This window comes from Sciurus carolinensis, chromosome 8 (assembly GCF_902686445.1).
Source record: "Sciurus carolinensis chromosome 8, mSciCar1.2, whole genome shotgun sequence".
Lineage (NCBI taxonomy): Eukaryota > Metazoa > Chordata > Mammalia > Rodentia > Sciuridae > Sciurus > Sciurus carolinensis.
Window position 1 is genome coordinate 138,305,076 of NC_062220.1, and position 139,685 is coordinate 138,444,760.

At 59.7% G+C, this 139,685-nt stretch overlaps 4 protein-coding genes across 12 annotated transcripts; 2 read left to right on the forward strand and 2 right to left on the reverse strand.

Moving 5' to 3' along the window:
* Nucleotides 1-1,172: 1,172 nt before the first annotated feature.
* Nucleotides 1,173-7,636, forward strand: LOC124990753 (uncharacterized). Of its 7 annotated transcripts, none has more exons than XM_047561075.1 (4): nucleotides 1,173-1,736; nucleotides 1,977-5,020; nucleotides 5,583-7,295; nucleotides 7,373-7,635. In XM_047561075.1, exon 2 carries the CDS (start codon nucleotides 2,683-2,685, stop codon nucleotides 3,790-3,792), a length of 1,110 nt encoding a protein of 369 aa, XP_047417031.1. In that variant the 5' UTR covers nucleotides 1,173-1,736; nucleotides 1,977-2,682; the 3' UTR covers nucleotides 3,793-5,020; nucleotides 5,583-7,295; nucleotides 7,373-7,635. The 7 variants fall into 7 exon arrangements, with proteins under 7 accessions (XP_047417031.1, XP_047417030.1, XP_047417029.1 ...); XM_047561074.1 differs by having other exon boundaries at nucleotides 1,173-5,020; nucleotides 5,583-6,299; nucleotides 6,850-7,295; nucleotides 7,373-7,634; XM_047561073.1 differs by having other exon boundaries at nucleotides 1,173-5,020; nucleotides 5,583-6,285; nucleotides 6,850-7,295; nucleotides 7,373-7,634.
* Nucleotides 7,637-16,221: 8,585 nt separating this feature from the next.
* Scarb1 (scavenger receptor class B member 1) lies at nucleotides 16,222-86,567 on the reverse strand. Of its 3 annotated transcripts, XM_047560979.1 has the most exons (14): nucleotides 59,781-59,901; nucleotides 58,960-59,012; nucleotides 57,730-57,887; nucleotides 55,326-55,467; nucleotides 53,574-53,777; nucleotides 51,545-51,640; nucleotides 50,501-50,616; nucleotides 48,544-48,710; nucleotides 44,086-44,204; nucleotides 40,846-40,919; nucleotides 36,405-36,456; nucleotides 35,495-35,641; nucleotides 19,135-19,263; nucleotides 16,222-16,997 (listed from the first exon to the last, which is right to left on the reverse strand). In XM_047560979.1, exons 1-13 carry the CDS (start codon nucleotides 59,884-59,886, stop codon nucleotides 19,135-19,137), a joined length of 1,563 nt encoding a protein of 520 aa, XP_047416935.1. In that variant the 5' UTR covers nucleotides 59,887-59,901; the 3' UTR covers nucleotides 16,222-16,997. The 3 variants fall into 3 exon arrangements, with proteins under 3 accessions (XP_047416935.1, XP_047416937.1, XP_047416936.1); XM_047560981.1 differs by lacking the exons at nucleotides 58,960-59,012; nucleotides 59,781-59,901 and adding an exon at nucleotides 86,230-86,567; XM_047560980.1 differs by lacking the exon at nucleotides 19,135-19,263.
* Nucleotides 86,568-125,690: 39,123 nt separating this feature from the next.
* LOC124991064 (prothymosin alpha-like) lies at nucleotides 125,691-126,245 on the forward strand. Its single transcript, XM_047561764.1, has one exon. The coding sequence runs from the start codon at nucleotides 125,750-125,752 to the stop codon at nucleotides 126,083-126,085; it is 336 nt and encodes a 111-aa protein (XP_047417720.1). The 5' UTR covers nucleotides 125,691-125,749; the 3' UTR covers nucleotides 126,086-126,245.
* A 5,673-nt stretch (nucleotides 126,246-131,918) lies between these two features.
* On the reverse strand, nucleotides 131,919-134,477 carry Ubc (ubiquitin C). The gene is made up of 2 exons (XM_047562778.1): nucleotides 134,336-134,477; nucleotides 131,919-133,370 (listed from the first exon to the last, which is right to left on the reverse strand). The coding sequence occupies exon 2, from the start codon at nucleotides 133,365-133,367 to the stop codon at nucleotides 131,994-131,996; it is 1,374 nt and encodes a 457-aa protein (XP_047418734.1). The 5' UTR covers nucleotides 133,368-133,370; nucleotides 134,336-134,477; the 3' UTR covers nucleotides 131,919-131,993.
* Between the last annotated feature and the right edge of the window lie 5,208 nt (nucleotides 134,478-139,685).

Sequence of the window (139,685 nt, forward strand, 5' to 3'; positions counted from 1 at the left end):
AGGGACACACTGGACAGTCTGCCCTCCTCTCCTCTCCTGCTGTGGCCTTCTCCACAGGAGGGTGTGCTGGAGGGACAGCACTTTAGACAGGAGACCAGGCCACCATGTGGACAGACCGTGGTCAGCACGAAGCTCCCAGCCAGGGGGACCCCTGGCCCGTTCTGTGCCGGGTCAGCCCAGAGGCTGAAGCGAAACGGGATTCGAACGTGGGTCCTCTGCTGGGTCCCAGCAGGCGGCTCTTCTCGCACCTGGCGCAGCAGCTGGTGGCTCGGGCTCTGCACCTTCACCTGGACACTGTCCCGGCCTCCCAGGTGGCCTGTCCCTTCTGCTGGGTGCTCAGAGCCTCCACAGGAGGCCCGGCTGCTTTTCACCCCACGTGACGGCCGCATCCACAGGGCCGGGCTGGGTGCGTCCAGAGGTGCAGGTCCACCTACTGTCCACCCTGACTGAGGGGACCGAGGCAGGCTGACCAGGGGCAGACCAGGGCCGGGGCCAGGCCTGTGCCGCCCACAGAATGACTCCTGCCGCAGACGGGCAGGGCACTGGGGCGGGACAGCGGGGACCTGGACCCCGAGCAGGAGGGCCAGGCAGTGAGCCGAGGGAGGGGCAGGCTCCAGGAGGCGGCCACGCCTGCAGACGGAGCCCGCGCCCCCGAGGGGAGCCGTGGACGGGAACAGCAAGCGGCCACCCCCAGCCCGGGCCAGCTGCCAGCAGAGGGCGGCCCGGCCAGACACCAGATGCCCGTCTGCGCCCGGCCGCCCAGCGCCGGCCCTCGGAAGCCCTGAGGGGCAGGGCTGGCAGTTAAGAGGCTCCTGCTGCAGCTCAGGAGGCGAGGTCAGCCAGCAGGGCCACCGTCCTCACAGAAAGGGATGGGGCACCGGACCCGCCTGTTTCCACCCCACAGCAGGGAAATTGATTTTGCTGGTTCCATGCCTGTGGTAGTGGGGTTTCTGTTTCATAAGATGAAGGGAGAGGAAAGGTCTACTTATCAGTCAGAGCCCTTGGTGCTGATAAAAATCCCAATTCAAAGTGGCCGAGGCAACAAAAAGTCTTTATTGGCTCATGTCACTGAAAAGCCCAGGAGCTGGATGAGCTTCAGGCATAGCTGGATCCAGGGGCTCATTCTTTCCATTTCTTCTGTGTTGGTTTTACTCGCAGGAAACCCAGGCACGCATCGCCTCGGCCTGCCAACCCCCACCAGGAAGAGTTCTCTCCTTCAGCTGTGCCCAGACTAATGTCATTGAGCCCTGCCTGGATCACGTGACCGTCCTCTGAGGCAGACTGTGGCCCGGAGTGGGAAGGTCTGATTGGCCAGCTTTGGTCACGTGCTCCTGGAGGGGCGGGGCCAGCCCCTCCTGACTGGCAGATGCTGAGATGGAAGAGGAGAACCGTTTGCCGTCAAGACGGGGGCGGCCGGCAGGAAGGACAGGCCCTGAGCCCTCCAGGGCAGCAGCTGCCCCCACAGAAGTGACCTGTGGGCCTGCAGAACTCGGTCTCTGTCACCCCGAGGCAGAGGCCCCTGGCCGCGCTCCAGAGCCCAGGCCCTGCACGTGGTTGGTGTGCAGCAAGTGCCCGGGACCCGGGTCGCTGCTCATCTGTCCCCGCGGGACCGCGAGACACTCGCGGGCAGAGAACGTCTGTCCAGCTGGCTGCAGGGTCCCGGCATCCGGTGCACAGCGGCCCCCATGCTGCTCACAGCGGCTGGACGAGTGGGGCCTGCTGGGGCCGGCGGCCAGGTGGGCACTTCCGGGTCAGGGAGGGGCCGTTAGGGGAGCGGCTGGGGGGCGAGCGGCGGACGGAGGGACGGGACAACTTCCCGGAGGGGCCTCGAGCGGGAGCCGCAGTCCTCAGGGTCCTGGGCAGGGAGGCCAGCCCAGCGCGAGGGCCGGGCCGCAGGGCGGGAGGAAGCGGGTCAGCCGGGCCGGCCGCCCAGCAGTGCCAGGGGCACTGTGCCCTCACCCCGCGCCCGTCCACAGTGGAGCTGCGTTGTCCGTGGGCCGCTGGGCTGGGCCGCCCCTCCAGGGGACGAGGGGCACCCTCTGTTTTCCATCTGCCCGCGCGGCGTGCGTTCCTGGGCCTGAGAGCTGCCGGCCCCCAGGAGGAGCCACAGCAGGCAGCCCGGCACGGGGGCCTCTGGCCCGTCCACGCCTCACCCTGGGGAGCCGCGACTCTAGTCCGGTTTGTTTCTCTGCCGAGGAGGGAATCACATCTGGGCTCCTCCTCTTCCCAGCTGTGTGACCTTGGGCCGATCACACGACCTCTCTGTGCTTCGGCTTCCCCACCTGTAAAACAGAGGAGGCAACTCTGGGAGAGGCGGAGGGCCTCCCGAGCGGTGCCTGTCCAGGCGCCGTGCTGGGCGGCTGGCCGTGTCCTTCCGCTGCTCCTTTAGGCGGCTGGAGCCTCCCGGGTTCCGGTCCTCCCTGGTGTCTCTGCCCAGACGGTCTGAAGGCGAGAGGGCCGTGCTCTGCTCTGCCCGGAGGGTCCTGGGAGGGCGGCTGCCAGCCCCCCTGTGTCAGAAGACAAAGGGGCCCTGGTGACGTGTCCCTGAGCCCCGCCCTGTAGAGGCCGGGGGATGCTGCAGGCTGGAGGGCTTCCTGGAGGCGGTGAGCCAGTCGGAGCTGTGCATCCTGGACAGTGTCTTCACCCCTCTGGGCCTGGGCCTCGCCTTACGGGGACTTCTTCATGGAAACGTGCCGCTCCGCCGGCCAGGAGCACAGGACGGGGCGACCAGGACAAGATTCTCCGCCTGGCTTCGGTCGGACCCCACGGAGGCCGGGCCAGCCGACGGCGCTCCAGCCCAGGAAGGTCATGACCACAGACCGGACCCTCAGGCCGGCCGCTCGGTGTCCTGGCCTCGGTTTCCCCACGTCAGTGCACTGCCGAGGCAGGAGAGGGCCAGCTGCCCGCCGGCTCCGGGACACTCAGCAGAGCCCAGCAGAGGCCCGGCGCCCGTGGGAGCCGGCAGGGCCGCTTCCTCTCCCAGGAGGCTCGGACGTGGTGACGGCCAGCACGGTCCCGACGAGCTCCGGGCCCGAGCTGGACGTCACCGGGAGCAGCGCCGCGTCGGTCTGCTTCTCCGCATCTGCCCACGCGTCCTGCCGAGCCCTTTCACAAGACGGGGGCACTCGCGAGCTGCCCAGGGCAGGGGCAGGGACACGCCGCCCGGGCCCCTGCCCTCCCTGGAAGGAGGCCCGGGCACCTCCCGCGGGCAGAGCAGGAGCCAGGCTCGGGCTGTGGCCCTGGGGCTCCGCCACTGGCCTCCCAGCCCTCCTGTGTCTTATTTTTTATTTTTTTAGACAGAGGCTGGCTTTGAACTCACGAGCCTCCCGCCTCAGCCTCCGCCTCAGTCTCCTGAGTAGCTGGGATCACAGGCGTGGCCACCGCGCCCAGCGACAACCCTCCGCGTCCCTGGTTGCTCTCTTGCGCTCTGGGCGTGGGCTCGGGTCCGCCTGCCTGCGTGACCAGCTCGGGCTCCTCGCGCGGAGCGCGCTCAGGAGAACAGGGGCAGGTGAGCCCGGGAGGCCGAGAACCTGCACATCTAACACCGTTTCCAACGGGAGACGCGGCCGGGGCCACGCTCAGGGGACACGGTCCTGGAGACACGTACTGGGGGTTCCCACGCTGGACGACCCGGCATCTCCCCGGAGCTCCTTGGGCCGGCAGCTTTGCCTCTGGGGACACGTCTGGTCCCGACCACGGGGAGGTGCTGCTGGCATCCAGTGGGTGGCCCCAGGGGGCAGCTGCCAGGCCCATGCACAGGGCAGTGCCCACACGCACCGGCCACGGGCCTGAGGTCACGGGTCCCAGGAGGGTCCAGCTTGCTCCGTGAGGACCACCTGGCAGCCACGTGCCGGGGCCTCCCAGTGCCTGGCCCGCCAGGGGTGGCCACAGCCCTCCACCTGCCCGGCCCACAGACATGAGCAGGGCCAGCGGGGCTTCTGGGGCCCTGGGACGAGTGCCCGGCCATGGACAGTGGGGTGGAGCCCGGCCCAGACGCGGGCCCTGGGTCCTTGGGCCCCTCCTGCCCCTGCCCTGGTGGCCCTGCCCGGGGCTCTGGGTCACGGATGCTCCGTCCACCCCGTCTGAGTGAGAGGCAGGGGCCGAGCCCCCGCTGACCCACAACGACACCACGCGCGAGCGCTCGGCCGCAGTTCTAGGCCTGGAGACGGTAGCTGCTCGTCGCGGCTCGGCCGAGCCCAGCAGGCTGCACTGCACCTCACGTCCAGGGCCTGCCCGAGGGGACAGAGCTGCCCTCCCCAGGGGACAGAGCTGCCCGCCCGAGGGGACAGTGCTGCCCTCCCCAGGGGACAGAGCTGCCCTCCCCAGGGGACAGGGGCCCCCTCCCCCGGCCTCTCCTCCAACCAGCCCGCCAGCCCCTGGCCGCTCACCCTTCAATTAAAATCAATTTGGAGGCCTCTGGGTTCCTCAGTGGATGGCCCTGGCCACGCGCGGTCAAGGCCACGCCAGCTCAGGCTGCCCGCTGACAGAGCCCAGCAGGACACACGGCCCTGTGACTTCCTGCTCCGGCCCAGCGTCTGCGGCAGTGGCGTGAGGCCCCTGTGTGGGGCACGGGGTCTTCCTGAGCTGCCGGGGCTCACGCAGGGCACACGGCAGGGAGGCCGCGGGCTGGGGAGGGAGACCGGGGAGGCCGGGGGGAGGTTGGGGAGGCTGGGAAGGCCAGGGCTGGGGAGGCCGGGAGGCTGGCTGCGCAGAGGCTCCGAGGGCTGCCGGGACCCCGGGGCCTGGGCGCCTCGGTCCTCCTGTGGCCAGCGCCGGCTCCCCCTTCACCAGCACCCCTTCCTTTGGAAACCGTCCCTCTGCGGCCCGGTCCTCATGGCTGGGAGCCACCTCAGCAGGTCTCCTCCCGCCGGGGCCTCGGTTCCTCACGCACAGGAGTTACCAGCACCAAGTCACCCAGACCTTCTGCCGGTGCCGCCACCGCTGTGCTGCACAAAGGCTCAAAGCAACGAGCCTGGTCCTGACTTCCGCACCCGCCACTCAGCTGGGCCACCCCGTCCAGGTGGGCGTGGCGGTCAGCTCTGCCCGGCCATCTCTGGGTGGGGGAGCAGGCCTGAGCCGGCCGTGTGTGCCACAGAGACACGTCCCGGGCGTGTCTGCACCAGGTCGGGGCCGCAGCCTGGACCCACATCTGCCGGGCCCCGTGCCCAGCAGGGTCCTGGGACAGAGCCCCGTTCTGCAAACACCCAGCTGTCCCCACCCCGCACCATCCTGCTGAGGCCACGTTGGAAGTGACCCTTCCAGAGTCCTGGCTCAGCCGCACCTCCAGCCTGGGACGGTGTCCCCCCTGGGCCCCTCAGACGGCGGGCCAGGGCTGCCCGTGGGGCAGGCGTCATCCCGCCTGGGGACTGGCCCCGTGTCCCTGGCTGCGCGTGCGCGTCGCCTGCACACCTGGCCCTGGAGATGCAGTCGGGCGGCCGCGTCCAAGCCCGGGGCGGGCGGGGCTGACAGGCGGGCGGAGTGGCCTGAGAGGCCCAGGAGAGGGGACCTGGCCCTGCTTGCCGTCTGCGCCTGCCTTGGGCTCTGGAACACAGCAAGGTCACCCTCTGTCCACTCTACCCCAGGGACCACCCGCCTGGGCCTCAGCAGGGCTGCCCCAGGGAGGAACCCACCAGGTGGACCTGCCCCACGGACCTGCTCTCGGCCTGTGCTGGCCGCGCAGCAAGAAGCCTCCTCCCGGGCGCCCTTGCCTGGGCCTGCTCTGCACGCCCGCCTGCCCGTCCCCCACCTGCCCCGTCCCCCGCCTGCCCGTCCCCCCCTGCCCGTCCCCATGAGCAGACACTCGCACCCGCGTGGCTCCGAGGAGGAAACCGAGGCTCGGGGCCGCGAGCCAGGAGGAAGCGTCACTGGAAGTCAGGGTGCTGGCCCGACCCGGGTCCCGGTGCTGGGCTCCCGGAACGGCCCTCCTTCCAGCGGGGGCTGCATTAGTGCCCAGGAGCTGTCGCTGGGCCGGCCATGCCCGCCGTGACGGCCCCACTGCCGGCCCCCGAGACGGGAAGCAGCTTCTGGAGGACACTCACACCGGGGTCCCCCCAGCCCGGCTCCCAGCTGCCCAAGCAGGAGTGGCCGGGGCCTGGACGGCGCGTGGAACACACCGGTCAGAGGCAGGGCCTGTCCCCGCTGGACGGGGTGGCCTTGAGGACGGCAGGCAGAGGGAGGCCAGCCGGGCACAGTGGGACCGTGGCAGGGCCCGCGGACACGGGCTGGAGCGGAGGCCCCTGGCGGGAAGAGAGGGCGCCCGCGGGGCAGAGCGGCGACCCCACCAGGGTGAGCTGGGCACGGTGAGAGACCCAGCCCCGTCGTCCTCGCCGCCTGGGGACCTGCTGTCCCCACGCTGCTCCCCGTGACTCCCACGGAGCCGCCGAGGCGAGGGCGGCTCACACTCCCCAGGGACCTGGGGACGCAGGGACACAGGGACAGTCTGTCCCTGCCCACGTCCCCAAAGCCCGTATGTCGAATGAAGGCTTTGCCTCCGGGGCAGCCGTGTCCAGCGGTGGGGTGGCCAGCGGAGGGACTGAGGCTCTGACGTGGTGGACTGGCCCCGGGACCTGGGAGGTGGCGGGAACTCAGCAGGCGGACCTGGTGGGGGACGCGGTGGCGGGATGTGTCCCTGGGCCACCCTGTCCCTCCTCGCCCTCCGCCACCATGCTCTGCCCCTCGGGCGCCCAGGGCAGCGAGCGGCCACCGTGGGCGGGGACCTCTGCCCCTGGGCTGGCTCTGGGGAGATCCTTGCCCGCCTCTCCTGGCCTGGAGGCCACGGGCCTCCAGCACCACAGTCCCGCCTGCCTCCCTCGCGGCTCCTGACACTGACCTCCGCCTCCCTCTCGCCAGGACCACCAGGTGACCCAGGGTCCCCTCCCGCCTCAGGACCCTGACCGAGCACATCAGCAGAGTCCCTGGCCCTGCAGGGCAGCGCGTCCACAGGTCCAGGAATCAGGACGGGCATCCTGGGGGCCGAGGTGCGGCCGGCACCACCCTCTCGGTGGTCACCGTCTCTGGCCCCTCTCGGCTGCTCCATGTGGCTGCTCGCGACCAAAGGTGGACGAGAGGCGCCGTCTCAAGGGCAGCCCCCGCTGTCGGCCCTGGGCATGTCCTGTGTCCCAGGAGGCCAGGCCTCCAGGCCTCACGGGTGTGACCAGCAACTAGATGCCCCGGCCGGTGGGGAGAAAGCTCACAGGCCAAAAGGAGCTGGGTCCACCACACACCAGGGGCCAGGACGCGCCCAGAAGGAGCCGGTCAGGGTCTCCGGGGGCACAGACCACTGATCACATTCACAGGTAAGAAAGCCGAGGTTCAGAGAGGTTATGTGGTTCACCCAAGGTCACACAGCTATCAATCACAGACCTGGATCTAGCGTCTTAGGCGTTGGATCCGCTATGCCTTGTCAGCTGGGGGACAGACTCGTTCAGTGGACGGGGCTGGTGGAGGACAGTCACCAGGATGCCCCCAGAGAGGCAGCATGGCCCCGTGTGCCTGTGGATCCATAGCCAGAGCAAGGGCGTGGACGGTCAGCACTGAGTCCTGGCCACCCCCTTCTGCTGGCCACACGGGACAATTTTAATTGGAATTCAGTGCCGATAATTAAAACTCAGGAGATTTCACATTTGAAAAAATCCATCTTCTGGTGTGAAATAAATTTTTTAAAAGGAAGACCTGGCGACAGTGACCTGCTTTCTAGGAGGCAGCAGTTGGCGTGAGGGAGCAAAGCCAGCTGCCCATCCCAGAGGCGGCCGGGAGCGTGCAGGAGGGCCCTGCACCCTGCCCACCTCCGCCCACACGGCCTGTGGGCCTGGCTCTCACACCCAGGACCTGCTCAGACCCCGTCAAGGGTCCTGAAGGCCATGCAGGGCGGCCACACCTGTGATCCCAGCCACTCGGGAGGCTGAGGCAGGAGGATCCCATGTTCAAGGCCAGCCTCAGCAACTTAGCGAGGCCCTAAGCGACTCAGCGAGGCCCTGTCTCAAAATAAAACAAAAAGGGCTGGGGACGCGGCTTCGGGCTCAGCGCCCTGGGTTCGTCCCCAGCACCAGATAAAACGGGACGCAGGTGCCGCTGGGGGGGCTGGCAGTCCCCAGTGCTCTGCCCACTTTGGGCGGGTTGGACCCTCACCTCCGCCTGGACGCCAGCTGCGGCCACTTGCCCAGTGAGCCCAGGGGGCAGGCCTGTTCCCGTGGCCTCCGCAGGGCTACCTGGGTCCCTCTGCGGACACCCCACACGCCCACCCCAACGCCGGCATGGCAGCTCGCCCCGCTGGACAGCGCAAGGGCCTCCACAAACGTCCTGGCGCCGGGGCTGCGCCCAGTCAGCCCACAGGCGAAGGCCACTCCAGCCACTTCCGGGCTAACGGCAAGAGACGTCCTCCTGGCGAGGACCGACCGGGGGGCGGCAGGAGCCAGAATCACACTGGGCAGAGGTGGGCACGGGCACAGGAGGGCCAAGGCCACCGCCCAAGGGGCACAGAGCCCTGGCCTCCCCAGTCCAGCGCTGGCCCCAGCCTGCGGGCCCACTGCCTGCGCCGACGTCCAGCAGACAGCTGCGGCCACCCGGGGCCTGCTGCCCAGGCAGGAGCCAGGAGGCTGAGCGGTGTCCAGAGCCCTGTCCCCTGAAACAGAGGACATTCCTGTGGCCAGGGTGGGGCGGACGGGCGGCTACAGGAGCAGAGGGAAGCAGAGGCCACCCTGGGGCCACCTGCCACACTGACCCGGGCAGGGGCTGCATGTGCCCCTCCCCACGGAGCCTGCGGGGGTCGAGGAACCTGCCCCAGAGAAACGAGCGCCGGCCAGCGGCCAGCGGCCAGCACACTGGACAGCTGCTTCTTGAAACAGGAGCCCCGGCCGGCCTGGCCACTCCTGCGTGGGCTTCCAGATGCCACCAAGTCCGCTGGGTCCCCGGCCCCTGGCAAAGGTGCCGCAGGCTCTGCAGACTCGAGGCCCAGCCTCCAGGAGGAGGCCTCCTCCCCTGCGGCCCCTCCCGGCGTCCCCAGCGCCCAGCCCTGTCTGCAGATGTCCTGCTGTCCCTGCTCCTCTTCCCTGCTGACCTGGCTGGACTAGCCCGGATGTCCCCTGGGCTCCGGTGGCCTCCTCCTGGGGAGCCGCCCCTCCTGGGCTGGGAGCTGGGCTGGAAGCCCAGAGGAGGCGGGGGTCCCGGTGGCTGGGCGCCGGGCGTGGGGTCCGGGAACGGCCACCCAGCAGCGGGACAGGCCGCAAGCTTCCCAGACGCACGGGGACCTCGCGAGGACAGAGGGGGCACTGGACTCACCCCACCCGCCACGCAGACCTCGCAGCGCAGGGGGGGCCGGATCGGGGCCGGGGGACGCCGGGCGGCCCTGACCAGCTCTGGCCCCGCTCGCCTCCGGCCCGTCCCAGCCCTGGCCACCCGCCTCCCGCCAGGGGTCACGCAGGGCCCGCTGGCCCACGACCTCACCGGAGCGCGTCTGCGGCCCGCCTGTGGGCAAGCCGGGTCCTCGACGCAAGGGCGCCGCCAACTTCCACTTCTCATCCGCTTGGCCTGCGCCCAGGCGGCGCCCCCTGGTGGCCATGCCCCAGCTCGGCCTGCTGGCCAGCGGGCCCAGGAGACCCACGCGGACAGTGACCAGCCAGCCTCGGAGGGCGAGCTGCAGAGGCACCCCGGCCAGCGCCAGGGCCTGACTCGGGCGACGTCCTGGACGCTCGGGGTGACGCCGGAGCCGGGCAGCCTCCACGCGGCAGGGAGGGCCGCTGAGACAGCAGGGCTCAGAGGCCGGTCTGGACCTCCGCCCCTGCCGGGGTCGCCCCTCCGTGAGGGCTCCAGGCGCGCCCTGTCCTGCCCCGGGGTCGCCGCATCTCGTGGGTGGGCAGCAGGTGGCTCAGAGAGGTCATGAACTGCCCACGGCCGCCCAGCAAGGTCAGCCCAGCAGCGAGAGCTGGCAGGTGGGCTGTGGCGGAGGCCAGAGCCCTTCCCCTGCATGATCGCGCACACTCCAGGCCCCTTTGAAAGTCCAGGCCATTCAGGAAACGCCTCGGCGGGGGACACGCACAGGAACACACTGTCCCAAGCAGGCTGCCGACCCCACCGCGCGGGAAGAAACCGTCAAACCGTCCACCCGAGGCACCGCTGAGCAACCGTGTGCACGGCTCGCCCCCCAGTGGCCAGTCCCGGAACTGCCCAGCAGCCAGCCCTGCGGCCAGAGGAGACAGGACTCCGCAGGCTGCTGGTGGACAGTGGGTGGCACAGGACACACGCGGCTGGGAGACCAAGGAGCAGCCTGGTGAGGGACCACGGAGGCGCAAGCAGGGACAGCCCTGGCGATGGCCACCTCCTGCTGCATGTGGAGCCCGAGAGGCAGGGCCCCAGAGGCCCTAAGCCACCTGCAGCCCCTCCAGCCCGTCCCCGTCCCTGGCCGGCCCTTCCACAACCCCAGAAAGTGGCCCGACTCGCCGTGTCTGTGGGGGGTGGAGGGGCTCCTGGGGACTGAACCCAGGGGCAGCTTACTGAGTTGCATCCCCCGCCATTTTAAAATTTTTAATTCTGACACGGGGTCTCACTAAGTTGCTGTGGCTGGCCTCAAACTTGTGATCCTCCTGTCTTGGCCTCCCAAACCACTAGGATTACAGGCATGTGCCACCACGCCGGGCACGCCCGGCTGTTTTAAAGAGAAAATGGGGGCTCCAGAGAGGTCGTGTGACTTGTCCAAGGCCCCACAGCAGCAGGAGCCGGGGGTGGAGCCTTCTGAGGTGGGCCTCGTGGGCGCCTGGCAAGTGCCCTGAACACACCGAGTGGGGCAGGGACGGAGGAGCACAGTGACACCGGAGGGCGTGCCCGGGTCCCACATGGCGGCAGGCCAGGGTCCTTGGGGTCTGGGCCATGGGGACCCGAGTCAGACCTCTGATGTTCTGGGACGTTCTAGTGACACCTGGGGCACAAAGCACCCAAGACAGGGGGGATCCGTGATCAGAGGCCGGGGCTCCTGGGGGAGGCGGCTGACTGGACGGGAGTGGGGCAGCCCTGGCCGCAGCTTCCTGCCCAGGGCACGTCACGGGGCAGGGCCCAGGGCTCCGGGACCTGCCGCCCCGTGGCCCCCGCTCTGACCAGCGGCAGGCCTCCAGGGAGGGTCCTGGCAAAGGGCTCTGGCCCAGGGCCTGGGGCCCCAGATGCGCACAGGCACCCCCTTTCCAGGTGGGACCCCAGGAGACGCGTGGGAGGGAGGCGGGAGTCGCCCTGAGGGCTGAACAGCAGAAAGGAGGCCCTGCCCCTCTGGTGAGGCCGATGCCCACGTGTTCCATTTTTCGGAGGCCATCGTGAAGGGACGGGACGTGTTTCCTCGTTTCCTTTTCAGGTGATTCGTCGCTTACAAACAGAAATGCCTTAGATTTCTCCATGCTGATTCTGGAACCTGCTACTTTGCCGAGTTCATTGATGAGGTCTAGAAGTTTTCTGGAGTTTTTTGGATCCTCTAAATATAGAATCATGTCATCAACAAATAGTGACAGCTTGAGTTCCTCTCTTCCTATTTGTACCCCTTTAATTTCTTTGGTCCGTCTAATTGCTCTGGCTAGTATTTCAAGGAGGATGTTGAATGCAGGTGGTGAAAGAGGGCCTCCCTGTCTTGTTCCCGTTTTTAGAGGGAATGCTTTCAGTTTTTCTCCATTAAGAATGACGCTGGCTGTGGGTTTGGCATAGACAGCCTTTACCACATTGAGGTGCGTGCCCACTATTTCTATTTTCTCTAGTGTTTTGAGCATGAAGGGGGCTGTATTTTATCAAATGCCTTCTCTGCATCTATTGAAATAATCATACGATTCTTAACCTTAAGAGTATTGATGTGATGAATTACATTTATTGATTTCCAGATGTTGAACCAACCTTGCGTCCCTGGGATGAACCCCACTTGACTGTGGTGCACTATCTTCTTAATATGTTTTGGTATGCAGTTTGCCAGAATTGTTAAGGACTTTTGCATCTATGTTCATCATTGGTCTGAAGTTTTTTCCCTTGATGTCTACATTTAGAGTGAAAGACCTCTACAATGAGAACTACAGAACACTAAAGAAAGAAATTAAAGAAAACCTTAGAAGATGGAAAGATCTCCTGTGTCCATAGATAGGCAGAATTAGTATTGTCAAAATGGCCATACTACTAAAACCACTACAGAGATTCAATGCAATTCCAATTAAAATCCCAATAACGTTCCTCATAGAAATAGATAAAGTAAACATGAAATTCACCCGGAAGAATAAAAGACCCAGAATAGCCAAAGCAATCCTGAGCAGGAAGAGTGAAGCAGGAGGTATCACAATACCAGACCCTAAACTATACTATAGAGCAATAGTAACAAAAATGGCATGGTATTGGCACCAAAATAGACAGGTAGACCAATGGTACAGGGTAGAAGACACGGAGACAAACCCACATAAGTACAGTCACCTCATACCAGACAAAGGAGCCAAAAACATACAATGGAGAAAAGATAGCCTCTTCAACGAATGGTGCTGGGAAAACTGAAAATCCATATGCAGTAAAATGAAACTAAACCCCTATCTCTCACCCTGCACAAAACTCAACTCAAAATGGATCAAGGATCTAGGAATTAGACCCAAGACTCTTCACGAAATAGAAGAAAAAGTAGGCACGAATCTCCATCACATTGGCTTAGGACCAGACTTCCTTAACAAGACCCTCATAGCACAAGAAATCAAAGCAAGAATCAATAAATGGGAGAGATTCAAACTAAAAAGTTTTTTCTCAGCACAGGAAACAATCAACAATGTGGAAAGACAGCCTAAAGAGTGGGAGAAAATCTTTTCCACACACACTTCAGACAGAGCACTCATCTCCAAAATTTTTAAAGAATTTTAAAAACTTTACACCAAAAATACAAAGAACCCAATCAATAAATGGGCTAAGGAAATGGGCAGACACTTCACAGAAGAAGATATACAGGTGACCAACAAATATATGAAAAAGTGCTCAGCATCCCTAGTAATTAGAGAAATGCAAATTAAAACCACCGTAAGATTTCATCTAACTCCAATTAGAATGGCTACTATCAAGAACACAAGCAATAATAAGTGTTGGCGAGGATGTGGGGAAGAAGGCACACTCATATGTTGCTGGTGGAGTTGCAAATGGGTGCAGTCACTCTGGAAAGCAGTATGGAGATGCCTCAGAAAAGTTGGAGTAGACCCACCATTTGACCCAGCTATCCCACTCCTTAGTTTGTACCCAAAGGACTTAAAATCATCATACCACAGTGACTCAGCCACATCAATGTTTACAGCAGCTCAATTCACAATAGCTAGATTGTGGAACCAACCAAGATGCCCTTCAACTGACGAATAGGTAAAGAAACTGTGGTATATATACACAATGGAATATTACTCAGCCATAAAGAAGAATAAAATCATGGTGTTTTCAAGTAAATGGATGGAGTTGGAGAATATCATGCTAAGTGAAATACGCCAAGCCCAAAAAGCAAAGGCCGAATGATTTCTCTGATAAGTGGATGATGATACATAACGGGGGGAGGGGGGGAGGGGAAGAATGGAGGAACGTTGGATAGTGCAGAGGGAAATGGGAGGGAAGGGAAATGGAAGTTGCACCCCATCTGTTTACCAAGAATCAAAAAAATAAGATAGAAGGAGGTCCCTGGGGACGTTCCTGAGAGTCCCTGGGGACCATGACAAAGCCCGAGGGCTGGCCCTGCAGGTGTCCCCAGAGCCTGTGCCTCCAACTTGGGACCAGATGGCGGCGTCCTCACTGAGCCGGGATGAGGTCGTTGGCTGGCTTGGGGGACAAGTGGTAGCAGGAGTCCCGACCCCGGAAGGACGCTCAGAAGCAAGAGGCTCACACGGGACACGCGCACCCGCCCACGGGCACCAGGGGACGCTGCGGGAGGCCCTGCCCCTGTCAGAGTGCAGGCCGAGCCCTCCTGGACACAGGGAGTGGAAGGCCTCCTGGCAATGCTCAGCCAGGGGGACAGGGGGACGGGGACAGGGGGACAGGGGACTCGGCCTTCCAGGGAGCCAACAGGAGCTGAGGGAAGCCCTGGCAGCCTGGCCCCTCACGTGGCCCTGGGCAGCAGACAGCCCTCCTGAGCCCCTGCCCACCAGCCACAGGTGAGCAGGACCCTCCTGACCTCAGTCCCACCAGAGGGGACCCCAGACCCTGGTTTTTGAAATAAATCTAGAGACTGGGTAACAGCCTGATGTGGTGGCTCCTGCCTATAATCCCAGAGGCTCAGGAGGCTGGGGCAGGAGGATGACAGTTTGAGGCCAGCCTCAGCAACTTAGCAATTCTGTCTCAAAAAATAAAAAGGGCTGGGGTGAGCTTCAGGGCAGAGCACCCGGGTCCCCCGGGGCTGCAGAACGGATCTGGGCAATGACTTCCTTTGTGAGGCAGTGGTCGCCGCTGGTCCCTCAGCAGACGTGGAGCAAGGCTGGGGGACAGGTGCCCGAAGACACACCTGATGGCAGGTCAGGGACACTCTCGAGGCTGCTGGGGCAGAGGACCCTCTCCTGGCCACGGACCTGCAGGGAGGGGTCCTCTCTGCGCTTCTGCCCACAAAGGACCCAGGACAGGACGGGGCCGTTCCGGCCTCTGCACTCCTGCTCAGGGACGGAGGCCGGCAGGGGCAGGAAGCGCCACTCATCTCTCACAGGGGGCATCTTCCAGCAAGTCGGAACCACGTGAGATCCCACTGCCAACGGCAGGAACCAAGTGCCACGGTGCAGGGATGCCCGGCTGCTGCACAAACTGCCCAGCAGCTCCTCCTGGTCAGACGGGTGGCCGCCGCACTGCCATCCCTCCCTAGGGAGCTGCTCAGGACAGAACACGCACATTCGCACCAGAGCTGGCCCGAGTGCCCACAGCGGCTTTGTTCAGAATCGCCAAAACTCTCTAAGTGCCCTTGGCCAGTGAGTGGCTGGACCCCTGCAGGAGACGCGCTCCACAGGCCTCAGCAGCCACCGACAGGAGCCCGTCCTAGGAGGCTGCCCGCAGGATCCCTGTGACCCTTCTGGAACAGCAAGGCTGGCTGGTCACCAGGAGCCGAGCACGGCAGGAGCACGGCATAGGGGCCTCAGGGTCTATGTCTTGACTGGGGCCGTGGCTGCCGGGGTCCAGGATGGGAGTTCACGGAGCTGTGCGCGCGCGCACGCACGTTCACACTCACAAGCACACACACATGTTCACACACACACATGCACACACACGTTCACGTGCACAAGCACACACACGTTCACACACAAGCACACGCATGCACATTCACACTCAATTCACACTCATGAGCACACATGCACGAGCACACACAGATGTTCACACTCATGCACACATTCACACATGCACATGCATGCACATTCGCATGCACACGCACTCAATTCACATTCACATGTGCACACATGCGCACATTCACACACACATTCATGAATGTGTACACACACATGCACATGTATACATGCACGCACATTCACACACGCATGTGCACACATACATTCACACGCATGCACGTTCACATGCACACGCACACTCGATTCACATGAGCACACATGCATAAGCATGTACTCACACATTCACACACACACATTCACATGCAAGCATTCACATGCACACTCAAGCACACATTCACACACAAGCAAATGCTCACACGCATGCGTGCACACTCACATGCACACTCATGCACACACATTCATGCACACATGTATACATGCACACATTCACATGCACACACATTCACGCTCACATGTACACATGCACATTCACTCATGCACTCACATGCGCACACATACACATACACACAGGTACACACATGCACGCACACTCACACACGCACACATGCACACATTCGTCCACACACTCACATGCACACGGCATGTCTCACAGCGACAGAACAGTTTTATTCTACAATGCCAACACCAGGTGGGTGAGTCTGTCCTTTGTGGCCATCTGACCCTAAGAAGGAGACCTTACGGGGGCCTCCCTCCTCCCGCCTGCCCTGAGGGTGACAAGAGCCCAGGACGATCTGATGGCCCTGTGCCCAGACCACGGGGTGAAGGTGCTGGCCAGGGGCCCCAGAGGGGGACGGGATCCGACAGTAGACCAGAGACAGCAATGGAGGCGGCCACTGCCTGGTCCCCACATACGCTCTGGGGGGCCACCAGGGGGCAGCACTGAGCAGGACAAGCCCCGAGCCCTGGCCCCAGCCCAGGCACTGGACTCCAGACTCCAGCCTCGGCTCTCATAGAAGTTTATTGCTCCCACAGCGGGTCAGTTTCAGAAGATGATGCCACCCACTTCTCTTCCAGTAGAAAAGGGACACGGGTGGCCCCGGGGACCAGGGGCACCGGGCAGGTGCATCTCCCCACCAGACCAGGTGCCGGGGCTGACAGGCCCCCCCCACCTCCGCCTGGCACCTGACCTGGGGGCCTGGGGCAGCTCGGGGAGGGGCCGGCTCAGAACACAGGGCGCCCTGGGCTGGAGGCAGAGGGCAAGTGGACCCGGCCCAGGGTCGGTGCAGGTGGCAGGGCAGGGGCTGGGGGCCCCTTGGGTCCTGAGGCCCATGAGAAGCTGCTCCGGCCCAGCCCAGCAGGCAGGGGCCGAGGCTCGCGGCCTCGCGGGCCTGGCTTTGGCACTGGAGGCCCACAGGGCAGGAGGCCAGTCCTCCACGGCAGGGGCCCCGTGGCTGCGGCGCACGCTGCTGGCTGGAGGAAGATGGGAGCAGCGGCGGCCCAGGGCCCGGTGAGCCTCTCCGGGGAGAGGGACCACGTCCACAGCACCTGTGGTCAGGCCAGGGTCACTTGGAGAGAAGGTCCAGAAGGGGCTTCCTGACGGCCTCCGCAGCCCTCAGCGCGGCGCCATCCCTGAGTGTCTGCGCCCGGGCTCGAGTGCAGGCTGAGTCAGGCGGGGGCTCAGGCCGGGGGGCTGGCCGGCTGGCTGCTGAGAGAGTCCTGCAGAAGCGGGGTGCAGGGGCTGGGGGGCCGGTCTGGCCGAGCAGCCCCTGAGCCGCCCTGTGGAGAGAGGGGAAGCTGGTCACCGTCCCCGCCAAGGCTGGAACCTGCCACCAAGGCCCTCCCTGCTCGGGGGACGCCAGCTCCCCTGCCCCACCCCTGCAGAGATGGGGGGACCGAGGCCCAGAGAGGCCTGCCTAATGCAGAGGGACACGCCGTCGGCTCGCAGACCGGATGACCCGCGCCCCTCAGCAGACGGGCACAGCCCCAGGGGCACTGGGCCGGGCACCTGCCCCACCAGCCGCGGGAGGGCGCTCTGCAGGCCGCTCACAGCCCCGCCTCACATTAGCCCGCCAGGCCCCGGGGCTCACAGCCATGCACGTCCAGGGGGGCGGAAAGTCCTGCAGGGCGGGGGCAGCGGGACTGGGAGGGGAGAGGACACCGAAGAGGGAGAGACGGCAGACGGCGAGGGACTCGACAGCTCCCAGCGTCACACTCAAAGGTCTGAGTCAGAAATCAGGAAAGAGGTGGCAGGGGGGTGACCCGGGGCCTCGGCCGGCCTGCGAAGGAAACCCCGGCACCCGCCACCTGCGCCTCAGGAAGCCCCAGGGGCCTGGCACCCCGGTTCCTCCCCGGCAGACCAAGGCTTCCTGCACGCCGGCCTCTCCCGCCACCACGAGAGCACCTGAGAGAGTCTCAGAAGTAAAGGGAACTCCCTCCTGGGGTCCAGCACAGCCCGAATCACAACCCCGGGAGCCAGACCCTGAAGCAGACTCCTCGAGCTGCCCTCCCCGTCTCCCCTGCTGAGTGGACAGAGTCTTGGGCTGAGAGGAAGCAATGAGAACGTAAGAAAGGCCCAGAACGTTTCCCCGAAAGGCCACCCTGTCGGTTGCCCAGGCTGTGGACTGCACAAGGGCAGCCAGCCTTGCTTAGCCAGCCTCTGCCCAGAGGCTGTCCCTTTCTTAGTCATTTAAAAATCCCCTCCTGGGCTAGTGGAGGCCCTGCTTCCCCTTCTCTCAAGCAAGGCAGCCTCCTGGGGCCACCCCCAGCCCAGGTGCAGGGCAGAGCGTGGGCCTCCCTGGTGGGCCTCAGTCAGGCTGGAGTCCCCCCGAAGGGATTTGGCTCCCAGCTGCCAGCCCAGGTGAGGCCGGGGCACTGAGGACACTGCATTCCCTAAACACGCAGGAGGGGGCCAGGCTGCCCTCTGGGGCGGGGGTGGCCCTCCAGGCCAAATGCTTCCCGTGACTTGAGAACCAGGTTCTGTTGGCAAAATCAAGGGGCGACCCCAGGCTGGTCTCGCCTTCCCGCTTCTGTCCAGGGAGGGGCAGCACGGGGACCCCAAGCCGCTGCTCCCCTGTCCCCAACACCACGCACTCCTGCGGAGGGGAGGCAGGCAGGAGAGGCCCGCAGGACACCCACAGGACAAGTGCAGACCTGCCTGTTCCCGGGTGGGCAGAGCCGGCCAGCTGGGCCTCGGCGTCTGTCCCTCCTGCAGAGCACGGGCCCCGCCCCCACTGCCCGCTTACTTCCTCCCTGGTCAGCAACCGAAGCCAGCAGAGCTGTCACCGGCTGGCAGCAACCGAGAGCCCAGCAAGGCCTGGCACGAGGGCGGAGCCCTTCCCAGAAGCTGAAACGGCAGCCGTCACCCAGGCGGGACGCGGTGACTCAGCCGCCAAGCCCACGCTCCCTGGCAGGGACACTACCCTGCAGGGACGAGCTCTGAGACCCGGCCCTCGGGGAGGGGCCTGAGGCACCCGGAGCCCCAGGGCGGCCTGCTCCTCCGGGCAGAGCGTGGGGGTCCAGGGTGCAGGGAAAGCTGAGTTCCAGGCCAGCCTCCAGGGTTCCGCGTGGGCGCGTCCCCTAAGGGCTAAACGTCCTTCACGGTGACCTGGAACTCGACTCCGGGGGCTGCCTGCTCCTGACGCTGTGCTCAGTCTGCGACCTGACAGTTGTTCGTCCGTCCTCCCAGGCTTCGGCCAACGTTTCTCAAACAGGATGCCCGGGGGTTCCGCTACGTGTCCACCCCAGGCGGCCCTGCCTTCCCGGGCCCTGCAGGCTGGCACGCTGGAGGGGGAGGTCTGAGGAGCGGCTGGCCCGCCCGGGTCTCCTTCCCAAAGTGCCGCTGCCGCACGGCGGACCCAGGACGGAGACTGCACTGCGGGAGGCCGGCGGGCGCGAGGGCTTTACGGGTACCCACCTAGAGTCTGGCTTCTTGCAGCACCATGCTGGGGGCGCCGGCGGTCATCAGGGACTCAGAGCAGGCCTGCATGGCCGCCTTATCCTTTGAGCCCTTTTTACTACCACTCCAAAATAAATAGCACTTGTCCTAGAAGACAACCAAGCTGGTTTATAGTCAAGGCCACCGCGCAGGGGACGCCAGGGGCGGGGCTGAGGGTCCAGCAGCCCAGGGCAGGCCAGGCGGGTCCAGGAGGGCCCCGCACCTGACAGCACAGCCGCTGGGGGGACGGCCAGGCCGCCGGCCGAGGACTGGAGCCCGGAGGGTGAGGACGGAGCCTCCTCCCCCTGGCTCCGGCCCAGCCCTGGGTGGGCACCTGAATCCATGGAGACGGGTTTTCCTGCTGCATTCTCAGGAAGGATGCTCCGGGGACGCTGCAGGGCACCGAGCTCCCCGTGTGCACTTAAATGTCAGGACACTTCAAAACGGAGGCCAGCCCCGCGGGGCAGAGCGGGGAGGTGGGCGGGGTCCCGCAGCTGCCTCCGCAGGGACCTGAGCAAGAGGACCCAGGCACGGGCCATGGACACTCTGCACGGATGGGGCAGGGCACTGACCGGGGGAGGGACACTGACCTGGGGAGGGACACTGAGCTGGGGAGGGACACTGAGCTGGGGAGGGACACTGACCTGGGAGGGACACTGACAGGGGGAGGGACACTGACCTGGGAGGGACACTGACCTGGGAGGGACACTGACCTGGGAGGGACACTGAGCTGGGGAGGGACACTGACCTGGGGAGGGACACTGACAGGGGAGGGACACTGACGGGGGGAGGGACACTGACCTGGGGAGGGACAATGAGCTGGGGAGGGACACTGAGCTGGGGAGGGACACTGACCTGGGAGGGACACTGACAGGGGGAGGGACACTGACCTGGGAGGGACACTGACCTGGGAGGGACACTGACCTGGGAGGGACACTGAGCTGGGGAGGGACACTGACCTGGGGAGGGACACTGACAGGGGAGGGACACTGACGGGGGGAGGGACACTGACCTGGGGAGGGACACTGACCTGGGAGGGACACTGACCTGGGAGGGACACTGAGCTGGGAGGGACACTGAGCTGGGGAGGGACACTGACCTGGGGAGGGACACTGACGTGGGGAGGGACACTGAGCTGGGGAGGGACAATGACCTGGGAGGGACACTGACCTGGGAGGGACACTGACCTGGGAGGGACACTGAGCTGGGGAGGGACACTGACCTGGGGAGGGACACTGACAAGGGAGGGACACTGACGGGGGGAGGGACACTGACCTGGGGAGGGACACTGACCTGGGAGGGACACTGACAGGGGAGGGACACTGAGCTGGGAGGGACACTGAGCTGGGGAGGGACACTGACAGGGGAGGGACACTGACAGGGGAGGGACACTGACAGGGGAGGGACACTGACCTGGGAGGGACACTGACAGGGGAGGGACACTGAGCTGGGAGGGACACTGACCTGGGAGGGACACTGACAGGGGAGGGACACTGAGCTGGGAGGGACACTGAGCTGGGAGGGACACTGACCTGGGAGGGACACTGAGCTGGGGAGGGACACTGACCTGGGAGGGACACTGACCTGGGAGGGACACTGACAGGGGAGGGACACTGACAGGGGAGGGACACTGAGCTGGGAGGGACACTGAGCTGGGAGGGACACTGACCTGGGAGGGACACTGACAGGGGAGGGACACTGAGCTGGGAGGGACACTGAGCTGGGAGGGACACTGACCTGGGAGGGACACTGACAGGGGAGGTACACTGAGCTGGGAGGGACACTGACAGGGGAGGGACACTGAGCTGGGAGGGACACTGACAGGGGAGGGACACTGAGCTGGGGAGGGACACTGACAGGGGAGGGACACTGACCTGGGAGGGACACTGACAGGGGAGGGACACTGAGCTGGGAGGGACACTGACCTGGGAGGGACACTGACAGGGGAGGGACACTGAGCTGGGAGGGACACTGAGCTGGGAGGGACACTGACAGGGAGGGACACTGACAGGGAGGGACACTGACCTGGGAGGGACACTGACAGGGGAGGGACACTGACCTGGGAGGGACACTGACAGGGGAGGGACACTGACAGGGGAGGGACACTGACCTGGGAGGGACACTGAGCTGGGAGGGACACTGACAGGGGAGGGACACTGACCTGGGAGGGACACTGACCTGGGAGGGACACTGACCTGGGGAGGGACACTGACCTGGGAGGGACACTGACAGGGAGGGACACTGACAGGGGAGGGACACTGACCTGGGAGGGACACTGAAGGGGAGGGACACTGAGCTGGGAGGGACACTGACAGGGGAGGGACACTGAGCTGGGGAGGGACACTGAGCTGGGAGGGACACTGAGCTGGGAGGGACACTGACAGGGGAGGGACACTGACCTGGGAGGGACACTGAGCTGGGAGGGACACTGACAGGGGAGGGACACTGAGCTGGGGAGGGACACTGACCTGGGAGGGACACTGAGAGGGGAGGGACACTGAGCTGGGGAGGGACACTGACCTGGGAGGGACACTGACCTGGGAGGGACACTGAGCTGGGAGGGACACTGAGCTGGGAGGGACACTGACAGGGGAGGGACACTGACCTGGGGAGGGACACTGACAGGGGAGGGACACTGAGCTGGGGAGGGACACTGACCGGGGAGGGACACTGACAGGGGAGGGACACTGAGCTGGGAGGGACACTGAGCTGGGAGGGACACTGACAGGGGAGGGACACTGACCTGGGAGGGACACTGAGCTGGGAGGGACACTGAGCTGGGAGGGACACTGAGCTGGGAGGGACACTGACAGGGGAGGGACACTGACAGGGGAGGGACACTGAGCTGGGAGGGACACTGAGCTGGGAGGGACACTGACAGGGGAGGGACACTGACCTGGGAGGGACACTGACAGGGGAGGGACACTGAGCTGGGAGGGACACTGAGCTGGGGAGGGACACTGAGCTGGGAGGGACACTGACCTGGGAGGGACACTGACAGGGGAGGGACACTGAGCTGGGGAGGGACACTGACCTGGGAGGGACACTGACCTGGGAGGGACACTGAGCTGGGAGGGACACTGAGCTGGGGAGGGACACTGACAGGGAGGGACACTGACCTGGGAGGGACACTGACCTGGGAGGGACACTGAGCTGGGGAGGGACACTGACCTGGGAGGGACACTGACAGGGAGGGACACTGACCTGGGAGGGACACTGACAGGGGAGGGACACTGAGCTGGGAGGGACACTGACCTGGGAGGGACACTGACCTGGGAGGGACACTGACAGGGAGGGACACTGACAGGGGAGGGACACTGACAGGGGAGGGACACTGAGCTGGGGAGGGACACTGACCTGGGAGGGACACTGAGCTGGGGAGGGACACTGACCTGGGAGGGACACTGACCTGGGAGGGACACTGACCTGGGAGGGACACTGAGCTGGGAGGGACACTGAGCTGGGGAGGGACACTGACCTGGGAGGGACACTGACAGGGAGGGACACTGACAGGGGAGGGACACTGACCTGGGAGGGACACTGACAGGGGAGGGACACTGAGCTGGGAGGGACACTGACCTGGGAGGGACACTGACCTGGGAGGGACACTGACAGGGAGGGACACTGACAGGGGAGGGACACTGACCTGGGAGGGACACTGACAGGGGAGGGACACTGAGCTGGGGAGGGACACTGACCTGGGAGGGACACTGACCTGGGAGGGACACTGAGCTGGGAGGGACACTGACAGGGGAGGGACACTGACCTGGGAGGGACACTGACAGGGAGGGACACTGACAGGGGAGGGACACTGACCTGGGAGGGACACTGACAGGGGAGGGACACTGAGTTGGGAGGGACACTGACCTGGGAGGGACACTGAGCTGGCAGGGACACTGACAGGGGAGGGACACTGACCTGGGAGGGACACTGAGCTGGGAGGGACACTGAGCTGGGGAGGGACACTGACCTGGGAGGGACACTGACAGGGGAGGGACACTGACCTGGGAGGGACACTGACAGGGGAGGGACACTGACCTGGGAGGGACACTGACCTGGGAGGGACACTGACCTGGGAGGGACACTGAGCTGGGAGGGACACTGAGCTGGGGAGGGACACTGAGCTGGGAGGGACACTGACAGGGAGGGACACTGACAGGGGAGGGACACTGACCTGGGAGGGACACTGACAGGGGAGGGACACTGAGCTGGGGAGGGACACTGACCTGGGAGGGACACTGACCTGGGAGGGACACTGAGCTGGGAGGGACACTGAGCTGGGGAGGGACACTGACCTGGGAGGGACACTGACAGGGAGGGACACTGACAGGGGAGGGACACTGACCTGGGAGGGACACTGAGCTGGGAGGGACACTGACAGGGGAGGGACACTGAGCTGGGAGGGACACTGAGCTGGGAGGGACACTGACAGGGAGGGACACTGACAGGGGAGGGACACTGACCTGGGAGGGACACTGACCTGGGAGGGACACTGACCTGGGAGGGACACTGAGCTGGGAGGGACACTGAGCTGGGGAGGGACACTGACCTGGGAGGGACACTGACAGGGAGGGACACTGACAGGGGAGGGACACTGACCTGGGAGGGACACTGACAGGGGAGGGACACTGAGCTGGGAGGGACACTGACCTGGGAGGGACACTGAGCTGGGAGGGACACTGACAGGGGAGGGACACTGAGCTGGGAGGGACACTGACAGGGGAGGGACACTGAGCTGGGGAGGGACACTGACCTGGGAGGGACACTGACAGGGAGGGACACTGACCTGGGAGGGACACTGACAGGGGAGGGACACTGACCTGGGAGGGACACTGACCTGGGAGGGACACTGACCTGGGAGGGACACTGAGCTGGGAGGGACACTGAGCTGGGGAGGGACACTGACCTGGGAGGGACACTGACAGGGAGGGACACTGACAGGGGAGGGACACTGACCTGGGAGGGACACTGACAGGGGAGGGACACTGAGCTGGGGAGGGACACTGACCTGGGAGGGACACTGACCTGGGAGGGACACTGAGCTGGGAGGGACACTGAGCTGGGGAGGGACACTGACCTGGGAGGGACACTGACAGGGAGGGACACTGACAGGGGAGGGACACTGACCTGGGAGGGACACTGAGCTGGGAGGGACACTGACAGGGGAGGGACACTGAGCTGGGGAGGGACACTGACCTGGGAGGGACACTGACAGGGAGGGACACTGACAGGGGAGGGACACTGAGCTGGGAGGGACACTGAGCTGGGAGGGACACTGACCTGGGAGGGACACTGAGCTGGGAGGGACACTGAGCTGGGAGGGACACTGACAGGGAGGGACACTGACAGGGGAGGGACACTGAGCTGGGGAGGGACACTGACCTGGGAGGGACACTGACAGGGAGGGACACTGAGCTGGGGAGGGACACTGAGCTGGGAGGGACACTGACGGGGGGAGGGACACTGACCTGGGGAGGGACACTGACCTGGGAGGGACACTGACAGGGGAGGGACACTGAGCTGGGGAGGGACACTGAGCTGGGAGGGACACTGAGCTGGGGAGGGACACTGACCTGGGAGGGACACTGACAGGGAGGGACACTGACAGGGGAGGGACACTGACCTGGGAGGGACACTGAGCTGGGAGGGACACTGAGCTGGGGAGGGACACTGACCTGGGAGGGACACTGACAGGGAGGGACACTGACAGGGGAGGGACACTGACAGGGGAGGGACACTGACCTGGGAGGGACACTGACAGGAAGGGACACTGAGCTGGGGAGGGACACTGACCTGGGAGGGACACTGACAGGGAGGGACACTGACAGGGGAGGGACACTGAGCTGGGAGGGACACTGACAGGGGAGGGACACTGACCTGGGAGGGACACTGAGCTGGGAGGGACACTGAGCTGGGGAGGGACACTGACCTGGGAGGGACACTGACAGGGGAGGGACACTGAGCTGGGGAGGGACACTGACAGGGGAGGGACACTGACAGGGGAGGGACACTGAGCTGGGAGGGACACTGACAGGGGAGGGACACTGACAGGGGAGGGACACTGACAGGGGAGGGACACTGAGCTGGGGAGGGACACTGACCTGGGAGGGACACTGACCTGGGAGGGACACTGAGCTGGGAGGGACACTGAGCTGGGGAGGGACACTGACCTGGGAGGGACACTGACAGGGAGGGACACTGACAGGGGAGGGACACTGACCTGGGAGGGACACTGACAGGGGAGGGACACTGACCTGGGAGGGACACTGACAGGGGAGGGACACTGACCTGGGAGGGACACTGACCTGGGAGGGACACTGACAGGGAGGGACACTGACAGGGGAGGGACACTGACCTGGGAGGGACACTGACAGGGGAGGGACACTGAGCTGGGGAGGGACACTGACCTGGGAGGGACACTGACCTGGGAGGGACACTGAGCTGGGAGGGACACTGAGCTGGGGAGGGACACTGACCTGGGAGGGACACTGACAGGGGAGGGACACTGACCTGGGAGGGACACTGACCTGGGAGGGACACTGACCTGGGAGGGACACTGAGCTGGGAGGGACACTGACAGGGGAGGGACACTGACAGGGGAGGGACACTGACAGGGGAGGGACACTGAGCTGGGGAGGGACACTGAGCTGGGAGGGACACTGACAGGGGAGGGACACTGAGCTCGGGAGGGACACTGACCTGGGAGGGACACTGACCTGGGAGGGACACTGAGCTGGGAGGGACACTGAGCTGGGGAGGGACACTGACAGGGGAGGGACACTGACAGGGGAGGGACACTGACAGGGAGGGACACTGAGCTGGGGAGGGACACTGAGCTGGGGAGGGACACTGAGCTGGGAGGGACACTGAGCTGGGAGGGACACTGACCTGGGAGGGACACTGAGCTGGGAGGGACACTGAGCTGGGGAGGGACACTGACCTGGGAGGGACACTGACAGGAAGGGACACTGACAGGGGAGGGACACTGACCTGGGAGGGACACTGACCTGGGAGGGACACTGAGCTGGGAGGGACACTGAGCTGGGGAGGGACACTGACAGGGGAGGGACACTGACAGGGGAGGGACACTGAGCTGGGAGGGACACTGACCTGGGAGGGACACTGAGCTGGGAGGGACACTGACAGGGGAGGGACACTGACCTGGGAGGGACACTGAGCTGGGAGGGACACTGAGCTGGGGAGGGACACTGACCTGGGAGGGACACTGACCTGGGAGGGACACTGACCTGGGAGGGACACTGAGCTGGGAGGGACACTGACCTGGGAGGGACACTGAGCTGGGAGGGACACTGAGCTGGGAGGGACACTGACAGGGGAGGGACACTGACCTGGGAGGGACACTGACCTGGGAGGGACACTGACCTGGGAGGGACACTGACAGGGGAGGGACACTGACCTGGGAGGGACACTGACCTGGGAGGGACACTGAGCTGGGAGGGACACTGAACTGGGGAGGGACACTGACCTGGGAGGGACACTGACAGGGGAGGGACACTGAGCTGGGAGGGACACTGACCTGGGAGGGACACTGAGCTGGGAGGGACACTGAGCTGGGAGGGACACTGAGCTGGGGAGGGACACTGACCTGGGAGGGACACTGACCTGGGAGGGACACTGAGCTGGGAGGGACACTGACAGGGGAGGGACACTGACCTGGGAGGGACACTGACAGGGGAGGGACACTGAGCTGGGAGGGACACTGACCTGGGAGGGACACTGAGCTGGGAGGGACACTGACAGGGGAGGGACACTGACCTGGGAGGGACACTGAGCTGGGAGGGACACTGACCTGGGAGGGACACTGACAGGGGAGGGACACTGACCTGGGAGGGACACTGACAGGGGAGGGACACTGAGCTGGGAGGGACACTGACCTGGGAGGGACACTGACAGGGAGGGACACTGACAGGGAGGGACACTGACCTGGGAGGGACACTGACAGGGGAGGGACACTGAGCTGGGGAGGGACACTGAGCTGGGAGGGACACTGAGCTGGGAGGGACACTGACAGGGGAGGGACACTGACCTGGGGAGGGACACTGACAGGGGAGGGACACTGACCTGGGGAGGGACACTGACAGGGGAGGGACACTGAGCTGGGGAGGGACACTGACCTGGGAGGGACACTGAGCTGGGAGGGACACTGACAGGGGAGGGACACTGAGCTGGGAGGGACACTGACAGGGGAGGGACACTGAGCTGGGAGGGACACTGACCTGGGAGGGACACTGACAGGGGAGGGACACTGACCTGGGGAGGGACACTGACAGGGGAGGGACACTGAGCTGGAAGGGACACTGACCTGGGAGGGACACTGAGCTGGGGAGGGACACTGAGCTGGGAGGGACACTGACAGGGGAGGGACACTGAGCTGGGGAGGGACACTGACCTGGGAGGGACACTGAGCTGGGAGGGACACTGACAGGGGAGGGACACTGAGCTGGGAGGGACACTGACAGGGGAGGGACACTGAGCTGGGGAGGGACACTGAGCTGGGGAGGGACACTGACAGGGGAGGGACACTGACAGGGGAGGGACACTGACAGGGAGGGACACTGAGCTGGGGAGGGACACTGAGCTGGGGAGGGACACTGAGCTGGGAGGGACACTGAGCTGGGAGGGACACTGACCTGGGAGGGACACTGAGCTGGGAGGGACACTGAGCTGGGGAGGGACACTGACCTGGGAGGGACACTGACAGGAAGGGACACTGACAGGGGAGGGACACTGACCTGGGAGGGACACTGACCTGGGAGGGACACTGAGCTGGGAGGGACACTGAGCTGGGGAGGGACACTGACAGGGGAGGGACACTGACAGGGGAGGGACACTGAGCTGGGAGGGACACTGACCTGGGAGGGACACTGAGCTGGGAGGGACACTGACAGGGGAGGGACACTGACCTGGAGGGACACTGAGCTGGGAGGGACACTGAGCTGGGGAGGGACACTGACCTGGGAGGGACACTGACCTGGGAGGGACACTGACCTGGGAGGGACCTGACCTGGAGGGACACTGAGCTGGGAGGGACACTGACCTGGGAGGGACACTGAGCTGGGAGGGACACTGAGCTGGGAGGGACACTGACAGGGGAGGGACACTGACCTGGGAGGGACACTGACCTGGGAGGGACACTGACCTGGGAGGGACACTGACAGGGGAGGGACACTGACCTGGGAGGGACACTGACCTGGGAGGGACACTGAGCTGGGACGGACACTGAACTGGGGAGGGACACTGACCTGGGAGGGACACTGACAGGGGAGGGACACTGAGCTGGGAGGGACACTGACCTGGGAGGGACACTGAGCTGGGAGGGACACTGAGCTGGGAGGGACACTGAGCTGGGGAGGGACACTGACCTGGGAGGGACACTGACCTGGGAGGGACACTGAGCTGGGAGGGACACTGACAGGGGAGGGACACTGACCTGGGAGGGACACTGACAGGGGAGGGACACTGAGCTGGGAGGGACACTGACCTGGGAGGGACACTGAGCTGGGAGGGACACTGACAGGGGAGGGACACTGACCTGGGAGGGACACTGAGCTGGGAGGGACACTGACCTGGGAGGGACACTGACAGGGGAGGGACACTGACCTGGGAGGGACACTGACAGGGGAGGGACACTGAGCTGGGAGGGACACTGACCTGGGAGGGACACTGACAGGGAGGGACACTGACAGGGAGGGACACTGACCTGGGAGGGACACTGACAGGGGAGGGACACTGAGCTGGGGAGGGACACTGAGCTGGGAGGGACACTGAGCTGGGAGGGACACTGACAGGGGAGGGACACTGACCTGGGGAGGGACACTGACAGGGGAGGGACACTGACCTGGGGAGGGACACTGACAGGGGAGGGACACTGAGCTGGGGAGGGACACTGACCTGGGAGGGACACTGAGCTGGGAGGGACACTGACAGGGGAGGGACACTGAGCTGGGAGGGACACTGACAGGGGAGGGACACTGAGCTGGGAGGGACACTGACCTGGGAGGGACACTGACAGGGGAGGGACACTGACCTGGGGAGGGACACTGACAGGGGAGGGACACTGAGCTGGGAGGGACACTGACCTGGGAGGGACACTGAGCTGGGGAGGGACACTGAGCTGGGAGGGACACTGACAGGGGAGGGACACTGAGCTGGGGAGGGACACTGACCTGGGAGGGACACTGAGCTGGGAGGGACACTGACAGGGGAGGGACACTGAGCTGGGAGGGACACTGACAGGGGAGGGACACTGAGCTGGGGAGGGACACTGACCTGGGAGGGACACTGAGCTGGGGAGGGACACTGACAGGGGAGGGACACTGAGCTGGGGAGGGACACTGACCTGGGAGGGACACTGAGCTGGGAGGGACACTGACAGGGGAGGGACACTGAGCTGGGGAGGGACACTGACCTGGGAGGGACACTGAGCTGGGAGGGACACTGACAGGGGAGGGACACTGAGCTGGGAGGGACACTGAGCTGGGGAGGGACACTGACAGGGAGGGACACTGACAGGGAGGGACACTGACAGGGGAGGGACACTGACCTGGGAGGGACACTGACAGGGGAGGGACACTGAGCTGGGGAGGGACACTGAGCTGGGAGGGACACTGAGCTGGGAGGGACACTGACAGGGGAGGGACACTGACCTGGGGAGGGACACTGACAGGGGAGGGACACTGACCTGGGGAGGGACACTGACAGGGGAGGGACACTGAGCTGGGGAGGGACACTGACCTGGGAGGGACACTGAGCTGGGAGGGACACTGACAGGGGAGGGACACTGACCTGGGGAGGGACACTGACAGGGGAGGGACACTGACCTGGGAGGGACACTGACAGGGGAGGGACACTGACAGGGGAGGGACACTGACCTGGGAGGGACACTGAGCTGGGGAGGGACACTGACCTGGGGAGGGAAACTGACAGGGGAGGGACACTGACGGGGGGAGGGACACTGACCTGGGGAGGGACACTGACCTGGGAGGGACACTGACCTGGGAGGGACACTGAGCTGGGAGGGACACTGAGCTGGGGAGGGACACTGACCTGGGGAGGGACAATGACGTGGGGAGGGACACTGAGCTGGGGAGGGACACTGACCTGGGAGGGACACTGACCTGGGAGGGACACTGAGCTGGGGAGGGACACTGACCTGGGGAGGGACACTGACAAGGGAGGGACACTGACGGGGGGAGGGACACTGACCTGGGGAGGGACACTGACCTGGGAGGGACACTGACAGGGGAGGGACACTGAGCTGGGAGGGACACTGAGCTGGGGAGGGACACTGACAGGGGAGGGACACTGACAGGGGAGGGACACTGACAGGGGAGGGACACTGACCTGGGAGGGACACTGACAGGGGAGGGACACTGAGCTGGGAGGGACACTGACCTGGGAGGGACACTGACAGGGGAGGGACACTGAGCTGGGAGGGACACTAAGCTGGGAGGGACACTGACCTGGGAGGGACACTGAGCTGGGGAGGGACACTGACCTGGGAGGGACACTGACCTGGGAGGGACACTGACAGGGGAGGGACACTGACAGGGGAGGGACACTGAGCTGGGAGGGACACTGAGCTGGGAGGGACACTGAGCTGGGAGGGACACTGACAGGGGAGGGACACTGAGCTGGGAGGGACACTGAGCTGGGAGGGACACTGACCTGGGAGGGACACTGACAGGGGAGGGACACTGAGCTGGGAGGGACACTGACAGGGGAGGGACACTGAGCTGGGAGGGACACTGACAGGGGAGGGACACTGAGCTGGGGAGGGACACTGACAGGGGAGGGACACTGACCTGGGAGGGACACTGACAGGGGAGGGACACTGAGCTGGGAGGGACACTGACCTGGGAGGGACACTGACAGGGGAGGGACACTGAGCTGGGAGGGACACTGAGCTGGGAGGGACACTGACAGGGAGGGACACTGACAGGGAGGGACACTGACCTGGGAGGGACACTGACAGGGGAGGGACACTGACCTGGGAGGGACACTGACAGGGGAGGGACACTGACAGGGGAGGGACACTGACCTGGGAGGGACACTGAGCTGGGAGGGACACTGACAGGGGAGGGACACTGAGCTGGGAGGGACACTGAGCTGGGAGGGACACTGACAGGGGAGGGACACTGAGCTGGGGAGGGACACTGACCTGGGAGGGACACTGACCTGGGGAGGGACACTGACCTGGGAGGGACACTGACAGGGAGGGACACTGACAGGGGAGGGACACTGACCTGGGAGGGACACTGACAGGGGAGGGACACTGAGCTGGGAGGGACACTGACAGGGGAGGGACACTGAGCTGGGGAGGGACACTGAGCTGGGAGGGACACTGAGCTGGGAGGGACACTGACAGGGGAGGGACACTGACCTGGGAGGGACACTGAGCTGGGAGGGACACTGACAGGGGAGGGACACTGAGCTGGGGAGGGACACTGACCTGGGAGGGACACTGACAGGGAGGGACACTGAGCTGGGAGGGACACTGAGCTGGGAGGGACACTGAGCTGGGAGGGACACTGACAGGGGAGGGACACTGAGCTGGGGAGGGACACTGACCTGGGAGGGACACTGACAGGGGAGGGACACTGAGCTGGGGAGGGACACTGAGCTGGGAGGGACACTGACAGGGGAGGGACACTGACCTGGGGAGGGACACTGACAGGGGAGGGACACTGAGCTGGGAGGGACACTGAGCTGGGAGGGACACTGACAGGGGAGGGACACTGACCTGGGAGGGACACTGAGCTGGGAGGGACACTGAGCTGGGAGGGACACTGAGCTGGGAGGGACACTGACAGGGGAGGGACACTGACAGGGGAGGGACACTGACCTGGGAGGGACACTGAGCTGGGAGGGACACTGACAGGGGAGGGACACTGACCTGGGAGGGACACTGACAGGGGAGGGACACTGAGCTGGGAGGGACACTGAGCTGGGGAGGGACACTGAGCTGGGAGGGACACTGACCTGGGAGGGACACTGACAGGGGAGGGACACTGACAGGGGAGGGACACTGAGCTGGGAGGGACACTGAGCTGGGGAGGGACACTGACAGGGAGGGACACTGACAGGGAGGGACACTGACAGGGGAGGGACACTGACCTGGGAGGGACACTGACAGGGGAGGGACACTGAGCTGGGGAGGGACACTGAGCTGGGAGGGACACTGAGCTGGGAGGGACACTGACAGGGGAGGGACACTGACCTGGGGAGGGACACTGACAGGGGAGGGACACTGACCTGGGGAGGGACACTGACAGGGGAGGGACACTGAGCTGGGGAGGGACACTGACCTGGGAGGGACACTGAGCTGGGAGGGACACTGACAGGGGAGGGACACTGAGCTGGGGAGGGACACTGACCTGGGAGGGACACTGACAGGGGAGGGACACTGAGCTGGGGAGGGACACTGAGCTGGGAGGGACACTGACAGGGGAGGGACACTGACCTAAGGAAGGGACACTGAGCTGGGAGGGACACTGAGCTGGGAGGGACACTGACAGGGAGGGACACTGACCTGGGAGGGACACTGACAGGGAGGGACACTGACAGGGGAGGGACACTGACAGGGGAGGGACACTGACAGGGGAGGGACACTGACCTGGGGAGGGACACTGAGCTGGGGAGGGACACTGACCTGGGAGGGACACTGAGCTGGGAGGGACACTGACGTGGGGAGGGACACTGAGCTGGGGAGGGACACTGACCTGGGGAGGGACACTGACCTAAGGAAGGGACACTAACCTGAGGGAGGGACACTGACAGGGGAGGGACACTGAGCTGGGGGAGGGACACTGAGCTGGGAGGGACACTGACAGGGGAGGGACACTGACCTGGGAGGGACACTGAGCTGGGAGGGACACTGAGCTGGGGAGGGACACTGACCTGGGAGGGACACTGACAAGGAGGGACACTGACCTGGGAGGGACACTGAGCTGGGAGGGACACTGACAGGGGAGGGACACTGACAGGGGAGGGACACTTACAGGGGAGGGACACTGACCTGGGGAGGGACACTGAGCTGGGAGGGACACTGACAGGGGAGGGACACTGACCTGGGGAGGGACACTGACAGGGGAGGGACACTGACCTGGGGAGGGACACTGAGCTGGGAGGGACACTGACAAGGAGGGACACTGACCTGGGAGGGACACTGACAGGGGAGGGACACTGAGCTGGGGAGGGACACTGAACTAAGGAAGGGACACTGAGCTGGGGAGGGACACTGACCTAAGGAAGGGACACTAACCTGAGGGAGGGACACTGACCTGGGGAGGGACACTGACCTGGGGAGGGACACTGACCTGGGAGGGACACTGACAGGGGAGGAGCTCTGACCTGGGGAGGGACACTGAGCTGGGGTGAGGCAGGACCTTCAGGTCCTGCTCTTCACCCTCCAGCCCGTGGACGACTGGGAGAGAGACGGGGCGGAGGACCAAGGGCCCCGCGGTCCCAGCCTGGAGGCTGTGCCTGTCCTTGAAGGACACTGACTCCTGCTGCCACGAGCTGTGGGGCTCGGCTCCTGATCCTTCTGCCCACCCTGGTGACCCCCCAGGACACGCTGGGCACTCGCTTTGCGGGGCAAGCGACAACCAGCTGGGCCCCCGAACCTGGGCAGCAAGGGAGATGGGAATGGCCACAAGGCAGAGCCAGGCTGCTGGGCCAGAGGCGGCCGCCCATGACCACTTGTGCCCAAGTTGGAGTTAGAAGGGACGTCGGGTCCCAGGTTAGAGTCAGAAAAGTCCAGTGCCCCACAGAGAGCAAGCGAGCAAGCAGGCAGGGTGCAGCTTCCCCAGAGACAGGAGGAGGAACTGGCGGGCACAGGGGTCCCCAGGCCCGCCCTTGGCCCGGGACAACTTGGCTAGGGCCGCGGGAGGCCCTTCCAGACTCCCTGCCCGTGAGCAGGAGCCCCATCCTTCACGGGTGCTCACCAATCTGCCTGCAGAACTTCCTTGGCATCCCAACACTGCCAGGACCCGCGCAGACCCTGAGACCCGGGGACCCTGCTCTCAGACCACGTTTCTGGTCCCTTCTGCATCCTGCCACCAGTGCACAGCACTGTCCCCAGATAAGTTCCCCAGCAGATGTGCAAGCGGAGGCCACAAAAAACTCAACTGTGCACGGTGGTACACACCTGTAATCCCAAAGGCTGGGGAGGCTGAGGCAAGAGGATCACAAACTCAAGGCCAGCCTCAGCCATCAGTGAGGCCTGAGCAACTTAGCAAGTTGCACAATAAAAAATAAAAAGTGGGATGTGGCTCAGTGGTAAAGTGCCCCTAGGCTAAATTCCGAGTGCCCCCCAAAAAATCTTCATCTCTATCCTTTCCTGATATAAGCTTCCCCTACTCTTGCTCACTAGTCCTCTGCTTCTGACCCTCCTGGTTCAGGACCTGTTTGCTGCTCAGGTGATACAGTGATTCCTCGCCTTAAAAAACCCCAAGTAACCTGCCCTTCCTGTAACTCTCTGCAGCCACCTTGGCCCTGCCTGAGCCTCCAGTTTGCCTGCCCTGTCGCTGCCCCAGGGCCTTTGCACTGGTCCTCCCTCCATCTGTAGCACTCTATTTGTGCTGTGTGCCTCCCTAGCATCTGCATCTAAGCTTGGATTCCATCAGGCCAGGCAGGTCTTTCCTATCTGTATTTGTCCTACCCCCTGGACAGGGGATGTTCAATCTGGGAGCCACATGTGGCTATTGGGCCTTTGAAACAGGGTGAGTCGGAATGGAGAGCTGCTCTAAGTATAAAAGACACACCGGATTTCAAAGATTTGAAAAATAGTGCAAACATTCCTACATCTTTTATATTGGTTCTTACTGCAACAACGACCTTCTGGACATATTTGAGTTAAATAAAATTGTAATTAAAATTAACTTCAGCGCTTCTTCTGACAGGCTGAGGCTCTCAGAAACCTTAAACACACACGTGGCTCACGTCAGACTGCGACTTCGCAGCACCGGCTCTGGTCACTTTCTAGACGCTCTTTATCTTTGGTAGAATTACCTTTTCTGTTTATCCACCTGGTTTCCGCCTGTCTCCCGCCACAGGAATGCCAGCTGGTTGCTCCCCAAGCAGGGGCCTGTTCGCCCTGGGCCTAACAGCCTGGCATTCAGCAGGCGCCCACTTGTTGAACGAGTGATTCAAGAGCCGCCGCTGCGGCCCCGGGGAGGTCCCAGGCCGCCAGGACAGGCAGAGTGGAGGCCACGCAGGTGCGAGAGAAGCGAGGAGGCGGCAGAGTGAAGGGAGCGGGGACCACCCCGACGCCAGGCCCGGCCCGGCCCGCGCGCGCCCGCCTCGCGCAGTCACCTACCTGGCTCCGCGCCTGGAAGACGATGGGCACGAGCAGCAGCGCGCCGCCCAGCGCGAGCAGCACGTACTGGGCGTAGTGCATCACCTTGGGCATCAGCACCAGCTGCGTGTAGAAGGTCTGCAGTGTCTCGCCCTCCATGGCCCCGCTCTGCGGAAGGGAACACAGGGCTGGGCCCACGCCGCGGGTCCCGCAGGCCTCCGCCCGCTCCCGGCCGCGGCGCCAACCTTCCCTCGGGGTACTCGGCCGGACTACATTGCCCAGGCTGCCTTGCGGGGACCTGGACCATGTGATCAAGGCCGGACCAATGGCAGGCGGTCCTGGCCCATAGGCCCCTCCCACGTGGCCGCCCTATCTTGCCCTGACCAATGAGTGAAGCCGGGGTCTGAGCGCCTCGAGGGGGCGGGGCCACGAGAGGAAAGCAACTGGCGCCGGGTGTCTGCGCGGCGCGGAGCTCCGCCCTCCGCAGCCCCTCAGACTGGGCTGTGAGCACAGTGACCCCGACCTTGACCTTCCGAGCTATCTGTGCCGGCCACTAGCAAGCCCTGATTTAAATCTAGGTAGGCCAGAAATCACGTAACAAAATAATGTGACTTCATAAAATTAAATTACATCAAAAAATAAAGTAGACCAGAAGGAATACTGAAAAGCTTGGCAAGAAGAGAAGTTCAAGAAAAGTTGACTTTCTTGAAAACCTGCTTCCGGCCTTCCCGCCACAGCGGTCGCAGCAGTCACAAAACTACTTCACCCCCTGCCACGGACACGCTGCCACATAGCTTCCCCACCTGGTGGTCCTTGCAGCCCCCCAGGATCGTGGACATAAGGTGCGGAGACAGTGTCCCAGGCACACAGTCCCGTCCCCTGGCCCAGCCCTCTCCTCCCCGGTAGCCGACAGTGCCCAGTGCCACCTTACCTCTCCAAACCACAGCAGCGGCAGGACCACAGGCTCAATCTTCCCGGTTTGCCTGCAAGTGGGACAGAGCAGGTGAGTGACAGGTGTGGGTGAGGGGGTGGCTCGGCCGGAGGGTTGTGCCCTGCAGCTCCACAGTGCAGGTTGGGGAAGGGGTTGTGAGGGCAGGGAGCAGTTTCTCAACTCGAGCATGATCCTTTAAAATTAAAACACATCTCCGAAACGCCAAGGACTGACAGTGACTTGGCTGATATGTATTTGTCCCTTTTAGAAACAGAACCCCAATTCTATTCAGGTTGGCATCACACCCATACAAAAGACTATCTCAGTCTGTCTTGCTGAGAGTGGGGAGGGCCATGTGACCAAATTCTGGTTGATGAGATGTTAGCAGAAACCTATGTAGAATAGCTGGGAGGCAAACACTTTTTCTGTTCTGCTTTTCAGATGCCTGAAATGCAGATGCAACAGCTGGAGCTCTGACAGCCCTTTAGACCATTTAGACCACCTTGAAGACGGAAGCCATGTGCTAGGAAAATGGAACAAGGAGATGGGATGGACTCGGACCCTGGATGTCTTTGGCTGCCATAGTGCCCCAGGACGTCTGCCTCCCAACGTCCTCTAAAAGAAAACTGAAGTGGTAACAGTAAAGCTTTGTCCCCTTTGGGTCACAAGTGCTGTGTCTTCTGCTCAACAGCCAGACCTAGTTCCACCAACATGCCTCGGGACCAGCAGGGCTGGTCTTCGGTAACAGCCCAGAGACCCCACACGTGTGCAGGGAGGCTGAAGGATGTTCAGCGTTGCCTGGAGGAGCAAAAACAAGACAGCAGCAGCAGCCCGCGGTTCTCCAGGGACACAGGCCTCCTGCACAACCCACGCGGCCTGTGCAGAACGCCAGACAGCACCGAGTGGTCCTCAGACGCCACAGAGGAAGGGTCAGAGGCTCACTGTCGGGCATGAAAAGCAAGCTGCAGAACCACTAAGGATGAGCGCGGAACGCGTGAGGAATCCGCGGTCGACACCCACGCATCCGGCCACACGTGGGGGGAGCTGAATGAGCAGGGAGGGGGTCCCGCCCGGGGAGGTCCACTTACGCTTCCCATCAGCAAGAGAGCTGAGGGATAAAGACCTGTGGCCAAGGTCACAGGCAGTACGGTGCCAACGGAAATGAAGAGCTTTGTGAGGAGAAGGCTGACGTGACCTCGGCCTGGGGTCAGAGTCAGCTGGCAGAAGCAGTGCGGGTGCAGATCCGAGCCCGTGCTCAGGGTTGGAGGGCCTGGGGTCGGCGCTCACGGCCGGGCCCTCGGGAGGTGGGGTCTGTGCTGGGCCTCCGCCCCGCCCCTCCCCACCACTGGCTTCGGGTGGCTCGCCCTCCAGCCGGCTGCCCGCAGGGGAGGTGCTGGTCACGGGCCGGCTCTGCAGCCAGGCTCCCAACCAGCAGGCCCGGAGCACGCGGAGCCCCCAGTCCCCACGCAGAGCCGTGCGGCGGTTTTGCACCACGTGAGCAGCGTCCTCGAGGACCCCAGGCAGCCTCCCCGTGCGCTGGGCTCACGCGTGTCTCCTAGAGAGCAGGCCACAGAGACGTGGGACAGAGGGGTGGCCTGCGCAGCCTCTGCCCCTAGAGCCTCTGGAAGAAGCTACGGGAACTAAATAACGTCCATGGCGCCTTCCCTGTGGGCACCTTCCCTGTGGGCACCTTCCCTGTGGGTCTCTTCTCTGTGGGCACCTTCCCTGTGGGCACCTTCCCTGTGGGTCTCTTCTCTGTGGGCACCTTCCCTGTGGGCACCTTCCCTGTGGGTCTCTTCTCTGTAGGCACCTTCTCTGTGGGTCTCTTCTCTGTGGGCACCTTCTCTGTGGGTCTCTTCTCTGTGGGCACCTTCCCTGTGGGCACCTTCCCTGTGGGTCTCTTCTCTGTGGGCACCTTCCCTGTGGGCACCTTCCCTGTGGGCACCTTCCCTGTGGGTCTCTTCTCTGTGGGCACCTTCCCTGTGGGTCTCTTCTCTGTGGGCACCTTCCCTGTGGGCACCTTCCCTGTGGGTCTCTTCTCTGTGGGCACCTTCCCTGTGGGTCTCTTCTCTGTGGGCACCTTCCCTGTGGGTCTCTTCTCTGTGGGCACCTTCTCTGTGGGTCTCTTCTCTGTGGGCACCTTCTCTGTGGGTCTCTTCTCTGTGGGCACCTTCCCTGTGGGCACCTTCCCTGTGGGTCTCTTCTCTGTGGGCACCTTCCCTGTGGGCACCTTCCCTGTGGGTCTCTTCTCTGTGGGCACCTTCCCTGTGGGTCTCTTCTCTGTGGGCACCTTCTCTGTGGGTCTCTTCTCTGTGGGCACCTTCCCTGTGGGCACCTTCCCTGTGGGTCTCTTCTCTGTGGGCACCTTCCCTGTGGGTCTCTTCTCTGTGGGCACCTTCCCTGTGGGTCTCTTCTCTGTGGGCACCTTCCCTGTGGGTCTCTTCTCTGTGGGCACCTTCTCAGTGGGTCTCTTCTCTGTGGACACCTTCCCCGTGGGTCCCTTCTCTGTGGGCACCTTCCAGGTGGCCCTAGTGTACCAGGAACATGCCCCATCCTGCTGATGAACCGGTGCCTCCTGGTGGCCACTGGTCTCTGGGCCCTTCCATGGCCACCCCTCTGGGCCACGGCAGACACCAGCTGTTGAGGTCGCCTCCCTTGAGACAGCTTGCTGGCTGCAGGGGAGGTGGGCAGGGCCCCGGCCACCGCCGGTCCCTAGGGCTCCCGCCGCGGACGCGAGCTCCCCAGTGCACAGCTCTCGGGGGTCAGGATCTGAGTCAGCTCCCGACAGGTGGAAACGAGAGCTCCTGATCAAACCCAGCTCTGGCGTCCCCTGGGGAAATGCAGGGGATGTGGCCGCAAGGGCCCAGTGGCCCAGAGGCCACAGCCAGCTGGTGGTGGGCGGCCACCGGCCCTCTGGCTCCTCAGCCGAGGGCCCGGCCTGGCCCAGAGCCTTGGAGGCAGCGGCCCGGCAGAGCCCGGCTGGGAGCAGGTCTGTCCTGCCACGCGGGGACCCACGCAGATCACCCCAGCAGCTCTGGCCGCAGGCAGCGAGGCCAGAGCCCCGGCGCGGCCGCGCTAGGCATCCCAAAGCCAGGCAGAGGCCACCGTCCTGCTGCCACGTTCTCTCTAGAGGGATTTTTTAAACTATTCCAAATATGCTCAAAGTACAGGCCCTGACAGGAAGATGAGCCGCTGTCTTCCTACCCGTTCTATCAAACACGGCCTCACAGCCCGGGAACAGGCGCTGGTGCCTTGGGGCTGCAGGAATGTGAGCAGGCACAAAGGCGTTCAGTTCCCTCCAGCGGTGACGCAGAGTGACCCCAGGACCCGGAGGTCCACTCCCGCACGCAGACCCAGGGAGACACGTCTGCACCGAAACCGGACGGGCCACAGCAGCACCGTGCACCAGGGACGGGAGTGGAGAGAGCCGGCCCGTCCATCAGGTGACCGGGATGCTGTCTCACAGCCCGCCAGAGCCTCGGCCCCAAGAAGTGAGCCTGAGGACGTGACGCCGGGCACAAGGCCGCAGCCGCGCCGCTCTGTGCGAGATGCCAGCAAGGGCACATCACAGCGACAAGCAGAGCGTGGCGGCCAGGGGCTGGGGGAGGGGCGGCCACGAGTGCAGCAGGGTTCCTTTAGGAATGGTTGAAGGGCCCTGCAGCCCAAGGCTGCACTGCTGCGTGACACTGTGAATGCCTCACAAAGCAAGAAAAACTGTCCACCTTTCAAGGGTGAGTTTTGTGGTGGGGAATTCTGTCTCTATTAAGCTTTTATTTGAAAAAAAAAAAAAAAAAAAATCAGTGCATAAACTGGATGCAGTGGTGTGCGCCTGTCCCAGCAACTCGGGAGGCTGAGGCAGGAGGATTACAAATTCAAGGCCAGCCTGGGCAACTTAGCAGGGCCCTAAGCAACTTACAGCAAGACCTGCCTCAAATGAGACACTTTCTTTTTTTTTTTTTTTTTTTGCAGTGCTGGGAATCGAACCCGGGACCTTGTGCTTGCAAGGCAAGCACTCTACCGACTGAGCTATCTCCCCAGCCCAAGACACTTTTTTTAAAAAAGGGGCTGCAGATGTACCTCAGGGGTAGAGCTCCTGGGTTCAACCCCTGGCACCGTGTTGAAAGAAAAAAATAAAATCAGTGCTTAAAAATCCCTCTGTAGGGACCGGGGATACAGCTCAGTTGGTGGGGCGCTTGCCTCGCTGGGTTCAATCCCCAGCACCGCAAAACCACAACCACAGCAACAACAACCATTCCTCTGTGAACAAGCTCCAGGTGACGCTGTAAGTCTTTCTCCTCAGTCCCTTGGTCTGGGCCCCGGGCAGACGGGCAGGGACGGCTCCCGAAGCAGGGCACCACCTCCCGTCCACGCCCGGCTCCAGCAGTGGGTCTCCGGGTCTGGGGCCCCCGCGGGCTCCGCTCCGGCTCCCAGGCCCACTCACCCGATGCCTCTGACGGCTTTGATGTAGAGGCTCAGCTGCAGTTTCACGGAGCAGTTCATGGGGATTCCGGTGACCTGCGGGGAGAATCACAGTGAGGAGACCGCCAGCCTCGCAGGCCCGCTGGGGAGGACCTGCGTCCCAGCCCAGCCGCCTTGCTTTGATCGACCTGGCGCGAGCCCCTTGTCGGGGGCCACAGTCTACCAAGTCTAGCGCACGGGGTCTCCTGCCCGGGTCCGAGCGCTGACATGTGCTTCCACACAGTGCTCGTGCCCCTGAGGTCAAGGTCCCCTGTCACTGGGTAGAAGAGGCCCCACCCCTTCCGTCTGTCCTCCTGAGGAGCACTTCCCACAGCGCAGGCTGGCGTGATTTGGGGCCCCCTCCCAGCCCCCATCAGACAACGTGGTGGGGATCTTCCCGGTCCCTCCCCGCTCCTCCCTCCTCCCTCTGCACTGCACCCGCGCCGACCTCCCTTCTGGCAGGGCTGGCCTAGGCCGGGCGCCAGGCAGCTCTGCCATTTACACAGAGCCAAGGAGGACCCCTGGCGGTCTCCCCGTTTTGTTTGTAGGATTTCATCATGTCCTATTGGAAGTTGTAGGAGAAGGATTCCTTTATGCAGGACTCCACTTTGTGCTGGGCATGGGGGCCACGCCTGTGATCCCAGAGGCTGGGGAGGCTGCGGCAGGAGGATCTCAAGTTCAAAGTCAGCCTTAGCAACTTACTGAGGCCCCGTTTCTAAATAAAAAATAAAAAGCCTGGGATGTGGCTCAGTGGTTAGCACCCTGGGTTTAATCCCTGGTACAAAAATCAAAAATCTATTTTGCAAGTGAGATACTTTTTTAGAAAGTCAATAGCAAAAGAATCGCCTCACACACATTCCTACAATCAGGAAGGCGCTTCCAGAACAAAGTCAGGAATAACAGGGAAAGACCCAGGGTCGAGGCCTGAGGGCCAGGGCCAGGGCCGGGGCTTCTTCCCTGTGACTCACTCCCTGACCTGGATCAGGAGCTGGTCACACCAGCTCACGGACCCTGCGAGGCACACAAGGTACGTGAGGCAGCCAGACGGCCATCCCTGCCTGTGGGAAAGGGCTGGTCTTCCCTTCCAGCCTCCGGGCCTCCCAGCCCGCGCAGGAGCAGGGCAAGCCCTGGCTCCCGAGCCTGGGGAGAGGTGGACTTGGGAACCGGAGGCCAGCGAGGTCACCCCAGGCCTGCACCGCCCTCCTCAGAGAGGATCCGGGACTTCAGCGGGTCCTCCACCCCTGGACGCTAACCGGGGCTCCCTGCGCCTCAGCTGCCTGCAGAACTGCCGGGGGAGGCCGGGCGGGCTCTCCTGGGAGGCTGGTGTGCGTGCGGGGCAGAGGGGCCGTGGGAGCGGCTCCCTGGGAAGGCCGGGCCAGGCGCTCCTGGGCCTCTGGGGCATCACTTCTGCCGCGCTGTCCCCCCCACTGCGGGAAGCGGGGCGTCCTGTGCGCCCACAGGGGAGACTCGGTCTCGAGCCGCCTCCCCTGTCGTCCTGCTCCACCTGCCCTGGCTGTGGCCGCGCCCTGGGCTGAGTCCTTGAGACGCCCGGGGAAGCCCCGAGCGCCCGCCACCTCCTTCCCTCCGGTCCCGGGCCCTGACCCCGCCACGCCCTTCTCTGGGGACTCTGTCCCAGGCCCCCTGGGCCCCTTCTTCCAGGACCGTCAGGTCCCGCCGCCCCCACTGACCCCAGGGAACAGAAACGCAGCCCACTGGGCCACCGCCGGGCCTCACAGCAGGGCAGCCGGGCAGGAGCTCGCCGAGCAGCCAACACGCGTCAGCAGGCAGCGTCCACTCCTCCCGCCCGCAGAAGGGCTCCTCCGCCCGGCCTCACCGGAGGCAGCCTGGGCCTCTCTTGGGCCTCTCTCGGGCCTCCAACACGGACTCCCCCTTTTCTCTGTTCAGGGCCAAAAGAAAACCCGCTCACTACGTAGCTATCATGAGGGCACAGAGGAGAGTGCTCCTGGCAGAACTCTCCAGAAGGCAGCAGAAAGGCAGCAAAATGAACAGATGCAAAGGGAAGGAAGGGAGCTGGGTCCAGGCCCCGCACAGCGGCTAAGAGGGTCTGCGGAGGAGGAAGAAAAGAGCGGGTTTCAGAGGCCTGCAGGAGGGCCAGCGTGAGGGAGCCCGGCCCTCAGACTCCTGGACACAGAGCCCGGTGGCATTAGCCGTCTCTGCGCTGGACTGAGAGCCCCAGGACGGAAGGCAGTGGTCAGAGACACCTGTGCCCCCACGTCCACCGCAAGGCAGAGCAGGAAAGGAATGGAGGCAGGCGTCCATCAACAGACGAACAGGTAAAGAAGGCCACACAGCGGCCTTGCGAAGGGACTCTCGTGACTGGGACAACAGGGTGGAGGAGGCCGAGCCGTCGGGAGGCCCAGCCAGACAGACCAACAGCGGCCTCACTGTGTGTGGAACCCGGGAACGTGGGCCACAGAAGAGCGGAGGGCCAGTCCCCAGGTGGGGCCGGCGACCACGGACTCAGGAGGAGGGATCCAGCCGTCCGCCAGGCACCGTGCTGACCGAGACGGGGAACTGTGTCGGCGAGAGCTGCCGCGGAAGCGGATCCTAGGTGCTCCCGCCCAGCAGGGCCATGACGCGGCTCCCGCCATCGCCAGGGGACCCGCAGTGACAAGTGACAGTGGCTCTCCTAACCACGTGCCGTTTCTATTTTCCAATTTTAAAGATTATTTGTTAATAAAGGTCTTTGGGGAGAAGGTGAGCGTTCTCCGGCGGGAGTGTCCAGAAGCAGAAACCCACAGAATCTCCCTGTCGGCCGTGGGGGCTGCGGGGTCCAGCGGGGACACCGCAGGGGACAGAGATGCCAGGGAGGGGCAGGCCCGTCCTCGGGAGGCACGCTCCCTCCTGGTCCCCACACAGGACAAATTCCCCGAATCTGATTTATCTGTGAGATGTGCCAGGCCCGGGCAGGTATCTCAGGATCTTTATGGCAGCTTGACACAGCCCGAGGGTGCCCGAGGGGCTCGCAGAGGCCGCCAGGCTGATAGCTCTAATGAATTTACGATCTGAGGGCCTTTTATAGACCCCTGTAAAAGGACAATAAAATCCCTGAACTATGGAGCCGGGGTAAAGCGGGGACATCCTTGAAGTACCAACGCCAAAGAAAGCCAGGCTGCCAGCCCCCAGCCTGGAGCCAGGAGGGGCCAGTCCAACATCCACACCCGAGAAACCTCCCGCCCCAGGCCCGGGCGGCAGGGCTCACCGGGTGGACGTCCAGGAACAGGGAGTGCTCCTCCTGGCTGGGGTGCAGGCCCCCCACTGCTTCTGCCAGCACCGGGTCGGCGTTGAGGAAGTGGGGGTGCGAGAGGAACAGGGGCGCACCTGGAAGGCAGAGGGCAGAGGCCGTCAGGAGGAGGCAGGCCCTGCAGGCGCGGCCCTGAGCGGGGTCCAGGCTGCAGACGGGACAGCCGCGGTCTGCAGAGCTCCTCCGGGACCAGGACCGGTCGGGGGGCCGAGGCCCAGGCACAGGGACATGGCCAGGGACAAGCTGGCGGAGAGGGAAGCAAGAGGGGCTGACGCTGGGGGTGGCCTCCAACAGACGCCAGGCCCAGGCCGGGAGCACGTTCCAGGGTGGGGTGCACGGCAGGTGGGCGCGGGAAGGAGACTCACAGAGGGGGACACGCGGCCGGTCTCCGGGGTGGCGCGTTCTGGTGAGCAGGGACAGCCAGCCTCGCCCTCCGAGTGAGAAACCCCCACACAGAAACGTGAGGCCCAACCTCATGGAGCAACCCAATGGCAGACGGCAGCCCCCGGGCCCCCCGCCCGGCGATCAGGGTTGTCAAGGAGCCTCTCAGTGTCAGGAGCTCCAGGGGGACAGATCCTCAGGGACAGAGAGCAGGGTGAGGTTAATGGGCACGGGGTCTGCTTCGGGGGATGACGGTGCTCTGGAACAGAGGGGTGGCCGCCCCGCGACAGCGTGAACGTCCTGGATGCCTGTGAAGCGCACGCTTCAAAATGGGGGACCGTGTGGCATATGAACTGCACCTCGATTTTAAAAAAGGCAAAGGAAAAACCCAGAGTCCAGGTCTCCCTCCCCGGAACCATCAGCCCTTCCTTCGCGGCCAGGTGGTGACCAACCTGGCTCTGCGCACCTCCCAACCTTGAATTCTGGGCTGTTGCTGCGTTTCTCAGCAAAGCCCAGAGTCGGTCTGAAAGAAGACCTGGGATTTCCCTGGGCGCAGGGGCGCACGCCTGAATCCCGGCAGCTCGGGGGCAGCCTCAGCAACGTAGTGAGGCCCTAAGCAGCTCGGTGAGACCCTGCCTCTAAATGAAACTGTTTTTTTAAGAAGGGCTGCGATGTGGCTCAGTGGTTAAGCAGCCCTGGGCTCCATCCCTGGAAACTAAAAGATAAATAAAAAGAGCTGGGGCTGAAGCTCAGGGCACAGCACCCCTGGTTCAAAACAAAGTAAATGTTGGAATCAATTTATAATAAATAAGAGGAAACTAACGAATGCCGTGGATCCTAACCAGACCCGCTCCTGGCACGAGGCTTTGACTGACGCCTGCTCTTTCTCTGTTAAAGTCAGGTCGAGTGACAGGGACTGGGAAGGTCTTCGCTCTCTCCGCACCCCAGAGCCTTCGTAATGGGAAGGACTCAGAGAATGGAAGAGGCCAGTGGAAGCCCACGCTCCTTGGGCTCTTTGCAGTCCCCTCGAGCCCCTGTGGGGATGGACCTATGCAATTTGGAAGACCCGGTCCCACCTGCCCATCTGCAGCGAGAACAGCCCACAGGCGAGGGCGTGGGCCCAGCGTGGCCTCTGGGAGGGAGGTGTGCTCCAGCCCGCCAGGCCCTGGAGGCAGAGCGCCGGAGCAGCCCCGCAGCCTCCCACCCCCGACACCAGGGCGGCCACATGGCTGCAGCACCTGCACGCAGGCACCTGAGCTTCTCCGCCACTTTATTTCCAAACGCCCTGAAAGAGACCAGCCTGGGCAATAAGCGTAATTAATTTATGGCTTTATGGCACCTAACCAGACAAGATTGCCCAGGATTGCCACGGTTGTGAGGAAGGAGCCCCGTTGGGCACGTCAGAGGCTCTCGTGAGACCCAGAGGTTTGAGGTGAGGGAGTTCTGAGTCCAAGAAATTCCCCAGGCCTGGAAAGGGAAACGTGTGGGTATTTTTTATCTTCAGATAAAATGCCAGAGAAATGCAGACGCAGGTGCACCAAGCAGCAGGTGCAAGAATGTTCTAGAAGCACTCCAGTCACGGTCAAAACATAAGAATGAGCCAGCAATTCAGCAGCTCGGGAGGCTGAGGCAGGAGGATCGCAGGTTCAAGGCCAACCTCAGCAATTTAGCGAGGCCCTGTCTCAAATTTTTTAAAAAGGGCTGGAGCTCTAGCTCAGTGATGAGGCACCCTGTGCTCCATCCCACCTACCAAACACAACAAAACCCACAGGCGCTGTGGGTGCAGGGGAAGGGGCCGGGCGCGGGGCTATGCTCCCGTGGAGGAGCGCCTCACGGGTGCCCCAGATGTCACCCCTGCGTGACAATGAGCAGAAGGAGCAGGAAGCAAGGCAAAGGGGCACCCGCAGTTCAGTTCCCCTCCCAGGAAGCCAAGGCCCGGCAGAGCTGGGTGCCCCAGGGCAGGACGGGGAGGGCGTGCCCACCGCGTGGGGCTCCTGCCTGGGCACTTGCACTTGGAAGAGGAAGCTCCGTCTGACGGGAGCGCTCAAATTCTCCCAGACTTTTGAGACACTTTGGCAGATGTGCCAGGAGAAGGCAGGGCACACCCTCCGCGGGGCCTGGCAGTGCCCCTGCTGGTTGCTGCCCCAAGGCAGACTCTCCCCCACTCTCTGCCATGTGCTTCCCTTGGTGCCAGCCTTACCTGCAGGGCAGGAGGCTGGGCACAGGATGCCAGCCTGGCCAGGGGCACAGCCCAATCTCAGCTACAGTGCTTGGTTCACAGTGGGCATGGGATGCAAGTGACCCATCAGAGCAAAGAGGGCCCAGGGGTCCGTCCCTGCAGGACTCCCAGCTGCAGCCTCCACGGCAGCCACCAGGGGATCTGGCCTGGCAGTGGAGCCAGCCCAGGGGACGACCCCGCTGGACATGGTGAAGGGCAGCTTCCCGAGGGATCCAGCTCCAATGTGCACTGAGGGGTCTGCTCTGGAGGTGTCAGTCACCCCAACCAAGAGTGGGGGCCCCCAGGCCCAGCGTCCACCACCTGCCTCCCAAGTCGCCATGACGCTGCTCCCAGCAGGTGACTCCGTCTTATAAGTGGAGATTCCTGTGGACACCAGTGAAGACCACGTGAGACAAGCAGAGGACAGTGCCCAGGTGGCTGGACCAGGCCATGACAAGGGGGGACCGCAGGCCCAGCGCCCAGCCTGTCGCCCTGTTCTGCCTGAAACCGGGGACACGTCCCATCTCCGGGTGATCCTTCTCCCGACCAGCTAGACCATCCCTGCACGGTCACCTTCTCCAGCTGGAAGACAAGGTCGGGCGAGACCCGGCCAGCTGGGGGCCAGCTTTGTGTCCCACACCCACGGGGCCTCAGCCACGCCCAGCCTCAGGCCTCGGTCCTGCAAGACACGACCGCCCTCACGTCCAGATAGTCAAACACTGAGTGGCCACTGCGTGCTGGGCACAGCACAGAACCCGAGGGTACAGCTGAAAAGAAGGCCAGGTGGCAGGGAGCCCGGCCACAGCACCCACGGTCGGGCTGAGGAGGCCGAGGGGGACGGTGTGAGGCAAGCCCAGAGGACAGCAGCAGAGGGAAGGGCCTGACGGGGAGTGGCCGGCGCCACCGCTTCCTATGGACAGCAACAGCCTTCCTGCGCTGTCCACCCGGCGGCCACCAGGCCCACGGGGCTGGGCGTCTGAACTGCAGCTTCTGTGAGGCAAGAAGGGCCTTTCAATGTGATGTCATTTGAATCAGTTGCAACGTCAACAGCCACAGGAGGCCAGGGACCAGAGGGCAGGACCAGGCGGCCGGGCGGGTGGAGAGAGGAGCTCGGCCGTCGGGGGGCGAGGGGCGAGGGGCACCGGCCGAGGCCGGGGGTCTGAGGTGAGCAACGAGGTGGGCGCAGCGTGGAGATGGGCCCTGACCACCCAGCGATGGTGCCCAGCACCTCCAAACAAGGGTCTGACACAAGGCCCCGCCCGGCCGCTCTCACCCGATGGGGTGAAGGATCGTTCCCACCAAGCCTGGCTCTCCAAAGGGCGCGGGAGGCAGACATGGCCGCGGCGGCCCTGGTGCGACACCCACGGACACGCTCGCCTGAGCAGCGGGAGCCGGGGACGGGGAAAGCAGGGCTCGGAACGGCCACCTTCCGAGAGGGGTCGTCCTGGATTGCCCAGGGGGCTCTGCTGTGGCCCCCAGGGTCCTGGAAACCAGCCGGGAGAGGGGACGGAGACAGAGATGTGAGCACAGAGGTGGATCCCAGGGATGGGAAGCTGCTGGCGACCAGGAGCAAGGGGCCGCGGGCACCTGGAGAAGCAGGGGAGGCCAAGAGCCGACTGCCCGCTGCAGGCGCTCGCCAGGACCTGGACCTGGGCCCAGCGACATGGCAGGCCTCCGGATCAGAGCTTCTCCAGTCACCTTCCGCCCTGCGCCCGCTCTGCAGCCTCATGGGCTCAGGGGGAACAGAGACCAAGCCGACCGTGGGCAGAGGAGCCCCTCGCCTGCCCCGCCGCGGCCCCCGTCCCCAGGACACCTACCGAACCTGCAGGTGCTGACGTTCTGGATGCCGGACTCCAGGCAGGGGCAGAAGCCTTCGTTGGGCGGGTAGACGGACCCGTTGGCGAATAAGGTTTTGGGGGCCACGAAACGGTAGGTGGGGATGCCTTCAAACACCCTCGGCTCCTGGTAGACCAGCTTCATGGACCTGCAGGGGGCAGACAGGGCGACGACGACCCCGCGGTCACCCCACCGTGACCCCAAGGCCACCCGGTAGAGCTGCCTCACCACCTGAACCGCCCCCAGGGCGCCTCCTGCCCAGGGAGGCGCAGTGGCCCCGACCAGGCCGATCCATTCTCCAGGACCACACGAGCTTTAAATCAGAAACGAAGACCGCAGTGTCCACGCCCGTGAGCTCGGCGTCCAAGGACTCGACCGACCGTGGGTGACCAGCAAAGCTGAGAAGGGCTGCGTCCTTTTTTACTGGACAGCACCCGGCTGGCCAGTCTTCCCTCGTCCACCTTAAAAGGTCCTCGTTTTGAAAACAGCGATTATGCAAGAAAACGTCTTTTCTGTTAGAAAGCACCCGCTGAGGCCCTGAGGCACGAGGGCCCACGGCCTCCCACCCACACGGGGACGCGGCCCGGCGATACAGCAACTGGGCGAACCAGGAAGGACGGAGCAGCTGGTGCCAGGGCTGGACCGTGTCCACCAGGGTCCCAGGTAGAGGAGTGACTCCAGGTGAAGACCTCTTGGGAGCTGGGGAGCCTTTAAGAGGTGGCCTCCTGGGCATCTTCAGGCCTCTAGGGGTGCACCTGACCTGTGGGACCCCAGACTCCTCCTCTTCCTCTCTTTAGCTCCCTGGCCACGAGGGGGGTCCTGCTCTGTCACACACTGTGCTGCCTCATGATGGGCCGACCCCGCGTGGACGGGAGCTTCCACAACTGTGACCGCAATAAACCTCTTCTCTCTATAAGTTGATTAACCCGCATGTTGCTACGGTGACGGGAGCTGACTGACGGCTGGGCCAAGGTAGACGGGTTCCTCGCACTGTTCTTGCAACTTTTCCCCAAGTTTAAAATTCTAGCCGGACGTGGTAGCACACGCCCGTGATCCTGGCAGCTCAGAAATCTAAGGCAGGAGGGCAGCAAGTTCAGGGTCAGCCTGGACAACTGGACAAGACCCTGCCTCAGAAAGTAAGAAGGTCTGCGGGTGTAGCTCCGGGGTGGAGCGCCCGGGTCCCGACCCCGTGCTGCGTGCCAGCTTCCTATGGGGGCTGGCCGTGGCTCAGCGGCAGGGCGCTCGCCTCACACACAGGCCTGGGTTCCATCCCCAGCAGCACAAAAAATAAAAGGAAATGCTGCTTTTAAAGCCGCCACACACACAGCCAAAGCAGGCCACTGTGACATCCCGTGCACTGGCCGGAGTCCCCTGATAGGAAGTGACCCCCCGGGCACAGGAACTGTGCCCTTCCTGCCATCCTGTCCCACGCCTGGCACAGAGCAGGGCTCCATGGGGTGCTGGGGAGGCGGAGCCAAGGGTCGCCTGGTGAATTCCCAAGGGAAGGACATTTCCAGAGTGGCCAGAACGGAACAGCACATCTGGCCACGTCTGGAAAAGGGCCGCAGGAGCTGGTGGCTGTTGTCCACCTGCAGCCAGGGCTGCTGTAGGGCGCAGCCCAGCGGCCTCCACGGCTACAGAGCTGGGGACCAAGGGCCCGGAGAGGAGCCCCGTCTCCGCAGGCAGAAGGTCCGGGCAGCCAGCCAGAGGTGGGGGGCCTCAGCCCTCACCTGGGGCTCGCTGTCCCCGCACCCTGTCCTGCCTCCCCACCAGGGTGGCCCAGTGACATCAGCTGCCTGTGGGCCGGGGCACCGTGTGGGGTCTGGGCACCAACCGAGGACTCAAGGGGGCACCAGGCAAGGAGCCCCAAAGTGAGGCAAAGCCCCTCGGGGCGGAGCGGCTCCCGTGGCCCCTGCCCGAGGCTGGCCCAGTGGTCACCTGCAGGCCTCGGGGCTGTAGAACTCCAGCGAGGACTCGGGGGTCATGAAGGGCGCCCACATCTGCCCGGAAGTCCCGTTGATCATGTTGCACTGATCCGAATGCCAGAAACTGACCTGCAAGGGGCGGGGGCGACGGCCACTCAGGACAGCCCGGGCAGCACTGCCCCAAGGGCCACCTCTCACGTCCCCGTGCCGGCCACACCCTCACAGCCACGACCATGACTCTGCTGGGGACACAGGGACCTCTTCTGTAGAGAGCCCGTCCCCAGGGCTCCCTGCCCATTGAGGTGGACAGACACCTCCAGAAGACAGGTAAGCCGGAGGCACCGGCCGGCCACTGAAGACCTAATGGGGCGGCCAGGACCGTCCAGTGAACCCATCGGTCGCTGCCTCTAGGGAGGGAGGCCTGGCCCCGAACGCGCCACGCGCTCTCTGCCCTCTTACTGAGAGCCCTCAGTGCCGCCTGCCTAGACGGAAGACAAATCAAGGCTGGGCGGCATCCCTGGGCAGGGGTTGAACCCCCAGCCTCGGCCCCCTGGGGCAACTGTCCCGGACCCGGTGCCCCTGGCGGCCACCACTCAGGTGGAGGGGCACTCCGCACACCAAGGAGAGGCCGCCAAGCTGCAGGACCCTGCCCGAGAGATGATCCGCTGCGTTCAGTCGGGCACACCAGCGGCTGACGGAGGACTGTCCCCAACAGCAACCGTGGGCTTGCTCCGCAGGTGGCGGTGAGCGGAGACGGAGGGTCCCGGGCAGGGGGCCACACAGGGACACGGTTTTACTTGGAGACCGAGGGTCCCGGGCAGGGGGCCACACAGGGACACGGTTTTACTTGTAACATGAACGCCTCCCGCGATTCGTTCAGACAGGGTCCTTGTAAACGAAGCATCGAGCAAGAGAGGCAGAGTCCCCGGCGGGCACCGCCCACCCCCAGCAGCGGCCTCAGCCAGCCGCAGTGACACCCTCCGCCTGAGGTGTCCGTGGGACGGGGCCCGGCCACCCCCGGGTCCCCAAGGCGGCTGGGGCTGTCGCCAGGGCTCACCTTACTCAGCCCGTTCCACTTGTCCACTAGGTGGATCCTGCTGAAGTTCCTGACCCCGGTGAACACCGTGAAGAGCCCCGAGTCCGAGTCGTTCATCTGCAGACAACGTGGTGGACGGCCTTGCTAAGCTGGGGACGGGAGCGCAGGGCCGGGAGGGTGGCCACCAAGCCCATCGGCTCCGTCCGCCTCAGCCCTGCCCTTCCCGGGAGGTCATTCACGGCAGCGTCCCACCTGCTCCAGGTCAAGAGGAGCAGACTGGGGCCTTCCAGGAGGGCCGCTCCGCTGGTTTTAGTGGGCTGCAGGGTCCCCTCTTTCCCGCCCAGCTCAAGGAGGGTCCCTCTCCTCCACCCCATCACCCTCTTGGAATCCAGCATGGCCAGGGTCAGCAGAAGTCCAAGTCTCTGCCTGCGGGTACGTTAAGGCCCGGGCACAGGCGCTTCCCCAGGCTGCTGCTATGGCGACATGGAAGTGTGAGCCCACTGTGGGCCTCCCTCGCCCAGGACCCCGAGTGACCGCCACAAGCAGAGGGCCCCTTGGTCCCTCACAGTGGACGTGGAGTGCAAGCCGAGAAATCAACGTTTGCTGCTTCAGCCGCTGACACTGGGGCTACTTGTCAGGGCCGCAAAACCCAGCCGGTCCTAACTGGCCCTGAGGTTCGCGGAGCCTTCAGACAGGAAGGCCAGGCCCTGGCGCCCAGGGGCGTTGCCCAGAACGAAGACACGCCCAGCACAGAGAGACGTGGGGGTCGAGAAGAGCTGTCCCACCCTGGCCTCCCGCAGCTGCGTGTCTGTCAAGTCCCCGGCCCAGACGGACAGCACACCAGGACTGCGGGCGCTGCGGGTGGCAGGGAGTGGTCATGACAGGGACTCTGCGCAGTGGCCACTACCGTCAGTATCACCACTAAATGGGCGACGTGGCAGAGGAGGCACCAGAGCGCCAGCCCCTCCTTCACGTCAAACCCCGCGCCCTGCTCAGGGAGCCAGCCGGCTCCCTAAAGGCCGGCACTGCCAGCTCCCGGCTCCCCGGCAGCTGGCGGGGCCCACGCCCGGTTCTGGCCCACAGAAAACAAGTGAGAAGTCGGTTTTCCCCCTGCAGCAGGGAGGCAGCCTGGAGTCGCCGATTCACCCTCAATTCCCCCACCCGTCCCCCCACCTTTTCCTTCCTGCCGTGCTGCCTGGAATGAGGATGTGATAGCTGACGTGCCAGCTGCCATCTTGAGCCACGAGATTACCCTGAGCGTGGAAACCGCACCCCCAGGGTGGCACTGAGGAGCGGCAGAAGGCTCCCAGGACACCGAGACCTCGAGGCCACACCGACACTGAACAGCTGACCACCAGACTGTTATTTTGAGGTTTCCGTTAGCCACAGTCATAGATGGTAGCTCGGCTACTGACTTTGCAAGAACTTCCACTTGCCAGGCATTTCAGAGAGTGCAGGTGCTTTCACAGGACCATGTTGCTTACCCCGAACTTGCCAGTGCACCCACCTGACCAGAACCTGCCATCTTGGACAAAAACGTATGAGCGTCTATCACACTCAGGTGCGGATCGGGTCCTCCTGCCGCTCTGCACCAGAACGACAGAGCCCAAAGCGGAGGCTGAGACTGAAGCAATCCAGAGAGCTCATTAAATTCCACTTCAGAACAGCCAACATCAGTGGTCAGAGGTCAGGGATCAAATGCTACCTGGACTAGATCTCAGTGTGGATGCCCAATCACTGATCCTACCAGGTTACCAGGGGTCAAGGTTGAGATAAAGAAGGCAGCTCAGAGCAGTGCTGTAGTTGACATGGACGATCTGCAATAATACCCAATTTTCTAAGCTGAGTGAGGCTCAATCACATCATCTGAGCCTGGATCAAGCTGTACCTGAACCCACACCAAGAGTTTTCAGTTGTGTGAGTCAGCAAATTCCTATTTTGCTTAAGCTCATTAGTTAGGGTCTCCTCCCCGGCCAGACAGCTCCAAAACAAGCCAGCCATGGGCTTCCAAGCTGTGTGGATGGAGGACAAGACACTGGGTCACACTTACCCCAGCAAATAACCCGAACTTGCCCTTGAAGGGGAACATGTCTGGGAAGTACTTGTTGATGAGATGCACGAGGGGGTCCTCGTAGCCCCACATGATCTCGCCGACGGTGCGGTTCATGAAGGCGCGCTCCCCCAGGGTGCTGAACGCCAGGGTCAGGAGCAGCTTCAGGCTCATGGGCCTGTTCTCCATCATCACTGCGGCACCCTGCGGAGCCAAGCGACAGACACCGGCGGTCAGGGCTGCGCACGTCCCTCTGCTGGCCTTGCCCCCCGCTGTGGAAGGCTGTGGCCATGTCCAGGAGCAGGTCTGCCAGCACAGAGGAGGAGCCGGCCCAGATCCGGGCACCCTGCCTGCACCCTGATACAGCCACACCTAAACCCAGCGCACTGGCCCTGCCCGTCCCAGGGCCCACGCTCCCGCTAGCTGAAGGCAACTCGGCCTCCTGGGAGGCAGTCTGCGTGGGGACTTGGGTCCACTTCCTAACTGTCTCCTTCCCGCCTAAACCCGCAGGGCCCCAGCCTGCTCCGCGACACCCCGGAGCCCAGGCTGTCTTTTCCGTTTCACTTTCCTCTGGGCTCTTGGTTCCTGTTTTGTTTTTACACAGGTTCTTCATCCAGAAGACAGTGTCCCCTCTCGAAGGGCAGGGCGGCCACCATCCCAGAGCAGGTCCCATGGGGACCAGCTGGTCTCCTTCGCCTCCCTACGGTCTGAGGTAGCACAGGTGTTGTCTTAACGCATCAGAAAAGGGCGAAACACAAAACAGGAGCCCCTCCAACCTGGCTCGGAAGGTTCTGGCCCTTCTCTCCCTGGTACCTACACCCCGGTCGACCAGCTCGGGCCCAGCGGCCACGGCCAGCCAACCCTGTTTCTGTCCCATGTGTGAACTAAAAAAATGCTTTTCACATTTTCAAATGGCTTCAAAACTCCCAGGAAATCTTACAAGAAACACAAAAGTGAGGTGCGATTCGCCTTTCCGAGTCTGTTGTGTTGGTTTTATTCGAAGACGCCCGGGGGGAGGTGTTGCCGTGACTCTGACTGTTCCTACCCTCCACGGCAGAGCTGCCACCAAGACCCTCTTCAGAAGACCCCTGGGCCTCGAAGCCTGGGCTGTCCACTATGCAGACCCAGAAAGGCCGCTGGCGTTGGGGACGTGGGCCTTGGGAGCTCCCTGATCGGGGTCCCGCACCGGCTGTTCGTGCCAACAACGTGGTTTATGTGCCGGCCCTGGTCACTCAGGGCACCTGGGTTTTGCTACATGACCAGCCTCCATTAGACCCTGAGCACCGTCCCTGGCGGCTCCCTGCAGGGGACCCGAGCTCCAGCCCGGCCTCCCAGGCTCAATGCCAGGACCTCGGCCGGGACCAGTGCTGTCCTTCCACTGGCACCAGCCCTGGCAGGGGCAGCACCCTGGCCTGAGTCCTGCAGGGCCTCCCAGTGAACCAGCAGGCCAGGCGGCCTCAGGGACCCCACATCCAACAGGCAATCCGCGGATGCCCTGCTGCCGGCGCCCTCCCCGCACAGGCCCCGGAGCTTCCGGGGACCTGCAGGACACTGGGCACCACCCCTGCAGGCCTCAGAGCTGGACGGAAAGGGGAGGAAGAACACGCAGGCCACTACGCGACACCGGGCTGGGTCCCGGCCGGGAACTCAGAACCACGCAGAGGCAGAGACCCCCGGCCGAGGGCACCACCTGACCACGCAGGGACCACTCCAAGCAAGGGGCAGGGGAGGAGGGCCGCCCGACCACCTCACCAAGACCAGGATGTTGGGAAGGACGATGTGGTCACTCTCCGAGCCTTGGGACTTGGCGGGCTGGAACTGGAAGCTGCGCTTCTCCAGGAAGGACACGGTGTCGTTGCTGTTGAAGGTGATGTTGCTCTTGTGCCTGAACTCCCTGCGGGGACGCGGGGACACAAGGTCGCTGGCGGGCGCTCCGGCACCCCCGCAGCGCCGGCTCCTTCCTGTCCACCCCGCTGTCTGCCCACTGCAGGACACACACCCCGCCACCGCCCGCCCTCGCCCTCATCCAAGCTGCCTCCAGAAAACACCGGATCCCACGCCTCCCTCCGCCTGGCGTCCCGCTCCTGGGGTGACCGCCCCAGCGCCTCCTGCAGCTGCGGCTGCCGCACGGGAGGCAGGAGGCACAGCAGCTGGGGACTGCCCAGGGCCAGGCTGGAGGCCTGTCTCCACCACTCACGCCCCGAGCCTGGCGTCCCCACCGTGAGGAGCAAGAGGCCTGCTCCACCAGGCTGCTCTGTGGATAGAACGCGTCTGAACCCTGACGCCATCCAAACGGACGCCCGTGACGCCGGGTCCTGTCCTCTCCCGCCCCTCAGCCACTCCACAGTGGACACTGCATCACGTGACCCCACCCACCCTCACCTACAGGATCCTACAGGATCTGAGCCCTCTCCATCCACCCGCCTATCCTCAGGCCTGGGCTCCTCTGCTCTGCCCCAGCACTCCAGCAGGGCAGGCCCCATCCCTGCCTCAGGGCTTTGGCACATGCTGTACCCAGGACCCTCCTCCCCCAGCACCCCTTCCTGCCATTCAAGTCCAGCAAGGGCCCCTTTGCAGAGGTTCTCCCTGACCCTCTGTTAGACATGGCTGCTGACGCCTGCCCCCAGAAACGTGTCCAGACTCCACCAGCGGTCATGTCCCACCCAGCCTGACCTTGTCTATGTGCCCACTGGTTTGCTTTCCCGCAGTGAGCAGCACAGCGCGTGGCACACGGCCCGCAGCCAGGCTTGGGGATGAGGAGCACGTGAGAGCGGCGACCAGCCAGGCTCAGCTCCAGGTGCACTGCAGCAGAGGCCCCCCAGGCGGCGTCGGGCAGGGAGCAGAACGGAGGGTCAGATGGGACCTGGTGTCCCACAGTGCTCCAAGTCTTAGAAACTGCTCCAGCCAGCGCAGTGGGTCCCGTACGCACTACGGGGCTGAGCCCTGGCCAGCGTTGCCAACTCCCGAAGCTCAGGCACACTTGAGCTTCCAGGCTGGCTCCTCAGAACCAACCTGGGCACCCCAGCCAACCAGAACAGTCTCTGCCTGCCCCAGCCCCGCCAAGTCAGCCATTCCAGGGTGGGGGGCCCACTCCACCAGCCACGATTAACAGTCCAGAGCTCGGGCAGGGCAGGCAGCCAAGCCTGGGGTCCCCACACCACTGGCCTCGCTGCCCTGGTGTGGGGATGGGGCACTGTGTGAACAGTGTCATAAAAAGGCATAGCTGCTCCTAGCAGGTGTCCTCATGTCCCGGGGGGCCCCATGGCAGCTCCTCTGTCCTGTCTTGTTTGGCAGGCGATGGCCTCACACTGTCACTGTGGCTGTCCTCATCCTGGACTGCTGTGGGGCAAACTGAGACTCAGAGGGGTAAAGTCACCCCTGCGGCCATAGCCAGGTATAAGCAAGGCCAGAGACCAAAGGCACAACCCAGGCACCGGGTCAGCACGTGCCACATACACTGGTCCTGTCTCCTGCTGGCCCTCCCTGTCCTCCAGCGCACACAGGGTTGGGATGGAGGTGCTAGCTCTGAGCCTGCCCTGGGTGCATGAGTGTGTGTGTCCCTCACATGCCCTCCCTACCGTCTCCATAAAGACATTCCCAGGCACGTCGCTTCTCCTGTGCGCCTGACCTGCTGCGTGCGGGACTAGGTCCTGGGTCCTGGGTCGGCAAGCAGCCCCGCCCCGCCCCTCTGAGGCCCCGCCCCATTCTTCAGAGGTCCCTCCTCACCCCTGAGGCTCCACCTAGTCCCTGTGAGGTCCCTCCCCATCCATCTGAGGCCCCGCCCCATTCTTCCTCTCCATCTTCAGAGGCCACGCCCCATTCCTCTGAGGACCCTCCCCATCCGAGGCCCCGCCCAATCATCAGGCCCCGCCCCTTTCTTCAAAGATTCCTCCCACCCTGAGGCTCCATCTCAGCTCTGAGGTCCCTCCCCATCCATCTGAGGCCCCGACCCATTCTGCCTCTCCGGTCTTCAGAGGCCCCGCCCCATTCTTCAGATGCCACGCCCCATTCCGCTAAGGTCCCTCCCCATCCATCAGAGGTTCCTCCCCATCCACCTGAGGCCCCGCCCCACTCTGCCTCTCCGTTCTTCGGAGGCCCCGCCCCATCCCCAGGCCCCGCCCCGCCCGCGAGGCCCCGCCCGCCCCGCCTACCTCACCTGTACACGTAGGGCCCGCGCTCCCGCACCTCCGGCTTCTCGCCCCGCAGGATCTCCTCGGGGTTGAGGACGTCGAAGAAGTAGACGGAGAGGTAGAAGGGCACGGGGATCTCCTTCCACATGTTGAAGGACAGGCTGCTGGGGTCGATGCGCACGTTCTGCGGGCGAGACGAGGCGGCAGCCTGAGGGCGGCGCAAGGCCTGGCGCGGGCTGGGCCGGTGCCGCTCGGGCTCCGAGGCCGGCCAGGCAGCAGGCTCGCCGGTGGCTTGTGAGTGCGCTTTCCTGACCACGGCGGGGGACCCGGCGGCCAGGGGCTCGCCCCGCACCACCTACAGGGCTGGGCGTGCGTGGGGGCCTCCGCGGCCCTGCACCTCCCGCACTCATCCCGCCGGCTGCAGCCCGAGGTGGGAGGGCGCGAGGCAGCCCCCTCCCCAGCGCAGCAAGGCAGGCCTTAAACCAGCCGCGAGATCCGTGCTGTGCGACAGGACGCTGAGGAAACACGGGCAGGGGGCAGAGCACTGAATCTTGGACAGTCACCAGGTACCTGAAATGTAAAAAAACACAAACCAAACCCCAAATAAAAACCAAAGGTAGTGAGGGAGGAAAGCCCGAACCCAGACGGGGGTGCTCTGCTAGAAACAACAGCCAGTGCCAAGGCCCTGAGGCAGCAAGCCACTCAAAGGCTTGAGGGAGGAGCTGGGCAGGGAGAAGGTGAAAGGCAGTGAGCGCAGAGAAGTCCATGAAAAGCCCAAATTACGGAACTTGATATGAAAACTGATTTATAAGCCCTGGCAAAAATACTAAATTTTCTTAAAGGGCCAAAGGAAAGAAGCCAGCAGTACTTCTGGGTTCTAATCTATCTGCCATCTCAGCCCAGCGACAAGCATATCAGACGCAGCCCGATGTGTCACGAAGCCAGGTGCCCGGGCAGCTTGTATCACCTCCCACTGCCTTGAACATAGCCTTCCAGGACAAGGACGGCCGCCCCCAAGATCCCTAAACAGCCACAATCCACAGGCAAAGGCCCCAAGGAGGCGGAAGGCCAGAGCCAGCAGTTCAGACCTGGCCACCTGTCCCCTGGAGGAAGTGGACTCGAGAGGCAGCAGACCCTGGTGGGTCCGCTGGGACACTGGCAGCCAGTCTGAACCTCCTTCTGCAGGGCAGGGCCGCCATGCCGTGGCCACAGCCCTGCTGGTCTGGCCCCCGCGGCCGTGGACAAGGACAGCTTACCCACTGCCAGGAGTTCAGCTGCGGCTTCACGGAGGCTGGGATGGCTGTTTCTCCTGGGAAAACCGGAATCTTGTTCTGATAACCACGTCTTCCCTCCAGCTGACCCGCAACAAATGGCACCCAGCGGGCACACGAGAGAGCGGGCACACCGGGCAGCGAGGCAGTGAGAGCCCACCCGGGTGTCCTGTGCCAGGCCACTGTGCTCCTCGCGGCCTCTGCCTCTTGGCCTGGCTGGTGGAAGTGCCCGGCCACAGCCCAGGGCGGCAGCCCGGCTAGGACTCAGCCCCAGGGGAGGGTCCCCGCCAGCCACACGAGGGGACCGTGCATCACCCTCCCACCTGGGCTGGCCAGTGCCCCCTCTGCCGGTGCCCTGGGCAGTGGAAGCCCTTCAGCCCCAGGCCCCGTCCATCCAGTCACTGGACAGTGCGCAGCTCCGCAGACAAACGCAGCCACACAGAGAACTGCGTGACCGTGATTCTAGTTCCCCAACGCCGCCTTAAAAAGCAAGCCAGAGCCCAGCGCCCCGGAGGATCCGCTAAGAGCACCAGCCACAAGCCGCGAGTCCGTGGGACACAGGGGGTCTTTGGAGGTGGGGGACGTGTGGGTGCCGTGGTGGGCTGGCGGGTGCTGGATACACTCAACGCGGCTTCCGTGTCAGTCACCCTCCACAAAGCTGTTCCCAGCCAAGCGCACCAACCCCTCCCCTCCTGCCGCCCTCCCCGGCCCAGCTCCTTGACGAGGCCGGGAAGCCTCGAGAGGCCGGGGCCCAGCTTGCCTGACTTGGCGGCCATGAGTGAGCCGCTGGCCCTCCATTTCCTCACCTGTGCCATGGGCAGAAGGTCCCTGTCCACCACGTGGCCTGCTGTGGGCTTGGATGAGTCCATGCAGGTGAAGTGCCCAGGAGAGGGTCCACAGACCCCGTGGCATCCAGGTGAGCTGTTGCCACCCGACCTGAGGTGACCCTCTGCACACCCGGCTCTGGGCTGGGTGTGGACTTCACCCTGCCTTTGACCAGCAGATGCTTTCCTCTCGGTCGCAGTGAACCAGGGACATCTGGACCAGGCAGCTGATTAGATAACCGTGCGGCGAAGCACACGCACGGCCTTTTGCCAAACAGAGCTGATTCTGCGGTTCTGTCGGGTCCCCCTCCCAAGGCCAAGGGTCACATCCCTGGAGTGGGGAGCAGGCCAAGGGGAGTCCTGCTGGGTGCCTCTCCCTCCTCCAACCCGCAGGCCTCCGCGTCCTCCGCAGGGGGAGGGGACACCTGGGCTAGGTATTAAAACCTGAGCCAGGCTTTGCCATCCGGCGTGGGAGGGAGTCCCGGGAAAGCCCAAGCAGCCCCTTAGACCTGTCCTAAGTGTCCGCCAGTGACCAGTATGTTAAAACGGCGATACAGGGAAGCAGCCCGAACACCCGTCAACAAACTGCACACGGTGAGACGACAGAACCAACCCAGTGACAAAAAGGAACCAACTTCCAATGGACGACAACAAGGTGAGCCCCAAACACATCGCTCCAAGTGATAGGAGACCAGCTGCAAACACCGCGCAGAGCGGCTGCATCGTGTGACTCTGGAAGAGGGACGACCACAGGGGCAGACACCAGGCCCGTGGTGACCAGGCCCGGGCTGCACAGAGCCCTGGGAGGCCCTGGGCTGGCGAAACGTCCTGGTCTTGATTCTGGAGGCCACACGGCGAGGCCGGCACGTTTGATAGAACTCATCAAGCTGGGCGCAGGGCCGCACGCCTGTGGTCCAGCAACCTGCAGGCCGAGCAGCAGGATCTCAAGTTCAAGGCCCTAAGCAACTCAGCGAGACCCTGTCTCTAAATAAAATAAAAAGGGGCTGGGGAGGTGGCTCAGTGGCAGAGCTTGCCTAGCACGTGGGAGGCGCTGGGTTCCATCCTCAGCACCACGTACAAATAAATAAAATAGAGGTATTGTGTGTCCATCTGCAACAACAAAAAATTTAAAAATTAAATTAAAAAATGTAAAAATAAAATGAAATGAATGAAATCTAACAAGGGCTGGGGATGTGGCTCAGTGGTTAAGTGACCCTGGATTCTGTCCCCAGCACCAAAAAGAAAAAAAAAAAAAAAAAAAAACCCAACTTATCAAGTTGCCCATTGAGAAGGATAAATGCGGAAGCTGTACCTTGAAAATGTGATGCTGGGGTTTTTAACAGCTTTATCATGATTTGTGTCCCACTTCTCCCACCCAGGTGACGGGCACGGTGCCGGGACTCAGCTGCCAGCCTTCACCTGTCTGCTTCCAGAACATTCTCCCCTCCAGTACCCGGCGGGAGCCACTGCCCAGCCCCCCCAGCCACCGAGACATCCCTTCCTGTCTGGACTGGCCGACCCTAGACTTTTCATGTAAGTCTTCACGTGTCAAAAATGCTCTGCTTCTGGGACCAGCAGGGACACCAAAGGCCACAGGCAGCGCCCCGCAGCCCCTCCTGCTTGGCGTCAGCTCCTCTGGTCCAGCTCGGCGTTCCCACACGTGTCTCCCCGGCTTCCTCTCCTGGCCGCCAGGGCTCCACAGCCCCCAGGACCGGCTGCTCATCCAGCATCAGCCGGTGGCTGCTCAGCTGGCTCCCCCAGTTTGGCGCTCGATGTGTGAATCGCACACTTAACGTGTGGGAAGCACGTTTTAAATTAAATACGCCTATGTCTTCGTATCATAAAACACCCACGACCTACGTATTTACTACTGTGAGACATCGCCCGCGACAGTGGGAGTGAAAAACAAAGGCAAAGAACAGGCGTCGTCGCTGCCTTTAAAATACAACACAGTCACGCTGCGTCCAAAGGCGTCACCAGACGAGCGTACGAGGACCCCACGTGCGAGGCCCAGAACAGGCCAGACAGGTGGAGAAAGGCCACAGGAAGAATCCCCCCGGGGAGTCCGACGGAGGCCACACCTGTGACCCCAGGGACTCCGCAGGCTGAGGCAGGAGGCTTGCAGGTTCAAGACCAAGCCGAGCTACTTAGGGAGACCCTGTCTCAAAACAATGACAAAAACAAGAAGAAAAAAAGAGGAGATTCGCCTCTGGTGCCAGAGAGGCCAGGAGAGGGTCTCCAGGTGCAAACCGGCTTCCTGGTCTGGACACTGGTCACCAGGGGCTCGGCTCGCTGGATGGAAGGGGACGCGCGGGTCCCCTGGGGTAGCTGTGGCCTTCTCTGTCTGTGCTACGCCTCAGCAAGATAGCTTAGGGACTGTGAGGTGATTTTTTAAAATAAAAGATCAGCTGCGAACAGGCAAAGGACTTGAGCGGACATTTCTGCAAAGACGCCCCACAGGGAGGCCCGGCTCCCACCACCTGGATGGCGACAGGTCTTAAAAAACGGAAATCAACAAGGATCGGCCAGGACGTGCGGATCGGAACCCTGGGCCTCGCGGGAGGCAGCGTAAGTGGAGCAGCTGAGGAAACCAGGCAGGCAGGGCTTCAAACCAGGGGGACCAAGACTCCCGCGACCACCGAAAGAACAGAAGGCGGCGCTCAGGCAGAACGTGCTCGCGAAGGCCCACGCGGCCCTGCGGCCAGAAGTGACGACTCCCACGTCCACTGCCCGTTGGCAAAGCAAAGGAGAAACCAGGTGCCGTCCCCCACGGCAGCGACGATACGCCCGCCACCCCAGGAGGAAGCCTGAAAACGCCTGCTCAGACGGCAGACCCCAGGGCCACTCGGCCTGACCCTGCTGATGCCGAGACCCCTCGGGCAAGTCCTCAGAGACCAAAAGCAGATTGGAGGGTGGGAGGGACCACCTGGCAGCCCAGAGTGACCATCGGGGTCAAACTTCTGGAACCTGACAGTGGCGGAGAGTCACCCAACACCGTGAACACGCTGGACCCAGAAAGTGGAGCCCGTTCAAGTGGTCAGGAGGGTGAGCTCCCCGGGAGCCAGGTCACGGCCACTCCTGAAAGGTGACTGGCAAGTCAGACGGAAGCCAAGTTCCCACCACGTTCACACTGATCACGGACGGGACCGGAGATGTTTCGGATAAACTGGGCCAATAAAATACACCACCCGAATGAATTCACCTGCTCCTTTCTTTTCTCCTTGTTTGGGGCTGGGGACTGAACCCAGGGGTGCTCAACCACTGAGCCACACCCCAACCCTTGCCATTTCTTACTTAGAGACAGGGTCCCGCTAGGTTCCTGAGGGCCTCCCTAAGTTGCTGAGGCTGGCCTTGAACTCACGATCCTCCTGCCTCAGCCTCCAGAGCCGGGGGATTACAGGCGGGCACCACGACACCAGGTCACCTGTTTCGTTTCATTTTTTTTAATGTGGTAATTAGAAAATCTTGCCTGCCGCCTGCTGCCTGCCGCCTGCCGGGTGATTCGAAACACGTTGCCACAGGAGGCGCTGGCACCCACGAAGCCAGCTGAAGTCCCCCTCCCTCATGCCCTGGTGGCGCGGGCCTCGGTGTTCTCCCCTGCAGAGCTGGAGTGCGGGGACACCTCACAGGGCACAAGAGCTGAGGACGGGCTGCAGCAAGCGCACACAGGCGGCGCCTAACGTGCGGCACTGTGATTATGGATGGTTCCTGCCACTGGGGCTCAGAGCTCCAGGCCCACCTCGGCTCCCACGCCAACGCCACCCTCCCCAACACGGGGCCTCTGCCGCAGCCGGACCCACTCCCACGTCCCTAGGAGCCCAGGTCATCTGCCGCACAACCCGTCACCACCTGCCAGGCGCCCGTGAGAAACCTAAGGCGCACAGATGAAGAACACGGGGTCCTGCCCCGACTGGTGCCCAGAGGGGACAGCTCTGCGGGGTCAGGAAACACTGCCCAGTCCACCTCGCCGAGACTCGGGGGCCCAATTCACAGGCACGGACACTGAGGCTCAGAGGCCCAATGCCTCGTTGAGGTCAGGGGTGCAGGGAGAGCAGCCCCCAGGTCCTATGTCCACATCAGGCCAGTGTCCCCACCTCCTGGGCCGTCCCCAGCTCAGGTGCATAGAGTTTCACAAGTCAATCATTGACGCGACCTGGCCAGTCAATTACAAAACCCAATTCCTCCTCCAGGGACAACAGGAAACAGACTCAGCACAACAACATACCCTGGCCCAGGGGCCACGCCACTGACCTCAGAGGCCCTGATCTGGGACAGGACCCGATCCTGCCCGCTCCTGTCAGTCACCAGCCACAGCCAGACACATCCCAGGGCTCCCCGTACCAGCCCCGTGGGCCGCCAGCGCAGGAGGACTGAGTGGAGATGACCCAGGCCAGGTACCAGCACCACGCCCTTGGCCAATGCTCCCGTTTCTTTTGTTTTTAAAAGGCAAAGGTAAGAAGATCGAAAAGAAAACAAAAGCAAAAACAAAGACCTTTTCACAAGAAACCCACGCCTGGCGCCCAGAACGCGTTGCCTAAGCTGGCAGAGCCCCAGCCCCTCCGCGCTCCCGCCAGCTGCGCCTTCCGGGCCTGGCCGCCCTCCTGCACGTGGGCCTTGAACCTGCCCGCCCTCCTCCAGGCGCGGCCCCGCGGCTGCCCTGCTCCCCCGCCTGCGCTCCCCCCAGAACGGCCCCTGGAGACCAAGCCAGCTGCCCGCTGCCCCTCGGGGCACCTCCCTGTCTCAGGACAGACCCCGTCCCTGGCAGTGACCCGCCGTCTCGCACAACTGGCTCCCCAGCCGCCGCCTCTCGCTCTGCCAGCCACGCGGCCTCGCTCTGGTCCCAAGCTGTGGCCTCTGCAGGGCGACTTCCCCCAGGTGCCACACAGGCGGCCCTTCGCCGGAAGCCACCTTCTTCACCTCTGGGCAGGACCGACGTGGCACGCCAGGCTCCGTCCCAGGCGCGGGGACCACCGCAGCGGGAGAAGCAGAGAAGAAACCAAACGAAAGCCCTCTGGGCAGCCGCCCCCACGGCCCCGTGCTACTCCGAGTCCTCGCGCCAGAAACCCCGTGTCCATGGGCCAGTCCCCTCCTGCCACCCAGAATCAGTCACGACCCAGCAGCCGCTTGGGACCACAGGCGCCCTGAGGACGGAGGCCACACACAGAGGCTGGTGGAGCAGAAGGGTAGGAGGCTGGGTCCCCGAGATGTCACGAAGCTGCCACCAGCTCCGGGCGCCTAACCATCGATGATCGTCCATCAGCTCCGGTGGGGACCTTCACCCACACCAGGAGGGCTGGATGGCAGCCTGAGGGGCACGTGCTGGCGAGGTGCAGCCGAGGGGTCTGGCACCATCACCACGGAAAGCCCAGCCGCCGAGGGCGCCACCCAGACACCTGCACGGCCACAGGGGACGGTCCACAGGCCGTCAGGGCCGCCTCGCTCAGAGCAGCCGGCAGCAGGGACCACACAAGTCCACTGGGGGGAGAATGGTCACAGGTGGTGGCCGGTCACACAGTGAGGGCTCCCCCCTGGACACTCCGGGGCAGGCAGTGGGCGGGCCTGGCCTGCGGGGCGCTGCCTCTGCAGTGGCCTCCGGCACACCTGCTCCCCTGCAGGACGCCTCCACTGTTTACAAAGACAGAAACGACCAGAAGGTTCCTGCCGGAGGGGGCACGGCTTCCAGGGTGCCACGCGGACCATTAAGGGGACACTGGGCACCGGGTGCGGGAACTCCGCCTGTCCTCCCAGATTCCCTGACTCTGAAATCGTCTAAAGCAGGAGGTGGTCCCAACGGGCCACCTGGCCAGGTCCCAGCCGCCCGCCGGGAGCGTCCGCCCCCGCCCTAGGCTGACTGCCCCCCGGAAGCGAGTCTCAGAGACATCAAAAACCTCAACAGCAGGCGTTTAAAACCGAGGCTCCCTTTCACATTTAAGTGTCTTACCGGAACCAACCCCAGGATGTGTCCCACTGCGCTCTCCCGACCTGCCCGGAGGTGAGCGCGTCTGTTAGCCCTGCTGCTGGCGCAGCGAGTGACCCACAGCTTAAGGCGACACAATGTGTCACCTTGCATCCCACCGAGGGCCGGGTGGGGCTGCCTTGGCTGGAGGCCTTGCTCCTCAGCCGTCCACTTCGCTCTGACCACTGTCCAGCCGTCCCCTCCCTGCCTCCTGCCTCCCTCTTGAAAGCTCCTGTGGAATGGCACTGGCCCCGGATGACCAGGTCCCTCCCCAGCTCAGATGCTGGACCCAGTCAGGTCTGCAAAGCCCCTTCCCCAGGTGGGAGCAGGACGGGCCTCTGGGGGAGCCAGGAGCCAGCGCGGAGGGAAGGCCACCGCCCGCCCCATGTGGCCCCCAGCCCCCTTTTCACCTGAGCTGCCCTCGGGGGCAGGGCAGGAAGGAATGGGCTGCTTTCAAGTGGCTCAGCGGGGGCCCTTTGTTCTCCAAAAATGGATCTCCCCTGCTGACCTGCCGCCTCTTGACCTCAACCCTGCTGGACAGGACACCAGCGGTAGGAAGGAAGCCGGGAAGGCGCGGTGCCTTCTTCAGGTCTGAGACCCCCGCAGGCCTGCCACCCCCTCCCTGGGCAGCCTCGAAGCCCCCGGGTTCCCAGGGGACACACGCACAGGGAGCAGAAGCAGCCCAGGAAGCTCCCAGGCTGGGCAGGGACAGCAGGGGCCCATCCTCTGTGCTGACCACTGGGCAGCATAGGGCTGGAGCCCAGGCGGAGGCCCGGTGAGGTCCAGGCTCTGGAGCAGGCCCCGCATCCGGAAAGCCACCTGGGGCTCAGGGCGGCACTCGGGCCTTTAACCTACCGCCCTGCGTGCGGCCCGGCCAGCAGCAGCAGCATCCAGGACTCGGGAAGGGCTCAGGACCCCAGGGTGGGGCGCGGCCACCTGCCTTCCCGGGCCTGGGGGAGGCCCAGGGAGACTCCTCTCAGATGCTGCGGCCCAACCAGGAGGAGTCGGAAATGGGGCGCTGAGACCTGAACCCGGGCCCTGGGCCCTCTTCGCAGCACGCGCAGCCTCCACGGTGACGGTCTGAATCACCCCACAGCTCCTGACGTCCCTGCCCAGGGAGACCCCGCGGACACAGAGCCGGCGCCCGCCCCCGGGCAGAGGCCAGACCGGCCAGGGAGCCAGGCAGAAGAGCTTGGGATCGCGCGGCACTTGAGCTGGAGGACGACATCCAGAAATCCAAAGTGGATTCCAGGTCCCTGGCCTCCTCGAGAAACCGGGGGAGGTGCCAGTGCTGCCTGCGCCCCACGCGGGTGACCCCACCGCACTCCCACCCCTCCTCGCTGGCGGCCTGCGCAGCCCTTGCAGGGGACGGAGGGACACGGGCGGAGGAGCCGACCTCGCTGCCAAGCTGGGTTCCTGGGCAGGAAGAGGCCGGACGCTAACTCGCAAAGACTCGGGCACGCCAGAGGGAGAGCTGGGGCACCAGAGGCCCCGCTGGCTCACGCTGACTCGCACTGACCTGGCTGGCAGGAGCGTCCACTAATACAGCGCCCCGAGTGTCGTTGGGCAATGTCCCCAGGGGACGCATACGCACCCAACAGCCAGTAACCAGGCCCGGTGTTGCTCAAGAGAGGAGAGCGTGTCCACACGCAGCTGGCACAGGACGCGCCTGGCGGCTGTACCCATCACAGCCCCGACCGGAAACCCCGAGTGGCCACCAGTCCCAGCCTGGGGGACCCGCGCAGCGCAGCGGGTGGCAGAAGCCCTAGGGGCACCTGCGTGAATCCACCTGGCAAGACCAGCCGGTGCCACACCCGGGTTGGTTCAGGTGAAGCTCATCATCCGTGCCCTGGCCTGGGCAGTGGCACCAAGACGCCCCAGGGTGGGGTGGGCGGGGTGGGCGGGGTGCTTCTTGCCTCCCGCTCCTGGTGCTGGTGGCATGGTAAGTCCACTGTGGAAATCCTGCATCCCAACGGCCCGGCTATCGACCAAGATGGCGACCGCTTACCAAGCGCTGGCCTCTGCTGATTGGGCACTCGACACATGCGGCTGACAGTCTGCTGTCCACCCAGAGGCCACCGCTGCCCATGCTCCATTAAGAGAACACTGACCTGGTCCAGGGTTAGATGGGAAGCCCAGACGCCTGTCCAGGCAGCCCATGACGCTGTGCCAGTCAACAAGGAGACTTCAGGGAGAACTTCCCCTCCTGGTAAAAACCTGGGCCAGCCTCCCAGAGGCTCGCCTCCTCTTTGGTTTGAGTGATGTCGTGTGGAAAACACGATGTCGGATGCTCTGGCAGCCATCATGAGACCATGAGGACAAGGCCAACTGCGACAGGCGGACCCAGGGCCCCGACCTGGGCACACGGGAACCTGCCTCCTCCCTCCCTATCAGGCATGGCGGCGAACATCCGTCCTACGCAAGTCGCGCAGGGGCTCAAGACATCCATCAGGAGCGAGCACAGCCGTGGTAAGCCTCGCCGCGCGAGGAAGGTGCTGGGGTGAACCAGCATCGTTTAAGGGAGGCCGACCCTTAGTCTAGGGGTAGGCACTGTATGGCTTCCGCTTTATGGATGGGGAAACTGAGGCACACAGGGGTTCAGTCACTCGCCCTCTCAAAGGCACAAGCCCACCGGTGGCAGAGGACCTTCTGCCACCCCCCAGGCCAGGCGCAGCCCACCCCTGGAGACCCCCTGAACAGGGAGGCACCTCCTGGGCTGGCCCCAGCCTCCCTCCTGCCCCGCGTGGGCAGAGGGCCACTCCTCCTCCACACACTGGAACCCCCTCCAGCCTGAAAGCGGCTGGCTCAGCCTCAGCCATGCCCTGGGGAGCAGCTCCAGCCCGGGCCCTGCTTCCTCCCAGCTCAGACGCGAGCCTGCTTCTGCCTCTCTACCTGGTAAGAAGAGTTTCTGAAAGAAAAACCGCAGCCGGGCGCGGTGGCACAGGCCTGCAGTCCCCGCGGCTCGGGAGGCTGAGGCAGGAGGACGGGGAGTTCACAGCCGGCCTCAGCAACTTACCAAGGCCCTACGCCACTCAGTGAGCCGCTGCCTCTCAAGACAATTCCAAATAGGGCTGGGGAGGTGGCTCAGTGGTCGAGAGCCCCTGGTTCAATCCCAAGTACCCCCTCAAAAAACGGAAAACAGCAGCGTTTGGTGACACGTGAAAACTCAGTGTCCACCATCGGGCGGGGCCTGCGGCAGCCACGCCAGGTCAGCTCGGCCGCAGCAGCAGATTCGGCGGCTGAGGCTCGGCGGGAGCTCGCCACAGAAAGGGCCCCCACCTGGCCCTCTGCAGAGTTCGCCCCCCGTGCTGCCCGTCCACACATCGGGGAGGGCTCTTCCCTGCCCCGCCAGCAACCCCAGAGGCCGTCACGGCCACCTGGGAAGGGGAAGTCCCAGAGGCCAGCTCCTCTCCAGCCCGCACAGGGACAAGGGCGCCTCCCCTCCTCTGGGTGACAAGGGACACAGGGACCCGGGACATGCAGCCGTCCTGAGAAAGCATGGCACGCAGACCCGCCACCGAGGGCCGTTGCTAGATCAGCTTCCTCGCTGCCCCTGGACGCAGGTCAAGAACGCACCGGGAGCTCGGCCAAGGCCTGGGATGAGGCAAGAGGGGCCGGGCCCGCGGCGCCCGGAGCCCAGGCTGCCTGCCCCACAGGCTGGCCTTCGCAAGGGGCCGGGCGCGCTGGAACACCACCTCCCGCGAGGCCCACACGCCGGCAGCCCGGTCCCTGCCTGGCCCGCGCTCCCTCTGCCCGAGACCTACCGCGACTGCTTTGTTTCCGTCCTAATCGCGGCAGGAATCCGCGACACGGGCCGTGCTCAAGCGTGCAGCCGAAGGGCGTCCAGCACGGTGCCCTGATGCGCACGCCCCGGCCGTCCCCCCAGAGTGCCGTCCAGCCCGCACCCCACCTGGGACACGCGCCCCCGGCCCCTGTGCCCCACCCTGCACCCGCCACTGCTGTCTCCTCCGTCTCCCTCTCCAGGTGGCCCACGGGGACAGAGAGGGCTGTGCCTGTCCTTGAAGACCAGCGTCCTGCAGGACGCCGCCACGCCGCCAAGGTCCACGGCATCCAGTCCCGGCAGAACGAGCCTCCCTCGAGGGTGTGCTGCCCGCTGGTCAGTGAGGGACACGGCTCCCTCCCACCCCTGGCCGTGGCGAAGAAGGCCACAGTCAACGCAGAGCACGGGGATCCTGGAGTCCCACCCTCAGCTCTGGGGTCAGCGGGCAGAGGCGGGGCCGCCGCGGTCCTCGGGGACTCTGAGACACCTCCAGCTCACAGGCCACCCAACGCTTCCTGTGCTCCCGTATGGACAGTGGCCAAGCGAGGGGTGTGGGGCCCGCCTCTGCCTTCCGAGTGCTCCCTGGTCACTGTCGTCCCCTGGGGGACCCTGGTCCCCTGGTCCTCCTGGGCTGCCTGCCGTTGCTGAGCTGCCCCCTGCGGTCCCAGGAGACGGGGGGCCCCTCGCGCCTGGCCCCGTGCCTGGGTCCAGCCTTTGCACCCGTGCCCCCCGCCTGGACGTGCCTCCAGGCCCTGCTACTCCCACGACCCAGACCCCCGTGCGTGGGGACTCCCCCGTCCCCGTCCCCTCCCGCTGGAATGGAGCTGCCCTGGCAGGCCCTGCCCTCTTCTGTCCACAGTGGCAGCTGACGCCCGGGACGTGGCGGCACCCGACCCTCGTGAGCGGGCACGGGTGGGGGGAAGGAGCACGCGCCCCCAGCCCCGGGTCCCCCCGCCGACCAGTCCCTCCTCTGCCCGCGGCTGGCCCAGCCCACTCCTGGGCCTGCCCCACGGGAGGTGGGATGGCAGGTACCCCGACCCCTTCAGGGGCGACAGGGATGCCCACACCAGGTCCCTCCTGCCCAGCTCTCTGCTGCCCCTTGTCCAGGTGGGGCTGACCCCTGTGGCCTCCACGGTCTCACCCCTGGGCTCAGCCAGGAAAGCCAGTGCGCTGACAAAGCAGGCTGCCGGCCCCTGGCTGGCACCCCTGGGGCTCAAGGCTCCCGCGGCTCAGTGGACGCGGCCTGCCCAGCTCCCCACCGACTCTCCTACTCCCCGCACCGCGGCCTCCGCGGCCCTGACCGCTACAGCACCTGCCGGCCGCGCTCCCAGGCGGCACATCACACAAGCCTGGGGCACAGAGGTCGGCCACGTCAGGCCTGGCGCGGGGCAGAGGGCCGAGGACAGCCGCCCCACCCCACCACAGCGCAGCTCTGGCCTGTTCCGCCTCCGCCGTCCCCAGGCCGAGGACCCAGCACTGACCACACCACCCCCTCGGCCTGTCTCCAGGGCCCAGGACCAGGCCCTGCTCGGAGCTCAGCACGGGAGCCTGCAGGGGGAGGGCCGGGGCAGGGTGGAGGCCACGGCCAGCTGGGGCCTGTGGACCGTCCCCACTGCAGGGCCTCCGTCACCTCACCCGCAGGTGGAGCAGGAGCCAAGAGGACAGAGCCGGGGCGGGTGACAGGACAGGGCCTCCCAGCCTCCCAGCCTCCCCTCCTGGCTCAGGTGCCCTGGCTTCCTCCGCTAACGCCCCCTTGGCCCATGGCCTCCGTCGCCTCCATGGACTGGCGGATGTGTACCAAGGCCGCTGGCATTAACATCACCGGCCCAGTCGAGTTCTGCCAGCGGCACCCAGGGCCTCCCCTGCACCAGCCCCTCCCTCAGAGCGTCCGCTTGGCCGCAAGGGCCACCGCCAGCCCAGCGCACAGACGAGGAAACCGAGGCTCAGGCAAGCCCCTGCCCGCGCCACCCAGCTACAGAGCACTGTCCAGGCGAGGACCAGCCCGGCCTCCAGCAGGCCAGCGGCTGCCATCTGGGCTTCCCATTGTCCCAGCGCTCTGGGAACCTAGGTCTGGATATCGAAATCCGCTCGTCCTTAAGCGCTGGAAACCCACTTGACTTTTTAAAAGAGCAGCGTCAGCCCAACAAACACAACTCCTCCAGGCAGGCCCGGGCTGTGCACGGCCAGCGTGCAGCCCTGGCAAGAGGGGCACCCAAGTCCTGCATGAGACTCGGCTTCCACCGCCAGCTGTGTGGCCTCGGGCGGGCGCCTCAACCTCTCTGAGCCTGTGCCCCCACCTGGTAAAAGTGTAACTGCACCTCAGTGGGTGGATCTGGACCTGAAGAACTCAGGGAGGTCACACAGCATGGCACCCAGGACCCAGCAAGCGCTCAGGCAGTGCTGGCTGTTGGTGACAGAATTCCTCCTTTGGGGGGTGAATGGTGGCACCCAAAAGAGAAGTCACTGGGCGCTGTGACCGCGGCCTTCCTGGGAGAGAGAGTCTTTGGGGCTGTCATCGTAGGTGGAGGGCCTGAGCTCACCTGGGTCAGGAGGGGCCCTGAACCCAGTCACCTGCCCACACAAGAGAGGACACAGGAACGGCCTGGGAGAGGCTGAGACCCAGGGACACAGGAGACCCCGCCCTGGAGGCCACGGGAAGGGTCCTCCCGGGGAGGCTGCCCCTGCCCACGCCTGGACTTCAGGCTTCGGGCCGGAACTGCGGCAGTGCCTGATGCTCGGAGCCCCCACGGCGGTGGGGACGGTCACGGCAGCCCTGGGCCCTGGCGCAGGCGCAGGAGGGCTGGGGCGACGGTTCTGCTCAGCAGAATCTTCTGGAAGGCCCGGCCTGCCCGGAGGCCTCCTGCCGCAGGCCCCTCCCCACGCAGCCCTGCCCTTTGCGGGGTCCCACCTGCAAAGCCCGCGGCGAGGAGCAGGAGGCCCGGTGCCACACCAGGACCCCAGCCCAACTGGTGCCAACCCAGGGCCCGGGGCACAGGAAGCAGTGCCTCTGGGGACAGGGACGTGTTTCCTGCAGGAAGGACAAGCGGCTGCTGGCTGAGGTCGCTCCAGTGCGGGTCGCTGGGAGCAGCCCACGGTGGCCCTCCCGGGGCTGACGTTCCTCAACTCGCTTCGTAACAGCCGCTCTGCCTGGGCAAGAGCCGGGCACGCTGCCCAGGGCTCCGGAGCCAAGCGACGCACCCTCGCGGCTCCACGTGGCCTGGCTGGGCGCGAGAGGGGGATGTGCCCTCCAGGAGGAGGCCCACCTTCCAGGGGACCCAGGACATTCTGCAGGCAGGGCGCTGGGCAGCCCCGGGGGCCGATCTCACAGATCCACCCCATTCAGAGGAGCCCCGAATCCCAAGTCTCAGGTCCTTGGAGGAGAGGAGAGAGCCCAGAGGAGAAGGCCCCCAGGACAGGCAGACCCGAGTGGTGCACCCCCAGCCAGGGACCCCAAGGGCCCCAAGGACCCCAAGGACAGCCAGGGACCCCAAGGACCCCAAGGACTGCCAAGGACTGCCAGAGACCCCAAGGACCGCCAAGGACCCCAAGGACAGCCAGGGACCCCAAGGACCACCAAGGACTGCCAACGACCCCAAGGACAGCCAGGGACCCCAAGGGCCCCAAGGATCCCAAGGACTGCCAAGGACAGCCAAGGATGCCCAAGGACCCCAAGGACCCCAAGGACTGCCAAGGTCCACCAAGGACCCCAAGGACCGCCAAGGACCCCCAAGGACCCCCCAAGGATCCCAAGGACCACCAGGGACCGCCAAGGACTGCCAAGGACCGCCAAGGATGCCCAAGGACCCCCAAGGACTGCCAGGGACCCCCAAGAACCGTCAAGGATCCCAAGGACCACCAAAGACCCCAAGGACCCCAAGGACCACCAAGGACCCCAAGGACCGCCAAGGACCACCAGGGACCCCAAGGACCGCAAGGACTCCAAGGACCACCAAGGCCTGAGGGCCACCACCACGGAGGCAGGACAGGTTCCCCGCGCCCCGGGCCTGCAGGAGGAAACGCTGTCCACCCCTGGTTCCTGGCTCCTGGCCCCAGAACGCGAGAAGGGGTCTCCACCGGGGGCCACTGGGCCGCTCTTCTGTGTCCCAGGCCCACGGTCCCAGAGACCGAGGCGATGGCAGCTTGGGAGGCAGGTGCCCCTTAGCGAGGGGCCCAGGCGGGTCCACCCGGGCAGGGAAGCGCCCTGGGCTCTCAGTGAAGGGAGGAGCTCGCGTCCTGTGCAGACCTTGGTCACGGGGGCCACGCGCCTCTGATTAAGCCCGAAGCCGGGGTCGAGCCCCGGTGGCCGTTTAACTTACACGAGGAAGTGGCCAAATTCCCAGCCGGGAGGTAGTCGGAGCGAGGCCGAGGAGAGGCCGCTCCCGGGACAGTGGACGCGGGCAGCAGGCAGGGCGAGCCGCGCCTCCTGGGGCAGCCCCGGCCGGCTGCCCTGGTCCCCACAGCGAATCCTCCGCACAAGGCCGCAGCCGGGCTCTGTCACGCAGGCGGGAGGTGGCACGGTCCAGCCCCCGCCGAGGAGGGCGGCAATCTGCCCAGACCAACGCGGCGGCAGGATCCGGCACAGCAGGAGCAGCGGCCGCGACACCCAGAGCCAGGGCCAGACCTGACGCCCGCAGCCCAGGGGGGCGCCAAGGGACCCCAGCCCCGCAAGACAGGGAAGCGAGGGTTCCCGCCACTGAGACGTCCTCACGCTCGGGCTGCAGGAGCCCCGACCCAGGGCCTCAGAAAGCTAGTCAACGTGGAGACCGGACCTTGAAGGAGTGACAGAGGCCATCGGGGTGAACCTGGGCCAACCCGGAGCTCAAGACACAGAGACCCCAGATGCGCACAGAGGAAGTCCCCGTGCAGACCCAAGCAGAGGTGCGGTCAGGAGCTAAGGAGAGGCTCAGGAGAGGCCTACCCCGCCAGCCTCGAGCTTCCAGCCTCCAGAACGGTCCAGGAGTGACCCGGCCTGCGGCTTTCGTACGGCAGCCCCAGCAGACTAAGGCACTGGCCAGAGCCCAGAGGCGCGAGCTGTCGCCCAGCGTCACACCGCTGGCAGCAGGCGGGACCTGGACCCAGGCCCCTCTGCCCAGAACCTCTGCCCGGCCCACTGTCCTGCGAACAGACTGGTGTTAAAAGACCAGTCACACAGGGGACAGGCACGGGAGGGGAGGCAGGGGCCCCACGAGTCCACGTCCACCCAGCCTCGTGACAGCACCTCCCACCCAGGACCAGGAGACGCCACCAGACGCCCACCGCAGAAGGAGAGACAGGCGCAGGGCGGCCACCTGGGCCCTAAAGAGGAGTGGCCAGCGCTGCCATCTGGGTGAACCCCGAACACCCCACGCTGCGCGGAGGAAGCCAGGCGCTGCTTCCAAGGAGCGGCACGGCACGTCCACAGGACAGAGCCACCAGAAGGGCTGAGGGATGGGGACGCAACCCCACGCGGCTGCACCCGAGGGTGAAGGAGCTGCCTGGAACTGGACAGAGGCGACGGCCGCACAGCCTCACGAACCCTGTGACTGACCACACCACACACCCAGAGACTCCGTGCTTCGGAATGATGTGACGCGATGCCAATTTCACCTCAATAAAAGATCAGATAAAATAAGGGGTCAGACTGAAAACTATTGCAGTCATTTTGAAAAATGGGTTGCACTTCCCAGGCTGCAGCCAGCTCCCCTCCAACTACCGTCCGGGAGGAACTCAGGTTGCGTGCCTTGCAGGCAGGAGAACAAGAGTTCACAGCTCAGGACACACGACGGGGTCATGCACAGGCTGGATAAACCGTGGCAACCTAGTGGAGTAGTATGCAGCCGTGAACATGAAGCATCTCATTCGCAACAATGTAGCTGAATCTCACAAAGATAATGTGAACCAAAAAGAGCAGAGGGAGAAAATCCAAAAGGAGAGGTGTGATCCCATTCAAGCTGGGCTCAAAACTCAGACCAAACTACACCCGGGGAGGAGGGATGGCCAGAGGGTGGTGCTATGGAAAGCAGGCCAAGCCGGGCACCAGCTCCGCAAGGGCTCCTGGGGCGGCGAGGTTCTGTCCTTCCACCAGGGCCAACCACACGTGTGTTGACTCCAGCTATTTATTTAGCTGCAGGGCTGTTTCGCACTTTCCGAGAATTGCATCGCATTTCACAATAAAAAGCAATCGTAGATGCGAGGTCAGAGCTTGAAGCCGGGGGTGGCCGCAGGTGGAGCCCGGGAGCCTGGGAACGGACGGTGGAAGGACATCCCAGGCCAGGCCACGCAGCCCAGGCGGCCCAGGAGTCCCGGCCGCATTTGGGTCTCGGCCAACTGGGCCAGGGTGGCCTCCCGGCGGATGGAGCCAGGGGGCCGGACACAGAGGCCTCTGCAGCCTTGGCAGGGAGACAGCAGCCCCATCTCCACCCTACCCCACTCCCTCCAGCACAGCCCTGGCACCCCAGGGCCCCAGAGCTGCCAACCCCGAGGTGGCACAGGTGCAAGACCCGACATCACCTTCCATGTCCTGGTGCCAGGCTGGCCGGGGCCTGACCGAGGCTCGGGGAGGATGGACACCTGGCCAGGGCAGGGTGGGGCTGGGCACTTGAGGACACTGTGGAGCAAGGAGTGGCAGGAGCAGGCTTGTCCCACGCCAGGGAGCTCACCTGGTCCTGGTCATCAGCCACCACGGAGGCCACCACGGGCCACTTGGCCAGGAAGGCTCTGCTCCCGTCCCCTCTCAGGGGGTCCCGTGGAGCGTCTGCTGGACAGCAGTACAGCCCAAAGCAAGGGACCAGATGGGGCCTGCCATGCGCACTGGCCAGGCCCCTCCCTGACCCAAAGAAGGAAAGACAGACGGGACGCAGGACGGAGTCTGGTTTAAAATGGACGGTGCAGAGGGGGCGTCCAGTGCAAGCAGGTGAGCGGCTGCGGGAATCCAAGCTGGCCCTGCGCATGCCCACCGCCAGCGGGAGGGAGCACAGCCTGTCCTTCAGACACGCAGGCTTCAGGACTCCAGCGGAGACACCTGCCGGTGGCTCTCAGAAGGTTCCAGAAGAGCCGGCGTAATGGCTCCGGAGGCTGAGGCAGGAGGACCACTAGTTCAAGGCCAGCCTCAGCCACTTAGTGGGGCCCTAAGCAACTCAGCAAGACCCTGTCTCTAAATAAAATATAAAAAGGGCTGGGACGTGGCTCAGGGGTTGAGCACCCCTGGGTTCAACCCCCAGTACCGCCCAAAAAAGGAGTTTCCACAAGAGAGAGGCAGAGGCAGGAGCCCAAACGCGGCAGATCACAGTTGACCGCGGTTTTCTCAAAACGAAAATCCTCAAAATAAAGCCTGGGCGAGCCGAGCGCCCCAGGCCACTCAGCCGATGGTCTTCCGCCCCGCAGGCTCCGCACTGAGGGCGCCAGCCGCCCCGGGAACCAGGGCAGGACGCTCAGATCAGCCCGGTGCCTGCAGGAGGCAGACCAGCACCCTGTGGAGCGAGGCGCAGGAAGGCCGAGCCGGCCGCCTCCCAGGACGCCAGGCCGACCCCCGCGGCCCCGCGCACCCTCCGCCTCACTCCGCCACCTCGGGCTCACAGAGAGGGACAAGGCCCACGGGCACCCGGCCGGGAGCAGCGCAGCAAGAGCCCAGCCGGCCGCCTGCCTCCGTCCAGCTGCTCAGGTGCACCAGGCTCTGGAGGCCTGGGGACCCGACGGCGACGGACCCCACCTCCAGCTCCACAGGCTGCTCTCTGCCTGGCCCCAGGAGGACGGCCAGGCCACCATGAGGCTCACAATGCCACGCTGCCAGAGGCCCAGGCGGGCTGGCCGGGCGGGTCCCACGCCCCAGCCGGGACCTGCGGCCTCCACACCGTCCCAGCACGAGAGGAGCCGCCAGGCTGGCAGTACTAGTGCGAGGGCTGCTGCTGAGGCCAGGCCCACCGCCCGCGGCTGCACCCACAGACCTCGTCCCCCTTGAGCCGCAGGCCCGGTGCCCACCCTGGAGCCTCGGGAGCCAGACAAAGCCTGACCTCTGGCCCACCGGCCTGGCGTCTCCTACTTACTGGAAGAACGTCTCCTCCCAGTCCTGACGCCAGGCGGGGGCAGGCGGGGCCGCAGATGGGACCCCGGGGACACCGCCTGAGGTCTCTTGGTGACTTGCTGCCGCACCTGCCAGGCGCCCGGCCCGCGCAGCACCCCACTCCCCCCGCTGGCCGGAACAGTCTGCTGCCAACAGTCTCCGACCAGCCCCACGGCCTTGGGCAGGCCCTGCTTCCCCCGGGGAAAACTAAAGATGGACCCAAGTGACCCCAGGGAGTTCCAGACCGTCAGCCCCAGGAGTGCGAAACCTCCCGACAGGAGCCAGCTAGCTGGTCACTCCCGCCCCTCGAAGGTCGCGGATGGAGCACCAAAGAAAACGATCTCCGAGGCCGTCACGGCGGGCCCCACGGGGCGGTCACCCAGGCTGCTGCCTCCCCCAGCTCCTCCAGGGCCACTCGGTCCCACCTGGGTCCCCGAGGTTTGGAGGAGGACGCTCTCCAGGCCCCCCAACGGCACGTGACCGAGCCTGACCAACCAGAGCCTCTGCCGTCACGGGGACCCACCGCCCCCGCTGGGGTGCACGAGTCCCACCCCAGGCATGAATTCAGGCTGTGGTGCGGGGCAGGGAGGTGCCCGCTCCCTCCCGGAGGCCGGGCCGAGCTGGATCCTGCCTCCCTGCCTCCTGCCTCCAGCCTCCCTGCCTCCCGGCTCTGCCAGCACAGGTGCTGCTTCTCTCCCCCGCCCACAGGCAGCCGGGGGGACGGCCTGTAAGCCGTGTCCTCCCACCACCGCCTCCTCTGCAGGGCAGGGACGGGCCAGTGAGGTGACACCCGCTCCCAGGGGAGACGCCGGGCCCAGAGAGAAGCCTCTGGAACCCAGGCCAAGCAGGTTGCGGCTCAGGCCCCGGGTCTGTGGGTGCGTCCAGGGCCCGGGCCTCTGGGTGCTGGAGGGGCAGGGAGCACCCTCAGCCTGCAGGGCAGCCCCCGCCGGCGGCCAGGGAGCCCGAGCACAGCAAGGTTCTGCACCCAGCCCGCAGCCACACAGCAGGGGCCAGAGCGGGGCCTGGGCCCAGGCAGTTGGGCCCGACGTCCATGCTCTTAAGGGCCCACAGCGTCCTGTCCCTGCACCAGCCTGAGGCCACCGGCCCTGTCTCCACCCTGGACAAGGGGCGTCAACCGTGGGGTCCAGCCAAGAACAAGCCCCTCGAGGACCCTGTCTCTAGAACCTCAAGCAAGTGGATGCGGTAATTTCAAAGGTCAGGGCTCAGCAGGGTCACGCAGCCGTCACAACGCAGCTGGAGCCAGTGGCAGAGGGGGACAGCTGTCCACAGGTGGCTTGTAGCTAGGAAGCGTCCTCTTCAAGAAGTTGCATTTGAACTGAAATGTAGGAGGACCCCGGTGTAAAGGCCCCCAGGGGAAGGGCCTTCTGGGAAGAAGCAACAGCCTGTGCAAAGACCCTGGGGCAGGAAAGAGCTTGATGGGATCGAAGGCAGGGCCTGTGCGCTGGGCTGGGAATGCTGAGTCGCGAGGCAGGCCGGGCCCATGAAGGAAGGACTCGCGGGCCAGGGTGGACGGGTAGAAGCCAAGCGCGGGGAGATCCCAGGCAGCTCTTTGACAGGACCCAGTTTGCATATTTGAAAGAGCATCCTGGCTGTGACCAGAAGAACTGGCAGCAGAGCAACAGGGACAGGTGAGGGACAGCCCTGGGGAGGTGCTGGCGGGCACACGGGAACGTGGCCGCTGGGGTGGCCTCACACCCCAGCCCAGGACCGTGACCTGCCAGTGGTGACAAGCCACCCGGTGAAGCGACCTGCCTTTTGAACATCCACTCGGTAAATATTTGGGAACCTGAGATGAAGTGACAGGTCGTGTTCCGAGGGCTGAGGACACGGCAGTGAAGGACACCACGGTCCTCGCCCTCGCGGGCCCCACAGTCGCATGGGGAGACACGGACAGTAAACAAGGCACAGGATGCGCAGGCGAGTCCCACACGGCAGGGCCGCGGGAGCAGCAGGGCCCGGCCAGGGGGGCGGAGGGCGGAGGGCGGAAGGGCGACGGCTGCCTGGACCCTGAGGGCCGGGCCAGAGGCCCTGGGGCTTCTCCACTGAGAAGACCCTCCTGGGGAGCAAGGTGGAACTCAGGGAGGCCACAGGAGGCCACCACGGGAACCCAGGCAGACGGTCCTAGGACCAGAGTGGCCACGGGCCCCAGGAGGAAGCGCTGGACTCGGATTTTGAAGACGAAGCATCAAACTTCTTGATGGGTTCAGGTGGGAGGCAGAGAAGGCCAATGAGGGCTGACCCCTGGCCTTGACCCCTGGCCTTGACCCCTGCCTCGACCCAGGCAGCTACAGGACAGGGGGGCCTCCAAAAAGGGGGAGGGTCTTGGGGGAGACAGGGTTGGCGGCGCTGGAGGCTGGACTCCGGGGGAAACAACAGGCCCAGGGAAGCCAGTCTGGGGGTGGGCAGGGCCTCAGTGGCATTTACCACCCAGCCCTGGAGGAGCTGCGCCCGGCCCGAGCGAGCACGGGAAGCGAGCTGAGCCAGTCACAGGAGGACCAGCCGCTGAGGCCAGGAGGGCCCGCCAGCGAGGGAGGAGGGGCCCAGGGGACGCACTTCTAAAGTGGCTCCAGAGACCCCTCGAAGCTTCCAGAGAAGGTGGAAGGAACTTCTTTCAAAATGCCAGGAAGCAACCAAGGGTCAGCCGCGCCTGTTCCTTCCCCGGCACCAGGACTCCAGGAGCCGGAGGAAACCGGCTGGGGGCAACAAGGCGAGGCCAGCCGGATCCCTGTCCTGGGGGCTCTGGGCAGAGGGCAGAAACGCTACCGCGGCTGGAGGCGGAGGCCCGGACGAGCCAGAGAGGCCACAGGAGCCCTTCTGTGCCGCCCTGCACGGGGTCCGTGGAGGCCAAGGCTGCTGGACTAGGAGACGGGGGAGAGGTCACTAGAAGGGACTCTTTTTATTCTGTGTTTTTACTTGTGGTGGAGACCATTAAATCCTCTGCACAATGAATTGTTTACAGCGGGGCACGGTGACACGCCTGTGATCCCAGCGACTTGGGAGGCCCAGGCAGGAGGATCCCAAGTCCCAGGCCAGCCTCAGCAACTTGGCAAGACTTCGTCTCAAAATAAAACATAAAAAGGTTGGGGGTGTGGCTCAGTGGTGACGTGCCCTGGGTTCAGTCCCCAGTACCAAAAATGAAAATCCGTTAACGGCGTCCCAGCCGGGAGAGGCTGGGGTGCGGGGCAGAGGGGTCCCAGCCGGGAGAGGCTGGGCTGCGGGGCAGAGGGCGTGGGGCCGACCCTCCCTGCCTGAACTCTCATATCCTAAGACGAGACCCCGAGAACTCCCTTGGGCGACTGGCTCAGGGGGCCTGGGCTCAGGGGACCCCGGGGTCTCTCTTGCTGGCTGAGAGCAGGTGACCGCTCTCCGGACACTAAGGCCCTTCCTGGGCTGCAGACGTGGGCCGGGCGTGCCCTGCAGACCCCAGGGACCTGGGGCGGTCCTGGGAGATGCCCTCCACAGGGGCCCGGCTCCACCTCCCTGCTGGAAGCCGAGGCCAGAAAACACGGTTCCAGGTAGCCGGGCTCCTCGTGTTCCTGCTGGCCGGGTGAGTCACCTCCGGGGACACGGCCAGCGTCGGCCACTCGGGGAAGGGCCCGGAGCGATTCCTGGAAGGGGAAGACCCAGGTGCTGGGTGCTCACCGTGCCAGGCCTGGCCTAGAAGCCAGGCGGCGGCCGCGGCCGCCAAGACAGCACACCTGGGAGCACACGTGGCCGTGGGCCTGCGGGCAGGGGTGCCAGGCCAGGGTGGACACCAGCAGGAACACGTGCCAGGGTCCACAGGGGCCCGCTGCTGCCCGCGGGCACGCCGCACATGGGGAGCCCACGGGAGCCAAGAGGGAAACAAGAGCAAAGATGCGGGGCCTAGAAATAGGCACTGACGGGCAGCCGCCCGCCTGGCCAGCCAGGGACGGGAAGGGTAGAGGAAGGGCAGCGCCGCAGGCACACCTGGGGGCACGGCCCGGGCCACCTGGCACCCTGACCCTTCTGGGGGGAGCGGTCCCACGAGCGACAGGGAGAGAGATGCATAAATGCACACGTCCTGGGACCGAGGCGGAGGCCTGATACCAAGGTAAGCGGGGGACGAGCTTCCAGGCCAGCAAGCAGGCTGGAGGGGTTCGAGGGCCACTACGAGACAGCGGGGCTAGGGCAGGAGAGGAAAAGAGGCCCGCCTAGAGTGACACTGGAACCTCACAGGGCGCTGAGCACGGGGACCCGACCAGCTGCCTGTGGAGGCGGAGAGACTACTGCACCAGTCCAAGCAGCACTCCGGGGACTGAGGCCACAGGGTCAAGACGATAAGACGGGGTCGGAGTCCAGGTGTCTTGAAGGCACAGTCAGTAAGATTTGCTGGCCTCTAAGATGCAGGGGTATCAGGAAGGAGCATGCAGGCAAGTGACCTGGAAACTACCGAAGATGCCATTTACTGAGATAAAGACCCAGGCAGCTGGAAAATTAGTGGGCCCTGTGGCTGATCCCAATGGGGTGGCACACGCCTGTCATTCCAGCGGTTCTGGAGGCTGAAGCAGGAGGATCATGCGTTCAAAGCCAGCCTCAGCTACTTAGGGAGACCCCCGTCTCTAAATAAAACATCACATGGGCTGGGATGCAGCTCGGTGGTGACACGCCCCCGGGTTCAATCCCTGGTACCAAAAACAGACAAAGATAGCAGCAGGGACTCCGGGGACTCAGCTTCTCTCCTGGACGGGGGAGAAGGTTACCAGGCCCATCGTCAAAGACGGTGGCCAGAGAGAGGGGTCACCGCGTGCAGAGGATGCAGGACCCCCTCACCCCTCAACCCGTGCCTCATGGTGCTGCTCGCACACGTGCGCACACACACACACACACACGTGCACACCAGCTCACCTGGAGAGAAGAGTCTGAACCCTGCCCGGCGCACAGTGAGCCCCACGTACAGATGCCGAGACGGTCACAAGCAAAGCCTTAGCGTCGACCCCTGTCCAACCCCACACTCTCCCCGTGACCTCAGTCCCAGGGCCTCTCTGCTACAGTCTCCATATTGGGCTATTTTTTGAAGAAATTTATGTAACTTTTTAATGAAACACATAACACATGAATACTGTTCAAAAAATAAAGAGCATCACGGATAAAGCACGATCTTTCAGCGTTTCCTCTGGCCACACCCCCAGGTCCCGTCCTCCCCGCTGGAGAAACCAGCTCCGTCAGGCTGGCCAGTACCCTTCCACACCTCCTTCCGAGCTTCTGCCATCAGAATACTGAAAATACAGAACACTGCTGGGTGCAGGGGTTCACCTGTAATCCCAGCAACTCAGGAGGCTGAGGCCGGAGGATCGCAAGTTCGAGGCCAGCCTCAGCGATTTAGTGGGACCCTGCCTCAAAATAAAAATGAAAAATAAAAAAGGGCTGGGGACGCGGCTCCTGGTGGAGTGCCCGCGGCAAACCTGGTACTGCAAAGAGAGAAAGGAAGGCGGGAAGGAGGGGACGAGTGAGAACGCAGACTGTCGTTCAGTAGTTTTGTTGTTCTTGTTGTTTTGACATAAATAGCACCAGAGACTTTTTCCCCTTAGCAGGGAGTTTCGGCAACTTGGCTGTGCTGAAATGTACACATCCACTTCCTGCTTTCTAATTTTTGCCCAGAAATTCTTTGGACAAACAGCTCCTGGTTTATTTTCTACTTCCCCCTGGAGTAGATGGAGTGGGGTGCGGGGCCCCGCCTGCCAGGAGCTGCGTGCCCAGCGAGTTCCTGACCAAGTGCCTGACCTTTGCCACGGCCCAGATAGCTTATCTCTAGGAAGGAGGGATCCCAGGGCCTCCTGTCCGGGTGGAGGGACAGCGGGGTGCACCCAGAGCGTTTCCCCGGGCCCCCTAATCTCCTTTGTTCCCTCTAATCTCACTGGGAGACAAGCCTGATCTGACTTTGTCTTAGAGCCGAGGAAAGGAGCCCAGCTCAGAAGTGGAGTGATAGGCCTGAGGACCCGGCCAGCAAGGCCTCGGCCGCCAGCTCCCCGGGCCTGACCACACCGTGGACCCACTCGACCCCGTTAGGCACATCAGAGGAGCCCCAAGAAAAGAAAAGGGTAATTTAAAAATCTCTGGTGGAGAGGAGGGGACGGGATGGAAGGTAAGTGATAGGTCTGTTCAGAAGAGCAATCTGCTAGTAACTATCGCAACTCAGACTGAGTACACGTGGAATCGAGAAGCTCCACTTCTGGAAATCCACACCGTGGAGGTTCTGGATGCACCCAGAGGTATGGACTCACTGACGCTCGGGGCAGTCAATAGAGAAACAGGTGCCCGGCGTGGTGGCGCACACCTGTGATCCCAGTGACTTCGGAGGCTGAGGCAGGAGGATCACAAGTTAGAGGCCAGCCTCAGCAACTTAGCAAAAACCCCCATCTTGAAATTTAAAAAAGGGACTAGGAGGTACCTCATGAGTAGAGTGCTCCTGAGTTCAACCCCCAGTACTGAAAATTAAAATTAAAAACAGAGAGAAATAGGCAAACAAGTATTTACCTCTTCAAAGGAAAATCACACAGTGGAGAAGAAAAAATGTGACCAGATATACATGTTCCAGCATGGAAAAATCCTTAAGCAATGTCACTAAACCGCAAGGCAAATGCTCGGATGTTTATCCAGGGTGCAGCTCAATTCATCGAAAAAATCCATGTCCCTGTGTTTATGCACAGGCCGAGAGCCCTGAAGGCCGAGGGGCCGGGCCACCAGGGGAGGGGAGGAGAACGGAGGCACCTTCTTTTTTCTGGGCCCCTTGCAGTGCTGGGGGTCAAAGCCAGGGCCTCCAGCAGGCTGGGCAGGAGCTCCGCCACGCAACAGCCCGGCTTGATCTTGTACTTTTCTACACATTCATGCTTTTCTACATGAACTCCTTAAATCAACAACAACAACAACAACAACAAAGCACTGAACAATCAAAAGCACCCACAGGCCTCCTACTCAGTCGCACGTGGGCATCGGAGGCCAAAGACAACCTGGGCGGGCGCCCTCCCTCCCCGGGGTCCCACGACACTCTGAGCACAGGCTCTTCTCCAGCGGGAGCGGCTGTCCCGGGCTGGGCGTGCCTCCCTGTCTTCCTGCCTTCACGCCACGCAGCCCCAAGCCAATCATCTCTGGGACACTCAGGGTGCTGGAGGCTCGCCCGGCGCTAAGCCAGGAGCTCCAGTTCCATGACAGCTCAGGCCACGGTCCTCCTTTCTGGAACCCCCAGGGACAAACGCATAAACCCAGGGACACCCTTACCCCGACCCACAGTCTGAGAAAGAAAACACCCTGAAATAAGGCCAGACGGCTGGTGAGACCCGCACCTGGAGCCACTCTGGTGCTCTCTGCACAGCTCACGTGCTCGCACCTCCCCCGCCCTGTGCACAGGCTCCCTGGGGAGCAGGCGGCCAGGTCCTGGCACCAGAAACCACAGGCTGTCACTGAGATAAGGCTCATGCCGCTACTTTGAAAATCAAAACAGAAACACCCTGAGCTGCCGCAGCAGGCAGAGAAGACGCCCCAGGAGAGAAAGGTTCGCGCCGCTCCGCCTCTGACCGGGACTTCTTCGCAAGCAGCTTGCAGGATGCAATGGGGCATGGTGGGAAAAGCCAGGAAAACAGAAAAGAGGAGCCGCAGAGAGTCCGCCCGAAACCGCTCCCGCAGAGACCCCGAGAAAAAGCAAGCGCGGCTCCATCTTCAAGCCAGCGGGGTCCCCAGAAGTGGCAGACAAGTCTAAGCAGAGGTGTCCCTCCTCAGGGTCCACTCACTCACTGTCCGCCCGGAGTGGGCGGACAGGGCAGGTCCCGGAGTGCGACAAGTCCCCATCTGGGAGACGCAGGCTAAGGTGCGAGAGTGGCGGGCCTGAGACCCTCCACTCACCCCAGCTCTGCCGCTGCTGGGACGGAGGGTCGGGTGAGCCTGCTTCCCGCCCGGGCACCGCAGGTGCTGGCTCAGTGGCTTCAAAGCCCTGAGACACTTTTAGCTCCAGCGTGACAGCTGCCATCTCCTGGCCCTTCACACACTCCAGCTCATTCGAACAGGCCACCCAGGCAGCGGGGCAGAGTCTGCTGGTCTGAAGGCCAGTCGGCCACCACCTGGGTCTCCCTGGGTGAAAGGGCAGCAGTGTGCAAGGCGGGGATCAGAAAGGCTCAAGCGCCCGCACAGGGCCGGTGCCTGCCTCTGCCCGCACCCGGGAGGAAAGCGGCTTACCCTGCCGCTGCCCGGGAGGCATGGGGCCCAGGCGGCGCCCTGCCCCGAGCAGGGCTTCCTGGGGAGACCCCGGCCGCCGGGATGCTCCCCTGAGCACCCACTGTGGGCTGGCCACCACGTGAGCCTCGCAGAAGCACATCCTGTCCGCGTGGGCGCTCGAGATACAGCGGAGTGCAGCCCTCATGTCGCCAGGCACTGCCCAGGCGGCGGTGCAAGGAGGCGCGGGGCGGCTGGGCTGCTTGGGGCGGCACCGCGGGGCAACCTGGCCACGCTCCGCACCGGTCCTGGGCCCCAGACCCCTGAGCCCCCCCGTCGGTCATCCAGGCTCGTGCCTCCAGCAAAGACCCGGACCGCCCCACTCGCCGCCGCCTCGGCCTGGGCCACGAGGGCACGGGGGAGGTGGGCAGTGCTTCCCCGAGGGGCCCGGGGCCTGGGGCGCCTCACCCACCTTGAGGACCTGCTGCCTGATGAGCGAGGGCACCACGACGATCATGACGGCGCCCAGCACGGCGCACAGCAGCCCCGTGACGCCCAGCGCCACGGCCGCCCTGCGCGCTCGGGAGCGGCCGCCCATGTCTGCGCGCCCTGGCGCCCGGCGCTCGCGGGGCTCGGCGCCCGGGGGGACGGCGACGGAGGCGACGGAGGCGACGGAGGCGGGGACTCGGGCGCGCGGGCCGCAGCGGCACGGCGGGCCCCGGACGGCAGCGCGCGGAGGAGCAGCCCGGCAGGCGGCCAGCGGTTTTATGCGCCATGGCCCGCCCCGGCCGGCGGGCTCGGGGCGCGGGCGGCTCGGCGGCGGGGCGGGGCGGGGCGGGGCCGGGTGGGCGGGGTCACGGCCGCCGGACACGCCCTCCGCCCGCCCTCCTGTCGCTGCTTCTGTCCCCTCGCGGGCCCCGTGTGCACAGCGTCCGCGGCGCCGGCGCCCCCGCGCTGCTCCCCTTCGTCCTCCCCGGCCGCCCTCCTCCCCTCTCCGCCTCGTGGTCACTGCTCACCACTTCCCGGACCTCGGCCCGCACCCCGAGCACGCGCCTTCGGCTCTGGCCTCGCTGCCCCTGGGCCAGGCGCGCCAGCCAGCAGACCCCCGCCTGGGGCTATGGGCACCCTTCCATCCGAATCGTGTCCCCAGACACCCGCGTGTTCTAGGCACCTTATCAGAAAGGACTTCCCCGCCGGCCTGTGCACAACAGCGCCCGCCGTGCGCCCTCATCCTTATCACCGAGCGCCACCCGCGCGTAATCTCCCGCTTCTCTGCATGCTGACCATGTGCCCACCTAGAATGCCAGCCACCTAGAATGCGAGACCTGGGCTCCGTTCCCCCGGCCCTGCCAAGTGCCTATCTCGGGGCACTGCCAGGCGCGAGAGCTCCCCACAAAAGCACTGCTGGGAGCCAAGGAGGCAGGCTTCTCCCAGCGCTCAGGTGCTGAGCACCCAGTGGCTCCATTTTACAGATGAGGAAACTGAGGCGCCCAGCCTAACCCAGGAAGCAGGTCTGCTTTCCAAGGGAGCAGGGCACAGATAAGCAAGGGAGCAGATGAATGTGGGCGATTCCCCTAGGTCCTTAATTAAAAGTTAATTAACCAAGTGACTCATTGACCAGTACTCCAAGAAAACAAAACTGTGTCTGGTGCTGAGCAGCAGCCACCCCAGATGGAGAGGTCCCTCCACGGCCCCTCTGACCATGAGTTTGGGGTCCCTCATGCAGGCCAGTCCCTTGTTTTCTGGATGGGGTTCCTAAGAGGGCAAGCCTCTCCAAGTGAGGGTTGTGTCCCTCCGGCTAAGGCTCAGAATGCGGCCCTGTGCCCCTCAGGCTGCCCTAGGAGCCAGCAGCTTGGCGGCCTGTCCTGGCCCAAGTCAGTACTTATTGAGCACTTACTATGCCCTGGCCTTGCCAGCAGTGTTTTCCGCTCTCCAGACCTAATATGTCCAGTGCCCCAAGAGGGCCACCCGACCTGCATCTGGGGGTGGGGCCGGGGCCAGGCTGTGGCGTCAGATGGGAGCAGGCTCAGAGAAACCTGTACTGTTTCCTCCTCTGTAAACTGGGTAGAGTAAGAGCCCCTTTCCAAGAGCGGTCGTGAGAATGGATCACACTGGAAATGTGTGACCCTGCTCAGAAGAGTGTCAGGCCCACCACCTCTCCGCCCCGCCCCCGCCCTCACCCCTCGTTCACCCCACTTATCTCCCCAGAGGCAAGCTGCTCCTTTTGCCAGCAGTTCGTCCCCAGCACCTGGGGCAACACCCAGCTGGGACCCCAGCACTGGTACTCCGTGAATACTTAAGAATCAACTAGCTAACAACTTTTAATCATCAAGTAACTTGTTGATTAAAATAATTCCCATCGAACCCCTAAGGTCCTGGACAGCCTTCGGCCATGGGGGTTGTTTTATTTCTAGTGACGTTTGTAATGGTTGGAAATCAGCCAACCAGCTGCACGCCCTCCCTTCTCCGATACCATCTCACCTTGGCCTTGTCACCCAATCCCTGTACCATCAAGTCTTCAAGGTCCAAATGTGCGTGGTGCTTACCCAAGAGGACCCAAGGCCGGGCCACAGTGCCCTGGTGGCCACCACGCTGACACTCCACCAGAAGGACGGGCAGAGATGAAAGGAGCTGGAACACGTGACCAGCCTCGGCCTTGAGGAGGACGGTGGCTGCGGGTGGCAGGGAGGGCAGCCTGGGAAGAAGGACGTGGCCACGCTGCACACAGGAGCCTTGAGGAGTGGTCACAGCGAAAAGAGAGACCTGGGTGCCCAGCGCCCAGGGGCACAGTGCCCACCCTGCTGCCTGCAGCCAGACCAGGTGATTGGCAGGTGAAGGAGCCAGACCAGAAAGACCGCAGGCGGCTTCCACGCTGGCGCAGTGCGCAGAATTGGCAGGTCGTAGAGACAAAGGTAGACTGGGATTGCCAGGGGCTGGGGCGCATGGGGGCGGCTGCTCATGGCTAAGCGCATCCCTTTTTTGGAATGAATCTAAAATTGATGGTGGCGCCGGACATGGTGGAGCATGCCTGTAATCCTGGTGACTTGGGAGGCCGAGGCAGGAGAATGGCAAGTTTGAGGCCAGTCTGGGTAACTTAGTGAGACCCTGTCTCAAAATAAAATAGAGAGGCTGGGGTTGTGGCTCAGCGGTAGAGCGCTTGCCTAGCATGTGTGAGGCACGGGGTTCCATCCTCAGCACCACATAAAAGTAAGTAAAGATCCATCCACAACTAAAAAAAATTTAAATTAAATACATAATAAAATAGAAAAGGCCTGGGGATGTGACTCAGTGGTAAAGCACCCTGGGTTACATCCCCAGCAACAATACAAAATAAAATAAAACTGAGTGTGGTAATGGTGTACAACTCTATGAATATACTAAAAGCCAATGGACTGTACACTTCAAATGAGTGGATTTATGATATGCAAATTGTATCTCAATAAAAACTGTTATTAAAAAAAAAAAACTTTCCCATGGCTCCCACCTCACTCAGAAGCAAAGCCAAGGTCCTCGCCAAGGCCTGCCAGGTCCACACCATCTCCCTGACTTCATCTTCCCTCTGTTCCCCTCTGCTCCAGTCACACCCCCTCCTGACCTGCTCCTGCCCCAGGGCCTTTGCACGTAAGCTCCCACAACAGGAGTGCTCATCTTTCTAGCAGTCGAGCTGCCCTCCCTCCAAGCCCTTGCTCAAATATCACCTTATCAAAGACATCTTGCTTCCTATCGGCCGTTTCAAAATCACAAGCCACCCCCACTGTGCCCATCTGTGTCGCTCCCCACTCTCCATTTCTCCACAGACCTCCCACGTCCAACGCCACACCACACACATGCTTATTTGTTGGACTGTGTTCCTTCCTTCCTCCTCCAGCGCAGAAGAGGCTTCACAAGAACAGGAGTCTGTTCCAGCCATTCCTGTGCCCCTCTCCTAGGCTGGTGCCTGGCAGACGGGAGGTCTCAGTGCCAAGGCTAGGCGCTGCCTGCAGCCAGGTAGCCCGGCTGCTGGCATGGTGACCTGGGACAAGCCGCTCACCCTCTCTGTGCCCCCTGCGGATGATCCAAGCTGCAGCGCCCGGGGTCATGGCGAGGATGGAATGCGTTAGTCCTGGCTGCACCCTGACTGGAAGCCAGCTGGGCGTGGTCACTCCCTCCTGCAGGCAGCCCAGAAAGTTGTCATCACCCTGGGGCCTGGAAACACTGCAGGGGAGCTTAAGGACCTGCCAGAAAAGACACCCGCGGAGCGGACAGAGCGGAGACTTGACCCCGAGTCCCGCGGCGCCAGGGCCCAAACACCAAGGGAGGAAGGACAGAGGAGAGGCAGAGAGGGAGGGCAGGCCGGGCAGGGGAGGCCGCGGAGGATGGGGCGGCTCCCACGGTCCAGCGAGGGCAGGGAAGGAGCTCACCCTTGCTTCTTAGGCATGCAGCCTGGATAGCTTGAGCGCCTACTGTGTGCCAGGCACTGACAGTGCCGGGGACCCAGAGATGACCACGATGGGGCCCCTGGACTTGCAGAGCCTGCCTTTCAGCAGACAGGCAGCCACGATGGGTGTGAGTTTGAAACGATGTCAGAGCTGGGTGACCCGTCCAGTAGCCACTGGCCACTGTGGTTCCCCGTCCACGGGGGCAGGGTAGCTCAGGTCCCCCGACGCGGTTGTGCACCCACCGGGCTTCACAGGCCCAGCCTGGGAAGGACAGAAGACCACGCCACGTCCTCGCGTGGATCTCACAGTGAAATGACAATATGGGAGGCTGAGGCAGGAGGATCGCGGAGCCAGGGGCCAGCCCACGCAACTTAGCAAGACCCCGTCTCAAAGTAAAAAATAAAAAGGGCGAGGAGGTGGCTGGGTGGCAGAGAAGCCCTGGGTTCAGTCCCCAGGACCAAGAGAAGAAGAAAGCTCCTTTCGTTCCTGTGTCGGTGCAGATGGCTCCCGGCGTCTTGAGAAGGTTCTGGAGCAGCGGAGCGCTCCCAGCCCCACGTGCCCCTCGGAGACCCCACTCAGCACCTGGATCCAGCCCTTGCTGGGTCTAGCCTCGTGCTACAAAGTCTGAATTGTCTGTGTCCCCAAAATACTCTGCTGCATGTAACCGGCATGCGATGGATGGCGTTGGAAGCTGGGCCCTTGGGATGGGACCAGGGCCCTTGGAGGAGGCTGCAGAGAGCTGCGGCTCTTCCCCAGGCGAGGAGCAGTGAGCAGCAGCATCTGGGAACCAGGAAGCCGCCAGCACCAGAGACCAATCTCTCTAGGCCTCGATCTCAGTGGGAAAGATAAGATCCCAGTGGGAAAGATGAACGCGGCCTTTAGAAGGCCCCAGCCTCGCATGGAGACGGAGACCCTGTGAGTCCTCGGCACAAGCTGCTGCCCCGCCCCTGCCTGGCCAGCCTGCCTCCAGGAGTGTCCCTCTGCCACTGGAGGCTGGCAATGGAAGCTCACCTTTGCCCCGGCCTTCGGGACCTGCAATATCACCTCTGGGGAGAGGCGAACCCTCTAGCACAGACGCTTTCCAGGACAAAGGTGCTGGTGTGCGGGGAGGACTCTGCGCCTGAGCTACCTGCCCCCGTGGACGGGTGACGAGAGGAGAGGCGCTCCTAGAAGAGGCTGGTGACGGACCAGGAGGCCCCGCTGACGTGGGCTGGTGCTGCCCTGGGCTGTGACCATCGGCTGACCCAGCAGAGCCTTGCTGAGCACCCACAGGAGCCCCGCCTCCTGCTGGGGGGTGGAGACAGCGCGGGGAGCACAGGGACAGGTCCTCTTGGGCCCGGCCTCGCTTTTTAGCAGGGGTGTAGGGTGGAGCTCAGTGGCAGAGGCTTGCCTGGCACGTGGGAGGCCCTGGGTTCCATCCTCAGCACCAAAAAACAACCCAAAAAACAAAAATGCACGTAAGCAAATAAGTAAAGATGTCACAGCCGACATCTAAGTGCTAACGACAGAGAGTCCTCCAGAGAGGAAGGCCGCGGGCTCCACGCCAGGAAGGAGGCCCGGAGCACGTCCCCTGCCCACGGCCCCTCTGCCACAGCGTGCCCACGGCCCCCTTGTGCCCACGGCGCTCGACCGTCAACCACCTGGCCGCCCTTTCTCCTGGGCCGGCAGCCGGGAGCGTGGGTCTCGGGAGTGGCCGGCCTGCCCCCCGGCGGTCAGCAGCTGCGCCAGGCCTTCAAGCCAGCGTCCACGCTCCAGAGGCGCCTGGGATGGAGACGGCCTCCAAAGACGTCCCCAGAGGGGAAAGGAGGGTGGAGGACCCTGGCAAAGAAATGGGCGACCGGCGACCAGCGTGCTGCCGGCCAGTCTGGGAAGCGGGTGTGTAGTGGCCGCTGGACGGGTTTCTCCTCTCTCTCTCCCTCCCTCTCTTTCTCTCTCTCTCTCTCTCCCTCTTTTTTTTTTTTTTTTTTTAATAAAAACGCAACCCTCTGGCTGCTGCTTGGGGGTTGGGCATAAAAACGGAGGCTGGCTGTCCTGGGGCAGCTGGGCTGTGGCGGCTTGGCGAGGGGACCCAGGGCAGGCTGGACGGGCCATGAGGGAGCAGGTGGCCCGGCGGGAGGAGAGGAGAAGCCGCCAGGTGGGCTCTACCAGGAAAGACTCGCTGGCCCTCGGACGCTCCCTCAGCACCTCCCGCCCGGGCGTGGGGGCTCCGGGCGGCACACAGGGCCATCCCAGCCCCTGGTGGGCACGTCCCCAGAGTCCTAAGGACCGGCCACACGTGAAGGAGAATCCAGAAGAGCCTGGGGCGGGCGGGGCTCTCGGGGACCCCCCAGGACCAGCCTCCACGCCTCCCTCCTGCCGGCCCTGACCTTCTGCAGCCGCCTGGGCCAGCAAGGAGCTGAGCACCAGGAGGGAGGGACACTGCTGTCCCCCCGCGTGGCCCAGGAGACCCTTCCCAGAGACTCGCCTTGTCCCTGCAGACTGGACTGGCAAGGTGACCCCTTTCAACCAACAGCACGTGACAGAAGGGACACTGTGTGACCTCAAGAAACCAGTGGCTTCTGCCCTCAGCCCTGAGAGCCGTCCCTGACCTCAGCTGCGGGCATGTGAGGAGCTGGGCCCTCAAGACCCGCTGGCCACCAGCACCCAAGTGAGGCCACTTTGGACCCTCCTGTCACCTCGGCATCCTGGCCAGTGTGACAAAACAGAACCGCCTGTTGAACCCCAGGAGTCCTGAGGAACACCACGTGGTGCTGTCTGAAGTCACCTCGGCCTGGGTGGCCTGTCAGCAGGAAGGACCTGTCTGGACCCCTGTGCCCTGAGAGGGCCACCTGCACTTCCCTCCACCTCTGTGGAGAGCCCTGGACCCCTTGGGTCTCTGGTTCCCAACTGCTGCCCGCGTCCTGCTCGGAGGCTGAGGAGCTGAAGCTGGGGGAGGGGGGGAGGAGAGGGCGGGAGGCTGGAGGCTGGAGGCTGGGAGAGAGGACCCGGGGGCCAAAGCCCAGCGTTACCAGGAGCAGGCCAGGAGCCGGCCAGCCGCTGAGGCCTCCACGCCCCATCTGTAAAGTGGGGCCAGAACCGTCCTCAGAGGGCCTCAGCGGGAAGGTGGGCCAGTGGGGGGCTCGGGGACCCCAGGACTCCCCGAGCAGATGGGAGTCAAGAGACCACCTTGGTCACCCCGTCCACTGCCCGGGCCTGGTCCTGGGCACGTCTCTCTGTGGGGGACTCCCAGGCTTCGCCATCCCTGGACGGGGACGACGGCAGAGACACATGGCTGGTGCCCACTGAGCACTCCGCGCGTGCCAGGCGCCATCCCAAGGGCTCCCTGTGTTTCCCGAGAACCCCTGTCAGCAGGGCTGTGTGTGGTCATCTTCGTGCCCGCTGCACAGACCGGAAAGCGATCCCACAGGGAGCGGCCACTGCCCGGCTGCTGTGAGACCCTGCCCCAGCCTGTCTGAGGTGGGGCAGGCGTGCCAGGGCCTCACAAGGCTGAGCCACCCCACTAACTGTCAGGGAAACACAAATAAAGCCACCACGATCCCCCTCACACCGTGAGGGGGGCTTCCGAACAGAGCAAAACCAGCAGGCACTGACCTGCGCGCAGCCGAGGGGAAGGGCAGAGGCGCGGTCACTGTGGACAATGGGTGGTGTTTCTCAAAAACTTAAAGCCAGGTCAGGTGGGTGGCACACACCTATAACCCCAGCAACCTGGGAGGCTGAGGCAGGAGGATCGCAAGTGTGAGGCCAGACTCAGCAAATTGGCCAGACCCTGTGTCAAAATAGAAAGGGCTCAGGGCTGCGGTAGCGCCCCTGGGTTTGATCCCAGTACCAGAAAGAAAGAACTGAACAGCAGGATGGCCACGTGACCCAGCGGTGCCGCGGCTGCACGCACACCTGAAGGACGGGGAGCAGGACCAGAGCCGGGCCGCACAGGACATCCCAGCAGCGTGATCCTCACGGCCCGACCCATCTGCTGACAGATGAAGGAGCCTGACACGCTGGCCCAGGTGAGCCTGAGGACCACATGCTCTGCCATAAGCCAGTCGAGAAAGGAGAAAGGCCAGAGAGCACCATCCACGTGAGGTCCCCAGAGAAGAGAAGTCACAGCGAGGACAGCGGTGGGATCGGACCCGGGAGGGGGTCCGGGAGTCAGTGTCTCCTGGGCGCAGGGTTGCATTTCTGCAGGGCGAGAAGTTCTGGGGATTGGGGGACAGGTCCACCACCGTGAGGAAGTGCCGAGCCACTCGAGGTTACAACGGTAAAAACAAAAACGCACGCGGCCAAGCCTGAGCCAGACCAGCAGCTCGGGTCTTTGGTCAAGAGCCAGGGAGGCGTCAGGTGGGTAGGGTGGCCAGGGCTCAGGGAGGACCAGCAGGTCCCCCTCCAGAGAGGGCCCAGGGGGCCCAGAGGCCTCCATGGAGCCTGGCTCTCCAACACTGGCCCAGGCCCAAGGAGGTCAGCTTCCCTGAGCAGCTCAGAGTCCCGGACAAAAGCCCCTGGCAGGGAGGCCAGGAAGCAGAGCAGAGGTGGCCTCCCTGGTTCCCAGCACCCCTGGAAAGGGGCTGAAGGCTCCCGCTCTGCCAGGGAGCCTGGATTTCTGCAGGAGTTGCCTGAGGGCCCTGGGCTGGCGCCCACTCTGAGCCCCAGGCCTCCTCTGCCCAGGGAGCTCCTCTGTGAAGTGAGAGTCCCTAGGAACCAGGATGGGGACAGAGGTCAGCCCCCCAGGGCACGGTCAGGGAGAACGGCCACAGTGCAGCCCACCCGCCGTCTGCTGTGACTTCGCCTGGGCCGTGCCTCAGGCCCTGCGGGATGGAACATCCCCAGAAAGCTTGTACCGGTCCAGGTCTGGGGCAGGCTGCGAGCACGCTAACCCGGCCCGGCCAACACCGGCTCATTCCTCGGCTCATTCCTGGGCCTCAGGTACAGCTGCATGTCTCCTGCTGCGGTGGCAGCGCTGAGGGGTGCAGCAGAGATCTCGGGCCCAGGAAGCTCAGCGTATTTACTACTCGGCACTTTCCAAAAAAAAAAAATAATGCTGACCCTTGTGCCGGACCAAGCACCGCCGTTACTGTGAGTTTCAATGTCCCTAAGCTGCAAATTAACACGAGCGCGTCTCTCACCTTTAAATAAATGCGTCCTGCGTGGAGTTTAGCTGGAGACCTCCAGAAGCCCCCCCACAAGAGCATATTTTACTAAATGTGGACCTATATGTTTTATTTGTTCATTTCTTTTTCCTTTTTTTTTTTTTTTAATTTTAATTTTTCCTTTTCTTTTCTCTTTTCAGAAGCTGGGGATGGGACCAGGGCATTGCGCCCTCTCCCTGCGCTCCACCTGCGGCCCTGAGTAAATATGGTTCAAATGGAAATGTCCACTTTTTTGTTTAAAAAATAAAGAAGTCAGTGAGCAGCGCCTGCTAGTTGTCAAAACTGCTGTCACCCAAAGTCACTATTGAGAAGAGGGCGTTAACAGGGGTCCACTCGGGGAACGGACTGCAGCGGTTTACTCAGTACGAACCTGAACATCAAAGCGTCCACGTGGGCGCGGGGCTGCCCGGGACCCGGCCTCTCCGGCTCCGCCCAAGCTCCTCCCTCCTCCTGCGGCCACCAAGCTGGGAAAAGGCGCCCCTGCTGCCCGGCAGGGCGCCCCCTCCTTCCCAATCTTGGCAACTCTACTGTCCTCGCTGTGATTGGCTGAGGGGCACTCATGTGACCACGCTCTGGCCAATGAGCTGCAGGGCAGCCGGCAGGGGCGGGGCAAGGTCGGCCCACGTGGAGAGAAACTCGAGGTCTGGTTTCTGCCGGGCCACTGGGCGCTGGTCCCAGCACCAGCAACAGGGGAGCACCATGTGTCCTGACGCCATGGGAGTCCCCCAGGAGCGTCCCCAAAACTGGACCCATCAACGGCTTCCTTGCTAGAGCTCTGGGTTGACGCTTTCGTTTCATTTATTTTTCTTTTGAGACAGGGTCTTGCCATATTGCTCAAGGCCTCGCTGAGGCTGGCCTTATGATCCTCCTGCCTCAGCCTCTGGAGTCTCTGGGATTACAGACGTGCACCACCAGGCCCAGCTTGGGTTGGTGCTTTCTAGTACTTTAAGCCAAAGCAGCTCCACCAGTTCAGATATAAAACCCTCTGGCAAGTAGCCAGCAGTCACAATCAACAGTTATATTGATTGATTCATTCCGTGATTATTTACTGAGACCTTCTATACTCAGGACAGATCCGGGCAATGGAGGGCGTGAGAGACCGTCCAGCTTTCTTTTCAGAAGTGCATTCCAGGGATCACAAAAGCAAGTCCACAAACTAGCAATTTTCTTTTTTTTGGTGCTGGCCTTTGAACCCAGGGCCTTGTGCAGGCTAAGCTTGCGCCCCCGCCCCCAACAAAATAATTTCAGATAGTCATCCCTTGGAATCCACTGGGATTGGTTTGAGGACCTCCGCCCATACCAAATTCCAAGGATAATTAAGTCCCTTATAAAAAATGACATCATGTTTACCTGTAATCAACACAGATCCTCTCCTACACTTGAGATCATTGCTGGATGATTTGTAGTGCCTAGCACAAGGTGAATGTTAGCCAGTGGTTGTCACAGCAGCGATCTGGGGAGTAATGATGGCAGTCTGCACCTCCGCACACAAACGTAGTATTTTTAAAAGTCTTCCATCCACAGTTGGTCACTGTGCAGATGTGAGAGCTGCAGACAGAGAGCCCACCAAGATGTCAAATGCTGAGAAAGAAACAAACGAGAGGGGTTTGGTGGAGCGTGAAGGAGGTGGCCCTTCCCTGGGGAGGTGACATGGAGGGGAGAGCTGGAGGAGATTGGGTGGACATTCCAAGTGGGGGGCACAGCACATGCAAAGACCCTGTGGTCAGCTGAACTCTGGGTGTTCAAGGAACTGAAATGTAGACTGTGTGGTGGAGACTGTGACGGTAGCTTTCAGGAAAAGTCTACAGGTCCACCCAGGCCCACAGCCCCAGGCCCTCTCCTCCTCCCTTTTCCTTTGGACTTCTGTTCCCAGGACCAGAGTTTACGAGCTCAGGTTTGTTGGAAATCCAGCCGGGTTTTCAGGCTTCTGTCCTCTCCCCATGTGTGGGCCTGCCGCGTGCCAGCCTGTCCAGGGGAGCCAAGACTCAGGCTGGCCTCGCTGCAAGTCCCGATCCGTCCCGCCGTCTCCCTGCCAGAGAGGAATTCTCCTTCCTGCCCAGAAAACAGCCGCTCTTGTCAGCCGCCTCCCACCTGGGGCCACGCGGGCCCTGAGACTGACAGGAGCAGGGAGGGTGGCCGGACCCGGCCAGGCCGCAGGCTCCTGGGAAGCCAGCAGCGTGGGGCGTCAGAGGCCTCTGGACAGGAAACGCCGCTGCCCTTAAATCACCCCCGGGCCCGCAGCTCTGCCGGGGTCTCTCCCGAGGGGCGTCCTCCAGAGCAGCTGGGAGCCAGGCAGAAGCAGGTGCCCAAGACGCTCAGAGGAGAACAGTGACAGGGACACCTTCGTGGCTCCTGCTTGGGCCAGAGGGCTGGACAGGACTCACAGGATCCTTCGCTGGACGGTGCAGACTGAGCGCTTCCTGTGGGGGTCACAGGGTGCGCTAGCTGCGCCTCACCCAGGTCACAGATACCTTGTAATAGGGATCAGCGATATCTTCAGACCAAGATATTATTGTCACACCAACAAGTTTGTAATTACACCTGAGAAAAATGCTCTGGGGGGGGCCCGCCTGGCGAGGACCTGCTCTGGAGGCTGCGGCTCAGCTTTTCAAAGCAAACAGCATCATATTCCTTCCTGCTTCAGCACCCTGCTGGCTTCCCGGGCGCCAGGCATAAACGCCGCCGCGCTCTGGGCCCACCGCCCGTGCTCCCTCCCCTGCTCTGCAGGCTGCAGCCCCCGGGCTTCTGTGGATCTTTCTGCCTGCTCCGCTTGTGCCACCCCAGGACCTTGGCACTTGCTATGCTCCCTTTTTTAAACATTCCCCGAGTTAAAAGTTCTCTCCACAGCAGCTTCTTCGAGTGGCACCTCCAACACCCCCTCCTCAGAGATACCTCCCTGAGCAGCCCATCTAAAGTAACGCCCTTTAAACCCGGCCTGTTGGCGCACACCTGCAATCTCAGCGGCTCGGGAGGCTGAGGCAGGAGGCTGGCAAGTTCAAAACCAGCCTCAGCAGTCCGAGGGAGAGAGGAGAGGAACTGGGATGTGGGCCTCAGCAACTCAGAGGGACCCTCTCTCAAAATAAAGCACAGTGTCTCGGTGGCAGAGCACCCTGGGTCCCAGCCCAGGACCACGAAAGCCAAGTAAGATGGAATAACGCTCTCCCCACGCTCTTCCGCCTGGTTTCCGTCCGCCCACATCGCCCAGCTGGGTGTTCGCATCTCCTCCCTGCGTCTGTGCAGAGCCTGCTTCTCGCGGGTGGACGCCTGGCAGGCCTTCCCAGCTGGATCCCCCGCACCAGTGCAGGGCCCGCGGCCGGCAGGACAGGATGTCCTGGGGGAGGTGGGGAGGGAGGACCCAGGGCCAGGGAGGCTCCAGGAAGGAGGGGTGGGCTGTGGGCCTCCCTGTGGAGTCCCGGCAGGGAGCAGCCTCCCTCAGAGAGCTCTGCTGGTGGTCTGTGTCCTCCACGTGCGCGCAGATTGGAGCCCTGGGGCCTGGCCGCCCTCGAGTGTTCCCACATGTACTGGGCCACATGGGGACAGGACAGCAATGCGCCCGCTCCTCACCCCACTCCTGTGAGTCACTCTCGGGGTGAGGCCTGCGTTTTCGCAAGCCCCCCAGGGGGTTCCGCTCTGCAAGAGGACAAAGGGGGGACTCCCACACTCTGGCTGGCTCCTGCGCAACAGGACAGGCTAAACTGCCCCACACCACCTTCCCTCCAGGCGGCTGAGAGCTAGAGCAACTTCAGGTGCCCCAGGTCCTGCGACCTTGAACTTGCACTTGGTGCTAAGGTGTGACCCTGAGCTGGAGTCGGGGCGACGCAGGTTCTGAGAGCGAGGATAGACAGGAGCAGGGGCCCCGGCTCCCTCCCATCCACAGCCCCCAGGGCAGCAGGACCGGCTCCAGGTGGGAGGAGTCTATTTCAGCAACCTGCTTACCCGTCCCAGCCTCCGGGTAAGGTTGCTGAAACCCTACCCGGGAACTCCCGCGGGCCACTCACGGAACCAAGCAGGCAGGGCTCCTTTCCCCCGCTCTACCTCCACGCCCCTCAGGTCACTCAGATTCACTTGCTGGCTTTGTCTTCCCCCCACCTGAAGGGGGCAGAGTGTGTCCCCTCCCCTGCCAAAAAAGCCCACCTCGGAGTCCCAGCCCCTGGCACCGTGACCGTGAGCGCCTCTGGAACGAGGGTCTTTGCAGGTGTGAAGTCGAGGCGATCGCGCTGGATCAGGGTGGCCCCGATCCAAAAAGCGATGTTCTTGTAAGAGGCGGGAAGTCCTGTCAGAGACCAAGAGCGGGGCCGGAGGCACGGAGGCAGCAGGAGGGGAGGAGCGGAGGCCGCCAGCCTGGGCAGGCCGCACGCACCTTGATTTCCGACTTCCGGCCTCCGCTGTGTTAGGCAACCCGCCTGTGGTGCCGAGGCCCCCGGCACCCTCTCGCCCCTCACCTCCCTTCACTCCAGGCATCCCCAGAGGCCTGGGGACCCAAGTGGCCAGGTCCCACGGCACCTGGCTCAGGAGGTCCGGGTGGCCCGTAGCTTTACATCTCTTTTCTTTGTTTTAAATATATTTAGTTGTCGATGGACCTTCATTTTATTTATTTACATGCGGTGCTGAGATTCGAACCCAGTGCCAGGTAAGCGCTCCACCATGAGCCACAGCCCCAGCCCTGGCTTTGAACTCTCGATCCTCCTGCCTCACCTCAGAGTCGCTGGGACTGCAGGCCACATTCCTAGCGTGATCCCAGGGACGCAGAGTTGCTGGCCCAGGCACACTTCAAGAAGCCCTGCTGCAGGCCACCACCTGTCCCCTTCAGGACACACCGGCCCTCCCTCCTCCCTCCACCTGCAGGGGGCTTCCTAAGAGGCACTGGGACCCCCGGGCCGCTCCTGCTCTGCAGGGCACCCCCATGTGCCTGGTGCCTGCTGGTGGCCCCCGCCAGCACGGCCCTGCCCAGGGCACAGGAAGGCAGGCAGAGCGTGGCTTCGGTTTATCAAGTGACCTTGCATCCGTCTGCTCGGGCTTGTCACCAAAGTGCCGCCGACTGTGCCTGGTTCCCTCACAGTTCTGGAGGCCGAGAGTCCAAAGCCAGTGTCGGCCGGGCCGCGCTCCCTCTGAGGATGGAAGCAGGGTCCTTCCTGCTTCTCCCAGCTCTGGGGCTGTGGCAGGCCTGGGCCCCGTGGCCGCCTCCACCACGCCCTCCCTCCTCGCCTCTCTGTTCACGGGGCGTGACCCCTCTGATTTTTTTTTTAATTAAAATTTTTTTATTTTTACAGACACATTTTGATTCATTGTACACAAATGGGGTGTAACTTTTCATTTCTATGGTTGTACCTGATGTAGATTCACACCATTCGTGTAATCATACATGTACATAGGGTAATACTGCCTCATTCTATTATCTTTCCGTCCCCCACCTCCTCCCACCCCATTTTCCTCTACACCATCCAAAGTTCCTTCATTCTTCTCTTCCCCCCGCCACCCCCCTTCATTATATATCATCATCCACTTATCAGAGAAAATATGCAGCCTTTGGTTTTTTGGGCTTGGCCTATTTCACTTAGCATGATATTTTCCAACTTCATCCATTTACCAGCAAATGCCATGATTTTATTCTTCCTTATGGCTGAGTAATATTCCATTGTGTATATATATACCACAGTTTCTTTATCCATTCATCAACTGAAGGGCATCTCGGTTGGTTCCACAATCTATCTATTGTGAATTGAGCTGCTGTGAACATTGATGCAGCTGCATCACTGTAGTATGCTGATTTTAAGTCCTTTAGGTATAAACCGAGGAGTGGGATAGCTGGGTCAAATGGTGGGTCCATTCCGCAATCCCTCTTACAAGGACACCAGAGTCTCAGCACTCAGGCCCACCCTACTACACCCGTCTGCAAGACCCTTTTTCCAAATGGAGTCACATCCTGGGGTATTTGGGGTTAAGGCTTCGATACTTCAGGGGAACACAAGGAGGCCATAGCAGATATTGCTCATAAAATGCTGATATTCGTTACGACTTTATCAGGCCGGGCGCCCTTCAAATGCTTTACGTCTTAGCCCACTGAATCCCACACTCGCCCTCTGAAGCCAGGACCAATATCATCTCTGCTTTTCAGATGAAGAAACAGAGGCACAGAAAAGTGAAGTGATTTGTCCAAGGTCACACAGCCGGGGATTCACCAAGCCCAGATTTGAACCTGAGGTGTTAGATTCTGGAACCTGATCTTAACGGAAAGCTCTCTTGATGGAAGCCGGTTCCTCCCTCGGCCCCCACAGTCACACCTTCTGCTCTTACAGTCCTGGAAAGGAGCCTGCCAGGCAAGCTCCGCCCAGCCGGCACCCAGCCCTGGTGGTTCCTGCCTTCAGAAGCCTCGGGGCGCCAGCAGGTGATCGCTGCGCCGTGGTCCACCCTGCCTCTGCTGCCAGAGATGGTCATCCTGAGCTCCACCTGGGCAGCGCTGCAGACCTCGCCGGAGCTCAAGACCTGGGCAAGCTACACCCTGGGTGCCCCCAGCAGCCGTCTGCCCAGGGGCCAGGGTCACCTTCCTCCCCACCACACAGACAGGTGCCGGCCAGCAGGTGTTACTGGTAGGTGAAAGCCAGGCCCCTCCCAGGCCCAGGCCCGGGACCTTTAGGACATTGTGATACCTTGTGAGACGTTCCCATTGCAATGAAATCTGAAACCACAAGTAAGCACTTCAAAGTATACAGGTGTTGCTAGACACACAGTGGGGCCACGTCCCGGTAACCCCGTCATTTCTTAACAATATCTTAGGTGCAAAATGCACTCAGGACCCCTGACCTGCTGAACGACCCCGCCTAGCAGCTCGGTCCCCGGTGGGCGCCGACCAGAATCTCAGCGGAGGATTTGCTCCGCGTATGGCTAGGCCGGGAAAGAGCGAAAAGCGAATTCGAAGCGCAGTTTCTAGCCGGGCGCGTGCCTGTAATCCCAGTGACTCTGGAGGATCACAAGTTCGAGGCCAACCTCAGAAAAAGCGAGCCAACACTAATCAACTCAGTGAGCCCCTGTCTCTAAATAAAACACAAAATAGGGTTGGGCGTGTGGCTCAGTGGTCGAGTGCCCCTGTCCCCCCTCCTGAGGAAGGAAACCCGTAGCCCTGGCAGCCGGCCTGCCTCAGGGATTTTGCACACACAGCTCATGCGCAGAGAAGCCTCCCAGGCTGAGGGTCTTTTGTCTCCACCTCCCTTCTCTTCCGGTGTGCTGCGTGTTTTCGTTTTTAAATCGCGGCTCTGTTTGGAATCACTTGTTTTCTGCTACGGAAAAGGAAGGGATCCGGCCATCCTGACCCGGCGCAGCTCCCCTGCCCTTCCCGGGTGGGTCTCCTTCTGGACTCCACCTGCGGCGAGGCTGTCTGTCCATCCCTTCCGAGGGACCAGCCGCATCCAGTCCTCCTGAGTCGCAGCTCCTCAGGCCATTCGGCAAAGCTCGCCTCCCTCCCTGGGCTCCAGGCCCAGAATTCCCCTGGAAATTCTCACACATTCATATATATATTTTTTTTTAATTCAACACTATTTTCTCAAATTCCCCCAAATTTCCTGGGTCTTTGTTGTTGTTGTTGGAATTTCAGGGATTTCCGGTTAAGATTTAGGGAACCCTGACATCTTTCCAAAACGAATTTTTCCTCTCAAAGAACAAATTCAGGGCTGGGGGTGAGCAGGGGAAGTCTAGGCCTTGCACAGCTGGGCAAGTCCTCCTCCACTGGCCGGTGAGGCCTCTCGGGCCTTGCCACTCACGTCCTCCACGTCTCCCAGAGAGTTTGCCACTGAGGATCTCGTCCTTGCGGTTGCCAAGGTCAGTGTGGCTGCCCATCATCGGAAGTGAGGTCACCCAGGCGCAGTTGGGTCTGAAGTCGGGTCCTGCTGACCCTGGGTGCCCTGAGGCGGCTCAACCCTGTTTGCCCTCCCAGGAGGCAGGACTGGAGTGGCCTGAAGAGCCGAAAGCAGCCCCGCTGGCTTGCGTGGCCCTAGAGGTCTAAGGGGCGGAAGATGGCCCGGCGTCCTGGGCACGAACAGTGTGACCTCTTCCTCGTCTCCCGCCATTGCCACCTTCAGTCGGATGCGGACAAGGAGGCAGACGGCCCTCACCCCTGGCACTTCCAGACTCCAGCATCCTGAGCTAAGTGGACCTCTTTTTCTCATACGGTTTGCATGCCTTGGGTATTTTGTTATAGTAATGAAAACCAGACCATCACATCACAAGACCCAACAGCACAGTGGGTGTAACGGGTTAGAAATGTCTTTCTCTCACTTAACTGGGCAGGGGAGGCAGGTGGTCTGGGAAGGAAGGAGTCTGGACTCCACGTGGAGGCCCCAGAACCAGCCTCAGGCTGCTCAGGGCTCCACCACTGCCCAGGGTCAGAGAAGCCTCCCCCACCCTGTCCACACTCCTGCTCAAAGCAGGCGGGACAGAGGGAAGAACAAGCTGGCGCCCATCACTGGACCTTGAGGCCACACCTGGCTCCAGGGGAAGTTGGGGACCACCCCCCCCAGCGGGGCAGCCACGCGCCCCCTGACCCTCAAGCACTCTGGAACTGAAAGGAAAGGGGACTTTCCAGTTGTCCCCAGCCTCTCTCGGGCCTCACCTCCGCCAGTCTCGGGCACGTGCTGGATTCGAACTTCAGGTTGGAGGATCTCAGGCGGACAGAGTTCCGGTCCTTTCGGTTGCCTGGTCTCTCGTCCTGAGAAATAAAGAACTGAAATCACAGTGTCGCCCAGCACGGAACTGACAAGAGGAAGCGCGTCCTCGCCCAAGCGGAACTAAGCAGGAGCGTCCTCCGGCCTCCAGAGCGGACACTCTCTCCCTGGGGGAAGAAGGCCTTCCAGCCCTGCCCACCTGCCACCTAAGATCAGGCACCTCGGATCTGGACGGAGCAGTATCGGCCGCATGACAGAGGCCCAGGGACACGGGAGGCCCCCGGCCCAGCCTGTGGCCCAAGCTGGTCCTCGAGAGCTGGAAACAGTAGGGTCCCCTTCAAAGTGCACCCCGCTCCGCGGCCTCCCCGGTGCGGGGCAGCGAGGCTCGAGGCTCATTTTGCATGAAAACAAACTGCGCATGATTTCCACGGGGAGTCATATGGGAACGAGGCGGAGAAGATCTGCAGGCCAGAGGCGGGCTGGTGAGCGGCGCCTGGGGACCCTCGGCCGGCAAGACTTCTCTGTGCCAAAGCCCTTTCTGTGGGGCCGGGGCTGGGGCTCAGGGGGGTAGCCCTGCCTGGCACCTGAGAGGCACTGGGTTCCATCCTCGGATCCTCAGCACCAGGCAAAAATAAATAAATAAAGGTATGGAGTCCAAACCAACTAGGAAAAACCCTTCGTCAGTGATGGCTTTAAAGTGTCCACGAAGTCTCTGATGTTTCTCCACAGAAGGACGAAGGACGGGCCTCCTGGGCCTGGACAGAGGGAAGAGACCCCTGCGAGGACATCCAGAATATGGAAGAGCCTTCGCAACCCAGCGGGAACCCAGACCCCGGCTGAAACAGTGGCAAGGGTCTGAACAGGCGCTTCTCAGGTGCGCACCACCCCTCGCCAGACCCGCGCCCCATCCCCGGACGCCGCCTCCCGCCCTCTGGTGGCCACTGTCAAGCCACAGAAAACAGCACGGCCTGGAGGGCCTGGATCCTGGGCAGGGGCAGGAATGGAAACGGGAATGGAAGATGGTGCCACGGGAATCGGCTCGAGGCTCCTGGAAAACTCAACAAGAATTACGGCCTAGCCGGGGCGGTGGCGCACACCTGTAATCCCAGCCTCTCGGGAGGCTGAGGCAGGAGGATCCCAAGTGCGAGGCCAGCCTCAGCAACTCAGCAAGGCCCTGTCTCTAAAATGTTAAAAAGGGCTGGGGATGCGGCTCAGTGGTGAAGCACCCCTGGGGTCAATCCCCAGTAAAGGAAGGAAGGAAGGAAGGAAGGAAGGAAGGAAGGAAGAAAAGAGAGAGAGAGAATTCTGTTCTGACCCAGCAATTCCACTTCGAGCACCTGATCATCCCTCAGCACCAGCAGGGATTTGATCCAGGACGGTTCCTGCCCCAACACCCACTGACACCAAGGTCTGAGGATGATCCAGCCCCTCCTAGAAGATGGTGTAACCTTTACCTAGGACCTAGTTTCACCCTCTTCTATACTTTGATTCACGTCTGGCTTATTTACAAAACCTAACAGTGCAACTGCTACATGCATCGACACCACGCTGCCTTGTTCAGGGAACGAGGCCAGCAGGAGAGTCCGAACACGCTCGGTGCAGACGCCATGTCCTTCAGGTAATTTCCGGTCGGGATGGTCGCACCCACGGAGCCCGCGGCGGGGAGGGCTGACCCGGAAGAACTGAAAGCACCTTGATTCTTCCCTATCCTCCCCCGCCCATTGGGAGTTCGCACCCGCACTTCAGAGAACACATCCAGCCTTTGGTTTTTTGAGTTTGGCTCATGTACAACTAATGGGAACAAATAAAATTAAAAAATTAAAAAGAACATTGTACACCCACGCAGCCCAGCAAGCCAAGCGTCTTTCAGCCGGTGAGTGACCGCGACAACTCAAGCTCAGCCACACGGTGGAATATTATTCAGCTTTGAAAAGGAAGGAAGTCTTGCCCCTGGCAACAACATGGGTAAACCCTGCTTTGTTAAGCAAAATGGGCCTGTCATAAAAACAAAGAAGGTGTGATTCATCTCAGGTGTGCAGAGCTTTCAAATCCCAGAGACAAAACGTCCCCTTTGCCACACAGAAGAACACGCTCCATGGAATTCGGACGCGGACGTCTCTGGGGGGTGTGATTCAGGCTACTGCAGAGACCCCTTTGATGGAGGAATTCCTGAGCCAAAACAAAAGGATTGAGAAGTCGCCCGCCAAAGCAGAGCATTCTGGGTAGCAGCACCAGCGGCGCGAAGGGTCAGAGGCAGGAGCCGGTTGGGCAGGTTGGGAGAGACTGAGACGGGGCCAGAGGCAGGCAGGCAGATGTGGGCAGGTGCCGGGCAGTGAGGTTTCGTTCTTCGTTCTGCTTAGACACAGTAATGGGGTGACGAAACAATGACAGAGACAACCCTCTCGCCACTTAGGAAATGACTGACGCAAGCCTGGGGCGGGGGAGGGGCCCAGGGCCTGAGCCCACTGGAGTGAGGCAGCTGAGCTTCAGTGTGTGCACCACAGGGCTTTCAGCAGGAGGGACAAGAGTCCGGTGGCCAGGGCTGGGCCCCGGCTCAGTGGCAGAGCTGCCGAGCATCCTGGGGGCCTCAGGTTCCATCCTTGCAAAAAAAGAAGGAGAAAAAAAAAAAAAAAAAAGAATCAGAATCAGGTGGTCCTTTTCCAGGAATCCCTGGCTGCTTCGTGGAGACTGAACGGGTTTCGAGCATGAGGGAAAACATTTAGGCCGAGAAGGTTTGTCATCAAAATCAAAAGGAGTGAGGCCAGGCTCAGGGGCACACGCCCGTAATCCCAGGCCCTCGGAGGCTGAGGCAGGAGGATCATAGCTTCAAGGCCAGCCTCAGCAATTTGGTGAGATCCTGTCTCAAAATAAAAATGAAAAGGAAGGGGAAGAAGAGTTTGCACCTCCTTAGTCACACATGGCCACCACATGGTCAGGCAGTCCCACCCTAGGTATGTGTCCAGGAGAGCTGAACCCTGGCTTTCAGGCGAACCCTGCACCCGCGTGTCCAAAGCAGCACTCTACAGGAGAACCAAAACAGAAATAGCCGTGCATAAAATGCATCGCTTTAACCATTAAAAGACACATTTAGGCCTTGCAAGTACAAGGCCCTGGGTTCAATCCCCAGCACTGCAAAAAAATAAATAAATAAATAAATAAATAATAATAAAAGACACATTTAGGAAACAGCTCAAATATCCATCAAAGATGAATGGACCAAACATAGTCCATCTTTACAAAGGAATATGATTCAGCCATAAAAAAGGAGCGACAGACACACAGACACAGGCTCTGACACACGACTCTCCAAATGGAGATGCCCAGACCCCCTGCGTCCAGGCGTGTGTGTGAAACGTCCAGGAAAGGCAAATCCACAGGGACGCAGAGCAGCTGGTGGCCCGCAGGGCTGGGGAGAGGGGAGACGGGGCGGGCCGGGAGTGTCCCTCTGGGCACGCCACTGGGCTCATTAAGAACCGTCAGAACCAGGGCCTGGCTTGCGGCTCAGTGGTGGAGCAACCCTCAGCTCCACACATGAACAAACTCATTAAATAAGGTCCATCGACAACTAAAGAAATATTCTTTAAAAAAAGAATCATCAAAATGGTAAAAGCCACGTTTCCAGCATTTGACTTCAGTCGGCCAAAAATAGAAAGAACTGGCGGCAGAGGCGGAGGACAGCCTCCAAGGGCTCCCAGGACAGCGGAGGTCCCTACAGGCCTCGCAGGGTGGCTGGGCTGAGCCGGCTCACCGCTCCCCCTTGTGGCTGCTGAGGTTCGGTGGCCTCTGGGTGCCAGGACGCCCCTGTGCCAGGAAACGTCACCGCTTCTCAGCTTTTCTCAGGACCTTCCCAGCCAGGCACCGCGGCTCCCTGAGCGCGGGCCGGGGAACCCTGGGCCTCTGGGACACGCGGCCAGCGTGGCTCACCCCAGGCCCACTCAGGGCCTGCCCACCAGGGGGCTGCAGCCGTTTTCCTTTCCCACCGCTGCGGACGCCTTTCCGCGTCCGGCCCTGCTGCGCGGGACTTTTGAGCATTTCACCCATTTGCAGGTGGACAGTCCATCGCCAACGTCCACCTGCAGAGCTCCCTCATCTTCTCGAAGTCAAACTCTACCCCCACTGACACCCGCTCCCTGGCCGGGCCCCCATCCTGCGCTCCTCCAGGACCCTGTGCCAGTGGCCCCTGCAGCCACCTCCTGTGAAGGTGGCTCATTCCACTCAGCACGCTGGCCTGGGGTCCGTCCCTGCCCCGGCCGGTGTGGGAGCGTGCGGCCGTCTGAGGCCAATCAGAGTCCACCTCGGCGGTCCATTCCCCAAGGACGGGCCCTGCACCTTCCCCACCTCTCGCTGAGGGACCCGTGCAGCTGTGACCTTGTCACGGAACCCAGCTGAGACGACAGAGCTGTCCCCGCAGCATAAACCTTGAGCAAATCAGATCACGCCCCCCCCCAGTAAGGGCAAGTGAAAGGCACCCCTTGTCTGTTTCCCTGAACGAACAAGCCAGACTCCGCTTTGTAACCAAGTTCCTGTGCGAAACAGCCTGGCGTTTCAAAAGAGGCAGTCAGTTTTTGGCATCCCGTGTCCAGTTCTGTCTCCCTGTCTGCATCCGTCATAGCTAATAATTAGCGAGGCACAGTCCCACCCAATGACACATGAAGCAATCACTGTAAACACCAGATGCTCTTTTGCAGGACAAAGTCCCCAGCAGGGACACCTGGACTTCAAGATCTATTTTGCACATTGAAGGTGACTTTGCCAAGTGGAATAATTAAAGAGTTCCTTAATGCATTAGAGGGCACTTAAGATAAGTTTTAATGCCAAGCTATCCAGAGATACCGTGATTAGCTTGCAGATAAGGAGAGACCGAAGTCTGAGACGCTCCTGTGTTGGCCAGGGCGTGGGGACGCGGGCATTGTCCACTACTGTTGGTAGCGGGGTGCACGTGTAGAACTCCTTGGGGAGAGAATTTGACAAAGTCTGGCTGGATTTAAAAGGCCTCTGGTCTTTGACCCCCCAGCCAGTTCACTTCAAGAGGCTTATCTTCCAAAGGCCAGGCACGTACCTGGTGTCCCGACCGCATTCCCAGGAGGATCACTTGAGCCCAAGGATTCAAGGTCACCTGGGCAACAGAGACAAAAAAAAAAAAAGATCTTTCAGATGTACGTGCAGGTGGACAAAGACCCACGATGGAACAGTCCGGGGCCGCGGGTGGCTCAGCGGCAGGGGCTGGTTCAATCCCCAGCACCAGGAAAAAAAAACAACAAAACCAGTCATCTCGCCCTGATTTTAGTAACAAAATACCGCAAGTAACCTGAATAGCCGGTTGGGAGGGTGGCCTAACTGAGGTGTGCCCACCACGATGGAGGTGACCGGGTCTGCATGGCCCCGGGAGGAGCCCCGCCTCCGCCTCTTCCAAGCACTCGGAATGTGGCTGCGACAACTCGGGAACTGGCTCGATTTTTTTTCTCTCTCTCTTTTGAGACAGGGGGTCTTTGCTGAACTGCCAGGCTGGTCTCAAACTCCTGGGCTCATACCGGGACGATGCACACGGACCAGCATGGCCTTGGGTTTACTGTGAACAGTCCTGGGTTGTCAGTCAGTCGGGCAGCGCAGATCCGGTGGGAATAAAGGCCACACCAATCTCTCAGGAACAATCCAAGTCCTTCTCGGACTAGACTCTTTTTTCAAACTGTATTCTTTTCTTTCTTTATTCCCCGCCCCCCCCACTTTCTCCCCCCTCCTCCCCTTCCCCTTCCTCCCCCTCCTCCCCTCCCCCTCCCTCTCCCCCATCTACTTCCTCCTCCCCCTCCCCCATCTACTTCCTCCTCCCCAACTACTTCTTCCTCCCCTCCCCTTCCTCCTCATCTGCTTCCTCCTCCCCAACTACTTCCTCCTCCCCTCCCCTTCCTCCCTATCTGCTTCCTCCTCCTCCTCCTCCTTTTCTTCTCCAGTGCTGGGGATCAAACCGGGCCTTGTGTACTAAACGGTCTCCACCACTGAGCTGCAGCCCTCAAACCGTGTCCGTGCGCAAGGAAGTGAGGACGGACGTGCGTGTTCATGGGCGTCCACCCAGGCGGGGAGACAGGACACCACGGCAGCCTCTCAAGCCCACAGACTATCCAGAAGGAAGCAGGAAGGTGGCAGCAGTGGAGAAGGACCAACGGCCAGGGCAGGGGTCAGGAAACCCTGTCCTCTTCCTCTATTTTAGTTTCTCACATGCACAGAGGCACTGAATTGTAAAAGCTGCTGTTTCAGTTCTGACCAAACAGGCACTCGTAATTCAGATCAGCAAAACCGTGGCGGACTTTAGAAATAACGCAGGCTTCCTGAGCTTTCTGGATTTGCTTCCTGTCCTCACCGGCAAGCCCAAAGCATTTTCTCATCCTTGTCCCTAGACGTCCGTCCGGGTCTGTCCCAGAACTCACCGGCCAGCTCGACCATGAACAAGCAGCAGACGAGCAACCGCGAGCGCCACTCAGAGTCCTGCCCTGGGGGTGCCCGATAATGACCCAGGACCAGGAGGCAGAGCAGGCAGCTGGGGGTTGCAGACGGGCGCTGTGTGAGCGGCTCCCTGTCCCGTCCCTGGGGCCTCATCCCACTCAGCAGGGATCCGCCCTGTGCTGTCGCAGACTCCAACCTGCCCACGATCCTGGAGACTCTCGGAGGGCAGTGGACGTTCCCAGTGCTGACGTGAACTCAGGCACCAAGTGCTGGGATGTGCAGAAATCAAGATAAAAACATGACCCAGAGCCGTGGCCCACGCCTATAATCACAGCTACTCAGGAGGCTGAGGCAGGAGGATCACAAGTTCAAGGCCAGCCTGGGCCACTTAGTGAGACCCCTTCTCAAAATAAGACGTGGAAAGATCTGGGGGTGTTTCTCAGTCACGGAGTGTCCTGGGCTCAGCTCCTCCATCCTGAAAGGAAAGGGGTTCATCCTGAAAGGACAAGGTTTTCAGTATGGGGGATCAAATGTGGCCTTTCCCCCACAGCAAAATAAATACCCCACAAGCTGGGTGGCCCAGAGGTAGAGGCTTGCCTACCTGCCCAGACCTGGGTTCCAACCCAGCCTGAAGAGAAAACAGAATCAACACCCTGCCTCGGGCTCAGTGATCAGACTCCAGAAGCAAAACCATGGCTGCATCCACCCGCGCTGTCCGTGGGGACCGCAGGAGTGGGAGGGCTCCACCTCTGTCCACCCCGGTGGGCAAGACGGTCCCTGCCCTCACGGTCCCACTGTGCACCTGAAATGCGTAACTACGGAGCAGACCCTGTTTGGTTTCCATTGATTACTCTTTGTTTAAAGGAGGCAGGTCTCGCTGTGTTGCCGGGGCTGGGCCTGAACTCCTGGCCTCCAGGGATCCTCCTGCCTCAGCCTCCCCAGTAGCTGGGATGCAGCCGCACACATGCGACGCTAGCCGCGTGTGAGTAGTTTCTTGGAGGCCGAGGACAATGTGGACTTGCCTTTACTTAACAGGTGATTCCTGAGAAGCCCCTGGGGGGTCCTTCTGCTACTCGCAAGGGACGTCCTAGAGAGGGAGCTGGGCTGAGGCCAGAGCAGCAGGACACAGAGGCAGCCCCAGGGCTCCAGTGTCGCCAGGACCGGCCTCACAGGAAGATGACCCATGCACACGTGCCATCCGAAAGGGCTGAGGTCTTGAAGTGGAGGCGGACAGGAGGCTCCCGAGGCCGCGGACGGCGGGGAGGGTCACTGACAGAACTAGCCAGAGTCAGGTGGGTGAAGCGGCCGAGGACCACGGGGACCGACAGGTGGCCGTTGCCGTAAGCTCAATGGAAGAAAGTATTCTGAACGTTTCCCCACAAGGAAGCCAGAAGCGTGTGAGGAGAGGCGGCTCCTGATGTGAACCTCACACCGTGAACGCGGGCGTGGGGGAACCTGCTGAGGCGCAGGATCCTACCTGTGCATGGGGGAGGAAGAGCAGGAGGAAGAAGAGAGAGAAACCCGCCATCCATCGGCTCTGACACGTCCCTGGGCTGATCAGGGAAATTTGAATGTCGACTGGATAACAGATGAAATCACGGAGTCCTGGGTGGGGGTGGTGGCTCAGTGGGAGAGGGCTCGCCTGGCATGTGTGAGGGACCAGGTTCCATCTTTAAATAAAATAAAGGTAGCGTGTTCATCTACACCTGAACGATATACACGTAAAAGTCACGGAATTCATGCTATTAGTTGCTGTAACTGCCTCGGCCTCACTTCTCCATGCTGCTGATTCACCCTCTGGTGACTCATCTCACTGAAGGGGTGGATGGATCCAGTGACCAGGTGGCCCTGGAGGAGGGTCCCTGCTCCTTCGGGCGCTGCTGTTCCTCAGCCTGTGGCAGGCCTCAACACGCTCATGCTAAAAAGCTTGCAGGAAATCCGAAAGGGCTGATGCACTTTGTATCACAAATGCGAGTAGCTTTTCCCTCCATTTTTGGTCTGCAAATCGCTTGCTGCTTCTGCCTCTGCTCTGCCGCATCCAAGGAGATGCAGGTGCGCACCGGGCACGCAGACCCGGATCGTCCCGCACATGGACGATCTGGTCCAGCTCTCGGCAGAGCGCCCAGCCAGGAGGCCACTGGTGGGGGTGAGCTACCAGGAGGGCTCAGAGCCACCGGACTGGCCTCCAGTGCACAAGAACCGGGGGAGGCCGTGTTTCTTCCACAGCATGCAGCACCCGGCCCTCCCTGGGGGCTGCATCGGGCCCTGTGCACTGGGGCTGGGCATTGGCTCGTCCAGCAACTCCTGTGTGTCCTCTGGCACGTCACCTGGAGAATCACAGGTCTGAAGACGTGTTGAGCTGTTCAGGACATGTGGCGTGTGCCTCAAATCCCAGCAATGTGGGAGGTTGAAACAGGAGGATCACGAGTTGAAGGTCAGCCTCAGCAACCTACTGAGGCCCTGTCTCAAATATAAAAAATAAATAAAAAAGGTTGGGGATGCGGCTCGGTGGTAGAGCATCCTGGGGTTCAATCCCCGGTACAAAAAAAAAAAAAAAAAAAAAAGGATGTGTTGAGCTTTAAACGCGGCAGGCTCAGGGAGGGTGCCCTGGGTTCCCCGCCCCCGGTCAGCACATGCCCTGGGCCCAGCGTCCGCCCTCTTCTTCCTTCGCTAGAAGAACTCAGGGTTTTCAGGGGGCTTCATCCCCGGCTTTAAGTAAGGAAGCTTTATGGGTCTAATTGGTCTCTGGGGGTTTTCAGGCAGGGGATCGCACCTTCCGAGGGACTTTCAAACCTTCCGACACGTTTTCCACTGTTACAAGGAAGGGCTACTGGCATGCAAAGGGTCGGGCGGGGGATGCTGTTCATGCCCCACAGCAGAGAATGAGCAGCCTCCACCTAACGCAATCCGGAAACTCCACTCCCTACTTTGCAGGCTAATCTGCAGCTCTGGGAAGCTGCTTGACCCAGTTCTGACCAATGAGCCTGAGGGCCGTGGAAACTCAAGGGCAAGTCCGTGAAAGGGTTTATTTTCTCCATAAAAGAAATGGATGGGATCGACCCCACTTCTTCCTGATTTGAATTCCCGTGTGATCTCTGGAGTTGCGGCAACTATCTTGCAACCACGAGGGAAAGAACAAGAGAATCACACACAGTAGACCTGACATCAGAGTCCTTAGCTGCTTTCATCCCAAACTGCTGTGAGAAAAGCACCACCTTTTTGTTTCAAACCTCTGTGATTTGATATTTCTGTTTCCTGGAGCCAAAAGCCCTCCTGATCCACATGCTACTGCTTAATCTGATTCTAATCCGTGGACCAATGGTGAGCTTCCAATGATCTCAGATCTGGTTGCTGGTCAGATGTTTCTCTTCTGCAGAGCAAAAGTTAGGTGCTTTCCCAGAAGCCAATCAAAGAGACAAATGGCTTGTCAAGGAAATAAAGTCACCCGTATCCCTGCCCAATTCTGCAAGACAAACCAACGGTCTTCGTGGTATGAATGGGGCTCGGCACAAAGCCCTTATTATTTATTATTCACTTAAAAGCATCATATATTACTCTTTGGAGGCCTTTATTCATCAAAACCTGTCATCTTGCTAAGGACAGTGATTCAAGCCTATGACCATGGAGTCTTGGGAGGGTCACAAGTTGGAGGCCAGCCTGGGCGACTTAGCGAGACCCTGTCTCAAAATAAAAAATAAAAAGGCTGGGGATGTGGCTCAGTGGGAGAGCACCCTGGGTTCAATCTCAAGTGAGTAAGGAAAGGAGGAAGGGAAGGAGGGAGGGGGAGGGAGGGAGGAAGGGGGGAGGGAGGGGGAGGGAGGGGGAGGGAGGGGGAGGGAGGGACAGCTGGTCCTCACATCCACACCATTGTTCAGATCTCTGCAACGTGTCTGTCTCGTTTCAGAAAATATTATTTGGCTTCTGTCTTTGAATTCCTGCCTAACACAAGAACCTGGTTCCTTTCTTTCTTTCTTTGGTACTGAGGATTGTACCCAAGGGCATTAGGCACTGACTACAGGGTCTCGCTAAGTTGCTGAGGCTGACCCTGAACTTGTGACCTTCCTGAAGCAGCCTCCTGCGTTGCTGGGACACCAGGTGCACGCCACGCCCAGCGGTCGCCCAGCGGTCGGGGCTAGGTCTTAGGACGTGAGTCAGGCTGAACTGTGGCTCCGTGGTGCAGTGTGGGCTCAGCCTGCACTAGACCTTGGTTTCTATCCCCAGCACCACCCAAGAGAAAAAATAAAAAATGGCATTCTGCCTTCTGTCTTGTGCCTGCTTGAAGCGGTCACTCTGGGAAGCCAGCTGCCATATGATATAGTCATGCAAACAGACCTTCAGGAAGGACCAATAGTCAGACCAGCCTGTCAGCCATGTGAGCAAGCCCCCTGGAGCATGATCTCCAGCCTCAGAGGCAACTGCAGCAGCATGAGACGCCAGCCAGAAACAACCTCGCCAGCCATGCTCGGATTCCTGATCTGCTGAATCTATGTGGATAAGTTGCTAGGTCGGACGATTTGTTACACAGCATTGGCTAGCTAATACAGCAGACACTAAAGGTGACCAATGGACATTAGGCATGGAGGAGTGTCCCCCAAAGTTCATAGGTGCAAACTTGATCCTCAGGGTGGTGTTGCTGGAAGGTGGTGGAAGCTTCAGGAGATAGGACCCCATGGGAGGACACTGGGGCGTGCCCTCAAGGGAGAAGGCAGTCCCTGGGTCCCAGTCTCTCTCCTTCTTGGCTCAAGGTGTGAGCACTTCTCCAACACAAGCTCCCGCCATGATACACATGCTTACCAGAGGTCAGAAAAATGGGTGGCCCAATATTGTACTTGAACCTCTGTGGGAAGCCATGCTTATTTAGCAGTTTCAGACTAGGCTGAGCCATGGGAGGAAGAGGCCTGGCTTCTAGGAACTGCCGGGAAGCATGGGGGGCTGCGTGGGAGTGGTCCCTGTCTCCTTCAGGAAGAGTCCCCTAAGAGGATGGCTCCCCCAACTCCACCCTATCCTGTCCATCACAGAGGAAGCCCCTCCCCTTCGTGGCCCCTGTGCCTGTGTGTTATGAGTAACAGGGAGCTGGGCAGCTCATGTTAGAGGCCAGAGCGGGTAGGCCAGACCCGGCACGCCCCCTCCCATTTTAAAAAGAGTACTGGCTCTTGTGTGTTCACTGACTAGATAAGCTTTTGGGTAATTGATTGGTGAACAGCCAACATCCTCCTCTGGCAGTTAACCCTTTTCTCATCCATGCGGGACGTGGCTGAGAGACCCCCACATTTGGCACCTGAACAGTGACTGTTTGAGAGGATTTTAAAAGAAATAATAAAGGTGGGAAGTGTGCATGTGAATAATTTTATTAGTAAGAAAGGGAAGGGAATTTAATTGTGTGACATTAAGAATGGGGAATTCTCTCTCTATAGAGAGGGAAAGTTATGTAGCTCTCCTGAAAACCATCTTAAAACAGAAGGGACGCTATGTACAAAGAGCTGATCTTGCTCAATTCTTAAAGGTGATTCAGGAAATTTGTCCATGGTTTTCTGAGGATGATTCGCTTGATTTGCATACTTGTGGAAAACTAGGCAAGGAATTGTCTGTAGGTTGTATCTCGGCTAACATGCCTAGGAGTATTCAAAGTACAGAGAGTTTGGACTATAATAAAACTTGCCTGTATTCATACCCAGATGTTGATTTCTGGTTTTAGAATATTTGATCATGGGACTTAGAAATGCTGTTAAGAGTTTTAGATCTAAGAGTCAGAAATACTCGTATTCCAGGACCTCTTTGTCTTCTGGGGACATGTTGGGTGATAAAAAAGAAAAAAATTCAGAAACTAGCCCCAGGACTCTTTCTGTGGACGAGGGACACCGGATAGAGGGGGCAGGGTTTCTGTTCAGAGGCCTGGAAGGCATTCTGATGTAGAGGAGGGTGAGTTAGCATGGGACCTCTAATTTATATTTGAAAGGTCCTGTCCAGCGCCCCATCTTGCTCCTAGGGAAGGATCTCAAATCACAAGGCCATACCCCATTTTTGAGCAAAAGGATCCTCAAAGTTCTGAGGGGCCAAAAAGAACTCATGCGCCTATTCCTTTTACAACATTAAGGGAGTTAAAATGTGCATGCTCTACGTATGGAGTAAACACGCCATTGGTACCAAGACTCTTACAATCGATAGGTAAGGAGACCCTACCACCTAACCAGTGACTCCTGCTAGCTAGCTCCGCCTTTCCGAAGGCCAGTATTTAACATGGAAATCCAATTGGATAGAGTATTGTTCCGATCAGGCGGAAATTAATAAATTGAATGGCGTTCAGATGACCTTGGATATGCTTACCGGGTCAGGACAATTTGCTGATTTACTTATGATTTGCAAACTTATACTCAAATAAGTGCATGTGCACAAAGAGCATGGAGAGACTTACCTGCCCAGGGAGAGAAAACTCTAGACCCCAGCCAAATGCAGCAGGGACCAGCGGAAAATTTCTCAGACTTTGTAGCACATTTATATGGAGCAGCAAACTATCTGGTCGATGATCCAAGCACCTCTGAGACTTTAGTTAGACAATGTGGCAGAACCGCATGATTTTCTAGGCCTCATTTCTAGCCTATCCCCCCCTGCTCCCCTACATTTAAAAACTAACTTTTTAAAAATTATGTAGCACCAGAAGGAAAGGAAATTTAAAATCTTAGCTACAGTCCTCCACTTTGCTACTCCCTCGATTCCTGCTCAAACCAGTCGTTTTCCCACAGTTCCTTGCATATCTCAGTGAAGGCTCACGTTGATATGGAGATGGAAGAAGCCCGCAGGCTCACTGGGAGACCTCTCGGACCCAAGGGCGAACAATTTTTTTCTGAAGCTAGTAAAAGATGGTCTAATTGAGCTTTTTAATGGATTAATCTTTTGCTTTTAGGGATGATTTTAAAGGTGAATAACAATCATCAGGACACAAACCTGCAACCCAAAATATTTTTGGTTCTCTTTTTATATCTTAAATTCTTAGACAAATTAAATCAATGTTGCATGCATGTTTGTTCACTGCTGTGGAGCTTCACTTACAAAAAATTTCCTTTTTTTGACTGATCTATAAATGTGTGCACACAATGACTATATTTACATGATTTCAAAATTTACTTACAGTTCAATGAGCACGCTCACACTTTAAAATTAAAATAAAAATGGTTCCATATAACTTCAATTCCCATGAATTAATAGGTTTAACTTATATCGGGCAAACAACTAAAAATAAAAAAGGCTTCTTTATAATTATTAATTCATATTTTTCCAGGTAGTTCAATAAATAATAAAATTGTTAAGTTCTATAATATTTAAGATCTATACCCCTTATTTCTGTTTTTTTTTAAACAGGAAATAAATTATTAATATTATCTACATTTGTTTGATATCTTGAATTTTGCAATTAAGAATAAATAAATTTAACTTGAGGTAAATAAAATTAATTATCTAAGCTTTTATTACAGGAGATACTTAATTGATTTACAAGGAAGGGATGCGAAAAGATCGTTGATTGGAACATCGTCTATGAAATATGAAAACATCAGATACTCTTAATTAAAATATATTTAAACATTAGACATATTTGTAATTTGGTTAATATAAAGAAGGTCTAAAATTCCTTTATTCTCTATGTGCTCATTGAGAACCAAGATACTAGTACTTAAACTATCAGGTGTGATATATAAGTGTCTAAAAGTATTTTTTTTACACCTGGTAAAATAAAAAACCATAACAGGCTGAGTAAATTAAAACAAAATTGGTACAAAATAATTTTCAAAAGATTTACATGTAATTAAATTGGCTATATATAATTATCTAAATATGTAATTAAATTGGCTATGTATAATTAACACAATGGACTAAGGTTATTAAAAGTCTTTTAGTCTTTAAATTCTACTGTTTCTATCATAAAGTGTAGTTACAAATACAGATAAGATCTTTTCACAAACCCCTATTAATTGGATCTTCTAACTAAAGGACACAAGAAAAAGAAAATACTTAAAACATTAATTTCTCAAACAAAATAATTTCTTATGCCTGTTGAATTTCTATTTTTTTTTAAAAGTCTAATTTCAAATAAATTATGGTTTATACAATTTGGTTAAACAATAACTGTTACTTTAAAATACCACCTTGCATTCCAAATTTCAAATTTCTCTTTAAGATCCAAATTTGATTACTATAAAAACATCAATGACTATATTTTAATTAACTGATGGTAATTAGTACTGAAGTCTTGTGTTAATTATATCCTTGTTTTCCAGATAAAGAAGTCTTTAAAATATAAGATTTAAAGAGACATTTTACTAAGCTTATGCTCCCCAAACTAGAGCTATTTCAATAATGATCTTTTACAAACTTATACAATAATAACAAATCAATTAATAAATTAATTATATCACTTAATAATCTAAAATTAAATAAATATGTTACACACTTTTTACGTTACTCTCTACACTAAGAAGTAAACTTAGCTATATTTTTAGAGGACATTCAGGAGATACTGGCTTATTTAAAGACTAACAATATGGGATATGGAAGTATTTTGACACCTTCTCCCAAGAGGGGATGGGAGCTATTGACTTGTCTGTTTCATGTTTCAGATGTGATATTAGATTATGCTACTTAATTTATATTAATCCAAAGAATTATACATGGAGGTTTTATAAAATAATATTCAGATAAAGAGGCCAAAGATGGTTTCAAGATTAGGGTAACTTCCCTAGATTTTGTGAAGAGATCCACTTAAAGAAAATTAAGTACACATAAAAATTTTTCTTTTGAGGTTCTGACAACAATTATTAACATTTACTAGATCTTCTAAACTTTCCATACATAAGCTCAGAAATATACATATTTTGTAATACAGAATTATATTATTAATTTTAAAGCTTATACCATTGTTTTAGATTGTGCATAATTAGTATTCTTTTACAACATTACTTTTAATGCCAGGTTTTTGTCATATAGTTCATTTACCCAAACCCCTATGTTGGGCATTTGGATTATTTTTACTGCTTTAAAAACAAGGTTATTAAAGATATTCACACAACTATATCTTTATACATAAGGATTATCTTTACATAGATTCCTAAAATATAATTCCTAGATCAGTGACATAAATTTTAAGATTTTTAAAATAATTTATTGAATCACTATCCTGAAAGATACTGCCAATTCTAATATAATAGCTTAAGTTGATTTAGGCTAATGAGGCCATTACCTATAGAACACACAGGTCATGAGACTAATTTCCAATGTCCATACTGACTGCATTTTATAGCTTTGTAAGTCAGCTCACTACAAGAGACAAAATCAGATTGTATATTTAGTGGAAACTGGGCCTTCTTTTATTGTAATGCCCTTTTCAACTTACCAACATTGACTTTAATAATAGGTAACTTTTATTAATCTTCCTGGCCTAATAGAAATATCTAGTAAGTCACTTCTTATGGTTAAATACTTGTACAATGCTAGGCCATTGTCTACAATTTAAGGTTAATAATGCTCCAGTTTATAATAATCTTTTTCTAAAATAAAAAAAATAAAAATAAAAATAAAAAGGGGGAAACAGATCCCTATGTAAACCTACTTAATTTTAGAAAAAATATTGTCTAAAAATGGTATTAGGAGTTTCACTGCTGCTAGTGACGCAGGGAGCAATAGAATGCACCAGATTTTACAAAAATGAGGTCTTAAATCTTCAGCCACAGTATTTATATGCAGTTCTTTGAGCTCTCAGGTAAGTGAACTACATGGGAAATCTTTGGGCCCATTTCCCAGATCCACCTTTAATGCATCCAACGATGTGAACTGGAGAATCGATCCCAGAATTTACTGATGGTTTTCATATGATGGGAGGTTTTACAGATACTCACACCATCCATGTGACTGGATTTGACTATATTGTCTGCAGTGGAAACTTATGTAGATGCTGGTCCCATGATGGACTCTGGCTGTCTAGATATAATCTTTGAGGAAAAGACAGCATAAGGAACACCAAGGCCAGCCAATTGTACTGGCCCTTGGAACACAGGATGGTATGTTCAAAGTTATTGGAATGGGACTTTCTCATATAGAGCCAGTCATTTCTATGGGATACCCACCAATATCTTACTGCCTTAATTGTTCTGTGATAGAATCTGGTGCCTTTCCTAAATGGATAATATACACAAATATCTTGCCAATACTACATATGATCTTTAAACGTGATAGATATGTTTTTGGATTGATCTTCAAAAACTGATGAAAGACAGTTAAATCAAAATATCTTCCTCTACAAGATTCAAAGTCAGAAAGGTCTAACATGGCAATATTGCCACTAAATGTTTCACTTTTACTTCTTAAAAAGAATTTACAAGCAACCATGTTTAATCTAAATCTTTAATGCTATGAAAGATCGAAGGAACTAGGCAAATAATTGAGTTGTTTAAAACTATTTTCAGAATACAAAATAAGATGAGATATACAATCCTTCTGGTTTTTGAAACTCCATGTAATCTGGACTATTCCCTATTGTTTGGATATTACATTGCACTGCTGGTAACCATGTAATAAAGACCAAATTAGAATCCAACAAACTTGATTTGTGAATAATTCACACTTATATTCTAACAGTAATTTCTTTGATGATAATTTGGTTCATATATATTTCAATGCATTCTTTTAGGTTTCTATCTGTTCCCACATTCATTATATCTAGGGGCATGATTCCTTCTGTTAAGATGCTATGGCCCCTGAAAGTTAAGTATTAATAGAATGTTTGAGATCAAATTAAATGTTTTAACAACTACTATTACAAATATCAGTAATAGTATTGCAGAGAGCCTTTTGCTCTCCAATTTGGACAAAGGTTTAAATGCCATAATGATTGTAAGCATGTATGTTGTTGCAATTAAATATCATACTTCCCATTGGGGATAAGATATAATTAAGAATCATCTAATGGGCATTTGACATAGCAGTAATAATAGCCTGGATCTCATAAAATCATATCACTACATGCAGGATATTCCAAAGATAGAATTGGTCTCTTGGGCTCTGCATTCCTGGTGGATCAGAAATTTCCTAAATTGAATGGTATTAGAATAGTGTGTTTCTACCAATTCTTTTTGTATCACGATAATAGGTTGCCATACCCTCTGAACCAAGAGCCAGGACCTCGAAACAGCTCTCAGAACCAAGATCCAGAGCCTCAAAATAACTGCCCATCATTTGTATTTTTAAAAATATTAAAAAGGGGGAGATGTGGGAAGCCATGCTTATTTAGCAGTTTCAGACTAGGCTGAGCCATGGACCGCAGAGGCCTGGCTTCTAGGAACTGCCGGGAAGCATGGGGGGCTGCGTGGGAGTGGTCCCTGTCTCCTTCAGGAAGAGTCCCCTAAGAGGATGGCTCCCCCAACTCCACCCTATCCTGTCCATCACAGAGGAAGCCCCTCCCCTTCGTGGCCCCTGCGCCTGTGTGTTATGAGTAACAGGGAGCTGGGCAGCTCATGTTAGAGGCCAGAGCGGGTAGGCCAGACCCGGCACGCCCCCTCCCATTTTAAAAAGAGTACTGGCTCTTGTGTGTTCACTGACTAGATAAGCTTTTGGGTAATTGATTGATGAACAGCCAACATCCTCCTCTGGCAGTTAACCCTTTTCTCATCCACGCGGGACGTGGCTGAGAGACCCCCACAAACCTCTCTTCACTCCCTAACACGCCAGTGCCTGGCATTTCCTTATGGATGTGAAGCTCACTCCCACAAGGAGGCGTGGCTGGTCACCTGCTCAGCAACCACGCCACCTGTCCTTCCTGATGGAAGCTCTGTCTTAGGAATTCTCAGGTCCCCGTGGCCCAGTGACAGCGATTCCCAGGGAAGATCCTGGCTGGTCTTGGTTGGTCACTGCCAAAACCTTTCCTGGCAACAGGTTCAAGGACAAGCCTTCGTGGGAAGCCTGGGAGCAGAGAGTGCCAAGACGCTTTGCCAATCCATCGTTTCAGGAAAGACAATGCCGATTCTGAGAAAAACAACTCCAGCGTTTGGGCCTACCGGAAAGTCAAACTCTGTTCTGCTCTGAGTTTGAAGAGTAAGAACCTAAAAGTCCTACGAACTGATGTGAACTTTCTCTCCACCGTGGGAAGACTGCGACTGGACAGGTCGTGGTGATTCCGACCAGATGCGAGGTCCTGTGTGCTGCATGTGGCTCTGGGGACTGAACCAGGGCTGCTCCACCTCTGAGCCACACCCTTGGCCCTTTATTTATTTTTTAATGCAAAAGGGGGTCCTGCTGAGCATCTCAGGCTGCCTGGAACTTGTGATTCTCCTGCTTGCCTCCTGGGTAGCTGGGATTACAGGTGCCTTACAGTGAGCTGCGGAGAAGGGAATGGGGCGTATTGGGCAGGCAGCCTGTGTCCTGATGGTTTAGGCCAAGGGGCTGTTTTCTGTTACTGGAAGCTTCCTAACACATGAGATATCAATCAGACCTTGATTAAGGAATAATCACGTTTGATAAAAATAAGGTTCCAAATAGTCTCCTGATGGAACTTTTGTGAGGGCATTTGAAGCTCAGTCTTCCTCAGTACAAGTATTTGGCAAGAGCTCAATTTAAAAGTCACTCATGCACACAGGGTTCCAGGGGCTTCCCTGTAGATCCCAACTCTGGCACCTGCCCGTCTCCTCGGTCCTCACCCAGCACCAGGGCCCTGAGCGCCACTGCCCACCTGCCTCTGCTTACCTCTCAGGTCTCCCTCAGTTGATCTCTTCCCAAATGTCCTTCCTGCCCACCGGGCCAGGAGCAGGACCTCAAGCCCTCCCCACACATGCACCCCAGAGCCTCCCAGAGCCCCAGGAGCCATGTGCAATGGCAGATTTTTAGAAATACAGAAACAGAGTGAAGCTATTGGAATAAATGACAACCTCCAGTACCCGATGGGAAGAGGGAGGGTCAGGTGGAGGTTCTTGTGGAGTCTGAATCAGGATCTGACGGCGGATGGGATGTGACCTGCCGAGGTGGGAGTGGTGGCATTTTAGGTAAAGAGCCTGCAGGGAGCAGGGGCAGCGCCGGGATGCATCGGAGTCGGAGACTGGGCCGGCAGACAAGGGAAGGGTGGCATTTGAGGGGACGTACCCACTGCATTTGACCAAGAAGCCGTGGGTCTACACCGAGTTCGAGCTGCCTGGTGGGGTTTGGGTACCAGGATTGAACCCAGGGCTCCACCCCTGAGCCACATCCCCGGCCCTTACTTATTTTGAGACTCTCCCTAAGTTGCTGACCTTGAACTTGTCGTCCAGCCCCAGCCTCCTGAGCGGCTGGGATGACAGTCCTGCGCCACCTGCCTGGCTGCGGTGGGGGCTCTGGGGCAGCGCCACTGCAGCGGGAGCTGGAGCAGGGCTCGGCCTGAAGAGGCCATTCCAGACAGAAAAGAATGAAGCAAAGGGTTTGAGGCACAGTAATCAAGCCTTACCAGGGAGCAGAAGCCTCTGCAAGGAAAAGGTGAAAGTGAGAACTGCTTGGCCAGCCACCACCACTGGGGGGCGCTGCAAGCTCCCCACTAAACGCGGGTCGCGCCTTCCAACGCCTGGCCCGGGGCGCCCCCTTGCGGAAGGAACGCGCACTGCGCGCAGGCGTCCCCGCTTGGAAGCAGGCACACCTGAAGCGCGCCCTGGCACCAGGGCCACATTCACGCCTCGAGAGTCTGTCACGCTTTCAAGCACAAAACGACACTCCTGCGAGCGGATCCTTGACTAGTACTGAAATGTGAAGCCAAACTTTGGGGAGTTTAAGACCTAAGTCAGATCATCCCATGAGGTCCTGCAAGTCTGTCATCTCATCAGACTGAGGCCCCGGGGCCGAAGCCTCCGTCCGCATCACTGTGCCTGACCACAGTCCCTGGCAAGCCTGCACTTGCTGAAAGCAGGGCCCTCTGTTCACCAGCAATTGTAGGACCCTTGAGAAAACTGCAGGAAGTCTGCCCTGTAAACAAAATGAGCGGGGGCAGAACCCTGCCACAGCCGCAGAGTCCGGTGAAGAAGGAAGGCCGGGCCAGACGGTGCGACGGAACTCCGCCAATCGGCCCAGCGCACACACGGGGGCGGGCAGGGAGGGCAGGCTCAGGCTGAAAGGCTTTTCCTTACCTGCCGTGTTCAACTTTTTGAACATTTGAAATACACGAAAGTATCACCTACCCAAATAAACTAATAGAAAAAATACAGAGGCTGGCCCAGTGGCTCATGCCTGTAATCCCATTGACCTGGGAGGCTGAGGCAGGAGGATCTCAAGTTTGAGGCCAGCTTCAGCAACTCTGTGAGACCCTGTCTTTCCCACCCCCCCCAGACCATCATTTATTTTTGGTAAACGCCATCATGAATATACAGTCATTCCCACAGAACAGTCAATACCATTGAAGTCTTGCAAACAGGTGACAATTTAGAAAAAGAATCTAGGAATTTTCAGGTCTTTTAATAAATTAATGTTCTTAAGGCTGTAAGACCTTAAGGTATTCGGATCTGGTTATGTCCCAGAGGTACTAAAGGATCTGATACTTGGCATAGACTAGATACAGAGCAAAATCAGAAACTTAAGTACTTCCTCATTTGAATGTTATTTGGCTTATCTCCTTTGTCATAAGGGTCTGATTTCCCCTAAAACGAATGACTTAAAATAAGGTGCATGAAAATTTCATACCAAGTCACAATAGTGAACACTATTCAAAAATGTCCTCTAAGCTGTTTTCTCCTTCTGTAAAATGAAGGAGTTGGGTAGCAGCTATTGTCTCAGGCCAGACCACATCACGGAAGGGTCAAGTACTGCGACCCCAGCAGTGAGGCGGGAGAGGGGCACAGAGCTCCCCACTCGAGGAGGAGAGGGCCGCGGCAAGGGCACCAGCCTCAGAAAGTTCCAGTGTCAACTTGGAACCTTTGAGACGTGTTTTTTGTCTTTTGATCTGACAAGCTGATCTAACATGATTGTCTCATTCATTCCAATGTATGTACTTGCTGTAAATTTATGTACGGGATTAAATATCCCATTTATTAATGTACAAACGATAATGAAACCAGACAGTATTTCCTCTCACCAGCAGATCTTGCTTTGGAAAAGGAAAACAAGTTAATATGCAAATTTCAGTAACATTAGAAATTTCATTGTCAGGGACTAAAAGGAAATTCTTCTCTTCAGAACAACCTGGCCCCACTGGCTGCTCTGAAAAGCCATCTTTGCATTGTTCCTGGGTTCAGCTCCTCGCTGGCCGCAACCACCTCCGCCGCCACGGGCTCCGGCAGCTTTGTCGCCAGAGTCCCTGAACTCTCGTTTCCTCCTTAACCCACTGCGTCGGCTCACCGGCGTGCCCCACCATGTCAGACGCGGCCACCGTGGACACTAGCTCTGAGATCACCACCAAGGACTTAACGGAGAAGAAGGAAGTTGTGGAGGAGGCAGAAAATGGAAGAGATGCCCCTGCTAATGGGAATGCTAATGAGGAAAATGGGGAGCAGGAGGCTGACAATGAGGTAGATGAAGAAGAGGAAGAGGGTGGTGAGGAAGAGGAGGAGGAGGAGGAAGGTGATGGCGAGGAAGAGGATGGAGACGAAGATGAGGAGGCTGAGGCAGCTACAGGCAAACGGGCAGCTGAAGATGACGAGGATGATGATGTTGATACCAAGAAGCAGAAGACCGATGAGGATGACTAGACAGCAAAAAAGGAAAAGTTAAACTAAAAATAAAAGGCCGCCGTGACCTATTCACCCTCCACTTCCCGTCTCAGAATCTAAACGTGGTCACCTTCGAGTAGAGGCCCTCCTGCCCACCCACCGCGGGCAGTGCCACCCGCAAATGACACGCGCTCTCCATCACCCAACCTAAACCACAATGAGAATTTGCAAGAGGGGAGGAAAAAAAAAGAACCAAAACTTCCAAGGCCCTGCTTTTTTTTCTTAAAAGTACTTTAAAAAAGGAAAATTTGCTTGTATTTTTTATTTACATTTTATATTTTTGTACATATTGTTAGGGGTCAGCCATTTTTAATGATCTCGGATGACCAAACCAGCCTTTGGAGCGTTCTCTGTCCTACTTCTGACTTTACTTGTGGTGTGACCATGTTCATTATAATCTCAAAGGAGTTTTTTCTCCTTGTAAAAAAAAGCAAAAACAACAACAAAAAAACAATCTTATTCCGAGCATTCCAGTAACTTTTTTTGTGTATGTACTTTAGCTGTACTATAAGTAGTTGGTTTGTATGAGATGGTTAAAAAGGCCAAAGATAAAAAGGTTTCTTTTTTTTTTTTTTTTTTTCCTTTTTTTTGTCTATGAAGTTGCTGTTTATTTTTTTGGCCTGTTTGATGTATGTGTGAAACAATGTTGTCCAACAATAAACCGGAATTTTATTTTGCTGAGTTGTTCTAACAAAAAAAAAAAAAAAAAAGAACAACCTGAGCTTTACAGAGAAATAGTCTAAGGAACATCTGTGGTTGGCTAGTTTCCTGGAACATCCTGCAGCTGACAGATTCACAAGGCACGCCCCCCCCTCCCGCCTAATAGTTCTGACAATTCGGCGCCGTCCCTGCTTCTCTTCCGGGATTTTACCTTCCCGCCGGCGCGAACTTGCACCCTATCAGGAGCCCAATGGCAGAACACAGCCAACCAGCCTGCGCCTCGTCACACCCCTCATTCCCTCAGCACGTAAATACCCCTGTGTGAACAATAAAAATTTGCAACTTGATCAGAATTCCTGTCTTGCTGTCACTCCTTGTGTCTCTCGTCCCTTCATTCCTTCTCTCTTAGGTTCACCGTCCTCGTTGATGTCCCGCGGGTCGGGACATTTCATTAGATCCAAATAGAGGCATGATTCATTTTGGAGTTCAATGATATGTTTGAGGAATCACTTAACTATAATCGTAAACAACTACCGTAACACCTGTGCAGCGCGGAACTGCATTCGCCGGTGAGAACAGTTCAGCCCCAGGCTCCGCAGCTTCTGGTGAAGGCGCTCGGCAGGACCTGTTCACAAGTACCACCGTCAGGACCATTTCTTCTGGTTTTACCTACAACTGTCTTAAAACCTGGGACCAAAATATGTACTAAGTGAACCACAGACGGATAAACGGATTCTCCTGAGGCCGCTGATGAGTGAACTTAGACGAGGAGGAAGGCCCATTCATAAGCAGACAAAACTGAACCTCTTCAATACAAAATTCCATTTACCAACAGCAAAACACAAAATAAAGCCCAACAAAACCAGGAGTCAAGCAGAAGCCATTACTTCCTCTCTGAACGGGGAAACACTGCATTCAACAGGAGATAAAGGGTGAATTGGTGTCCTATCTGTGACCCACTGTCCCCAAATGTAGCTGGAGGTTGGGGACAGTGCTGAAGAAAGAAGGGCAGGTATCATCAAAAAGACCCCAGAAGCCAAGCTAGTGGTCCCCTCTGTGAGGGCACGGCCCCTTCGTGGTGCCAAAAAAGACTAAGGCCACAATGGGAACCTTGCCACCCTGGGGTCCTATGATTTTCCTGATACGATTCTGCCCAAACCCAAACTTTTTTAAAAGGTTTTTTGAGGCAGGGTCTCACCTTGTTGCCCAGGATGGCCTTCAACGCCTGGGTTTAGGGGATCTTCCTGCTTCAGCTTCCCTAGTAGCTGGGACCAAGGTACGTGCCACTGTGCCCAGCTCCCAAATGCATTATTAACCAAAGAATTCGATTTGGCAACACCCTGTCTTAAAATAAAAAGGGCTGTGAATGTAGGTTAGTAGTAAAGAGCCCCTCAGTTCAATCCCCAGTACCGAGAGAGAGAGAGAGAGAAAGACAGAGAGAGAGAGAGAGAGAGAGAGAGAGAGAGAGAGAATATGAATAAATATGGGAAATATGGGCTGGGGGTGTAGCTCAGTGGTAAGAATGTATGCACAGGGCCCACAAAAGAAATATCATAGGATAATAATAAACATAACAATCATGAATTATTTTAAAAAGCACAAAGTTTGGCTATTTATAATTATTTCCAACAACCTTAATTTATTCTTTTTCAAAATCTTATCTTTAGTGCCAGAGCTTGAACCCAGGGCCTATGTTCACCATAAGTATGAGCTTTCTCTCTGAGCTGCAGCACCTGAAATCCATTCACAAATGTAAGTCACACTTGTAAGAGGATGTCATGAAAACAGGTTCTGCCCACTGTCATGTTCCCTTTCTTGAAATTCTGTGTGTATGTGATCAAACCCAGGGCCTGGTACATGCTAGGCAACCACTCTACCACCAAGCTACCATTCTGTTTTATAATTTGAGGAAGGGTCTTGCTAAATTGCCTATGCTGGCCTTTGAACTGGCAATCCTCCTGTCTCAGTCTCCCAAAGAACTGTGGTTACAGGATTCACCGCCTCTCCCAGTCTTGAAATTCTACATCATAGGAAAGTCAAAATTAAATATATATGCAGCATGTATCAAATAATTTAGTAACCTAGTCTACAGAAATATTAGTATGCAAAAGATGTACTTTGCAACATATAGAACAGTAAAGAGGGGAAACATGCAGGCAGACAGGTGAGATAAATCAGAGCATCCACACAACCGCATACCAGCAAGACTATCAGAAAAACGGGAGAGATCTAACACACTGGCATGGGAAGAGGTTCACGTTACCTAGTCAGAATACAAAGCTGAGGGGCCTGGGGATATAGCTCAGTTGGTAGAGTGCCTGTCTTGCAAGCACAAGGCCCTGGGTTCAATCCCCAGCACCACCAAAAAAAAAAAAAAAAAAAAAAAAAAATACAAAGCTGAGAAACACTGAGAACGGTCCAGTCTGTGTGGTGTGTGTACATACACATGAATGCATAATCACCAAAGTAAAAGGAATCCCAAACTGTTAAGCGATTAGCTCCAAAATGAGGGACTAAGAATTTAAGTGGATTACTATCACCTTTGCCTTTATAAACCACCAAACACACACATAATATATGAGAATACATTGGAACTTAGAAATTGTTTACCTAAATTATTTCCTGGGAGTCAGCTGATATGGAAATGTAACTTCCCACATCACTGATTTTATTGACATGCTTTTATCTATAACTGCTTTTCAAAAACCTTTCTCATATCTACACTCGTGGTCAGCAAGACTCTCACTGAACTTCAAGATACTTTTTTTATACCTTCTTTTTTTTTTTTTTAATGTGGTGCTGAGGATCAAACCCAGTGCCTCACACGTGCTAGGCAACCACTCTATCACTGAGCCCCAGCCCCTCGAAGGTAGCTTCGGCACCCTCTCCCTACAACTCTTACCCAACTCAGAATAAGGCTTGGACGTCAAAATCCTTCTGGCTCTGTGCAATGCCCAGGGCCTCCTTTTATCCTAAGGGCCCCAAGTGGAAATGACCTAGTTCCATGTTCCCAAAAACAGCATCTTTACCACTGACTTCTTGTACTTATGTCCAGATCTAGTTTTTTAAAAATATTTCAGTTGTCAATGAACCCTTGTTCATATATTTATATGTGGTGCTGAGGGTGAAACCCAGTGCCTCACACATGCTGGGCAAGAGTTTCTCCGCTGAGCCACAGTCCGTCCCTCCAGGTCTAATCTTGAAGCCTGTTTTCACAAAGCACCCACAGAAACCGTTTTCAGAGCCTCACAATGCCTGCCATCCAGCGCAAACAGCTTCAAAATACCACTGAAGCGTTTTTTCTTCAGCACATCAAACTTCCAATGAGCACTAAAAGGTCGTGCACAAAACCCAGCACGGTGGCTCCATGTAATCACAGCGGCTGGTGGTCGTCTCTTGACCTGTGTGCTCTCTTGTACAGGTGAGTCCTGGCTACTCAGGTAGACACCACAGGTACTTGCAGGCACTTACTACTGACAGAGAAAGTCGTCATAGTTCATGGGTTTCTCAAGGGCAGCAACGTTCTATCGACTTCTAAAGTTAGAATTGACTTAAACATGTTCACTTTCTTTAAAATTGGTAGGGACAACACAAAATCTCCAAGGTTGGTTATGCATCCCCCAGCTCCAACCCGCAGAGCGCTAAGTGCTAGAGACGATGCCTGGATCCTCTAAAATTCGGGTGGGGAAAGGAACAGGGTTGTTGCACTTTGGGGAAAACTACCTCTTCCTTCCAGTATTTCCATGGGTTTCTGGGGTGATGGCAACTCCTTATACTAAGCCAGCTTCAACTTCCAGCTTTGATTCTAAGTATGACAAATTCTCCACCATCCAATTAAGCAAATGTCACAATCATACACTAGTATATATCCAGATCAGAGGCCAATTGCTGCAAGAAACTGCAGTCACCACAGAAAACCTGTGGAGCAAAGTACATTATCACAGCAGTGAAAGTTAACATCTTTCACTGTTTTTCTTGGTTCTAAGAATTGAACCCAGAAGCACTTAACCACTGAGTCACACCCCCCCTTTTTTTGCAATAGGGTCTCACTGAGGTGCTCAGGGTCTTGCTAAATTGCTGAGGCTGGCCTCCAACTTGTCATCCTCCTGCCTCAACCTAAGTCACTGTCGATAGGCATGTGCCACTGTGCCTGGTGTTTTTAAACTTCCATGATTGTTAAGTAGATGTAAAATACATTATCTGAGCAGTAAATCTGATCAAATATTGACTTTCTACGCAGTCCAATGTGGTTTATGTAGAGCTGGTATCTACTGAAGCAGATTCTTCTGTAGGTTGCCATCATCTTACCTTTATAGAATTTTCCTATTCAAGAAACACTCCTCTTGCCCCGACCCCAAGAGTACATACAAATGTATGCATCCACACACACACAAAACATTACCTGTCCAACTTAGACTCTGAAGAAGTGGTTTTATCTTTTTCATGTGGTGCTGAAGATTGCTGGGCAAGCGCTCCACTGCTGGGCCACAACCCAGGCACCCTTTGTACTCATTCTCATCTGTAAAATCAAGTATCATCAACCTGCGAGGCACATCTATAATCTTGATCCCGTGACTCAGGAGGCTCATAACCTCAAAGACAGACTCAGCAACTTAGTGAGACTGTCTCTAAATAAAATATAAAAAAAGGCTGGGAATGTGGCTCAATGGGTAAGCACCTCTGGGTGTTCAATCCCCAGTACATCCAGTCGGTAGAGTGACTGCCTTGCAAGCACAAGGCCCTGGGTTCAATCCCCAGCACAAAAAAAAAAAAAAAAAAAAAAAAAAAATCCCCAGTACAAAAGCACTTACCTCATAAGATCAAGGGAGTATTACATTTGTATAAGACTTGTCCAGCATCTGCTATTGCTGTTTTCATTACAGTAAATTATCCTACTTGGGGAAAAAATATTATGAAGAAAAAAAATTTTTTAAACCTTAATAACCCCAATTTTTTTTTTTTTACCTTCCTACAGTTCTATACTGAAACCACTTTGCAATGGCATTTTCTTCCTGGCAACCACAGAAACACTGATGCTCCAACCCAACACTATTTCAAAAGATCTTTAACACTAAACTGAACCCCAATGATCCAGCCCTAATACAAATATCCTTAACACTAAAAAGAAAAAAAAAAAAAAAAAACACACTAATTGGAATGCAAGAACTTTATTGAGAGAAAAGTGCAATGAAACTTGTCAAAAGCTTAAAAGAAAAGGGAAAGAAACTTAGACACCTCCCCTCAAGCGCAGGACCAAGTGCAGAGTGGACTCCTTCTGGATGTTGTAGTCAGACAGGGTGCGCCCATCTTCCAGCTGTTTGCCAGCAAAGATCAATCTCTGCTGGTCGGGGGGGATGCCTTCCTTGTCTTGGATCTTTGCCTTGACATTCTCGATGGTGTCACTGGGCTCCACCTCCAAGGTGATGGTCTTGCCCGTCAGGGTCTTCACGAAGATCTGCATCCCACCTCTGAGACGCAGCACCAGGTGCAGAGTGGACTCCTTCTGGATATTGTAGTCAGACAGGGTGCGCCCATCTTCCAGTTGTTTGCCGGCAAAGATCAATCTCTGCTGGTCCGGGGGGATGCCTTCCTTGTCTTGGATCTTTGCCTTGACATTCTCAATGGTGTCACTGGGCTCCACCTCCAGGGTGATGGTCTTGCCAGTCAGGGTCTTCACGAAGATCTGCATCCCACCTCTGAGACGCAGCACCAGGTGCAGGGTGGACTCCTTCTGGATGTTGTAGTCAGACAGGGTACGCCCATCTTCCAGCTGTTTGCCGGCAAAAATCAACCTCTGCTGGTCCGGGGGGATGCCTTCCTTGTCTTGGATCTTTGCCTTGACATTCTCGATGGTGTCACTGGGCTCCACCTCCAGGGTGATGGTCTTGCCAGTCAGGGTCTTCACGAAGATCTGCATCCCACCTCTGAGACGCAGCACCAGGTGCAGGGTGGACTCCTTCTGGATGTTGTAGTCAGACAGGGTGCGCCCATCTTCCAGCTGTTTGCCGGCAAAGATCAACCTCTGCTGGTCGGGGGGGATGCCTTCCTTGTCTTGGATCTTTGCCTTGACATTCTCGATGGTGTCACTGGGCTCCACCTCCAGGGTGATGGTCTTGCCTGTCAGGGTCTTCACGAAGATCTGCATCCCACCTCTGAGACGCAGCACCAGGTGCAGGGTGGATTCCTTCTGGATGTTGTAGTCAGACAGGGTGCGCCCATCTTCCAGTTGTTTGCCGGCAAAGATCAACCTCTGCTGGTCGGGGGGGATGCCTTCCTTGTCTTGGATCTTTGCCTTGACATTCTCGATAGTGTCACTGGGCTCCACCTCCAGGGTGATGGTCTTGCCTGTCAGGGTCTTCACGAAGATCTGCATCCCACCTCTGAGACGCAGCACCAGGTGCAGGGTGGACTCCTTCTGGATGTTGTAGTCAGACAGGGTGCGCCCATCTTCCAGTTGTTTGCCGGCAAAGATCAACCTCTGCTGGTCCGGGGGGATGCCTTCCTTGTCTTGGATCTTTGCCTTGACATTCTCGATGGTGTCACTGGGCTCCACCTCCAGGGTGATGGTCTTGCCAGTTAGAGTTTTCACAAAGATCTGCATTGTCTGTTACAAAGGACAACAAAGAAAAAAGAACCAAGAATTTAGCAACCAACTAGCAGTGCCAACGGTGAAAGTTCAGGGTCACTGTATACTGGTCCAAATAATTAAAATGAGGCCAGGTCTTTAATCCCAGTGACTTTGGAAGCTGAGGCAAGAAGATGGCAAGTTGTAAGCCAATCTCAGCAATTTAGGAAACCATCTCAAAAAATAAGAGGGGATGGGGAGATAGATCAGCGGTAGAGTGTCTCCGGTTCAATTGCCATATCAAAAAAAAAAAAAAAAAAAAAAAAAAAACCCACTTGCCTTAGCAACCTCAAGAAATACAGGCAAGAGTGCTGACAAGTCAGTTCAAAACCTTGGCTTCAAGCACTAAGGAAGCCAAGCCCGGAAACCTTGACCAAGGAAACTCAGAGGCCTCAGGTCTCCCCCCTCCGGATGTCTGTTCCTGTCGATCGGCGGGGTCTAACCTCGGCCCGAGCCCTGTGTCCTGCGACTGAGGAACACCTCCTACACACACACAGGCGGCCCCACCCCGCATTATGAGTAGACAGAAAGGGTGACGTCACCGGACGGCGACGGTACGCAGCCGCCCCCCGGGGGGCAGGACTGCGCCGCGGCACCCCCACCCCGGTCGGCGCCCCCGTAGCGGGCGGAGAACCAGCCCCTCCGGTCACTCGAGCCCCCAATCGCCTCACGCCCCACGACAACCAGCCGGTCCCGGCGCGGCCAGGGCCGCGGGGCTCCCCGCGCTCCGCTTCTGCCCCCGCCCGCAGCCCCAAGCTCACAGCCCGCTCCGCGGCGCGGCTCCCCCGGTTAGGGCTCGGCAGCGGCCGCCATTTTGCCGCTGGTCCCCCCCGGCCCGGCGGGGCGCCGAGCACCAAGCCGCCGGTACCGAGGCGGGTCGCGCGGCTCCGTCTCCCTCGCGACCGCACGGCCAGTAAGGCCCGAGCGCCGCAGCCCCTGCTCACCGGCGGCGGCAGCACACAGCAGAGCGGCGACGGAACGACGGGCCTCGACGGAACTCGCTGCGCCCCGCCCGGCGCCGCCTTATATAGGCTGCGGCGGACACCGCCCCGCGGAGATCCCTCCGCGGAAACGCCGAGAAGGAACTATTTTCCCCCGCCCTTTCCGCCCTCTGGAAAGAAAACCAGTGACCGGGGCCGACCGTTCCCCGCCCTGGAACGTCCTAGGGCGAGGCTGGGACGCGGGGGTGGCACGTGGCGGGGGGGTGGGCGGCCGACCCGCGGGCCGGGCGGAGGAATCAGCGCGGGCGCAGTGGTGCGTCGACGACTGGCCGGGGGCCCAGAGGGTGGAGCCAAAGCCCGGCGCGGATCCCAGGCCGGAGCGGAACGGAGTGGGTCGGCCGCCCGCGCCCCGCGCCCCGCGCCCCGCGAGCGAGGGGTCTTGGCTCGGGTCTTGGCTCGGGTCTGCTTTCGCCACGTGGTGCCCGTTCTGCCGCGTCCCCTCGCCGCGGCCGCCCTCGCGGGCCCAGCCCCCACAGTGGCGCGGTGACAAAGCGCGTGACGCTGCAGTTTCCGTCCAGCGCAGGGCCTGGGCCAAGGACGAGCTGGCGTCCCCAGAGCGCCCCGGAGGAAGGAGCCTGTGCACCGCGCTGGCCAAGGCCGGCGGGACCGGGCCGTGCAGGCTGCTGCGAGCCTCCCGTTTGGAGGACCCCAAGGAGACTCGGGTCTCAGTCCTGTCCGACTGCATTTAACCTAGAAGCGAAACCCAGGCCTGAGATGCTGCTTTCTTCTTCCATTTCGGTTGCAGGTGTTCCCCTCCTGAGTTCCACCCCCAGCCGTTTTTAAACCGAGATGAAAACAAAAATCAAAAAACAAAACAAAACAAAAAAACAGCCGACAGCGGTCCCGGGGACCCTAGCACGGCTGGGTGACCTTCAAAGGCTGGGTGACCTTCAAATCGTGTCACACCTCTCCATGAACCTTTGTCACTTTGTAGGGGAGACCTTCAAAGTCCTCCCAGCTTTGTGAAATGTAAGGCCCGAGATTCTGAAGCACAGGAATCGACTCAGCTGCGCGTATTTCTGGGGAGACACTTTAACATGTCAGATGCAGAAGGTGATCCACGGGGTGCCAGCGGGGGGCCTAGTTTTCCACGACCCAGGTGCTGACTCCTGTGTCCTTTCCCCAGCCTCGGTTCCTCCTGGATTCTTCTAGAAACAGTCCCTGATTCTACACAGGGAGTGAGGATGACGACTGAATTTCTACCTTTAAAGCTTTCAAGAAAAAAAGAGCAAGATACCAACTGAATAATGTTCTGCCTTTAAGAAAAGATGGCATTCTTAAGTTATGAAGGTTATCTCAACATTATCCTTAAAACGTGGGGGTCAGTCAGAACAAGACCCCCTGGCTGGGGTGGTGGCTCAGTGGTGGAGCGCTTGCCCACCCTGTGTGGGGCACTGGGTTCGCTTCTCAGCACCGTGTATAATAATGAAATAAAGGTCCATCCACAACTAAAAAAAAAAAAAAAAGAAAAAAATTAACTGCTATATATTTTCTTGGATTAAAAAAACATGATATATTCTACCTTTAATATATCACTGCACAAATAAGACGCATACAGGCCTCACTTCCTGTACGAGACATTTACAGTAAAGCAGGCTTTCATTTCTGTTTTCCTGGCCTCGACCCAATTATTGCCAGTCAGTTTACATATCTAATGAACCACACATTACTTTTTTTCTTTTTCTTTTCTTTTAAAGAAACTGAAATAATTTAAGGTACCATATATCTTCACGGATGTTAAACTTCACCATCTCCTTTCTGGTGTGATTTTTCTTTTATATCGATCAGTCTCTCTACCAGGTTGTCATTTTTCTTTTGCCTGAAGGACTTCTTGAACATTTCATGTGGGAAGTGACTCTGGGTGATGAATTATTCGTGTGTGTGTGTGTGTGTGTGTGTGTGTGTGTCAGAGAGAGACAGAGAGAGAGAGATTTTGGTGTGAAAATTTTATTACACTTCATTTGGCCATGTGACCCCTGGCCAGCTGTCCCTCTTGTCCCTTTGGATGATTTTTTCCCCCCAAACTGGGACTGTGCCTTCCAAGCTCTGCTAAATGCTGGGAGGACTGTATATTTCCTGCGTAACCTATGTCCAGATGTATTTATGAGAATACCAGGACTGAGCATTGTTCAAAATGACTTTGACCTCTGAAATTTCACAAGAATGAATGAATGCATGGGTCACTGGGAACATTTAAATGAAAAAGAAAAAGAAAATGTCCTTTTCCAGGTGTAGTAGGAACCCTCAGTGGTCCCCAGTGTGGATTTCGGGGGAAGGTCATTTCTAAATCTCAGACAGAAGTTCTTAAAGGAAGGCAAAGCCGAGCTTGAGCCTGGCTCCAGCCGCACCCTGCGTGCTTGGGGCTGTGCTGAGCTGGGAGTCTTGTGATCCGTGTGTAATGGCTGAGTCATGAGCTTCGTGACAGAGCTTTTTTGAGTCCAAAGGTACTGAGACAAACAGTTCTAATTTCAGAGGACAGGAGGGGGAGCGGAGAGGAGGAGGCACTGGAGGAGGGCCTGGGAGTGGGAAGGGGCCCAGAGTTCACTCCCAGCAGGAACCAGTGCTCCCGGAAGCAGGAGTCCCCTGTCTTCAGACCCACAGGGGACTGGAAATGGGAGGCAGTGGCCTCCCACAAGAGGCTGCTTTTCCTGGGAGTGGTTTGCCCGGTAGACGTTTGGCAATGTCTGGGGACAGTTTGGGTTGTCACATGTGTGGGGAGGGGGTAGGAAGGTGCTGGCACTAGTGACAGAATGTCCTTCTGTCAAAGGAAAATGATCCCCAGGAAGGCCGAGATGACGAAACTGTCCTAGAGAGGATGTTGGTGGTGGCCGTTACAACTGCCTTTCTATTTCTGAAAGCGACTCCCAGAGTCTAAATGTCCTACTTGGACCCAGGAGCTGGGTATCAAGTCACGCTCCTAAGACCTAAAATTTCCTGACCTAGAATGCGACGTGCCAGAATGTGCTAGAAGCAGGATGAGTCATGGCCCCACTGGCAGTTCGTTCCGCCCACAGATCCAGCCTTTGCAGACGCCCCAGAAAAGATTGCTTCAGAGCCGGCACCAGTGGAAGGGGACCGAAGCCCAGCAACAGGGCAGGATTGGCGGGCGGAGGGTGCACGTGATGGGCTGAGCTCTGGGCGCCGGGGTGTGGGGCTGGGGCGGGTGGGGACGTGCTTGCCCGCCTGCCTTGCTTCTGTCCCCTGACAGATCCAGCTCCCCTGAAGGTCACGCCCTGCTTGTGACCTGATTCAGCCCCAGGGCACTGGCCGGGAGTCCAGGGGTCAGAGAGCTCTTTGTCCCCCAAGAGAAAGGGTGAAACCAGAGAGTGGGAGGGCAGGCCCGGGCCTGCCTTGTCCTGGTTTGTGTGACCATAAAAGGTCCTGCAGAGCGCTGTGGCCAGTGGCCTTAGGAACAGGGCTGGGGACCCAGGGGTGGCTCTCTCCTGCTCACATCCGTGCTCTTGAATTGGCAGAACCAGGCGGCTGAACGTAAGAGCCCGTCAGCCGTGTCGCCTTACCAATCTGGGTTGGGAACCAGGGATTTATTTAGACTGAGTTTGTTTTTGTTTTTAAATTATGGAAAATTACAACATCATATTGACTTTTTTTTTTTTTCTTTTTTCCTGGCAGTGCTGGGAATGGAGCCCAGAGCTTTGTACCTTCTATGTAAACACTCAGGTTGCCGCATCTGAGTCCTAAAATCCCCCTTCTCCGAACGCACCTTCACACCGCTCTCTTTATCTTACAGACTGAAACTCTGTCCCCATTAAACAAGTCCCTTGTCCCCTCCTAGCCCCCAGCACCTCCCCTTCTACTCTCCATCTCCATGAATTCATCTGCTCCAGCCACCTCATGTGACAGACTGTGTGTGTGTGTGTGTGTGTGTGTGAGAGAGAGACAGAGAGAGAGAGACAGAGACACAGAGAGAGACAGAGAGACAGAGAAAGAGAGACACAGAGAGACAGAGACAGAGACACAGAGACAGAGAGACAGAGACACAGAGAGAGAGACAGAGAGAGACAGAGACAGACACAGAGAGAGACAGACAGAGACAGAGACAGACACAGAGAGACACAGAGAGACACAGAGAGACAGAGAGAGACACAGAGACAGAGAGACAGAGAGACAGACACGGAGACAGACAGAAACAGAGAGACAGAGACAGAGAGACAGACACAGAGACAGAGAGACAGAGAGACAGAGATAGAGAGAGAGAAAATGTAATAATTGAAAAAAAATTTTAAAGATTCACATCTCGACCAGAGAAACATGTATCCCATTTGTATACAATAAAAATAAATTTTAAAAAAATTCACATCTCGGGCTGGGCTGTGAGTTGGTGGCAGAGCGCCTGCCTAGCATGTGTGAGACACTGGGTTCGATGCTCAGCACCACATAAATATAAATAAGGTATCGTGTCCATCCACAACTAAACAATATTTTTTAAAAGACCTGCTTCTTTTCTGGGGAGCCCCAGCACAGCCTTTAGCCACAGCAGCTCCTGTGCACCCCCAGGTGCTCGGCGCTCCCAGTCACAAGGTCGGGAGTCAGGCAGAAGCTGATCAGCCTCGCGTGGGTCTGGGTCACTTGGGAGTAACACGCCTCGCTCCCTCTCAACCCTGCCGGCACACAGGGAAGCAGCAGCCTTTGTGCAGATGGGTTGGAAACAGGCTCGGTCGCCAGGGCGTCACCACCTTGCTGGTGAGTCATTTCACAAAGTTTGTTTCCTCATCTCAAAAAGAAAAGGTCTGCAAAGACCCAGGCTCTCCAGCTCTAGATTTTTTTTTTTTTTTTCCAACCATGGAGAATTTGAGGTCAAGTCGAGGGACAGGAGAGGACAGGACCCTCCTTCCTAGAAAAGCACGTCTTCTGTTTGAATGGCACAGCAGTGCATTGGCATAAATGGAAGGTTCTATTCCTTCCTTCCGCCCTCCTGCCCCTGCTGTGGAGAGCTGAGCCCTGGGCTGGGCTGCCGCTGGCCTTGGGCTGCTTCCTGGACAAACTGAGTCACTGACGCACCACAGAGGGGTGAGAGGCCCGACCTTGAGTGACCTGCTGAGGCCAGGAATGTCCGTGGTCCTCCATGCCCGGCACAGAAACCCCCAAATGACTGGCCTGCTCACGTTTCCTGTGCTGTCAGTCATCAAATTAGGTCTTACTTTGACATTTCCCTGCTCATTGCTCCCCTTGGTCACCTCTAACAAGACTGTTTAAGGTGCCAGGGTCTTCACCATGGAAAGTTCATACCTGCCTGGTATTAAAATTTTGGCTTTAAGCCACGAACCCGGGTTGT

Coding starts and splice junctions, on each gene's coding strand:
- LOC124991064 (XM_047561764.1), top strand. CDS start 125,750: ATGTCAGACGCGGCCACCGTGGACACTAGCTCTGAGATCACCACCAAG.
- LOC124990753 (XM_047561078.1), top strand. CDS start 2,683: ATGGAAACGTGCCGCTCCGCCGGCCAGGAGCACAGGACGGGGCGACCA.
- Ubc (XM_047562778.1), bottom strand. CDS start 133,367: ATGCAGATCTTTGTGAAAACTCTAACTGGCAAGACCATCACCCTGGAG.
- Scarb1 (XM_047560979.1), bottom strand. CDS start 59,886: ATGCCACGGGGTCTGTGGACCCTCTCCTGGGCACTTCACCTGCATGGA. Junction 36,457..40,845: donor AAAGCCGTCAGAGGCATCGG/GTGAGTGGGCCT, acceptor TCCCACTTGCAG/GCAAACCGGGAAGATTGAGC. Junction 35,642..36,404: donor CGCTGCTGTGGTTTGGAGAG/GTAAGGTGGCAC, acceptor TCCCTTCCGCAG/AGCGGGGCCATGGAGGGCGA.